This window comes from Rhipicephalus microplus, unplaced genomic scaffold (assembly GCF_043290135.1).
Source record: "Rhipicephalus microplus isolate Deutch F79 unplaced genomic scaffold, USDA_Rmic scaffold_42, whole genome shotgun sequence".
Taxonomy (NCBI): domain Eukaryota; kingdom Metazoa; phylum Arthropoda; class Arachnida; order Ixodida; family Ixodidae; genus Rhipicephalus; species Rhipicephalus microplus.
In genome coordinates, this window is record NW_027464615.1 from 2,840,767 (window position 1) to 2,984,945 (window position 144,179).

General features: G+C 45.4%; 1 long non-coding RNA gene across 1 annotated transcript; it reads right to left on the bottom strand.

The window, feature by feature from the left end:
- Positions 1–22,339: 22,339 nt before the first annotated feature.
- LOC142787043 (uncharacterized) lies at positions 22,340–86,791 on the bottom strand. Its single transcript, XR_012889228.1, has 5 exons — positions 86,630–86,791; positions 46,360–46,493; positions 46,205–46,293; positions 24,233–24,337; positions 22,340–22,555 (listed from the first exon to the last, which is right to left on the bottom strand). It is a non-coding gene; the product is annotated as an uncharacterized LOC142787043 (long non-coding RNA).
- Positions 86,792–144,179: the final 57,388 nt, after the last annotated feature.

Genomic DNA, 144,179 nt, shown 5'->3' on the forward strand with positions numbered 1-144,179 from the left:
TCGGCGGCCGAGCAAGCACTCGAAATTTGTAGAAGGAAAGGGGTGTGTTATGCCGGGTTGAGTCATCTCTCGGGGACGGCCCTCGTACAGTCTCGCGCTTTTCCCCAGCCTTCGCTGCGCACCGCGCCAACGAAATGATGAGAACTTTCTGGAATCTCGCGCGGAGGGTATTTATACGAGCAGCCGAGACGAAAGATCAGGAGAAGGCGGAAGTTAGCGCCAGAGCGGGTAGGGATTCCGCCGTGTAGTTGGCGAAGGTTTTGTCCGTAGAGACAAAGCGGGAGAAGAAGATGATTTCCACCTGAGGGGTGACGACTCGAGCTACAGGCAAGAGTGTGTGTTTACCGCTATCGAGCGAAGACGCGTGGCAACAGCTGCGTGTGTGAAGCCGACGTGTTTCCGGCGAAGAAGTTTGAAGCTTGGAGAGTGGCCAATTGAAGACGCGAGGTTTCCTGGAAGAGAAACTTCGGCGAGGTTTCATGGAAGAGAAACTTCGAGGGCAGCGGAACGACAACAACACTGGACTTTGAGTGAGTGATTCTCGGAAGAGTATCATCCAGACTTTTGTTCCAAGAACTTTGGACTAAATAGGTTTCCTATCTCTTTAGTCTTTAAGTGTCTTGGTTGTTCAATGCATGCGACTGCATTGTAGTGTGTATTGTTGTCTGTGTCCGTTGTTTCGAGTGTGGCTGATTGTACTGTGTAGTACGTTGTTTGTTTGGTGACATATTGTACTCAACTATTGTGGAGTGTGCATTCTTCTGTATTGTTTTCGATCTGCCATTTTTGAGAATATAATTTTGTTTTGGTTATGAACTCTCGGCTCTGACTTGTTCTTTGGGCCACAGCCAGCGTCCGCTGGCGCGCCAAAAAGGACCACTTCTAAATTGTCCACGCTTTCGTGGTGCGGTTCGGGGGGCCGATACTTCGGCCCTCGGAATTAGCCCGGCGATCGCCTCCCTAATTAACGGGACCTGTGTGACATCGGCTAATGTCACTTATGCAAAAATTAAGGGAACAACGGCCTATATAAGGCTACCCTTTCAAACATTTTCGTAGCCACTAAAAATATAGAACCAAATTCATTTGAGGAAGGGGGTGACGAGCGTGATCGACTGGAATAAAAATCTTTTGGTGCTGTCTGCGGGTTCCGCATTGTGACGTCGCTGCAAACACGGACCGAACCCGGGTCCTTTCAAGATGTTAACGCTCGTTTCTTAAACCCACGCATTAGGAAAAGGAAAAGAAAACCTTCGGTGTAACGAATGGGCATTCTGGAGTGGAGTACCTGGAAGGATTATTTCTACTGTTCTCACCCCCCCCCCCCGCACAAACACGAGAACCGGGCAGCGCCTTCTTGTCTACAGACAGTGTGACAGTGTACGGTGGCAATAATCCGCGCGAACCATTCAGATTTCTGGCATGGGGGAGCAGCAGAGCACGTTTTGTTGGTTCAGGGAATGCCACGCTGCTGCAGCGCCTGTGCCGGGTCCGGGCTGAGTTTCCGTCAGCCTCCGTGGCTCCACGGCTCATTACTGCGTTCTGCGCAGATGTCCACCCACAGCGTTGAATGAAGAAGAAGCGGCGGCTGCGGAGAATTTCGCGAGAGACACCAAGCTGCATGGAAACGTTGAGAGTCGGTCTGAACATCGGCTCATCAAGTACCAGAAACCGGGGCAATGGGTTCAGGCGAAAACATTTCGGCACAACACTGCAAACTCCGGACGTTGGCCATCACAGACTACGCACTTTTTCGAAATCATCGGGACCATTGTTCGCCCGTAATTAAAGTGTCTTGGGACAGCTCGCCCATTTCTCTCTCTGAGGCATGAGTTTGTACATTGTTACTTGTTCGGCTTTGTTTGGGAGCGGGTTTTCTACTGGTGTGGGCCGCGGGGCCACCGTCGAAGATATACACACACCCACTGACAGAGAAATGTGTCGTGTCAACAGTGACAATTGGTTAGGTGCCACGGAGGGGCGGAGTCGGGTCCTACAAAAAGGGACTATGAGACAATACGAGGAGGGCCAGAGATACGATGCGATGAGCTCGAGATGGTAGAGAGACTGAATGAAAAAGGAAGGTAACGGTGTGAAGAGATAGCAATGAAAGTGGATGAGGACTGAGGCAGAGATGGTATGACGAGGAATGAAAGTTAGAGATGGGAAACGAAGAAGCGAGTGGTTTCGGGACGTTATGAAAGAAGATTAAGATGGAAATTGCCGAGAGAGTTGACGAATACGACGAAGACGATGAAGACTGACAACACGGACCATTCGTGAGACGAACTTTATGCACCCTATTTAGACGAGCTTTGCAGGAAGGGAAGCGGCGCATTGAGACATTGCGTGGTTACCTTCATTGATAACTTCATCATTTGTGTGGTCGTGTGTTTTTATATACATAACCTTGTGTGAGGATTCGAGAAAAACGACGACGACGAAGGTGTGGGACAAGGCACGTGCAATTACGAGGCAACAGTTGCGCCAATCAGCTGATGATTAGCGGCGGCCCTTAGAAGTGGCCTGCCACGATTGGGCCACGTGTGATCATTACGTGGCAGCAGGCTTTGTGGCTGGGGACGAGCCGAAGCAGCGGCAGACGGAAGACAGCAGGCCGAAGCGTCGGATGCAGGCGATCCAGGTTCCGGCCAGGGAACGCGGCCGTCCACGCTGCTGCCGTCCAACCACCAGCAGGGGTGGCACTGCCGGCACGAGTACTGCACCTCGGGGCGCGGCCTGGTCAGCTGTTTTCTTCCTTGTTGAGGGCATCGCGGATCTCGGCGAGGCGTCTCCACGGTCAGCCGTTCGGCACAGCGACGTAGGTGGCCTGGCTAATGGTCACGGTTGCGCCAGGCATCGCGTCTCAACGCAAGCTGTTCGCTGGACGGGCTGGCTATTTACACGCATGGAGCATCGCGTCTCTGATGCGGGTTGACTGCTCCGTAGTCGCACCCATGCCATCAAGCGCCGGTGTCACCAGAGCGTCGCACATCGGCAAGAGACGAGCGAGATGTTCTACCGGGCGAGACGCGGGCGTGTGTACGGAGGACCACGGAGCCGGGCGAGGTTCAGGGTGGCTGAGGATCCAGGTGCCAGGGGAGTTGCTGGCTGAATCGAGGATCGCCGAGCGGTGCCGAGCCGTACCGAGCGACGCGCTAGACTCGGACGTGGGCCACGAGCCAAGGCTGGCTAACCGACAAGTGGGACCCGTGCGTGTCGGCCAGGTCGAGCTCCGGTGTGTCTGTTCGAGGTCAAGTCCGTCGGCCTGTACAAGGTCCAAGGACGGGGCCTGCGGAACGGCTCCTGCCTGGGTGCAGTGGCCAGGAGCAGGTTCGTGGGCGAGGCCTACCGGGTGTGGTCCTCGTGAGCCGTGGCCTGATCCTGGACCTCCGGAGTTGCGACCCTAACTGCTGGGTTGGCCGCGACGTCCGACTCAACGGCGCTGCACACGGTAGCGTATCCGTGCGCCGTCAACCGTTCCACCCATGCCATCAAATAAATTGTTCCTGTTAATCCTTTCTCGTTCACTATAGGCAAGCATAGTGACGAACATCCGTAACCATCACACCTTGTATTGTTGCAGTTACTTTCTTCATGTATCTGCCCTGTGTTGAACGTCGCGAGTGTCTAAATCATTTGTTATAATTTTGTGTAGTGGTTCATGTACGCGGGTATACGATGTCTGCAAATAGTAATAAATAAATGAATCAGTAAACAGATTGATTGATTGATATGTAGGGTTTAACGTCCCAAAACCACTATATGATTATGAGAGATGCCGTAGTGGAGGGCTCCGGAAATTTAGACCACCTGGGGTTCTTTACCGTGCACCCAAATCTGAGTACACGGGCCTACAACATTTCCGCCTCCATCGTAAATGCAGCCGCCGCAGCCGGGATTCGAACCCGCGCCCTGCGAGTCAGCAGCCGAGTACCTTAGCCACTAGACCACCGCGGCGGGGCAAAAGACAGGAATCAGTAAACAGGAACAGGTCGTAGCGTCTCTTACTTCCCGGCCCCAGCACGAATTCCTGTATGTGGGAAGTGATTGAGACACATAGCCAAGAGGGAACCGGATAGACAACGAAAGGGTTGAGTGGTCTTCCTTCTATTTTGGTAATCGGTGGCGTAGCGGGGGACGTCTCCGCATTTTAGTATCGCAATGCAAACTTGAGCCTAAGATGTAAACGTTTTGGGAAGAATAGACATCAAATCATTAAGAACGGGACATTAAAAGCGGGAAAATAAAGGCATATCAAGAGAACGCTTGTTTCATATGAAATTTTTGGGAAGCCAGAGTTTTTCTGATAGGTGCAACACCTTCGCAAATTAACTGGCATGCACCACTGAACGCATCCGTAATTGCGACCATCATAATTGCAGTGGTTGTTGTGCAGATGTTTTTTTTATTCTACCACTAGTACACACCGATATAAAGGGGAAAGCAGTCGCATGAACAATAAAGTCTTGTTGGCTGCTCATTATTGACTTTTTTTAACATCCACATACGATGGTCTAACCAAAAGTAACCAGACTGGCATGGCGTTGGGCGGAGCTACTTTCGCACACGATTCTCCCGCTAGGTTGGCATGGCGCCTCACATCTCTTGTTCATTGCACTGGGATAATTGCGATGGTTTTGTGGCTGCTTCTGGATGAAATAAAATAAGAAGTAACTTTAATGGCTCCTGCGGGTGTCAAATCTGGTTTCGTAAGCGTAGGAAGTGCACCCTGATGACTAGTCATGACAAAATGGATTGGAGTGAAAGCCTGTGCATAGCTTCGGAACTGTTCTTTCAAAGCTCGCTCTTTTTTTCCTTCGACCAGCTCTTTGCTTGTTTGTCCAAGTTTGTTACGGGAATTTCTAAACCACTCCTATATTCTCTAAATCACCCGTTAAAATTTATCATGAAGCTCCAAGCTATACCAGATAACCTAAAGAACCATTTAGTGGTCCGCTTTCAGTTTTAAAGAAAAAGGTCGACATTTTGTTTTATATTTGTGCTCACTCGACAAGATAACGAACGTCCATACCAAGGTTTTCCTGATAGCATTTTCCTTTGGTTAAACAGGGAAAATCACTCATGCCCTTATGTTTTTCCCATCGCATGTTCGTAGTGAGCACCACTCAATTTCGCAATAGCTAGCGTGGCACAAAATGTCACTGCCGCCCTTTGTTTATTTTAATAGACCATCACGAAAAAAAAAACGTGGCACAAATTTGTTCAACAAGAAAACAAAACGTGACATTACAGAGGTAGTTGAGCATTTATCGTGCTCTGTTACAGAAACAGCAACAAAGTGCAAAGTCAAGAACAGCAAACAGCTCAAAACGTGCAGCGCACACTTCAAGCAGAAATTACGAACGAAACTAGCCCACACAGGACAAGCGCGGACTACCAACTATCATAGCTCGAGACCTAAAGCGTGTCGTTTTAACGAAAAAAAAAAGACCCACAAAACCTGCGCAGTAGCACTCACGTGACAAGTGCAAACTGTCACGAACCTGACCACGGCAGCGTACGAAGTGATTCTGTGCCCTCCCGAAATACATACGAGTCTGATAAGCACAGGCACAGGAGAAATCATGTTTTGTGGAGGCATCGATGAAAAAAGTGACGTCCTTTAGAGCGCGCTCGACGTTAAACGCGAGCCCGTCCGCCGTCTCGCCACTGATAACGAAAATGCGCTATAGTTTCGAAGCTCTGAGGACTGCCAAGCGGTGTTGCTGTATAAATGGCTTGCCATTAGCATACCAGATAACACACGCTCCATTACGTAGTGGTTAGCACCACGCGCTGTGAATAGAGAAGTTGTTGCTTCGATTCCGCGCAACAAATGCTTGTCTTCTAGTTTTCTTCTATGCCATTTCTCAGTATACGTTTCTTCAACGTCACTTTCATGGCGGAAGTACGTCAGCAGAGCAGTGGTGGACCCGGCATAAAACACTTTCATGTCAAAAAAAAACGCCAGGGTAGAAACAACTTTCACGAAAAGAGATTGATTCCTATAGTCATCGAGAAGCCATAAAAATCCAACGGATGCAATGTACTCAAACGTGTACCACCAAGTTTGCCTGGTGGAATAACTGCGCCCTATGGTAGATGCGCCTGAGGCAGCACCTGTTTGGTTGCTGTTGTGTACCCCTCGTACGCTGGGCATTTTGTTTTCAGGTACTGAACAATTTTTTTAATGAGAGATCATTTAGCTTTATTTCAGTTTTACTCCAATAGGAGCATAATATGGACTGTAAATACGACTGTAACGACAAGAAAGACGTGTATTGTTGATCTAGTGAATCAAACAACCAATGAATATACCAACTTCACAAGACGTCACAAATGGGAAGAACAACAGTAAGTTTCCTTAGAGATATTTTAAATATTTCGCACATACTAATGAAGCTAATTCTCAAACGGGGTCAGCAACAGCATGGATGGAGAATTTTATGTACAGCTGCCCGTTCGTAATACTAGCTATCATAATTCCATGAGAGTCAGCGTACATGGTAACGTAGTGACGAAGATCCATTTAAACATTAGAAAAATTCATGTGTCACTCTAGAGCGGACGTCACTATTCTTATCATTTTGCAATATTGCAATCACTTGACGCAATACGCATGTGAAAATGTAAATTCCCTAGACACAAGACACGCACCAATGAAGCTCTGAGCTGAAGCCTACCACTTCTTCATAGTCGCGAGTTTGACAAAACGCCGTGTGGTCAGGTAAAGGCATTGTTGAAAAACAGGTTGCTGACCTGTTTCCCAACAAGCCACTTCTTCATTTGCTTGTTTCCGTGATTTCTTGTCGTTCTCTACCGCGTTAAGAAATTCTTATTTCGTGTTTTTTTCTCGAATGTTTCTAACATTACGAAAAATCCAGAAGGTACTTGCCCTTTTGGGAAACAAGGGGAAAGTAAAGTGAGTGGGCATGCCTGACATACCCTAATATATCTTTTTATTTACACATTCAGTTGTTTACTTAATTTTATCCTTGTTTTTTTTTTCATGCTTACTCGTCAGCTTTCACCTCCCCACTTGCCACCTCCGTGCAGCGCTGTTGAGGTGATCTCATTTTAGAGAGAATTACGGCACTGAATTACGGCACAGAACCCCGTACCTCGTGTGATTCTTTCTATAACATTGTGCAATGCTCCCTCTTTTGTCCATTGTCCAATGCTCCAAAAGACAGACAGACAGACAGACAGACAGACAGACAGACAGACAGACACACAGACAGACAGACAGACAGACAGACAGACAGACAGACACTTCACCCAAATCATCATCATTCACTCCGTGGATATGCTGTGATTTTCCTGCACACCAATTTTATTAGCAAATCAGGTGCTCATGCCGTGGTTACAATCGCGATATAAGAGCTTCCGGAGAAATGCTTTCGGCGTGCGAAATACAAAAGACGTGTGACCTCGAGTGAACGATGACTTCCATATCGGCATCCCGCGGCTGAGATGGCGGACAGCGCTGCGCGAACTTCGGGTTGAGGTTAACGAGTATGCACGTGGGCCGGCGAGCCGGCGTAGCACGGACCGTGGCCTATGGAATCGGCTCCATCAACGCACCATTGCAGAAAAGATCCTTGCTGAAGCTAATTTAGAAGGCAGTGGACAGGCTCAACAAAGCTGCAACGCAGAGCAACAGGTTTAGGCATTGATTAAAATTTATGAATGAAGGCTATAGCAGTAGAAGCACAAAATACGCACCACAATTCAGCATGTTTGGCGGGATCATTGCGCTTGCTCAAACTCTGATATAAAGTGGGCGCTGCGTTTGCTCAATAACACCGCGAAAAATAAGCGGCAAGGCTCAACTTATTGGGCTACTGCAACATGTTTTCGAATGTAAGCTTCGCAGATTTTGAGCTTTTTTTTCGATCAACGTGGGAGTATAATAGAACGTGTGATCAAAATATACATGTATAAAACTGCATGAACATCCCCTAATCAAAGATTGCACACTGAGTTCGTAAATATTTTTGGGGGGTAAATTGAGGTGGGTTTGAGCTGGCGTGTTGCACTATGAGAACGGATTTTTTTTTAGCGTGAGATGTAGTGCGAATAGGATGGCACGAGCACCAATCGGACATCTGAATCACGACGAGAAATTCGCTGAACCACCGTCCTCAGAGAGCCTGCTCCTGAGGCAGATTGAGCCCACTAATCAAAATAATGATTGAATATACGTAGCCTGCCCAACCCTTCCCACAGACACGAAAGAACTTGTTTACATGAACATGCGGACACCTTGTTCTTAAAACAATTTCGACGTTTCTGTGTCAAAATAATGAAAAACTTGAACATGCCAGCTCAACTTGCTTCAACGTTTCTAGGGGTGCGGCTACCCAGATGCACAAAAGGGCGCCCTATGCAAGGTATGTGCCCTATTTTTCATGAGCTCGGTAACAGGAAACGCGTCCCATGAAACTGAGCCGAGTCCTGTCACTTCAACCTTTATGAAGAGGGAACAATTCACTTGAAGTATTTGAAGCCTATCCAAGAACAAAGTACCACGAACAAGCAACGTGTTTGCGGTACTTTGGGATTTCTGAAAGCGATTTCTCAGTGATTTCCGGAAGCGAATTGCAGAAAACCCGACAACATTCCTCTCAAACTTAACCAGCAAGCAAAGGTAGGATTAAAAAAACCTCATGCTGCACACTGTCAACCAGATAGTACTGCCTCTTGTCCATCGAGAAATCACGCTATTGGTGGAAAGAGATTCGGGAAGTCTTATAGTGATATAGCGTAGAAAAATGACGGAAAGTTTAGAACCACTATGCTAAAGGGCCAAAGCGGGCAAGCAGACTCTTGCCATGCAGTGGGAACGTCTGGTGAAAATGCCATTTACCCAAAAATCGAAAATGAGTTTAGAGCGATATTCGTTAAACAGATAGGAGACGGAATAGTTAAATGTTCGCGCAAGTCTGGATTTTTCCGTGTTTTCAACGATGACACAACTGACGACACAGAAAATGAGGAGTTTTCCCTTGAAGTACGGTGTGGGGAGTATGAAACGAACATCAAAAAGTATTTTCACGCGTTTGTGCTGGTTTCAGATCTCAGTGGATCAGGTCACTCAAAAAGTTTCTAAACCCAACTGGTCTTACTCGGTTTAGACCTTAACTGTATAAGAGCTCAAGGTTACGGTGCTCCTATCAGAAGTGATTCAATTGTGCAGCAGAGGCTGTTATTGGTGAAGGGTATCTTTAAGTACTGTATACATTCTTCCCTTTAAGTACTGTATACATTCTTCATTGATGCATCTAAGTTAAGCGATATTCAAAATTTTTTCGCAAAAAAATTGCCAGTCTCCTAAAAAAAACTGGGAAGGGGTGCTTAATCTTCGGCTTCAAGAGTTCAAGCGATGACGATATTCTGTTTCTAGTGCGTATAGCAGACACTTTGTGTATAAAATGTTTTGAACTTGCTATGCCCACTCTATGTGCCCTTAGGGATGGAGTAGCGCGTGTGTTTCTTGTAGTGAGTGACTGGCTTTACACTATGAAGTCCTTATGGTAATCGTATGTTATGACACCCAATGACAATGTACGCTTGTACCATGCATTATTACGGCAATACTTCATGTTATTTGTGAAGCACGCAAACACGATGCGTGTGTTTGCAAAACATAGGAGTTACTTGCGCTGAATGCCCAAGCAGAGGAAGTTCTTTTCACTGTACTCTCAAGCAGAGGCAATGCTGTGTGGCAATGCACGTTTGCCACGCCCACGACCCATGATCAATCCCCGCTGACATCCCGAGTTTTTCATTATTCATTTTATTTCCAACTTCATCAGTTTTTTGGTCACGCAAAGATAACTTTTCGCTCACAAAAAGAAGCCGACGCCAACACCGATGTAGAAATTTTAGCAAAATGAGCTCTCTAACATTACCGTGTTAAAAGAACGCGTGTTCTCAAAAAGCACTTTGATATTGCGTCCCGCGTCTTTTCAAGACCTCCACAACTACTGAGAGACCAGATAGATTGAACAGCGCGAAGCCGTAATTCTCTCTACTGAAGTGGTGCCTCACATCATCGACCCGCTCGAACAACTCATGATAAGTGATACCGGGCGACATTAGACTGCTTCCGCACTTCGCCGATTTCTCTACAGGTTTAACTTTCTTGTCTCTTTCGCAGTGACTGCGAGATTTCACATTTTAACGCGTCATTAGTATCAGCGTCTGAAATCAATTTCACGGAAATCATCGTCGTCGCCAAGCATATCGACTTGGGGCTGAAACAGCTTAGACACATCAGAGACGACGCCCAAAACATTCGAAGGAGACCTTTCACTCATGCAAATAACCAGAAAAGAGACGCCTCGTTCAGCCAGACATTGCCAGGAAAGTCGGTTCTGTGAAGTTTAGAGAAACAGATGCTTTCCCTTTCCTAAATAATTTATATATGTGCATGCATCCTCCGGCATTCGGAGAATGTGCGGTGTGCAATCGAGCTGCCGAACTGCACTACTCATTGCAGCTTTGGGTTGCCACAACCAGCTGATGTATGCATTGCGTATATGGAACCACAATATATGAAAGTAGTCAAAGGAGAATGGAAGTCATGGAAGTAAAAATCGCCAGCAACACCTCCAAAAGAGATGTTGCTCAAGCCCTGAAGCAGCAAACTTCTACCCTGTTTCTTAACGTCAGCATTCTGCTCAAGATCGCTGCAAGGCTACCTGTTACCTCAGCGGCAGCTGAGTAAAGTGTTTTGACGCATACGGGCTTCGCAATCTACCCTTTGACAACTCTCTTGAGGAAGGATTAAATGGGTTGGCACTGATGTCACTCTTCGAAGAGCTTACTGCCATGACCAACGTTATTGCGACATTTGCGAAAAAGGCGTAGAGACATGCCTTTTAAGCTCCCGTATATAAAGTGCTATAGTTTAGAAAACATTGAACAAAATGAACTAATCACGGCGCTTACTTGTAGAATCTGTCGCGATCGCGCCGCGTGAATGTACTCGTCAGTGAGCTTCAATAATAAGCAGTGTAATTTCGGGATTTATGTCTAAATGGTGTAGTGTCTAAATAGTAGGCGGGTGCGAATTATGCCATACAAATCTTTCATGTCATAGTTTTAATGGATGTGCCTGAAATTTGTGTTCATCGTCTATACACGTCACGTCATATTGAATTTGGTATATGTAGAACTAGCTAAACGGGCGTGAGTGCATTATGAGCGTAGCAATTGGTCATGTTTTACATGATACGTATATCATGATTCTCATGGTTTGGACGTGTCATTTACCTTCAATAATATTGACGTCACGTGATGCCAAATTCGGTACATCTGAAGCCAGCGAAACGACCGCGAGCGCATCATCAGTATGGCATGAAATCACGTTGTTACAAGACACGCATGTCTTGATTATCATGTTTGAACGTGTCATTTGCCTTCGTCGTCTATTCGTGTCAGATGATACTAAATTTTGCTAATGTTGAGCTAGCGAAACAGCTGAGTGCGTGCTATGAGCGTAGCATGTAGTCATGTCTGACATGATGCATGTCATGCATGTTTGGGCGTGTAATTTACCTTCTTTATTCCCTTTTCGTTACTGTTCCGTCTCCCATTCCCCTTCCCAAGTGCAGGGTAGCAAACCAGTTACTTGCTTTTCGGTTAACCTCTCTGCATTTTTTCATACCATATATATATATATATATATATATATATATATATAGAAGGGTTTATAGGAAGTATCACGCAGGCTCTGATAGTATAGAAAAAGGAGTAATTCACACACAACGAACGTTTCAGCACAGTTTAGTCCGACGTTTCGACCGTGGGACCGGTCTTCGTCCAACGAAGATCGGTCCCACGGTCGAAACGTTTCGACCGTGGGACCGGTCTTCGTGACGAAGACCGGTCCCACGGTCGAAACGTCGGACTAAACTGTGCTGAAACGTTCGTTGTGTGTGAATTACTCCTTTTTCTATATATATATATATATATATATATATATATATATATATATATATATATATATATATATATATATATATATATACACGCTCTTCCCCGCCGCAGTTCAAAAGATGCGAAGTAGCTGAAGTCACAGCTGCACCTAGACGTCACTCTCTCCCTCACCCGCAGCAGCGGCCGGCTCCTCACAACACACCTAGGTGGTGTTGCTTCTCCGCCCGCTCGCAACACACTTCTCGCTCGCTTCACCTTCTCCACCACCCGAAACGGTCGAACGCACGTCAAATAGAAATACTTCTACGGCTAGTTTATCCATGCTGGAACTTACACGAAACCCAACCCGCCTCCCGTGTCCTTGCGTATCGAAGAAACGTTTACTCTAGCAAAGGCTACACCGAGTTCTGCGTCAGACTGTTCTTGCAGCACCCGCGTCGACACCCCAGCGATCAACGGCGTGCTCTCCGGGCGATCATGTCATGTCAGAGGTATTCGAACTGGAGCTAGAACGCCCCCTACAATGGTGATTACCGAGGTTTCTGTAGAGCTTTTAAAACGCATATTAACTCGGCGTTAGAAATACCCCATATTTTCTTTTAGTCGTGGCGGCGTTCTGTATTGGCCACAGGTGTGCAGCTCGAGCTTGGTGGATGAGGCAGCTCTGGACACAGCCTTAACATAAACATGCTTTCCTTGTGAAACAAACCGCCTTATCACCACACTGTGGCTTATTGCAATGAGATACTTCTTACTCGTTGCAAGCAAAATTCGCTTGTGGCAGCGCTGTAATCAGGTGCTGCTACACCACTTTCTTCAAAGCTATAGTTCTTTTTACCATTGTGCAATTCCTCCTGAAAAACAAGGCAAAAGATGCATAGAAGAAAGTTTTTCCCATGCACCTCACGACATTCGTGTCAACATGATAATCACGACATTCGTGTCATGTAACAACATCAGTGCACGCTACACCTATGATGCACTCGCGGCCATTTCGCTAGCTTCAAATATGCAAAATTTGGTATTATGTGACATCAATGGATGACGAAGGTATGCAAACGTGATAATCATGAGATGCATGTCATGTGAGAACATGATTACATGCCACAGTCAAGACGCTACTACATTTTGACATGATGCAGTTCGCGTGCTCCCCGGCGTTCATTTCGTCGCATCATGCCGGCGTTAACACGCCAGGTACCGGTCTTGCCATATGCTCGAAGGCGCGCGCCACACTGTGTTGCTTTGACGCATGCGCGTTTCAGCGTGTTCAGTGTCCCTCCGTCACGAAAAGGAGACGCTGTGTTGTCTGGGTAACGCATCAGCATAGAGTAATGTTACTCTATAGCATAGGCGTCAATTGCGGTATGTTTCATTTCGAGCCGATTGCCTTCGGGCCGCGCCGACGGACGCTGATCACGGCAGTCGCGCCTGGCGTCAGACTATAGGAGTGCTCGCGTTTTGCTAACGTATCGTCGCTGTGCCCAGCGTGCGTGCGCTTCAACGCTACATTAGAGTATATTGGGCCCTTCATGATGTGCTCACGGCCATTTCGCTAGCTCCACATATACCAAATTTGGTGTTACGTGACATCAATGGATGGCGAAGTATATGATTGGTGCAAACATGACAATCCTGACACGCATGTCGTGTAAGAACGTGACAACGTACTACGCTAATAGCGTGCTCGCGGCTCTTTCGCTAGCTCCACATATACTCATTTTGGTATCAGTGACGTGAACAGAATACGAGGGTAATTGACACATCTAAACATGATAATCAGGACACGAAAGTCATGTAGTCATGTATGGCATCATTTACCTCCGCCTCGTAACGTGGGCAGATTTAAAGTGACATTTCTCATTTGTGCTTTGCATATCGTCAATTCCAACTGTTCGCAGGATCTGCCATTTTTAATAGAAAAATCATGCATGAGTAATATTAAGGATCGTAGCCTTTATAACACGGCACTGGCCATGCTACGCTTGCAAGAAACGGCAAGTGTTTCCAAGGATTTGCTAAGGCGTTACGGTGGTGGCACCTACCGTCGACTTGCGTTCTGCACCTTACCACCTCAGAGACGGGCACGCACGGCGCGCGCCCTGTTTTCCAAGATAACTGCCAGATTGCGCTCATGTCTCACGTGTGACGTGACTTGATGCACTCGCTCACCTCCACTGCATGCTCGAGGCACTCTAATGCAGTGCCTCCAAAATACCATTCACCGATTTTCTTGCGCAGAATATTAAATAAACGTGTTCTTCAATCTCTCCAGACACAAAAGTCTTTCGACGACATTTGCGATGTAACATTCAGATACGGGTCATTTTTTTGTAAGAATAATCTGAAGAGAGCAAGGGATGTTATAACGAGGAAAAACAAGTTTGTTCGTGATCGTTTTCTACAAAGTATGTATACACTGTGAGAAGTCGTATGCCAATAGGCTTCTTGGGGTAAAAAAAACTGATAAGGGCACTTACGTAGACCGCATGATTGGAAAGCTATTTACCATCTAGTAAAGTATTAAAAAGTAGTAACAAAACACCACAAATAACCTAGAAAATATACCCGAAGGGCAGAACAATAAATACATAAATAAATAAATATTTATTCATTTATTTATCAATAAATAGATATTTATTTCCCAAGAGAGAAAAAGTGAGAGTGGCAACATGGACGCCGTGGACAACGCCGGATGCCTGACATAGCCTGACTAAGAATGAATTCGCATTTAAAACTCAGATGTTGCTTTGAACATGCACCACGAAGCAATCCCGAGTTGCTTGACTCCAACTGCAACCCTCTTGTTCGGCAAGTTTATGTCCTGGCTGCGATTTCGTCATCCGTTAAGGCGAGAATCCGGTTGGTGCCATACGCGCATGTGTACTTGTTTCTAACCTGTTGCATAATAATAAACACCACCAGCCATTTGCCAGACCATGTACAAGGAATGAACCAAATACAGACGCGGATGACGGAAAAAGGGACAGGTAGGGGAGAGAGTGAGGAGAATGGCGTCGTGAACAATGAGTGACGCTACATGGGAAACATGTTTTATCTAGGGACCTTAATTTAAGCATGTGAAAATGTTCTCCGTATGAATGGGAACTCTATCAGTTGAGCGGGCAATGTATTTTTCTTCCTCTCGCCTGCCAGCTTTATTGATTGATTTAGTATAAATCTAGTGGGTCTTAGAGAGAATCGTCTGGCACGTGCGGGAATCCCTGTGATGGCGCTTCTGCAGAGGGCGAGCCCGGAGCCCAGAGCCGAGTCCCAGACGAGAGAAGAATGGGAACCGACGCTATGCCCCAACAGCTATTCCGGGCGTCTCTGGGAACGATCACTCCTGATTCCTGCAGTGACTCTCTAGACTGGCTATGGACGTTTGTCCTTCACGTCAAAATTACCGCCGGTGGAGAAGATGTTAAGAGCGTGCTGCGACACATGACTCTAAGGGCTCCCATAGGCTCTGGACTACCTGAAAAGTGCCATACGACTTGCCTGCAGTAAAGTATGGAACGCAGTTTAGATTGTGCTATGCTTTTGCCCCTTGCAGGGCTTTTTTAAAGAGATGCTAGATGCGTCCACTAGATACACTGGGCGTGTACACCTAACGCCGGATGCACCTCAACCGTGGAGGTGCGCCCTCCATCTCCTGGGCTAATAGTAAGCTGGTGCAGCTAACGTCGGGCTGCTTTCTCGTCCACGTTTTGTACATGCGTTTCGCCTTTCCACTGCCTGTATGCTCTCTGCCCAGCGTTGGCCCTCACGAAAGACTACCCAAGAGATCGTGCGGAATCTCCGTAACAGAATATAACTACAGCATTCTGCGTGGCAACCAAGTATTCTAGCACAGAGCACTCCCGGGTACGCCTCTGTTTATCAAATAGACCGCAATTTTCGTGAAACATCAAGTTGGATGCAGTGATAGATATTCACTTTTAGACTTACTACATACGCGCAGGCTGTTTCATTTTTAGGGTAGCTCTCGGAGCACCTGGCACCGCAATGCCACTAGCGTTTCAATAGCGCACTGGCTGCAGCGCTCGCTAACGCAGACGCTTCAAGGATGTAGAGTTGGACCGCATCGTCGGCTGCGGCAGGGCACGCGCCACAATGTCGGCCAGTGTTTGTATATCAATTTCAATGCGGGAACTGGGCCGATACTCTGCACTAATCATTTTCAGAAAAACTTGCACAGCAATATGGCATGCGAAGAAACAAGAAACGAGCAACTCCCTCATGCTTTCTCTACTCATGGCCTGTCTTGCTGCGCAGTTTCTTCAGATGTTACCATAGAAACTTGCTCAACATTCAACGCTTGTCTGCACTAAACATTGTGCACTGCAAACCGCTGAGAATTTATTTGAGATAATGAGGAACTAGAAGTAGTATTTGACTGCTTGCCTTGTTCGCTTTATCGAAAACGCATGGCACTGTGCGCGTTCTCGAATGTTTCTTTAGTGTGTGCGTGCCGCATTAAGCTTGAATGAGGAAGACACGATAATGAGAAAGCATCATGCGTGCTCTCTATTTCATTTTAAATGAAACAAAGCACTCAGTGGTGACTGCTGAGTGGCTGAGTGGTTTAACACGTCAGAACAAATAGAACGAGTAAGAAATGATTTAGAGAGGAAGAACCACTTGAACGTGCTTATACTCGATGATATTTGATTTTAACAAAAAATACTCGCTCCCGGTGCTGAAATGCACTCGTGACACTTCCATGTTCCTGTCGTTAGCAGTAGTGATGATAGTGCTCATTCTATATATCAGCGAATGCATAACGTTAGCGATATGTTCAGCCGCAGCATGTCCCATTCGTAGACGATGGGGACTGGCATCACAAGATTCAGATTGCGCTTAACATAAAAGGGGTTCGTCTGTCGTACGTTTTCCTATTTTTTCTTGTCTGAATAAAGCAATACTGTTTTGTTTGCTTGGTTTATTATGTTCCACATACTAGAAAAAGAGTGACCTGTGATTGCTGAACCCTGTTCTAAGAACTTCAATATATTTCGGAGCCCGCTAGTGAGTCTTGTGGTAATGAAATTTCGACGTAAAGAGACACACTCAGTCTTTTTACTCACCTAAAAACCCTGAAGTTGTTCCCATTTGTTTTAGTTTGTTAACCCAGCACAGCAGTAAAACGTTTATTCTGTAGTGTTCTTTTCTTTAAAGTCAAATAAAAAAGCAATATTGGTAGTTAGTTTTGTCTTCCTCGTCCAAGTGTACTGTGGTGCACACACAGTGAAAAAAAGATCACTGCATTTCAAGCTGCTTGAAGATAATTATGGGGCGAAGCTTTCGGAGGTGATTATTGTGATTAAAGTTGAGATAGTACTGAGGCTTGTTGAGGTTGTGATAATTATATATTTTTTATTCCAAGAGATAGTGCTGAGACCGATTGTGATATAGCGGTGATTCTTCTTTATAGCTGATATGAGGTTCCGAGTTTCGGGTTACGTTTTGACTTCATAATCACAGCTTCATTAGCTACCGTCTCTGGTGTCAAATTTTCTTGTCGGTATTCCCGCCTTGCATCCGCTTCAAGTTGTCTCAACTGCGCGTCAGCTTGTCGTTTTTGCTGCTTAGCCTTTGCTTTCTTAGCCCTAGTCTGTGTGGTGTCGAACTTTGTTGCCGCCGTCACCGCTTTGCATCCGCTTCCCTCTCATTTGTCTCCGTGGTAGCTTCCCGTCGACGGCGACACTGATACTCAGCACGTCGCGCTTTCCTGCGTTCGTCTTCGTCCGTATGAGAGTAGAGAACGTGTGGTATAGAACGTGATTATATATATATAGCGTTGACTGCCGCGCGAGCACATCTACGATTAACCACAGCGCCCTCTGCTGCTTATAAGTTGAAGGTTACGTGCATAACTGTTACCACCAAAGCCCTCTGTTGCTTATAAGTTGAAGGTTACATGGTGTTATGAACAGACCGGAGACGGCGGACATCGTGAGGTCATAAGGAGCTTCGCCGCTAAAAAGTATTCGTCAACGCACACAAAACCACGGAGTTTCGAGAGAGCAAACAAGGTATGCTGTCAAATCCTGCTTACAGCACCCCATTCTCACAAAGAAAGGCTGAGATGTTGGCGTCGCGCAGTGCTTATGGCATATTATCGGCCCAGTTTCTGCACTAACAATAATATCCGCACGCTGGCCAGATATGCGATAAGCAAGAGCTGCCGTAGCAAACGATGTGGTTCTAAACAACACTCCTGAATCATCTGCACACGCGCGAGCTGCTGACGGTGCATGGTTGAGGCCCTGGCCGCATCACGATGCTACGCACTTTGAAATTTCTCTTAGTGGGTTCCTTAGGTGCGAGAAAGCCTGTACTTCTATATTACAGCTATCACGCAGGGCTAAGATCTAGTGCAGTGAAGCGCAACGCACCGAATGTGATAGCAGTTTATATCAAGCAAGCAACGGCGGAAACGGACATTAATACTTGAATTGGAGAGCATTAGGAAAAAGAAGTGCATCTGCAAAAAGTCAATGGTGACGAGTGGGCGAAGTTATAGGTCCTAAGCTCTATATAGTGTATGTTAAAGTCACCGACTAGCATACTGGACGCACAGATGGAAGGGCGGACGCCCGAACCGGTAGGGAAACGAGTGCAGGAACCCGTGTATGAACGAAAAGATGCATCAATGAACGCACAGGTGGACGGTGCGGGTGATGATGTGTTCTGTTGTGGTGTAGTTGATTACACATATAGTATGGTAATTAAAAGTTTTTTTCTCATTTAATGTGCACATGTTCGGTTTCGGTTTTTGTTTTGTTGAGCGTAATGAAGGCCAACTAGATCGGCCCGAAGGAGCTTCACCTTTAAAACTGGCATCGGTCGCGTCAACCCAATCAATGGATATAACCAATATCATAGTTCCAGAAGAAGTCGAACTCCAGCATTTTGCGTTGCTCTCAAGTATTCGACCATGTTGCCACATTAGGTTTCCAAACTGAATAATAAGTAGACCGTAATATTCGTGAAACGGGAATTGTGGTTGCAGTGCTGCCTATACAATATTTAGAGCAGTGCTTCATACAGTCGTCACATTAGGTTACCGACAATGGTGTTAAAGCACCTTCCAGTCGAGCTCAATTATTTACCAGTATCTAGGGCTGCGATCATCGCAGGCACCAACGCTTCATATAGACTTCATTAAAAATTCTGGTGCTGCTAATAGTCATGTTGCTGTTGGCATGGTTAAATAACAGTAAACATTCGATTGTTTACCTATGTCTGTGGGCACAACCTTTGTAAATAATGAGCGTCATTTCGTAACGGGTCATTTATAAAAAGTTACAACACAGTCATTTCCCCTGCTCATTTTTGGCATAAAATCTATTTCCTAGGCATGTCGAATATGCCGAATTTTTTTAACCCTCAATTTTTCACCAGCTTCCCCTTTTGATCTCTTTTTCGCTAATTTTTAGTAACTTCTTGCTCTTTCACTTTTTTGGAGCCTGTTTTTATTTTTTGTACACAGTGTACAAATTGCTTTCTCTTTATTGCCTGTTTTCTTTATTGTTCCTTATTGTTCTTTATTCTTAATAATGTTCACTTGTGTTTTTTCTCTTTTCTGGTCAATGTTCCAACTCCAAGCATCTCTCTTTACTTTTTACCCATTTAACGTAATCTACTTGGCCAAGTAGTTTTCGTTTCATGTTTGCTCCTGCGGCGCTCGAGTGTTGGACCTTGCCGAAATTCCTCGGGTGCCTACCCGTATCAGGGATTTGGTACCATGGAGCACACGTCACCAATACCTTAAGCGGTTTGGCTTGAGAAAAGGCTGTATAGTAACTGTTGTGTTGCTGGTTGCCTAACAATAGGTGCCAACGGGCCACATCATAATGCGCCAACGTGGTAACCTACTGCGAACGTGGTGCAACATAATATCTGCTTCTGCAACATAATGAATGTTGCTATATGTAAAAGTTTGACATAGGGCGTCCCAGTGCAGCTTCTGTCGACGCCTCAACAAAACAGCAGCAATTCACAGCTATCACATACAAACGATTGCACAACATATCGTGTCAATAAATATCCGAATTCTCCAACGCCAGTGTTGTCTTTGTGTCCGGGTATAGTTGAAGTCACCAGTAAAATTGCAAGCGATCCAGGCCAGGCTGGACAGGCGTCTACTAATGTTACGCTAACTCTCTATTTCCTGATGAACTTTTTCTCGAGGCTGTGCAATTAAGCAGGGGCACTCTTCACTGCTGATGTTTGCATGGCACAGAATGATAAAACACTTGATACTTCTCGGAAACATAACAAATGTAAAAAAAATGGCAGCCTACCCACAGAGTGAATGATGGAGAGTTGGGCGAAGCATTCGTCCGTCCATTCGTTCTTGCTTCTGTCCGTCCATGCGTCCGTCTGTGTGACCGTCCATGCGTCCATCCGCCCGTCCATGCGTGCGTCTGTTCGTGCGTCCTTCCCTGCGTTCGTCCATGCCTCCACCCCTGCGTCTGTTCATGCGTCCATCCAAGCCTCTCTCTGTGTGTCCATTCGTCCACCTATTCAACACTCCAAGTACCACCATCTCGCATTTTTTCATTATATATTCCCCATATAGAAGCACCGCCATCCAGCGGACATTCCAAGGACTAAACGAGAGGTGGCACACGCACACTTTCTTATGGCTTCCGCTTCGGGTCTACTTCCCACCTTTAACTACCTCGAGTTCATGGTATATACTAGTTCACTGTATTCATGGCACAGCAGCCCAACGCTCGCTAAACCTTTCTAAAACCAAGGAGGTTACGCCCAGCGAGTATAACGTAGTAACCTTTTCCTGTCAGATAGTGCTGACTGTACATGCCAAAGGCTGCTAATGGCAAATGAGAGACAGAAGAACTCGGCTTCTTCTTACGGCTTGTGCTTTGTATCTACTTCCCACTTTTAACCACCTCGAGTTCATGGTATATACTAGTTCATTGTATTCGTGGCGCTGCTGCTGAACGCTCGCTAAACCTTTCTAAAACTAAGGAAGTTACACCCAGCGAGTATAACGTAGCAACACTTTCTTGTCAGATAGTGCTCAATGTACATGCCAATGACTGCTAATGGGGATTGCAGCGTGCGTGTTAACTAAAAGCCGAATGCTGCTGTCTCTCATTTCCCCTTAGTAGCTATTGGTATGTACATTGAGCACTATTATTTATTGTTCAACAACGCGCAGAAGAAATCTCTCACCGGCACCAGGTTGTAGGTCAAAATGTTATACTTGTTACTTACTACAATGGATACGAGGGATGAACGGGTGCGGCTATAAGGAGCTTTGCCCCTAAACTTAGTATTACTGCCACCCTACCACCAAGCAAGTTTGCGTAGTGTAAGCCCACTCTTCCCGTACAACAACAATATGCACATCAAGTACGGAGTGGTTGGCGAACTACCAACCTAAGAAGAAACAGAAGCGCACAAGCATTCACTCGCAATGCCTTGATTTGTGTGGTGAATAAATACCTCCCTGCCAAAGGAAACTACATGAGAACACCGCATTCTGGAATGTCCTGCCATGATAGGTCAAAGGTGACACGGAAAAACTCATGGCATGAGCCGGACCGTAAACACAATACATATCTTGAAGGAATATAGGCTCTCTTATGGGTTTCATAATTTCTGATTTCGCGTCAAACGTCTGCATGCCGCAGGCAACAGCAAAACATTTGGTACGCCGTTCATTGCACGTCAGAGGGATTTAGCTCAAAGAAGCAGAAAAAAAATTTAAATATTTGTCACCAATACCAACGCAAAGACGTGTAAAGAAGAATTACAACGAAAGTCACCTCCCATGCAATATGCGCCATTAATTCTTAGCGAAGAGTGATTCATAACAAGACGTGTTCTTATAGGTGTGAAAACATCTAGGCCAATTCGATGTGAAACCAGTGTCCCCGATAGTCTTGATTTCACGTAATTGTACTCACTGTAAAAGAAAGAGCTGGTGAAATAAATTAGGTAGCAATTCTTCGAAGAAACTTCGAATCGTTGCCTTCACTTTGAAAACAATAGTACCCGCAGGAGTGCTCCTCAGTGGTTTTTTTTTGTGATATCATACAAAATGACATTAAAATGATAGGAATTATGGATATATAGTTTATTTTACAGCATACTCCGCAAAAACATCCTACACGTATAATTGGCCTCTAATGCGTAGATTTCTTGATGATGTTGTTGTTCTCTTTTCCTGCTTTCACTTCTAGCTTGCTTAATCGCACTCTATGCGTCCCTAATCCAGTGTTTATTGTTTCCGCGGAAGAATTTCTAGTTTTGCATAGATAGCAGGAAGCAAAGCTGTGGCTTCCGAATTCTGTCCTATTTACTTCACAAGCACTGTAGTGCACTGCAAAGGCATAAACAACAAGCTACCTTGACTGAGAAAACTAATTTATTCAAAACAACCATCACTTATCAATCACGAACACGGATCATTCAGGCAATATGCTGCAGTCGTAACTACTGGCGTTGCAATGAGAGAAGTATATTTTTCGGCCTTTGCCACTGCTGTACTTCGTGAATTCCTTCTTGCACTTCTTCGCAATATTATTGTTATTTTGATTTCGCGCTCGCAACTCATACACTGCGTCTAAAAGAGAAAGAAAGGTTATATGACATAGTTGTTTTTTCATTTACAAAGAACAAAAGTACCGCGATACCTGGAGCACTTTGAAACATGTGTTCGCCATTCAGAAGATGTTACCGTGCATTAACCTATAAACTCTGGGCTCTACAATTAGCTGCCTTAGAGCCGATGTAAGTTTTGTTTTAAGTATGCACAACTTATTACTGTCGTTTCCTCTTCTGCAAAACTCGCACATTTTTCCGATTCTCAGAAATCCTGCATACACTTTCTGACGGTAAACTGATCTGGGAAAGCTGAGCATGGATATATAAACTCAGGTTTTGCTCATTTCTAAGTTCAATAAAACATTTCATATTTATATATTGCTGCTTTGATAGCAAGTTACAACGCCTAATGATCAGTAGGCATAAAAGCCTGTTTAAGCATTTTTTATGGTTGATAATTCAATTATTTTTAAAACGTTGCTGATCTCCCTATATAGAAATCGGTATAACACAGAAGTGAAACGTGTCTTTACAGAGGTAGTTCAGTGTTTATTGCACATTCTTTAAGCGACCCCAACAAATTGCAAATCCACGTTAAGAAACGGAAGCGACTAAAAACTTACAGCGCAAACCTTAAAAATAAATCCCGCGCTAAATTATCATGCAGAGGACGTGCGCGGTCTAAATACTGTCACAGCTCGACACATAAAACGTGGTGTTCATATAAAAACACAAAACAAACAAGGCGAAAGCTCTTGTTGCCGTCAGAAGGTGGCGTAGGGCGAACCAATTGGCCAAAGCTGCGCTGTCGTTGGAGATTGCGGGAGCACAACCGGTTGGACTCGCTCACTGGATTTCATGCCAACCGGTTGGGCTCCCACGATCTCCGACGACAGCGCAGCTTTGGCCGATTGGTTCGCCCTACGCCATCTCCTGACGCCGACAAGAGCTTTCGCCGAGTGGTGCCCGAAAAACATTTTTTAGGGTAAGTCGTGCTTCGCATTGACGAGGGCTCGTCGCAGTTCTGTTTCGAAACATATTTCACTGGGCCATATGAACGCAGGACGTTGTAGGAACCGATAACTGAGACAGTCCTTCGTCAGTTCGAAGGACGAGTTTCCCAGAGATAATTAACCTAGTGTAGTGTACGTTGTTCTATTTGTGGATTGAGGCTACCTGTCTTAACTGAGGACGCTTAGCACTTCAAACAAACCAGTCATCACTTAAACAAGGGTGTGTTCTGGCTGAGCACGCCTCAGGTGAACACGAAATCGACTCAGTGAAGGCACCTGTTTTCGCCAGAACAAAATGACTACCAATGCGTCTTTACCTTGAGTCGCTCGTAATACAGGCCACTCCGCGCACTTGTAACGGATACTAGAGCATTATACCGTTATAGCATGTGCGATGCCTGCATTATATATTTAGGCATACTTAGGAAAAATACTCGGACACATTTTTTTTTCTTTTTCGGTAAAGAAGACTTCCGTACGGCACGCGAAAGCGTACTTAGGCTGCAATAGAACTAAGTAGTTACTGTTAAACCACAAGATGGTGTAATAAACAGGTGTGAAATTGTATCAGCTACGTTGTAAGGAACAGTTATTACTTATCAGCGGGTGTCTCTTTTATACTTTGTTGATGTATGAGCCTGCTACTTGTAGCTCCCGCTGTTTTAGGATTGATGTTTCCTTACCTTCGTCTCTACCAGCCCATAGTTGCTGAAGATATATTTTGAAGACACCGCAAGTACGATTCTTGTCAGTGATTAGTAGCTGTTCAACCTTGCGGCCGACAATTCCTACAAAAATGTGCTTTTATCATTACCACGTTCATCACGATCATTACCACGTTCATCACGATCAGCCGGACTAGGCTCACAGCAAAACAAAAGCAACACATAGATCTCTGTAGCAAGCATTGCGCTAACAAAGTTCAAAACTATGATTTAAAAATGACACATTTCATCAGCTATTTTTATCTCTTTCAATCATGGTATTTACAAATGTACATGCCAACTTTAATGACACGTCACGCCCCATGTGTTTCATCAAATGGTGAGAAAATTCGTGTGCACATTTTTGAAAGCATCTTGAACAGAAAAAATTGGCAGTCATTTATCTTCATTACGCTTGCTGCAGAGAATCACTTTGCAGGTTACACTACCATGTTCCATGACTGGTCGACGTGACGCGTTCGAGGATCGTTGTGAAAAATATTTCTTTTCGCTCGAAATAAACACAACACAAAACTGCATGCATTTCGGATTTAATAGTGGATACTTTCGTTGCGATAGTACCAATATCAGCACTTTCGGCAGGATTTTGCCGCCGGCGTCAGCGTGGGTATCACCATCACTCTTCGTATACGTATAATATGTATCTGTTTAAATGAAAATGCAAGTAACGAAAAATCCAGAAGAAAGATTTGGGTGCACGGAATCGAACTTATGTCTTCTGAATTGTGAGTTCGATGATTTCATTGATTGATATGTGGGGTTTAATGTCCCAAAACCACCATATGGTTATGAGAGACGCCGTAGACGAAGGCTCATGAAATTTCGACCACCTGGTGTTCTTAACGTGCACTCAAATTTAAGCACACGGGCCTAAAACATTTTCGCCTCCATCGGAAATGCAGCCGCCGCATCGGGGATTCGAACCTCTGACGTGACATTACATTCCAGCACCGTTGCAGAAAGTGACTGCAGCGCCACGGCGAGTCATAGCGATCGCACTCTGCCTAGGCACCCAAATCGCGCGAACATCCCTAGGCGCTTTAGTCCCTAGCGGTGCGTTGATGTCGACTGTCAGCGTTTCCACTAGTTGGGTTAACGTTGATTTTGGTGCTGTACTGCGGTGTGTGAGGATTGCGCTATTATTGCTTGCGAATCTAATGATGTGGCATTGATTCTCGGCCGACCGATCCTTCAAAGGGGGAGATCGAGCGCCTTGGGTGTTTCGAGCAAGCGGGAGCATTGAATGACCAACATACCGCGTCGATGTGATATGCTCAAGTGCTGGCTGTCTTGTGTGTGCTGTGTGGTGGTTTGTTTGACAAATTTAGTTTCCTGCTCATTTGATGATAAGTTAGTGTTGCTTGGTTCATGCGAGCGGTAGCATTGAATTACACCCGCGTAGGCATGATCATGTTTGTGCAGACATGTTTCCAAATGAGATTTAAGGTCTGACAAACTGTACTGACAACACCACTGTCACACGGGTTCTTGTTTGCTATGTCGTACCCTTTTATATCGTAGTTAGATGACGGCTGCACCGTATTTGATCCGATTACTTTGGGCAGTTAGCGGGGACTAATACTGGTGTCACTCGAATACTTCTAATCGAGATCGACAGGTCTGTCGCTGCTGCGCCGGATCGAGTTTGGCTCAGATGCCCTAGCTGATTGCAATCAAAAGTGCCCGCGTGACACCGGTATGATCACACGTGCGAGTGTTCAAACCCTTTCTGTGCGCTCTTGTGGTCTCTAGCTTCTGGGCTGCCTGTTGCGTCAGTAGACGAGGATGAAAGAAAAACAGTTAACTAGATATACAGAGGTATTCTATCAAAATTGTGCAGAAAAGGCGCATCATACCGGGTAGCTAGGTATGTAATAATGGGACGTCCGCAAATAAGCACATGTACACAGAAGGACTGAAAGATGGACCAGTTGGTGACAGTACTTTAACATATTTTAACACAACGCACGACTATACGGGCACAAGAGCGATTTGTCCCTTCACTAGCGTCCGTGTAGTCCTGCCCTTTATTACAATACGTTCCCGCACATATATGTGTTCACTCTTGCTAAACCAAGTATCACATGTAAAGTTTAAGGACATTTCATTCTTTGGGAAATACAATGCCATTTTGGGTCTTATTAGTAGTTTTCCTGCTTGTTATTTTTTAATCAACAGATGTGATGTTTACTTCACTATCAAATTAGCACATTTGTCCCCGCTTAGCAGTCAGTGCAATATTAAATAGCATCAAGTTACATTTCTCGGCTCCTGTATATTATAAATAACTTCATTTCTTGGGATAGGCACAATGATAAAGTAATACGGTTTTTATATTGCAAGAAATTTCTAAAATTTTTTTGACCCTTGTAAAAGACAAGTCCACTTGTCAAAACATCGTTTCCAGCACCCAACTCCCGTTTACAAAATTTTCATAGCTCCCCAATGTGTATTTTTCTAATAAATACTAATACAACTCTATCTAGCAGAATCATCTTACGAAGTTTCAAATTTAACGAAAAATTTCCATTCACCAGCAAAATTTTGTAGAATGTAATGTTGTCTTCAGACTGATTTAAAGATTTTTTAAAACGACTATGTAAAAAAGAAGTGACTTTTTTAATAATTTCGCTGCAACAGATTTCAGTATGCGCTCTGACACTACCACATTGAAGCATTTATGTGCCCTCGCTTTACTTTTATGGAGCTGCATGCCGTAAGCCTGTGCAGAAGGGCAATGAATGCTGCCTTTGGTAGTGGTTTTACGTTCCAGATGGTGGCAGAGGTGACGGTGGTTGCTTTTGTTATTTCATGGCTTATGCGACACAAGGCACTGGTCACTCTTAGCCTTTTCTAGCTTGGAATGCTCACACAATCACCGCATTTATTCTTCTTGTCATTGCATATCGGTAACTTGTCATAGCCTCATGTCTCCCTAGTCTGCATCACCCAGACACGGTGTCCCTCTATGTCAAATTTGCCCCTACGGGTTTTTAAGACACAAAGGTCCGCTAGAAGTATTCTTTGCTATTCTAATTGGTTCGTGTCCTTTTAGAAGCCACAAAGATATGGCTGTTTTTAATGACAAAGTAATGAGAGAAGCAGTCTAGGGGAGCTCAAAGTTTCTAGAGTGTATTCATCATATCCTGCATCATAAATTATAGGCACACATGCGTGGAGTAGGCTATGGTCACATTGAGAGCATACTAACTAATCACAATCTGTGAACTTGTTCTCTACCTAGCAGAAAGACAAAGTACAACTGATACCTAATGAACCTCATGATTTTATCCAAAACGCATCCATGCATTCTCGAGTAGTTGTGTCCCTGCTTCTGCCAATAATCCAAACCTTGTCCAGGTATGGCTCACACTTATGAGAATCACAATGTATCAGCAAATGGGCCCCATCTTTATCTTTTAACGAAAGCTCACGTTTCTGTGTATGCTCATTCACGCATATTCTTGCCCGGCCAACGTTTATCTTTTGCCGTAGTATAGTGCAAATTCATAAACGACCACGTCGACACATTTTGTGCATGATTGGCGTGCCTTTGTTGCTTCCATCATATAGTATACATGAGAAAGTAGAGATGATTTTTGTGGCGCAGGAAAAATAATCGGCATACGATCTCTGTTTGCAACAATTTTTAGGTCGTGTGCAGCTCGGTGCATACACAGTACAACCTCAGGTTTCGCTGTTTTGCGCTCTTGCTCTACCCCAGTACCGTGGTATTCTCTCTTGATAGTCTGGTGGAGCAACGCAGCTACAGCGTTAAGAAGCATGCGAAGGAAACCAACCACAGTCAGCCTGTCCAATCGGTTTTGAAAAGTCTTCTGCACAACTTGTGAGCACGAACCTGCACATGCATACTCTGGGCATTGTTCAGCTATGGCCCTTTTCACAGTTTTGGAATGCGTCAACTCGTACGAAAGCAATTTTTCAGCGCACCTTGACGAAAAACAAACAGCCGTGACGACTCTGCAAGGTAATGCGCTTAGCAAAAATTGCAAAAAAGACACAAGCCTTCAACTAATGTGTAAACACCAATCATTTTTCAGTCTGCGAAAGCCTGCTAGAACAATGTCAACAATGGGCTAATATGTGGTGGTGAATAGTTTCTTTAAAATAATGAAAAAAATTATCATCATACGTAAGAACTTTCAAGACCTCCCACAAATAAAATGTTGGTGGAACGTAATAAAAGCAGTTACGCTCAAACATAGAAAATTGCGCAACACAGGAGCAACCCACGAGCTACCTTTAACATAAAACTTTAGAATGGCCACAAAAGCTTATGCTGCCATACCCGCAGCATTTCTGAAGGTAACCACATCACTCTCGTCTGTGCAACTTCTTATGTAGAAAAACAATTCACCGTGCAGGACAGAATAAAATAGGTCCTCAACATCTGCCAAGAACAAGTACCCATCGAAAGATTCTTCGAAGAAAATGGAAGATGCGTGAAAAATTCTCAGTTTAAAACGGGTGTCTCGTAGCAACTGAGTCTAGCCGCTTCATTAAAAACTGGCTAATCATGTTCTGCCATTTACCTCAATCACTCACAATTGTCCTGAATGAAACACTCGGCTTATGCATCTTGGCCGTAGCAAACACAGAAAGGGTGTTCTTTTTGCTAGCTGCAGTATGTGATAGACTCTGCTAGTTCATGTTCCAAGTCTTTACTCAGAGCCACTGCCTTGCTTTTCAAAACTCTTGTTTTGATGACTTTTAACTTGACGAAGTTCATGTAGACTGCTTGTCTTGCCTTGAAGTTACACAAATCTACATTCATTACTACAGAGCCACTACTTTTATCCACTTGAAATGGGCAGAAATTGCTGCGCTTGGAGAATGACAACAGCTACCAACGTATCCTACTGACGAAGAGGGTTTTTTTTCTCTGTTCTCGCTAGAGCTTAGACAATGTCTTGTAAGCAATAGTCCCTAACTACGACACCTACTTTTGCCGCAACTCCTCGGTGCAATGCCAGTAATCAGTGAGCCAGCAAAAGAGGTTCAGGGCTAAAAATTTGGGCCTTTGCTGAGTACATAGCATACACTTTCTGCAATGTAAACGTTTGCCAGCCCAGTGAGGCCTTCCCGGGTCGTGCGAGCAGGTGTCTTCAGTATGAAACAGCGGGCATGCCTCATCTTCAGGTTCCAGTTTGCCTCAGTTATGTGGGCTGCTGAACACTTGGCATCACGAATTTTCTTCAGTGCCAGCCACTCCAGGTCCAAACTGAAGCAAATAGAATGAAGCAGGTAAAGAAAGCACACCTTCTGCCACAAATTATGATTTCACATACTTTCGTAACATCACCAAATGAAGGTGCAACTTCCCCAAAAAGAGCACTCACTTCTTGTAGAACATGGCGTTTCGGGGAAGTCATGCCTTCGTTTTGTTGTGTTAGCAAATTTGTAAAATGTTAAAATACGAAGTGTGGTAGCAGGCGCACTTATTTCTTCACCTCCTTCATGTAATGAGCTTCAGTTTAGAACTGGAGTGGTTGGTGCTAAAAAGTTTTGCAATGCCAACCATATCATACTTGACCAGGCACAATAACAAGTGTCTAGACAGGCATGTGTTATCAGTCGAAATGCGTCATCTCTCAGAATTCACATGCTGAAAGCACCCTGAGGAACCATGCGTCTACGGTTAAACAGGCACACCTTTCAACGTGGTCACTCTTGTTCAAAGCAGCCCAACATGTCTATTAGATCATGCGTGCTCCTGGGCACACCACGTCGAAGCCCACAACTTCTGCAAGGTATCACGGATTAAGCCTGGCTGCAGATGCACTATACAGAGTCGAGGACATGGCTGTACATGTTTCTGGTAAATCTTCCCGATATGTTTCAACGTTGCTAGAGACATGTCGAAAAGCATTTGGTAGTACAACTACAATACGTAAGCAGTAGCACTGCGATGCGAGTTGAATAACCTGTTGGTATGGAAACCAACATTCCATGTGCAACAGCTCGATAACGCATGCTCTTTTTGTATATCAGCCCTTTTTATGTCCAATGTTTTTTATGTACAATGCAAAGGCTTCTCCAACTTACCTACAATTTTCCCAACCCTGTGCAAGCTGATTCAATCTTATGCATGGAAATCCCATCTAGCCTTCTGCCTTTCTCAGCTATTTTTCCCATATTTTCTTAGCCAAACAATCTCCCTAACTGGTCACTTGCCTCTCCCTCACATTGCTTGACCTGCTCAGGTCCACCCTTTTTTTCTTAATGTCAGCTATACTGTCATCTAGACCTGTTTGTTCTCTATCGAGCTCGGCTTTTTTTATATCGTTATGTTATGCTAACCATTTTCTGTTTCTATTTTGCATAGTTCTAATTCTGTTCTGAACTTTTTTCTTTTCTTTTTCTTTTTTACTATCATTCTAGTTTCTGCAACATATGTTAGTACTCGCAGCATACAATAGTTGACCACTTTCTGCTTTAGGGACAGTTGTAAATTGCCTTTTATGATTTGAGAATGTCTGCCAATAAAGCTTTAGCCCATCCTTATCCTTTGGTGAACTTCCTTTTCATGAGTAGTGTGTCCTGTGAATATCTGACTTAAATACATATATATTGTAAGAGTTCTAGTATGCCGTTGTGAACTCTCGCTCTCTTGTCTGGCCTCCTAACATTAAAGCCTTGTCTTTTACTTATTTATCTGTAACCCTACTTGAACACTTTTTTGGTTTGGACTCTCAGTTCATTGTAGTTCAACGGCACCACTGCTGAAAAGCAAATTTTCATTTGCAAAGCGCAAGTACCGAGATATTCCTTTTAAATGTTAATTCGTGTTTCTTATAAACATGGTGGCTCATATACGTCTGCTAAGCACGCTGTAAATATTGCTCAGATTTCGTCTTCTTGCCAGATTCCCTTCACGAATAAAATTTTTCTGCTCTGCGACAGCTCCTCCCCCACAAAGAAACTTTTGTAGTCGCCCCTCAAGACCTAAATAATGTTCATTGTCTGTCTGTCTGCTGTGGACTCTCTGTAGATGTTGGCTAGGGTATTCATGCATGCATTATGCACTAGCTACTATAAGACTGCTGGTATCTCTACGGAGTCGAATGCCTTTTATTAGTCTCTCCAAGCTAAGTAAATTGATATATTCCGTTTCGCAGATTTTTTAGTTTGACAGCACATGACTATGATCCCTAGTGGGACATCTGTTGATCTGTGTATAATTCTTCAAATCTTTCATCTATTTTTTTCTGTATTTGTTTGGTATTGGACTTTTTACAGTTCGGTTGTACATTTTATTCGCCAGTACGTGAAGCATTGTGCAGAAAGTGTCAAAAGCTTGTTAAACACGAGATCTCTATCTTTGATCGGGTCAACGATTTCGCTGCATGATTTTTCGTTGGTCATGTTTTGTAGGGCTCTATTCCATTCTCTCAGGGTAGGGTATCTAAGGAGATTCGTACCTGGTTTGGCTTCTGATTTTATGTTTTTTTCTAACTTTGTTTATATTTACTCATGGAGTTTAAGTGTTTTGTTGAACTTTGGCTTCTTTCTCTGTTAGTCGGTTATTTGTGAGCTGTAGTAAACGCCTTCTGCCAACTTACTATAGATGTTGAGACTGCTGATTATGTTGCTCTCCCTGTTGGAGTGTGCATTCGTAATTAGTTTCCTGTTGTCAAGCTCTGGCCTTTCTTTGAAGTTTTCATCTAATTCTTTGGTGCTATAATTCCCCATGTCGGCAATTTTCTTTTTGTTAATCAGCTGCTTTAGCTCAGTTAATTCAGCTTTAGATCTTGAGTGGGTAGCTTTTGTAGGTTGTTGTATCTTTTTTCTCTTTTTTTTGTCATTTGGGAGAGTTTGCTTACTTCTTGCCCTAGTGCTTTAACCTAACTGCAGTTTCGTTTTAGGAATCAATGTGGTTCAGGTTTTCTTCATTTCCTCAATGTCATATTTTTTTTCTTTTTCTAATGCCTCGCATACGAGTGTTCGAGGGTAGTGCTGAGAATGCGTGTGACTGTGTCTCTGCTCCATTTTCAGAGGAGCCTTGCAATTTCTCCGCAAGTTAATAGTAGTAATAATAATAGTAACAAATAATAATAATATTAGTAATAATAATAATAATAATAATAATATTATTAGCATTTTTCGGTGCCTTAATGTTCTGCATTCAATTTTTGCGGGCTTACTAATGACGATGACTATGGTATTCAAGCATGTGAAGAGATCGTTTGCTTCAAACATTTAAAATGAAAGATTAAAAACAAAAACGTATTAAGCAGGAATCGCCGGTCATCGCTGCTGTATTTGAGGTGGTAGCTGCGTTGAACTTTGTTTGCAACAACTTAGCCTTACGTTGGCTCGTTGGCACTGCGTCTGTTTCCTGTGAGGAAAAGTTTCATGGCAGCAGCCGGTTTTGTCGTTGGACCAGCGCAAAGTTCAAGCTACGTGTTTATTTCCGGCAAGCACTCTTTCTCGCGATAAATATACTCTTGAGTGATGACACTGATGACCACAAATGTTCACAGCTTCATAGTGCACCTTGTGTCAAGGACGGGTGAGCTGTCAACCTCTAACTGATCTCCGGGTGAACGCGCTTCTGCACCATTATTTTTGTGGCAGTGATGGTAAGAACGCTCTGTGTTAATGTACCACCATTCGAAAACGTTGTCGCTGCGCAAGTTGCTCTGTTTGTACAGCACCCTGCTGAGATTATTGTAAAGGCTGGTATAGTTCTTGACAATAAAAGTAAGACTTTCATTGTTTACCGTACTTCCGCCATACGTGTTGCGTATTTCTCTTGATGCGATACGTGTACTCATGATGTACATTTATTGCGTGTGTGTTTTAAACACGTTGCTGGTTTCAGGATCACGTGTCGCTATTCTGCTGTGCCCGATCTACAGCGGGAGCGTTTCAACCAGGTAAAATCGGCTGCGCTGACACTGAGTGACGGACGAGTCAGCTGCTCAGTGCTGCATAACAAATTAGGGTGATAGGTCACATTTGGCCCACTTTTCAGATTGTTATGCTACTTGAATTAATGAACCACCAAAAATGCTGATGAGCGTCGGGGGCGGGGGCCAAAGGTTTCACTTTCACCCAGGAATGAACTCCAACGGTTAGCCAGCAGTCATGCCTCCGGCACTTGACATGCTGGTAATAAAATAAAAAAGACGCAATTACTAAATATCCTAATTTCGGTGCTATAGTGTAAAAACATAATTCTTTTTGTTTCTTTCAAAATTTCAGTCTTAATAGAGTACGGACTAGTCTGTAGACGCCAGATGGGAGGAAATAAATGAAGAGCAATCTTTAGTTCACTAAGTCAAATTATGACTAAGTCACACCTGTCACTTTGCTTGCGGGAGAATGTCTCGGCCACGTGCAAGATCTCGATCCTTCGTCTTTGGTTGATGTCCCTGATGACTACTGCGACCACCCAAAACCACTGTCGGCCCTCGAGGAGTCATCCAAGTATACGTTTTCCAGCGCCATTGCCGACACCCTCACTCCCACCGAACATGCCGACCTGCTTGATCTTCTGCATGAGTTCCGGAATTCTTTCGATGTGTCGCAACCTCAACTGGGCCGCACGCCGCAAGTCAAGCAGTATGTTGACACTGGCCTACACCAGCCACTGCGTCAAAGACCATATCGTGTCTCCACTGAAGAGCGCCGCGTCATCAATGATCAAGTCGAAGATATGCTTCGTAGAGACGTCATTCGGCCATCTCACAGTCCCCAGGCGGCTCCTCTCGTCCTGGTGCGTAAGAAAGACGGATATATCCGACTTTGAGTGGACTATTGTCATTTGAATAAGATAACCTTGAAGTACGTGTACCCTTTGCCGCGCATTGATGACGCCATTGACACTCTTCATGGAGCGGAATTATTCTCGTCACTAGATTTGCGGTCTGGCTACTGGCAAGTTCGAATGGCTGAAGTTGATCGCCAAAAACCCGCATTTATTACACCTGACGGACTATACGAGTTTAACGTCATGCCCTTTGGGCTTTGTAAAGCGCCTGCCACGTTTCAACGACTTATGGATATTACGCTTCGTGGCCTCAAGTAGAATATGTGCCTCTGCTACCTCGACGATGTCGTGGCTTTCTCGTACAACTTTCCTGCGCACCTTCTTCGCCTCAGGCACGTTTTGACTTGTCTGACCAACGCTGGCCTGACGCCTATCCTGAAAAAATGCCGCTTCGCTGCACGCGAGCTCGTCATCCTAGGCCACATCGTGTCGAAGCACGGCGTATTACCTGACCCAGCAAAACTTCGAGCAGTCGCAGAATTTCCCAAGCCAACAACCATGAAGGAACTCCGCAGTTTTGTTGGCCTATGCTCTTATTTCCGGCGCTTTGTTCAAAATTTTGCATTCATCATGTCCCTATTAACACAACTTCTTCGCGGTGAAGTGAACCTCTCCTCCTGGTCCCCTGCATGTGACGTTGCTTTCACTACTCTGCGCCTTCTGCGCACCTCCCCACCTAATCTTCGTCACTTCAACCCAACGGCTTCTACCAAAGTGCACACCAACGCCAGCGGCGTCGGGCTAGGCGCTGCTCACGCCCAACGAAAGCCCGACTTTTAAGAATACGTTGTAGCCTACGCTAGCCGCACTCTGACGAAAGCCGAAACTAATTACAGCGTGACAGAAAAAGAGTGTTTGGCTCTGGTGTGGGCGCTTAGAAAGTTTCGGCCGTACTTATACGGTCGACCTTTCGATCTAGTAACTGATCACCACGCGCTTTCCTGGCTCTCCACGTTGAAAGACCCTTCTGGCCACCTTGCGCGATGGGCCCCCACATCGAGGAGTACGATATTCGCGTCGTATACCGCTGTGGATGCAAACACTCTGACGCTGACGCCCTGTCCCGCTCACCTTTGCCACCAGATCCGACGTACGGAAACACTTGCCTCCAGACCTTGTCATCGTTATATCTTGACTCCATTGCCACCGAACAACGTCTTGACCCATGGATCGCATCTCTTCTCGAATATCTATCCGGCACGCCCAACTTTCCGGTATCTCGATTCCTGCGACGTCGAGCTTTCCATTTTGCCAGCCGCGATCAACTTCTTCATCAACGCAACAACGCTCCTGATGGCCGTCAGGGGCTACTGGTCATTCCACGCACTTTACGATCGCAAGTACGCGCCTCTCTTCACGACGATCCACAATGTGGCCACGCCGGGGTATTCAAAACATATGAACGCCTTCGCCATCGCTATTACTGGCGCGGCATATGTACAATTTTGTACGCGAATTTGTGCAGTGCTGTCCTGACTGCCAGCGACGCAAATCAACACCGCTACGTGCGACTGGCAAATTGCAGCCGCTTCCATGCCTTGCAAAGCCATTTGATCGCGTTGGCGTTGACCTCTACGGCCCCCTTCCATTGACACCAGATGGCAATCGGTGGATTATAGTGGCGGTCGACCATATAAAACACTACGCCAGAACAGCCGATTTGCCAAGCGCTACCGCTCAGGATGTCACCTCTTTCATTTTACGTCACTTTATCCTTCGACATGGCGCACCTCGAGAGCTCCTTAGTGACAGAGGCCGCGCTTTCCTCTCCGAGGTCGTCGAAGCTCTGCTTTCGGAATGCCACGTCATTCATCGGAAAATGGCAGCATACCACCCGCAGACTAACGGGCTAACGGAACGGCTTAACCGCACTCATGTACGTGGCATTTGCTCTGAATATACGTGGCATCTAATCATAGCAACTGGGACCGTGTTCTCCCATACGTCACATTCGCATATAATACGGTAATACAAACAACCACGGGATTTTCACCTTTCTTCTTTATGGACGCAACCCTTTCCATAGAATTGATACTCTACTTCCCTACCATCCTGATGCTTCCGAATGTCCACCTGTATCCGATGCTGCTCGACAAGCCGAAGAGTGCCGCCAGCTCGCCCGTGCGTTCACCTCGGAAGAGCAGCAACGCCAGAAAGAAAACCGGGGCACCTCTCTTCCGGATCCCAGCTATGCCCCAGGTTCTCTTGCGTGGCTTGCCATCCCATACCAAACTCTGGGACTCTCATCAAAACTTGACCCCCGGTACGAGGGGCCTCACACCATTTTAGAGAAAACCTCCCCGGTTCATTACCTAATTGAGCCAGTTTCCCGATCGGATGACATGCGCTGGCGTGCACGTGACATCATCCATGTTTCCTGCCTAGACCGTATCATGAGCCTACCCCTAAAGCTTCTTAGGTCGCCAGGATGACTCTTTTTTCAGCGGGGGCGATTGTGAAGAAAAATATGTGCCTGCAATAAGCAGCATCACCAACGCCCGGCTCTCTCGACTCGTTCTTCGGTTCGTTGCTGTGCCGATCGCTGGACGGTTCTTCAGGCTGTCTCATCGCTGTCCTTAACGGCTAATAAACCTCTTCACGAAATAAACACAGCCGCATTTACACTGATGATTTTTAAAGCTACATGTGTAGACCGAAAAAGCATGTATATGCGAACGATGGTCGCATATACATGTTTATGCTCATATACAGTATTGCTCATATACTCTACAGCAGAATGCTGAATAACGTCACTGCCTTGACCAATAGCTTAAAAAGAAACCTCTTCGTGGTGAATGAGAGACGTGACATAATAATCTCTTTTTTTTGCATCTAGCATCAAATACTATGGCAAGTCAGAGTGAAATATGACAATAACAGGCAATAATAAAACGACACTTCCGGTTTGTTCAAATGTCTATAATGAAATGAAGAGGCATAAAAAAGAGAATAAGCATGGTGGTGATACATGTACATGCAACAAAGTGGAACCTCAATACTAATCACTTAAATTCAATTAGTTCTATTACTATAGAGATCACCATCAATGCTTTAACTGAACGATGTTACCCTCTTCATGAGATGCAATAAAACTCCACATTTGAAATATAGAAGTTTTCTTTTTACTAAGTTGAGGCATGTGTTATTAGAATATTTGTGATCTGTTTGACAATCTATGCAAATGCATAGCAGTTGAAACAGCACCTGTTAAATCAGAGCGAAACACTCGATTCATCACAGTGACGTTCAATATGTTATGACACCACCCTGACACGCTAAAGAAAATCCTAATAATTTGAGACAATCTTGACTTCGAAAGCATTTGAATTTCTAGACATTTATTGTTGAGGTATTAGCAATTTGTTATAAAAGGTTAGGAAACAAGCTATATAAAGAGTAAGGATAGAGCTTAGTATAACATTGTTTGGAGGCCAGCAAAAGAGCTTATGACCCAGAAAAACAGTTGACTTTTCTTGGTTTTAGCGAAGGGCGTTAAAACTTCATTGCCAAAGACTAACAAAGGCTTTTTTACAAAAGATATATACATGGTGACAGACTCCCAATAGTGCTGTGATTAAGTGCTTCCAGCTTTTACTTAACTGCAAATACCTTGCTTAAAGTGCCACACTGTTGTTTCGTACCTCTTGGCCACATATTTTAGGCAAATACTATTACGCTGTGCTATAGTCAGTAGGCATGGAGTACCATTTGAGGGCTTTTTAAAAGCTAATGGACCAGCTGTTGTCGAGAGTCTGAGCATGTTTTCACAACCACAAGTTTACACAGACAAATGTTGCAACAATAGAGTTTATCATGCATTAAATATGCTAAGCAGTAGTTTTTGAGTTGCAGTTGAAAATTCCAATATGGTAGTGCATAATCAAAGTGTCAAGGGCCTCCACTGCCCTGGTACTTTTAATAATGCATGAGGAGGGATCTTTTATTAAATAATATGCAATATGAAGTGGGAAAAAGCAACAAGAACATAACTGGTATTTTTTGCCCAAAATAAATACCTGCGAGATTATGAAAAGAAGATGCACCGATTGAAATACGCCACACGTAACTGCACTGTGGAATGTACCATAACGTTAACGTTATCGTCTGCCATGAGCATATCAAACAACACCTTCATATACAATCAACACCTATACACAGCCTTCATAGAGTACGAGAAGGTGTTTGACTCAGTCAAGACATTAGCAGTAATGCAGGCACTACTGAATCAGGGCATCGAAGAACGCTACATAAACATACTGGAAGAAATCTACAGTGAATGTACAGCCACCATAAAGAAAGCGGCAGAATTCCAATAAAGAAGAGTGTAAGGCAGCTAGATACAATTTCTCCAGTGCTATTCATCTCGTGTTTACAGGAGGTTTTCAGGACCCTAGCCTGGGAAGAGTTCGGAATAAGAGTTCGTGGAAAGTATCTTCGTAACCTGCGATTCGCTGATGGCATTGCCTCGATGAGTAGCTTAGGAGATAAATTACAGCTTACGATTACAGAACTGAACTTGGAAAGCAGAAAAGTAGGTGTGAAAATGAATGTCCACAAAACTAAAGTAACTTGCTACAGTCTCAGCAGAAAACAGCACTTCGCGATAGGTGGAGAGACGCTGGAAGTTGTAAAGAAATATGTCTGCTTAGTACAGGTAGGAGCCGCGAAGCCGAACCATGAGAGTGAAGTAACTAGAAGAATAAAGGTAGGTCTGATCACACTCAGCAAGCATTCTCGAATCATGAATGGTAATCTGCCACTAATCCTCAAGAGGTATATAACAACTCATCTTGCCAGTATTTACCTACGGAGCAGAAACCTGGAGGCTTACAAAGAGAGTTGAGCTTAAATTGAGGATGACCCAGTAAGCGAAGGAAAGAAAAATGATAGGTGTAACTTTAAAAGACAAGAAGAGAGCAGAGTAGGTCAGCGAACAAACCAGGGCTTAGGATATCATAGTTGTAATCAAGAATAAGAAATGGACATGGGCCGGGCACATTGCACGTAGGCAGGATAACCACTGGTCATTAAGTGTAATTGACTGGATTCCCAGCGAAGGCAAACACACGAAGGGGAGACAGATAGTTAGGTGGGTCAATGAGATTAAAAAGTTTGCAGGCATAACATGGCAAAGAAAAGCACAGGACCGGGTGGATTGGTAGATCATGGCAGAAGCCTTTGTCCTGCAGCGGGTCTAGTCAGGCTGATGATGATGACACTTTCAATGTCGACGAGGTTTAGATTTAGATGCTAAGTAAAAAGTTAGCATGCGAAAGTTGCGCTGGAGGCAAAGCACTCGTTTTTTTTGCAGATCGCAATTTACAGGTGACCACTTGACACACCAATTATACAATATATGTATAATGCGGTGGCCAACCGTGGCTCGTGTCAGCAGAATCTTAACAACGAAATCTGCCAAAAGCGTGAGCAATAAGCTTGTTTGCAAGACCGAACATGTACATGGGCTTCTTTGCAGACGTTTTATATTTTCTAGAGACTTGCCTAAGTGTAATGCACCGTTTAGACGTAATTTCGATGTAATTAGTAGACTGCTTTTTTCTTGCGTTGTCATGTAAGCAACAGACAAAGAAGCAGAGGCCACAAAAGTGTACAGAACTGAACGGTTTAACTTGGTATAAGCATTAACGTGTGATCACCGACAGGGGATATCGCAGTCAAAGCTTTTTTTTCTCTCTATGCGCATTGGCCTACCTGTGCGTGTAGTGCAAATAATGCGATATTCATACCGCCAGTGTCCCACAGACACTTGTGATCGCGGTCAAGGCATCTGCACCAAACTCGATGCTGTACAGCGCAGCAGCGACAAAGTTGTAGTGCGCGATCAAAATTTCTCGAGGAAAACCGGTATTAGTCACCGCTACACGGTCCGGATGAAATCCAGTGCAGCGCGACCACATGCAGCAAGTACCTATGTGACAGCGTTCACTAAAGCGCGTCAGAGCGCACCGCGTATACAAAACTAACGTCCACACAGAACAGTCAGCACTCAAGCATCACCATATTCGCAAGAAATATTATCGCAATAATACAAACCGCCGCACAATACCGAAATTGAGGAAGCGCTGACACACACATAACACAGCAGGCGGTGCCTTTACATACCCGCACCGCTCCAGCCAGCGCGGGTGCACCGCTAGGGACTAAAGTGCCTAGGAATGTTCGCTCAATTTTTCACCTAGGCCGCGCGCGGTCGTGAGAAGAGCACCTAGCGGGAGGCTACTCTTATTAGTTCGCGCCATGGCTTGCCGTGGCGCGGCAGTCACCTGTCTGGAACGGTGCTGGAAAGTAATGCCGCACCCCCGACCTGCGGGTCAGCAGCCGAGTACCTTAGCCACTAGACCACCACGGCGGGGCGATCGTGAGTTCGAGGCGTTGACCACTGAGCCTCCGAGGAGCACGTTCATTAACTTTCAAATGACAAGCGATTTATACCTACCACTTAGCGCTGCTGACGGGTATCTCGAAGGCGCGGGGGAAAATCGTGTTCAGCATTACGACCAGCTGGCGCAATGATCGTGTGTAGCAACAGCGTCACGACACAGTGGCCCCACTCTCATCTCCCACATGCACTTTGCCTAGCAAAGAGCAGAGGGTGAACGCTCACACGCGCACCCCTATCTCGCGGCAGGGGGGATCGTACGTGTTGGATGGCGTTCTGCTTTTATCGGATTGATGCTGTTTTAGTTACCGGGCGCTCAAAGGTCACTGAAATTCTTGCACAGTCTGCGTTTGCGAAAGGAGTGCGCCTTCCAGGCACAGCGATGTAACAACTGAGACGCTTATTTGTGCTCATTTGTGCCGTGGAGGACGTTTCTTTCGTCATTTGTGCGCGAGAAACGCGAAGCACGCTTTGATCGACTGGCCAATCTGCATGTGACCTTCCAATTTGTTCTTATCGCGTTCGTTGCTTCCTCTTTGCGGCAAAGCTGGGACTTTTTTAGGCATCTGCTGAAGCTGGCTGGTGACAAAATAATTAGGTTTTTACATACTGATAACCTCAAATTGCTAAAACTTACAAAAAAACAACACCTTTCTTTTTTCGCTTACATCGAATATAATTCTCAGTGCCTTGAAATCATGCCAGCGAAGATTTTGCATTTGTGACACCGCATAATAGCTGGTGACTCGAGGGGCTACGAACGTAACCTGTTTACCTTCAATCGAACCTCTGTTCTATGAAAAACAAAAGATGCCGAGAGTTTCAACGATTGACGAACTCGATACACCAAATTCAGGAAATGTAGTTAACTAGATACGTAGGTAAATATGTGGGGTTTAACGTCCCAAAACTACCATATGATAATGAGGGACGCCATAGTTAGGGTTCCGGAAATTTCGACCACCTGGTGTTCTTTAACGTGCACCCAAACCTGAACACACGGGCCTAAGCATTTTCGTCTCCATCGCAAATGCAGCCGCCGCAGCCCGGATTCAATCCCGCGACCTGCGGGTGAGCAGCCGAGCACCTTAGCCACTAGACCACCACGGCGAGGCCCAATTCAAGAAGTGTAAACTACTCATTGGGAGCCAATAAATATCCACATATATTTTGTGTTTGCAGCACTAAAAAACAGGACAATCGCGCAATTGTGCAGCAAATACTGAGACAATGGTGAAGGCGGTGACGTATTTTTCCCACTTTCTCCTGTGCTCAACTACCCTTCTTTTATCATTCCACCTACGTTTCACCTTCTGCTACCTTTCTTTCCATCCAGCGTACCACGACTTTTTTTTTCGCATCAAGTTGCTGTACCATACTTCGTAAGTCAATACTATGCTTACCCTCTCTCTTCTCCTCACCATCGCCTCATTCGTCCTTACTTTCACGTCACTTTCCATACCTGATCAATATTGTGTTATTCATAGACAGGCTATGACTGAAGCTCTCGTCACTTTGCTTTTCCTCAGCCACACGTTCAGTTCACTTTGCCAACCGGTCAATCCTTATCGTGACCATTTATGTCTCTAATAGGTAATGGGATTCGTACAATTCCTGCTGTGCCTACCCGGCAGACTTCTCAGTATGTTCCTCGTGGATAAGCGAAACGTTATTGATCTTTCGTGTAATAAACGTGCAACGAAACTGGTTGAGCTGAAACTGTTCACTGGGTGAAAGTTTTCGCAGAAAAACACCACCTACCCACAAACAGCAAATGAGTATAACTTAGCAGAGCGTAAGGCGCGCAAGTTTTTCTCAGTGGTTAATCATGCATTTTAGTGCTTACCCTTTGCTTGGTTAGAATGAAAAATGACAGCATATCCACAGAGTGAATTATGATGAGTGGGGTGAATCATCCGTTATTCCGTCCGCGCTTCCGTTCATACATTGATTCTTACGCTCATTCGTCCGGGCGTCCATCTGTCTGTCCATGCATCCATCTCCCCATCCGTACGTCTGCCCGTTCGTCCGTTTGACCATGCATCCGTTCGTGCAGCCATCCGTCCGTGCGACCGTCTGTGCGCCTGTCCATCCATGTTTTTGTTCGCCATGCGTCCATCCGTTCAAGCATCAAACAGAAAGACGACAGACGAATATGAGATATGGATAATTTATGGTTTGCCGACAAAACCTTCCGAAGCCTCGCCTCACTCATCATCATTCACTTCGTGGATATGCTGTGAGGTGGTCACTACTTACATGCATACATACAGGTCGCGACTGACCAACGTCTTAAGGAGCTTCGCCTCTAAAGCAATCTCAACGGTGGGCGCCGTGCAGGCTGTTGTTTCATATTACTGTGAAACAATTGTTGGCGTTCATATATATGGCAGGGTCAAGAGATGACATTTGTAAATTCTCTAGCCAGTAACGTGCGATCACAATGAAAAAAAGCACCCACGCGCGGTAGTGCCACTTGGTGAAAGAAAACATAGCCATTGTTGCTAAAATATATGAAAGTAAAGCGTGCACGAAATGAAGAGACATAACAACGCAGTCAATAAAAACAATTCGAATGTTCGGTGTCACGCATAAAATGGTTGAAAAGAACATGACACCGAAATAGGACAGTAACTTGGCAGCAAAACTGGATGCAACATTGCTGTACGTGTTTTCAAAAGATTAAGCAAGATAGAAAACTGAGATAGTTGGTGAAAACTCATTGTGGCTTACAGGGCGATACACCCAGACATAGACTAGAAGAGGACAAGGTACAGTGGCGAGTTTCGGGAGAACAGAGTTTAAATGTTTTAACTTGTTGCAAAATCAGAAAACGCTGATGGGATGCGAAGCAACAACGATGCGCACGCCGTTGTCCCGGTTGAAACAGGCGTCAGAGCAGGTGCTGGAAAAACGGTTTGAAGCGAAACACGATGTATCGTTTAGTCGATTTGACGCTTGTATGAATTCTGAAGACATGGGAGGCCGCCCTCGTTTAAGACGCTTGCGCTCGGCTTCTTTGCCTCGCGTCTCGTTGGTGTTACCCGCGCGCCTTCTGTATTTTCGAAAGTGATCGGTGTTCCCGACTCGCACCTCGTCGGTGTTGCTGACCCTCCACTGCCGACGCTAGCGTTTGGCTTTCATGGCTCATGCCTTGTCGGTGTTGACCTTGCCATTCGCGAACGCGATCGGCTTCGTTAGCATTCGCTACACCAACGGCAGCCGGGAATGGTACGCGTACACTTACGGAAAGCATCGCGTGACGGCGTCATCCTCGTCGGCGCGATCGCGTGGCAAGCACGGGCGCACTGTCCACATTGTCGGGGCCGCAACATTCTAAAACTGCGCGCAGCCCGTGCACCCACCGGCTCACGGCTTATTCTCGCCAACAGAAGGGGAGAGTTGACACGCGTGAGATGGTACCCATGTGAGGAGCGGGCTTGACTGTAGCGAGCAGTGGAGAGGATGAAGCGAGAAAGAAGGAAGCAGAGAGGGTGAAGCGAGAGACAGAGGCCGCTCCAACACCTGCGGCAAGGGGAGTGGGGCGGACGGAAGGACAGCGTTAGACAGGCTTGCAACAATTGCTGCTAAGTGGCAAAGACAACAAGTATAAATACTATTTTATTACTCTTTGGGTATCTTGTGCCTGTATCGCGACACACCTAGGAAGAGAAACTCCATATGTGCAATTGTGTTACATTTATTTAAGTAAAACAAATGCACATACGAACAATGCACAATTGCTTCTTTCTTTTCTCTCTATTTACGTTATCTCTTCATCTTTTACTCACAAGTTGGCCTGACAACCTCCTTACCACACCACCCATCCCTCTACAGCTTCCCCATCCATCTCGTTTGTTCTGATTAGATGAGAACGAATTAAGCAGACCTGCATCAGGGCTGGAGAAGTCAATTCTAGCCTTGAAAAAGAGAACTTTACTTGTGAAAATGTCGCCTTCTGCATACAACTCCTGTTTACAATACGTCTCATAGGCTTCTGTACTGCACAATATTTTTCATAGAATACACATCAGTGAACACGTTGCTAACGAGTGATTTACGACACCATATCAGTAGACTATTACAAGTGAGTGCATCTGACGTCCTGGGTGGATGGATATTAGGATGCTTAGCGAAAAACATCCCAATCATCGTTGTTTCTGTTGTTCACCAGTCGGGTGTTCTGGTATTGACAAAACAGGTAATCATTTTGCAGACAAGCTAAAAATGTAAGTATCTCTAAGTTTCGCTTTGAAGAATTGAAAGCAATACGAATATTTTGTCCCTAGAGCGTGCTTCAATCATTTAGTGCATATTTTTTTTACAGTAAAGAGTGTTACTCTAGAGGTTTAAATTGTAGGTAACTACAATCTAATCAACACAGTGGAAAGTGGCTAGTGTCCGTGAAGCTTTAGCATACCAGTGAATTTTTTATCTAATGGGTAGCATGTTTAAACCACGTACAATAATGCACGTGGAATGTTTCACCTTGCGAATTTACTATGCACCCACTACGTGGTCTTAAGGAAATACACGCAGTAGCGTGTGTGCCTTTTGTAATGTGTGACCTATTTTAAACCACAAGCATATAAGAATTACATGTCCTGACACGTGATGCCAAAGCAAGCTTGTACCATGCAGCATTACTGTGATAATGCAAGTTTTATCGTGAAGCCTGTATGCAGGACGCATGTGTTTGTAAATCATTAAGGCTGTTTTCACTGCATTTTCAAGCAGAGGAACATATTTATATTTATTGCCACGCACACGCATGCCTTTGTGGTGAAAAAGTCCCTTCTAACGCAAACGGCCAGGATTCGGCCCTCGTTGAACGCGAAATCTTTTAATATAAATTTAATTTGCATGTTCTTCAATTTTTTGGTCACGTACAAGATGATTTATCACTTCCAATTAACCGCGCCTATACCAACGCCTACACAGACGCGAAAATTATTTGGAAACAAGCTATTTAACATTCTCACATCAAAATTTATCGGCAATATTAGTGCCATCGTACCAAGACTTGATAATCACACGGTGAAGCGAATTTGATGACAACTCGTTCGCTACTTGCTAAATTGAGCAGCATAATTTGTTAATTATAGAAATGTCAACAAAGACCCACTGACAGATATGTGATGCAAAGCAACCAAACCAATCCCAAAAGGTTGTTTTGAAATAGAACACGTACGCTTTGGAGAAGCAAGACAAGTTTCAGGATACTAAACTGCAGATAAAAAAAATACCGCAGTTTTTTTTTTTTTTGCAGTGAACAAATTGGTATTGAGAGACTTTTCTAACAAACGTGGACGTTCTAAGCTCTTTTATTTCATTTATTCATAGGATACTCTGTAGTGCTCAAAGGTCTTAGAGCAGGTTACATCAAAAAATAATACGAATTTGCTTGTACAGATTACAACTTCATGCACTCATGAATGCATCTTTGTTCGTGTTACAGCATGGGGCAACTTCTTCATATTTAACCCAAATAACGAATGTCGAAATGTTCGAAGTTGCTAATTTCAAAAAATATTTGAAAGAAGCTCATGTAGTGACTCTACGCCTTTTGTTCTTGTTGTAAATATTGGTGTGTACACGGTAACGATACCAAAACAATTGTTGTAATAGCTGCTGTTGCGCTGAATAATGAACATTAATAAGATTCGCTTTCTTTCAGGATATGTTAAAAATTAGCGAAAGTATGTTATATAATATATAAATACGTAGGGCTTACCTGGAGGATGCACTAACATCGCGTCAAGAGCACCTTGTCTAGCAAGAGGGCTGGCTTTTATGAATGTCCCCTCTAAAGTTTCATTGATCCTAAATGTGTTGGAATTGTGTCAGCACGCAAGTAGCAATTAATAATGAATGGTAATAATGTCTCACCATTGCTGCCCCATACAGTAATGTCTTTCAAAGAAAACGGAAGTCTTAGACCTATTAGCCACCAAATCGACTTTGCATGTAATGTTGCTTTGTGTAGTCAGAATAGTCCATATTGTCGTATTGTCCGTGTAAAACTGTTGAAAGAAAAATGTGATGTTTATGTGAGCACCACATATAATTATGCAAAATATAACTTCAGAAGATGGTACAGATTAGCTCACTAACATGAAATACACTATGTTTCATGCTTAACAGTGCAGTATTCACAGTTTGTAGACTTTAACAGCACGGTGTAATATTTCTTTCCTATTCACGTGTAAATAGAATTTCTTGCTCACTATTTCACTTTTTGCGTATATAGTGCTGTCTATTATTGCGATGGTAATTTAGGACCACCTGCAAAGGATGGGAATAAAAAAAATTGGAGATCATAGTAGCACAGAAACCCCTTTAAGAAACTCTAAAATGGACCTACAAAGAAGATATGTATGTAATATTATACAATATAGCGAATGAAACAAACGTCAACCTGACCTTGAGTCGATTCTAGACTTATTTAGGCCAGGTTTTAGGCACTAGCGCTTCACCAAGGCTACTGTATTCGTGCTCGATAAAGGAATGCCTTTGTTGTTTTTGATGCCAACTCAAAATAATGGCGAAGTGTCCCATCATTCGAGTCCTTGCAGTGCTTACACGGTTGCCGTTAGTCGTACTCTTTTGAGTATTACTCTTGTTCTTTCTCGTTGCCCGTTCACCACGGAACTTGAATGGTCATGCCTAACCTTTGATGCTGCACTCCGGAGACTTCCAAGTGAGTCGCCGCCGTTGCGTTAAAAAGTTCAAGAGCGGCAAGTGTCCAAGGAACTGTTGTTACGAGATACTGCCGCTATGGGGAGAATTCTTGATATACACCAAGATTGACGGCTACTTTCCGGCACCCTCTCTCCACTACCTCCAGATCCTCGTTATTGGCGCTTTTTCCGCGAGAATGACGCTGTCTCCTTCGAGCTTCTTCATCCGGTGCTCCACGAAGCAATCTCAGCTCATATTTTAAGGTTTTGCATCACAGGCGTGCGCAAGATTTCCCTTTAGGGGGGGGGGGGGGCAACGGTTTGTCGCAGTGCCCCTTATCTATCATGTCAATATATGGGACTGACTTAGCACCCACTCCCCCAAGCGGCAGCTTCTTCTTCCTAATGTGTTAATGTATAGGGCTTACTCTCGCGCCCTCTCTCTGAGGTGACCAACGGGGGCGGGGGGGCAGTCGTTCTATCTGCAAGCTCTCCTATTATGCACACGCCTATGCGTGAACAGGGCGCCTATGCCATTCCTCAACGGTGAGCATCCTTATAGTGTGCCTCGCACACCACCGCCGCACTCCGCCGTTTGGCACACGCCACGTGCCTTTTTACTCGTTACAGCTATATATCTATTATCAACGCAACTATGTTTCAATAATGGCAGACTGATACGATACAAGATAGCGCTTTGCAAACAAAAAACTTCGACTATGTAACTGAGGATTGAAATCTTGAAGCTTTTTGCCACGTTTGAACATGTGACCTCTATTACTGTCTTTGATTCAACCAATCCAACTTTTCACCAGTCCAGCATATCCCTAGCAGTACTCTTTCAGTCTGTTTGTGCATTTTGAGGAGTGAAACCCTCCTCACTGTATTTTATTAATTAAAAAGAGCAGAATAAAACATTGTGATAAAAAATTCGGCAGATCCCACGTACCTTGGAATCAACTTTATGCGAAGCACGCGGAGGGAAGGTGACAGTGTTGCATATCTTTATTGAGTGACACGTCACAAAATGACGCTAAAAATATGTACAAATGTTGCGCGCAGAGACATATGTTGAAGAGTTGCAGATGTTTATATAACAAGTTGTTTGCACTTGCGCAATAATGTCCACTGGAACATGCGTATTAGCAACACCAGAAGGTTGTATGAAGCGCTGGTGCTCGCGAAGATGCTGACCATTGAAACTGCTACTTAAATCCACTTCAGCGCATGGCACTTCACCACAATTGACGTTAACCTGACGTGACGGCTGTATGAAAGGAACACATATGTAATGTTTATGAAATTGGGTAGGGAGCACTGCAACCACTAGTGACGTTTCACGAAAATTATAACGTTGATTTGAAAAGTAGTTCCGAAACCTGGCGTAGCTCTTTTGTAGAATGCTTGACTGCCACGCAGAATGTTTGGGTTCGATTCCCGCAGGGACCCTGAAATTTATTATTTGCATTTGTCGGGTGGCCAATGCTGCCTATGTCAGGTTTTTCTTAACAGTGATATTTATTATATGCCTTCATTGCATCGACGCTACCGATGTCAGGTATTGCTTAACGCTCATGCGTTGAAAATTGCCCTTGTGTGGTCTCGTCATTTCTTGGTAGATACTAAGTGTCAATCACCTGTGGCACATACCCGCCCGTGAGTAGGTGCCACTGTCTAGCAGGAAGTGTTGGACGACGTATGTGACAGGATTGTGACATTATTTACGTCTTGACCAGTGCGTCGTATTCGTCAAACCATCGCATCCTTTCACGCTAATTTTGCTTCACACCAAGTTAAGGGCATGACCACGAGAGCACCCAAACGTAAGCGGATAGATAGATATGCTCAAAGTCGCTGAAGTTTGCTAAGAAGTGCTTCGCATTGAATATTCTCTAACAGAATAATTGTAAATGTACAAACATTGCAACAATTCAATACTCTTTGTTAAATAATATCTTTTTCGCGGGCGCAGTACTTATACTATTGCACAACCAGCCTGCACTGTTCGTTGATGTATCAGCGTAGCTTCTTCAGTCGTTTACGGCAACTCTGTATACAGAGCGATGCACTTTGTTGTGTAGGCGAAAAAAAAGAAAAAAAACACGCCGCTGTTGTTTTGCTAGATGACCAGGCTTGGAACTTTCCCGTTCTTGTTACTGATTTCGCTAACAGCACTGTAATGTTTACAGTGTTGAGATCACATTGAACTCTTCTGTCAAATAAAGTGCAATGCATTGAAAGAACGCGAATTTCTCTGCCGGTGACACAACAGGGGAAATTCAATGGTGCTAAAGCGCCTGCACTTTAATAACATTTACATACTTGTGACACTATCCAAAAGGCGAAGTGAGAACTTCGCCTTTTGTATAACTTCGCCAGTCTTCGTTTCTTGTTGTTCATCGCCTTGTCGTTGTCGCTTCTCCCATCACATTTTCTTCATAAGATACGGGGTGGTAAACCGTTCTTTGAATTCTTGTGTCTCCTGTACATATCGCCAGAAAAATGCGCGCTTGTAGCCTTCACTTCCAAACCTATGACCCCTTATGTTATCTCAATCATAGGGCGACCCATTTCTTACGCCAGAAACCACCGGTTTCTGGACATCTTTATTGATAGGGACCTCTGTTGGAGCCTGCATACGGACTATTTGAAGAAGAGCTTGACCGCTATTCTCCAATTGTTCAAGTTCCTGGCCGGAAAGGCATGGGGGATCTTAGTAGACACTATGATGGAACTCTACAGAGACCTGTTTCTCGGTTTCCTGAGATATAGCTTTTCCGTGCTGAGCAATACCTGCAAGACCAATGTTCGTGTTCTACAGGCAGTACAAGCCCAAGCACTGAGAGTGTGCCTTGGTTTGCCCAGATGTATGTCAACAGAGGCAACAATTGAAACTGCTGGTGACTATTCAATACAAAGTCACATTGCTGTAAAAGTCCTGAGAACACACATCAGACACTTTGCGCGTGCTCCCTGTCATCATCTTGTTCTGTTGCTTTCAAAGAGAAGGCAAGAATCGTCCGCTAAAATGATTGTGAAGTACAGCGACAAACTTCCCTCGGGCTTCACTCCTGCATTCAAACCATCGATACTTCCCTCGGTGTCTTATTTGACCCACAGTCCATCTTACTGTAACTGGGATCCGGAGGAAATCGAAGCTTTCGTCGCCCGTGCCGAAACAACTGTCTCTGCTTCTTTTGCACGAGAAATATTCAGTTTACATATTGTCGTGGGTTATAAAATACAGAGGGTTTATTTTAAAACACGGACAGTGCAACTTGTATAGACGCTCTGAAAAAAGACCGCTAAGACTGTCGTTTTCTTCACTCACCTGATGCTGATGCTGATGACCTCTGATGGATGGCGCGCACCCACAGATGGGATGGGCCAAGAACCAGGCGGCAGGATACTTAAATGAAGCTAAAATGAAAATGAAGCAAATCTGAAAAAGTAGTGTTAAAATAATACTACGAAAAAGCAAAAAATGTTTGCTGAGTTGCACTGCACCCCTCGAGCAAATCCGTGATCTTCGTCGTCGTCGCTATCTCGCAGCTAGACGCAGCTATGCACGTGGCATTACTCTCCCACCGGAGTGAGCGTCGTCCCGATGCTCACCAGGTAGAGATGCAGCCAGCGGGTGTTTACATCACTTAGAGTCGTTAAGTTTCATCCAGACCACGTGCACTGTCTCAGGCAGATGCTGGTGACGTTTTGAAAAGGAAGAGGCGTCGGGCACGACTTCGCACGTCACGTCGCTAAGACGACGCGAAACATTGTAGGGCCCAAAGTATCGGTGTAAAAGTTTCTCCGAGAGGCCTCGCCGTCGTACAGGAAACCAAATCCAGACTCTATCTCTTGGTTTATAAGTGACGAATCGATAACGAAGGTTGTACCATTGGGAATCAAGTTGATGCTGTTTGATTATTCTGACGCGGGCAAGCTGCCTTGCTTCCTGGGCGCGCTCAGGGAAGTCTGCGGCGTCTGTCTCTGAATCAATGCAAGCGTAAGGCAGCATGGCATCAAGCACTGTAGTTACGTCTCTGCCATGAATTAGTGCGAGCGGCGTAATTTTCGTTGTTTCCTGGTGCGCCGTATTATACGCGAATGTGATGCACGGCAACATTCGGTCACAATTCTTATGTTCCGTATCGACGTACATGCAAAGCATGTCAGCCATTGTCTTGTTAAGTTGTTCTGTAAGCCCATTCGTTTGTGGGTGGTAAGCTGTCGTCTTCCTATGCGCTGTGCCACTGAGCTTAAGCACAGTGCGCAAAAGCTCGGCTGTAAACGTGGTACCTTTTACTGTTATGACGACAGCTGGAGCACCATGTCACAGGATAATGTTCTCAAAGAAGAACTGGGCCGCTTCAGCTGCAGTGCCACTCGCGATTGCCTTGGTCTCCGCGTATCGGATGAGGTAGTCCGTCGCCACTATAACCCATTTGCTTCCGCTGTCTAATGTTGGGAATGGGCCCAGCAGATCCAGTCCGATTTGAGAAAACGGAGTTTCTGGCACAGGCACAAGATGTAATAGCCCAGCGGGTTTGACAGGTGGTACCTTGCGCCGCTGACAGTCAATGCATGTTCGGACGTAATGTTTCACCTCTGCTGCGATTGTTGGCCAGTAATATTTTTCTTTCATGCGTGTCAGTGTTCTTGTGAAACCGAGGTGGCCCGCAGTGGCTTCGTCATGGCAGGCTTGTAAAATTTCGCTGCGGAGAGCTTCAGAAACTAACCAGCAGATAGATTCTACCTGTTGATGAAAAATTGTTTTTGTACAGAATTCGATCCCGTCAACAGAATGACGATAAGTTCTTCGAAAACACTACTTTTGGTGCATTGGCGGCTCGTCCATTCAAGAATTATATAAGCAAGTTGAGCTGCCGATCATCTTGTTGTTGTCGAGAAACGATAGCTGCATCAACAACTCCTAAAAAACCTGTGAATTCAACATCCTCTGTAGCCGGTGATTCAATCGGTGACCTTGACAAACAGTCGGCGTCTAAGTGTTGCCTTCCGGACTTGTAAACTACGGCCATGTCGTAGTCTTGGTGCCGTAAGCTCCAATGTGCTAAACGTCCAGATGGGTCTTTCATGTTGGTCAACCAACAAAGAGAGGGATGGTCACTTACGACTTGGAAAGCGCGGCCATTTAAGTACGGGCGGAACTTCTCAACTTCCCAAACGACGGCCAGACACTCCTTCTCCATTGTTGATTAGATGGACTCACCGCGTGTCAACAATCTGCTGTCAACGTTCTACACAAGACATGTTTTGCATTTTAGGCAAGACAGACTGGTATCTATTAGTCTCTGAAACTTGGTTAGGGCTGAACATACACCGAAAGCGAAGACTATGAATTGATAAAGCCTGTCAGGCTTCACAAAGGCGGCCTTTTCTCGGTCGAGCTCATATACTTCTATTTGCCAGAATCCGCTTTTAAGGTCCATTGACGAGAAGTCGCGCGCATGCCATAGCCTGTCCAGAGTCATCGATCCGTCGTAATGGATAAAGGTCTTTTTTCGTAGCGTGATTCAGCTTACGGTAATCGATGCAGAAACAGACGTTGCCATCCTTCTTTTTCACGAGCACCTTTGGCGATGCCGAAGGACTCTTTGATGGTTGGATTACATCATCCTCTAGCATCTTCTTGACTTGCTGCTTGATGACCTCACGTTCTTCCTGAGCGACGCAATATGGGTTCTGTCGGGTTGGTCTTGCTGTGTCTTCCATAATCATGCGACGCTTAGCAAGAGGCGTTCGACTCACTCTTGATGTCGATGAGAAGCAGTCCTTGAATTGGTTGAGCAGCTACATAAGACGACATCTTTCAGTCAGTGTTAGACTCGAACCGATATCGACTGCTGGTGTATGTGGAAGTGATTGGGCTGTGACTTCCCCTTGCATAAGAAGACAGTCGTGAGAGTAGTCGAGCTCGTCGAGGTACGCCAAAGCCGTGCATTTACTGATGTGCCAGCGCTAATTCGTGAAGTCGGTCAGAAGCACCTATGTGCGCCCATCCACTTAACTGACGATGCCGCGAACGATGGCAATGCCTTGGCGAAAAACAAGAGCAGTGATGCGTTCGGCTATGGCGTCTTCAATACAGTGCATGTCGAAGCACACGGAAACAAGACTGCATGACAATGGTGGCATGCAGACGTCGTCGTCGACCACACGTAACACCCTGGGCTCTTGGTCTGGATCATGGGTCACAGGCTTGTCAGTGGTGAATGTAATCACACGATCACGTATGTTGACCACAGCACCATACTCTCTTAAGAAGTCTATTCCAAGTATTATAGGTTTGCAGCACTCGGGTAGGATCAGAAATGTGGCTGCAAAAGCCACATTGTCAATCTTGAGTCTTGTTGTACATTTTCCCGTGGGTGTCGTCATCTGGCCTGCAGCAATTCGGATATAAGAACCCGTGCATTCCGACCTGACTTTCTTGAGTTAGTCTGCCAATCGTTCACTTATTATGGAGAAGTCTGCACCTGTGTCGACTAAGGCCGTCACTTCAGCCATCAATCGTCACACCGAGGGGGGCAGTTACTGTTTTCTCTGCGGAGTCTTCATCGTCGCCTCTCACGTGTTTCGGCAGCAGTGGGGGATTTTCGGCAATTCGAAGGCTTGCAACCTTCCCCTCAGAGGTCGCTGCTTTCAGTATCGCTGCTATGGGCTGGGAGACCGATCTTTGACGGCGTCGGTAAAACTACAGCGGCTTGGTGAACCAAAACGAGCCGGGCATAGTGAGCGCATCCGGAAAGCAGCAGAGCCTTCACGCCAGCCAGCCTGGTCGTCGTAGATGGGGGCACGGCTTTCGTCGCACTGTCGGCCCATAGCGGTAGGCGCACTCCCGTGGTGTTCAGCTCGGGGATGTGGGCAAAAACGGTAAATGTGCCCTGGTTCTCCATAGTTGTAGCAGAGTGGTCGGCAATCCATGGTGCGGCCTATGTCGGTCTTCCGCATATAGAGTCGTGTGAGAGAATCCTGGTGAGCGCAGGCTACTACAAGATACTGTTCGAGGTACTGCGGTGCCGGCATGGTTTGGGTGGATGAACAGCGTCTGCATAGCTGTATCTGTTTGGTTGGTAGGATACTTCTGGAGCCAATGGACGACGCACAGCGTCTGCGTAGGCGTAGGACTTTAGGAGGGACGACGGAGCAGAATATTGCTGAGTAGAGGCAAACGCTTGTCGAAGTTCATGGCGAACGACTTCAGCGGCGAAGGCTACCGTGGACTCCTGCTGTGGGGGCGCCTGTGACTGCAATGTGTACTTTGCGTTCTCCTTCGCAATCTCCTCACGCACGATCTTTTGAACCAGCTGGCGTAGAGAAAACTTGTCGTTTACGGTAAGCGCAGCGGCGCCTGCAGCTGTGCCGGTGGCCGGGCGATCAGACTGTCAGTACCATTGCTGCAGCGCACGCTCTAATGCGGTGCCTTTCTTGCTGAACTCATTCACTGTTGTTGGTGGACTGCGCACAAGACCAACAAACAGCTGCTCTTTGACGCCCCTCATAAGATGGCTTCTCGTTTGAGCCTCGGGCATGTTGGGGTCGGCGTGTTGGCACAAACGCACCATATCCTCAGCAAACGTGGCAAAGCTTTCATGCAACTGTAGGGTACGTCCTTTAAGGAGGCGTTATGTTTTTTCACATCGGTCCGCGTTAAGAAAGGTGTCAAAAAACCGACGACAAAACTCCTCCCATGTCGTCAATGTTGCCTCGCGGTTTATAAACCACGCCTTCGCGCCGAATCAAGGGCGAAGTATACGTGGAAGAGCTTTTCACGAGACTCTAGTAGTTTGATATGGCTACCCGTTCAAACTGCTGAAGCGAGTCTTGCGCATCTTTGGTCGGCCGGCCATGAAATGGTTCAGGAATGCACATATTCTGGACGATCACCTGTGCAGGACTCCTTAAAAATGCTATTTCTTGAGCAGGGGTGGCTGTCAGAAGTGTTGCTTCTTCTAAAAGGTGAAATTCTGGCTCAAGACCTTAAAAGCAACGGCTTGAGCGGTGCACAGGTGCCTCCACGCGCGACTGTCTTGTAGGGCTGGACTCGGAGCTTCTCAAGGGGTGCCCATCATGAGGTGGAAGCACCCAGCACTTTCAACAGTGTCGCGGGTTATAAAATACACAGGGTTTATTTAAAAACACGAACAGTGGAACTTGTATAGACGCTATCAAACAAAGGCCGCTAAGATTGTGGTCTTCTTCACGCGCCTGCGCTGCGCCCTTCTAGCAAATTCGCGATTTTGATTGCCGTCGCTATTTCGCAGCTAGACGCATCGATGCATGCGGCAATATATATACCAATGGCTCTACGAACAGCCATTGTTCGTCCGGTACAGTAGTTGTCCCAGTTACACGTGTTACCATCAGCTTTAGGACTGTCAACTACACGAGGTCTACAGCAGTGGAACTAGCTGCTTTGCGCACCGCACTTACCCTCGTATTCAGAAAGGCTGCTTGACTTGAACTTTCCTTGCCACATACTTCAATACAGCAGAAATGCGTTTCGAACGCGCTGCCTTTAGGTAGTGCCAAGGCAGCACAAACGCACACACGCGTTTAAAACGCGCTGAATTGAAGGCGGTTTCAAGTCAAGCTCAAGTGAAGGAGCGTTTTTGAATACGGGGGTTAGGTCAATCGGAAACCACCGCAACAATGATCAATTTTCAGCAACTAAAAGGCTGCCCTACAATCTGTGCTCTCAGGACTGCGTCGCGGGCTGTACAAACAACTTGGTTTCGAAATTCAATGCCTTATTCACACTTCACAAGAGAAAGGGCACAGGAGAAAGGGGATGTTTCAGTGGCTGCCAAGTCACTGCCAAGTCACTGTGATAGAGAACGAACATGCCGACACTGCCACACAGGTGGCTTTTGAAGGTACACGAGAAGAAGACATACCACTTTCGCGTACTGATACTGCCAGTAATCTTTTACTGTTTGCGCGAAAAATTAAAAGCACCGTTCAGTGGAGTTTTTCAGTCTGACAGCAGCGCTAATGCATAGCCTAGCGGATAAAAAAAGAAACCTTTAAACGACATCGGTAAAATTAGAACGTGACACGCGCGTCTCGCGCCCTGCATCTGTCAGCGGATTGTGCCCGGGATACATTGGGGACGCGAACATGCGTCTCTTTTCTGCTTACCCTAACGGCGAATGTCAGAAACTTTGAGACGGGGCAGTATGAGCAACGCAGCTCCCTCTGCTCAGTGCGCACTGCCTATGGTGTCCACAAAGTAACCAGCGCACTCAGACGAATTGTCAACACCACCTGTCCTCTTTAATGGCTCTCCGCATGCCCAGAGGGCTCTACCGAAGAGAAGCCACCCTTCTTCATCGTTTATGTCTAGAAGTAGCATTTACAAAATCTTATTCATTTATCACGGTAATGGCCGACTAGGCTCTCTGCTATGCCTCTGATTGCGGAGACACTACGCCACATCTTGTGCGACTGTCCCTTGTATCACATCTTGAGACAGCCGCTGGCGTCCGTTCTTGCGCGCATCGACAGCAGCCAAATGTCTTCGGACACTATTGTTTCAAGTGCCCAAAAGAAGATATTCCAACAGATGGCGAGAAAAGCACTGATGAAACTCCTAAGCGACACAAACTTGAACAAGCGACTGTAACAGCAATGTCACACACCACGAAATACAAGACTGCACTATGACTTAGTGTGGGCGCGTGTGCTGCTGAATGTGCTGTGTTTATCTCTCTTCGCCCTTTCCTCTCTATCTTTCATCTCCCCGATCCTCCACCCCTGCCCAGGGTAGCAAACCGGCTGCCTATAGAGTGGTTAAGCTCCCTGTTGTGTTTTCCTCCTAATTTAATTGCTTTTGTCTCCTGAAAGAAAACCTTTCCCGCAAAGGCTACACCTTGGGTAGCACTGGTGATTTTCAGTTTGATAGAGCACCCCACAACCAGGACGTTACTTGCTGTCCGGCCGTTGGTGAACGTCCACCTGATGTCCCATTTGTCCACAAGTAGTGCGTGTTTCATATTGCTTCTTGTAGAGAAAGCACCCATATTCGGCACCAGTGTAGTGCATAGAGCTCGGCACAAGGGGCCTTTCGAAGACAATAACCACTTAGTCCGTAAGCCCCATACATCGTCCATGTAAAATCGTCGGTTTCCTCTGTTTGACCAAGCTCTTCTATATGTCTTCTTGATTATCATACATCTGTATTCCGTGGATAACCTCTTTGGATGTGTTTTTTTCTGCTGTTATATAGGCGCTTGTAGCGTAGCTTTCCATGTATCTTAGTTTTCTTCATGTTGCTGTTGTCCTTCGCATTTGCCAGACTAGGCATGCTCCCTATCATGATATTCTGCCGCATGTTGATTCTGAGAGTATTTTACCCAGCATTGTCAGGCTGTACTTTTGCCGCTCGTAGAACATCGTCGTTTATGAGCGCTAGACTCTGCCACGTCAAGTGCAGACTGCCTCCTGGGCGTAATACTACTTTGTAATCGTCTCCGGAGAGAAAGAGAAACGTCTTTATCTATTAAAGCATGGAGAAGGAGGTCATGGGAGGAACCCCTAGTCCGGGGTCCCTAGGACAACTCCAGTGACGAGCCGGGCCCGCGGTATGAGAGCTCGGAGTACCTCGGGAGGTTCATCGCGAAGAATATCATCCCACAGCTCCTCGTTACGTAAAGGGTGAAGGAAAGCCTGTAAGGGAGGAAAGATGTTCGCAGTGCACTCCATCGAGACATGGGAGGTCGTGGGTGAGTTTCCACAGCCGGGGCAACAGTGTGCATAGCACTGCGGGTATAATTCATGAAATGATACTAGATTGGGAAATGTTTTAGTCTGTAGCTGGTGTAACGCTGCTGCCTCCTCTCGCGAGAACGATGGCAATGGGGCGCTCTGAGTGTGACGGACGTTTCTGTAGTGACGAAGAATGTCTTTGTAAGTGAGAAGAGGATCCCCCCACTCCGAAATGGTCGACTCACCTTGCCGGGCCACCGGGAGAGAAAGTTTGGGGGCAACAGCGTGTGCGCGTTTATTGCCCAGTAGAGAGGCATGACCAGGAGTGCAGAGTAAGTGAATGCGAAAAGTACTGTATGACTCAGTTAGTGGAATTTGATTGAGAATACGGTGGGCCGCTCTTGGGATGCCGTGTCCTGATAGAAAGACCCGACATGCCTGTTGCGAGCCTGTCAATATGTAGACCTCACGATGAACACGGACAGCGTATCGTATTACTTGAGCGACTCCAAGAATTTCGCCGTGAGCGGCATGAGTCTCACGCATTGCAGCCGAGTACTGCAGGGAATCGGTGACATCAAACACTACCGAGATATAACCTTCGCGAGTTCTGGCTGTGTCTGTGCAAAGAGTATGCGATTCGGGGAAGTCTTCGAGCATACGGCTGAGGTACCGTACGCGGGATTTGTGCCGGCCCTTGTCATGCTGGGGGTGCATGTTACGTGGCAAGGGATGAACAGTTAGTATTTTACGCATTGCAGGCGATGAGAGCGTGGGGCAGACTTCACTCTCAAGTGGTGGGGCGGGATATTCAAGGCGTGAGAGGAGATATCGGCCAGTAGGGGTGAGTAAGAGGCGTTGGCGCTGACTGACCCAATCTACCTCGAGCAGCTCACTTAGTGTGTTGTGCGTCGCTAACTTAAGAAGAAGACGTGTGACAGTATAGATCAGAACGCCGTGGGACAGCTTTGTCACTTCGCGGATCATGGCGTCTAAGCGTAGTTGTTGCGAATGGGTCGATCTCTGGAAGGGCAAGTGATGTGTCAGGCGGCTGATCACGCAGGCCTCCACCAAGCGCAGCAGGTCGTCTTCTTCAAGCCCTGAGCACCAATTTGAAACCCACCGGATCATGGACAGTATTTGGTAAACTTGTCGAGATAAATAGCTGATGGTGTAGTTAGCTTTGCCATGCGCTTGAACATGTAGTACAAGGATGTGACCACGAGGGACATGTGGTATGGGTATGCCATTCACGTTCACAATAATTGGGGGAGGAGGGCTACTGCTTCAGAAGCAAATAATAATGAGCTCTGATTTTCGAGGAGCGCATTGCAAGCCTCCTCTTTAAGCGTACTCAGCGACAGTATCCCCTGCTTGTTGCAGTCGGTCCTGGAAGGCTCCCTCAGAGCCCCATGTCGACCACATCATGTTATCCACATAAATAGCGTGGGCGACATCTGGAATCTGGTCGAGCAAGTGGGGAAGCCCTGCGAGTGCGATATTAAATAATGTAGGGGAAAGAACAGAGTCCTGTGGTGTCCCACGTCTGGTAAGGTGGATCGTACCAGACCGATGTGGTCCCATTCCCACAGTGGCCGTACAATTCCGAAGAAATGAGCGGATGTACATTCGAGTGCACAATGCGACTCGGTTAAATTGCGAAGGATGAGGTTGTATTCAACACGATCGAAGGCCCCCTTCAAATCTAAAGCAACGAGTGCTCTCGTTTGGGCGCGAGATGGAGGCCCTAGGACTTGCTCCCGCAGCTGTAACAGTACATCTTTGGCCGATAGATGAGCTCGGTATCCGAAGCGAGAATGCGCGAAGAAGGATTGTTGTTCTCAGAAGGGCTGCCGACATCGCAAAAGTACATGCTCCATCAGCTTGCCAATGCAGGAGGTTACGAATATGGGACGTAGGTTTTGGACCTGCACTGATTTGCCCTGCTTGGCAATCAACAAAATATCGGCGTGTCGCCACGCTTGGGGAAACGTACCTTGGCACCAGTATTCATTGAATATAATGGTGAAGTGGGTCATATTCGCATCACTCAGGTTGCGGAGTGTAGGGAACCGAATGTGGTCTGCCCCGGTGCCGTGTTACGATGTAGATCTTGTAACACTACTCGTACTTCCTCAATGATGATATCTGCATCCAACAGTTGATTCGTCTTGCCTACATGTGGGTATTCAGGGTAATGTGGTGTTGGGTCTGTCGGAATGAAATGTTTTTCGAGCTCACTGAGAAGTCTTGAGTGGTCGTCCTGATACTGGTGTATTGGATGTGTAACTGTTGAAATGTTTTTGTTTTCGTAGTGGTGGGGTCTGTGAGGGATCGAATAATCGAATATGCTCTCGCACTGCCTAATATTCTTGAAAGCCGTTTGCAGAATCCTCGCCAGTTATTTCTGGTGAGGGTAGCTGTGTATTCTTGAAATACCCGCGTAATTTGATTTATTCTTTTTCTCAGTTTGCGATTCTGACGTTGGCGTTTTCATCGCTGTGTCAGTCCTCTCCGCGCGTCCCAAAGATGAAGCAAATGTAGGTCAATGTGTGGTGTTTTGGTGGTTGCACATATTGTGCGCGTGGTGGCCTCTATATCTTGAGTAAGAGAGTCAAGTCATCGCTCGTAACCTTGCCCCTCGGGCGAGTCCCGGCGACGTTCTCGTAATTTGACCCAGTTTGTAATGCGTAAAAGCCGCTCGGTCCTCCGGACACCATTAAGCGGTACAATAATCACCACAATATAGTGGTCGCTGCCAAGGTGCTCCTCTAGAGGACCATGCGCTACCACCAGGCCCATATTGCGTACAAAGGGGAGGTCAGGCCAGGCGTTACGGGATATACTGTTTCCAATACTTGTAGGGTTCTCTAGGTCAACTAGTAAAGTGTATTTAATGTGACAAATATCGTTTCACAAGCGAGTTCCTTTTCCTGCGATTTGATATAACCCCAAACTGTATGTGGAGCTTTAAAATCCCCGCACACAACACAAACCCGTCCAAAACTCCCAAGTTCCGTGAGAAAGTCATGAAAGCAGTGCATACGCGAATGGGAAAACTGTACACATTAGGGAAAAGAAGCTTTGACTGTTTCAGCTTTGCGTAATTATTTCAATTATTTGATGAGGAATGTCATACTAGTGGTATGCATGCGACATGTGACATGTTTCGAAACAAGGGCTCCCTAAAGAGGAGAGGCACCCAAGAGCATGTTGTAGCCTTATAAAGGCGGACACTTTGTCTCTTGTAAGAGGATAAGATCAGATGCGTCAGCGGATGCGGCTGCATACTGCTGCAGGGAACGCCGCTTTTGGCGGAATCCCCTGCAGTTCCATCGCCACACCACTAGTCGTGGCGCGTCACGCGACGCCATCTTCACCGCGGGAGGTAACGGAAGGACGTCTGTAAAAGTGTGAGCACCGTGCACTCGCATTGGATGTTGATGGCCGAGAGATTTGATCAAATTAAGTCTCGGTAGTTGGCACGGTGGTGTTACGTTCGAGCGTGCGTTTTATACATGACTGAACGCGCTCCACTATCTCAATTTGAAGGATTTCCATGCGGCGTTCTATCCTGTTAAGTGCAGCCTGCATACTGGTGCCCATTTCTGCTACCCGGGCGTCCATTTGCTTTTGCAGGTGTTCGCAACGTGCCTCCACGTCTCGACGTAGGCGTGGTATTTCCGCGAGAGGATCAGGGGTCGAAGATTTGTTGATCTGAGTGGACGTGGTGGGGAGACGTCTCCAGAAGTGGCGGTTCTTTCAGCACTGGCCGTTGATTCAGAAAATCTTCCAGTCTCCGAGACGCCTCCTTGGACGCACATCCCGCGTTCGTGGCTGGTACCGCGTTTGTCTTGTCTTTCACCTTTATGCGTCATTCATGGACCACAACCCATCCTCATCATCATTGAGTGTTGTTGTACTTTTCGGGTGACAGCGTCTCCCTCTCCATTTTCACAACACCCATTTCTTAGGCTTCGAACAAGCCGCCGGCCTGGCTTGTCGCCTAGTTGCCAGCACTCAATGGCCCTAGTATATCTTGGCGTCTGAGGAGTCGAATGGCCGTCTGGCGACAACTGTGATGCCCTTGAATCCCATGGTTGTCCTTATTCAGTCGCAAAAATGAAAAACTGTCAGAGCTCATCGCAGAAGCGTCCGATTGGCTAGGCCACCCAGCGGCTCTTTTCGACGAACAAGAATCAAGAACGAATGTGCAAGTGAAAGGGGAAGACCTCTCCACCAATGAAATCACTGAATGCCCTGGATGGAAGACTGCTGAAACGCAAAGTTTAAAGGCCCGGCAACGCGGGGTGAACTCGTCAAACGATATCGACGTAAACACCAATAAGCTCGGCATCGGCCAGCAAGGTACTAAGTCCAATAATGCTAAAGAAAAACTTATCAAGGCGGATGCATGCACAAACTACCGAAAGAATATATGAGGATTGTGGTGCGACCACACTGCGGCCTAGAAATCGTCAAAGTCAATGATGATGATGATGATGATGATGATAAAATGTGGGGTTTACGTCCCAAAACCACCATATGATAATGCCAGGCACCGTAGTGGAGGGCTCCGGAAATTTCAACCATCTAGGGTTCTTTAACATGCATCCAAATCTGAGCACACGGGCCTACAACAACATCGTCAAGGTCACCACCCCGATAGTCACCACGGCCATTTTCGCAGATGCCAGTATGAGCGCAAGAAAGTGCAGAGGACACAGTTTGTCCGAATTTGCACCAGAGCATCTGTCGTGGTCAGCCTTTTGAAACGAGTGAATGCCGACCGCTGCGCTGAAATGCGGCAGATATCCATCCAAGAAAAACTCCTTGAAGCCAGTGCGTATCAAACGGCACCCGATAATAAAATGAAGGAAGTGATGCGAGGCATCCGCCTTGAGGACAGACCCCGAGTGTTTGACGAGAGCATTGTAAATCCAAGAAACTCATTGGCATTATGGATGGTTGCGATCGCGTTCGACACACTCAGAATGCCAAAGTTCTTCAAATATGGCGCCACGCTAATTGCTTGCACTTTGTATTGCGAGAAAAACGACATCTTTTACCAATTCGCGTGACACGGCCACCATCTGGATTTTTACGCAAATCCCACCAACGACATCTGCAGCTTCTACAACTTTGACCAGTAACACCAGTGCTCGTGCAAGTGTAAACTGCCGACAAGGCCTGCAGAAGAATGTACAAGACTCCGTTCGTAATACCCAGACGCCGATAGGAGCACCGATCAGCAAATAACCAACGAACGCAGCATGACAACCTGCTTAGAGAGATGGCCACATCGAAATAGAATTGGTGATTGCGTAACCAGTCCCGATCTAGCAGCAAAACAAGGCTTAGCCCAGCTTTGACAAGTTGGAGGTCCATGACACCAGCTCCATTAGACAAGGTGAGCTGGACAGACAAAGTCCATGGCACCACGCTGGAGGGGTTCGGTAAAGTACCTACAGTTCCAGAGTAAATGAATTCGATCAATACTGCCATTCTAGGTTAAATAAGAAAAGAGAACGGAGTAATTCGCCAGCTAGCCCAATAGCTAATACAAGATGTGCAAGAACTCTGACGTGAGCGTGTCGTGTCATCAATAAACAAACATACTGAAAACCAGCCCTTGCCGGCGAGTGTTCCAGACGCGGGCAATTCAGACTTATATTTAGATGCAGGCGCTCCAGCCTAGAAAAAACGGGCGATCCAACCAGATTGATTTGATTGATTGATATGTGGGGTTTTACGTCCCAAAACCACTATATGATTATGAAAGACGCCGTAGTGGAGGGCTCCGGAAATTTAGACCACCTGGGGTTCTTTAACGTGCACCCAAATCTGAGCACACGGGCCTACAACATTTCCGCCTCCATCGGAAATGCAGCCGCCGCAGCCGGGATTCGAACCAGCGCCCTGCGGGTCAGCAGCCGAGTACCTTAGCCACTAGACCACCGCAGCGGGGCGGCGATCCAACCAGAGGCTTACGCAGGAGGTTCAGAGAGCCAGTTAAGAGCTAAAATGAAGGACATGAAGAAAGTGCTCTGCACCATGCAAAGCTCCTTTTAGATGCGATACGCAAGAATTGTCGGGCTCGCAAATAGGGCCACTGAACTCGGGGGAAGCGTGCTGATGATAATGAATCACTTCGTGTTCATTCAACACGGACATGTAACGGTGAGCAGTGACTCGGGACCAAGCAGCTGGGTAACTTAAACCCGCATCATGGTTGACGCTAATCGAAGAATTGGCAGTGAAATTGCCACGGCTTCCACGAGAAAAAAAGAGTTCCTCACCAAAACATCAGGCACTCAACACGAAAAGCAGAAAAGCAACACGAAAGCTTGACTTATGTCGAACCACGAACTTATATGTGTTTTCGTCTTTGCACACAACCACAGGATTAAACGCTTACTTCTGCACCTGTGTCACACCAGACACTTTTTATAGAGACCAGCAGCAATCGGCATCGCTCGCTATTTGTAATATTCGTGTGACTGAGAAATTTTAAATGTACTGATTATGTGATGACGTCAACTGCGGCTAGGTCGAGCGAACTATTATGGTTTCCTCACGAATAAACTATTATTAATCAAACTTTCAAGTTGAACCCCCCTAAACCTACAGTTCATGTTCACACCAAAAGATAAATTAGCTAGAATGTGGCGATGTTCACTAACGGCGGAAAGACAGGCGATAATTTGCTCAAACAGATGAGAGCCTACTCATCGGCGACGCTTTAAAAACTTGAAGTTATATTCAACGACAACGAAACGTCAACAACATGACGTACACTGTGCGGAGATCCATGTTGAACACGGCTACTTTATGTCCAGTGATTCTTCAGACAGCATATATTATTGATGTCGCTCAAACTTTAAAAAACACCTTTGCAAGGGATATTTAGAGTTAGCTTTCACGTTTTGCTACCCATGTCAGACATCAGTACTCTCATCTGCCACGGGTGGAACACGCAGCGACCGATATGTTCCCGGATATTGGGGGCCTTCGACTAGTCTAACGTCTAAGTATCGCCTGTGTGACATAAGTGTGAACCGAGCTTAATATTGCCTTCAATAAAGTGGGCTGCACAAACCTACGTGCTCTTGGTGGGAATCCAGTTTTCTCGCGTGATCGCTGCAATGCCTGATGGCGCTCGTTCTATCACCATCAGTCGAAAAACAGGACGTTTTGACTAGCATATAAAATTATTTCAGGTTTGCAGACTGCATACTGTCTTGACAAAGCTGTGCCTGAGTTGCGAACACTTTATTGAAACAATTTCATCCGCATAAAACATCAGAACACAAGAAGCTGCGGCAAGCAAAAAGGAATAAAACCATGCAGAAACAAGCTAAACCGGACGTTTCCAGGAATGGTTTTAGGGCGAACGCACAATGTTGCCAGAGACCAGCAGACTCGGGCGTAACCGTCTATACACCAGAACACAGCGAGCTCAGCGCTCACTGCCATATTTAAAAGCGCATGGCGCCGTCTGTTGCAAGCACGGCCAAGCAATACTCTCAACTGCCAGGCGAGAAGACACTCTGCAAATCAAACGCGAAACTTCATAACTCGAGTTTGGCTGTAAGCATGTATCGCGCTGTTTCTGTACTGGAATTTTATGCTGATTTTGTGTGAAACGTCGAGGAGACCTTCCTCGATAGTCCGGAATATCTTCAGCACGTGCATTGCAGACTACGGAAGCAACTTCATCAGGTACGTACTATTGCGATCGGAAGAAACGCGAACAGTGGAAAGCATTGCTTTCGAATCAGTCTAACTGCGGCGTCCCTTGGCTGTGACAAGGCAGAATTTTTGCTGCAAGCCGGTGTCAACGTAGCGCTAGAATCTGGTTACAACTTACGCTCATGCACCAAATGTGTATCAAACGCCAGTGCTGCCAGGCACTCGGAACACACACGCGCTGCAAGAGTACCAGCCAGGACAAGATATTAAAATGCTACAGTGCCGCCGGTCGAAAGCACGTGTCGATCAGCCTAATGACAGTCAAAGCATGTCGCAGTTCGACCGAGTCGAAAGTCATGCTTTCCACGCCGTTCACGCGTTGGGATAATAGGCCGTTGCTGGCCGATAATAGGCCGATAATAGGCCCGCATGACTCCCGCGATTTGCTGCGAACTTCACAAGCAGTGCTCAGCAATCTCTTCGTCTTGTGCTGGTTGTTGTCACAATAGATGACAGCGCATTGGTTCCCAGATGACATTTCATAAACGCGAGCAGCGTGAACAGGCGCTTTCTCGCATTTTAAACTCCCAGAGCTACTGCATTTTATGCTAGCGACGCGCGCCTTGGCAGTTGCAAACAAATAATGGTGTGTCTGGGAGTGAGCGTATACCGTCGAAGGCGCCTGGGTGTGAGATGAGCGTGCTTTCGTCTATACGCAGAGACGATTGGTCGCCTTGCATTGTCGCGAATACAAAGCCATAGAGGAAAGAAAAATATAGGAGAGGCCATGACGTCATAATCATGATGCCACCGCATCGCAAACACTCGCACTACCTTCTAGCGGAAACGCAGATAAACACTTCGTGATTTCTGGTGACCAGCCGCCGCAGCGGCCTTGCAAGCAGTGTTTTCTGCCAGCAGCGAGTCAATCCACTAGTGCTGCTTCTTTTGTGTGTGTTTTTTAGAAAAGTTGTTCGATGCTCAGCTGCGCGAAACTCGGTGCGAAACACGTTCACTGCCGGATGTACCTGGTGGCACTTTTCGCGTATGTTCGCTTCACTGTTGATGGCATTTGCATGCGGAGCTCTGAGCTTTACGCTCCGTCGGTTCTCATTCATTGTGTCAACTGAGAAAACCCGCGAACTTTCGTGTTTGATGCCGTAGACATCGTGTCGCGTTTTTAGAGGTTGTGTCATTCATATGGAAGGACAATAAACTTTTTTTTGTTACCGGACTAAGTGTGTATGCATTGTACGGTGTGCGTTCGCTGCGTGTTAGTTGTGCGCGCACTGGGGATACACACTATATGTGCACGATAACGTATATAATACATCTGTACCTTCTTACCAATGTGAAGTACTTTAAGTACTAAGTTGGCGTTGCACGGAATAGCTACGAAGAAAGCTCTCAAAGTCGTGCATTTGCACACTGACAATACATACGAGTAAATCATTGCTAATCTGCCCGTAGATCAGGAAATATGGCTAAGGGAGAAAGAGAAAAGGAAGGCCTGTGGCGAGCAGAACGCGTAAGTCACTCTCGTGTGAGTTCAAATACGATGATGCAAGGCTGAATGATTTTCATTCCGACACGCACCGGTGCTCTCTGCTGTTACACAAAAACACTCCAGGAAGTACTTCAGCACGCCGAGCTTGGCCCTGCCACGCATTAACAGTTTCGGAAAGGTGTGCTCGCAACATTTTATCGCATACAAACCATACAATGTGCGTTAAGTTAACGCCCGGACTATATAAGCGAAACAGTGCTGAGAACAAATACACCGCGGAGCGTCTGCTGTTTTGTTTGTGCCATACCAGTTTGTTTGTTCCATAAGTTTGACGTCACTTTCCCCAGACTTCTTGCAACGCATTGGGATAGGATAGGGCATCTCCTTAGTGTTTCATTCCTCCATGCGCACAGCGCATCGGCTCTGCCAATTATCGGCTGGAGCGTCGGAAATCTTCGCCTGCCCGTAGCAATCTTACCACCAACGTGTACCCGAAGGTGAAGGGAACATGTGGGCACCTGTTTGTGTATGGTGGCTGCGGTTAAACCCCTTTCTGGGCAACTGCTCGCCCGACTTCGCCGATGGTGCAGCTAGGCTTCATGGCAGACCCGACATCTGGTGCATCAGGGCCTCTGCCTCTGGCTACCGACGCCAGCATGGGTGCTACGCAAGTCTTCTACCGGAGCAACGACTCCGAATGCATGCAACGAGCAACAGTACCACAAGCGGCATCAGGAGACCCGGTTTCGGCACGTTTTCGCAGCGCGCATTGAACGATGAAGTGCTGCGCTGAGTGCAGGGCGGCGTGTCTCTCGACGCCGGTGATCACGCAGGCAGCAAGAAGGCACTCGCGTCTCAAGCAGCGAGACGCAAGGGACGACTACTGCCGAAGTGCAAGCCGCTTGTTATCCCCAAGCCTGCTCCAGATGACTATGTAGTCGTTACAAAGCCTCGCGCCTGCGTCTCGTTGTGCGAGGCATTTCAAAAGACCGGCTGGCTATAGCCGCGCTTTTATTGCTCTCCTGGGCCCACAATCCACATCAGAGCCGTTACCGGTGAGACAACAAAATCTGATTTTTGTTCATACCTCTGAGCCAGAGCTAGCTGACCGTATTCTCGGGAAATTTGAGCTCAATGACCCAAGAGGGCATGATCACCTTGTGGGGCACCAACGCCAAGGTGGAAATGATGTCTGTTATGGCGTCTTTACCGTCCGCAATACTGACACTTAGGACTCTTTTCGTACTAGCCTTCAATGACACCATGTTACCATAGTAGAAGTACGTAACTTTCAGAACTCTAACAAGGCAAGAGTCGCTTTCGCCGGAACAGACAAGCCGCGTTTCGTGCTTTAAGACTCGGAGCTTGTGCAGGGTAGGCCTCACCAGTGAACCATTCGGGTCTGCGGACATTGCGGTGTTGTCAGCCACCGCGCGGAAGCCTGTCCCAATGAAAGGCCGGACCTGTGTGGCCTGTGTGGACAGCAGGCTCCAATCATCGAGGGGTGCAGGCCCCTCACAAGTGCAACCCACTGTGCTCAGTGTGTGGTGGAGCCCACGCTACGGGGACACGTTAGAGTACGGCTAAATATCGTGATGTGCAGCCTGCTCATCCAAAACGCGAGCCTAAATCGAAGCGGAAGAAACGCGGGTGTAGCAAGCGTCATCTGAACAATCCCAAGGAGAAGGTCGGTGGCCCTACAACGACACAATTTGTGACTCCACCTACAGAGAATCAGAGCACAGCTATGCCCCTTCCACATCGTCATGGTGCAGCGAAGCAGCTTGGACCTCCTCAAATCGCCATTTCTTTTTATTTTTTTTCGTAATTCCTCAAAGAATGCGATCCTATTAAAATTTCTAAAATTTTATGTATGCAATATTTCTTATTGGTGCCACTTTAAACTATGTATTTGTGTTCGTTTAGTTGTTTCGAGGACTTTATGAATGCTGTCACTTTTTCTGCCTTGTATTTATGGGATGTGGGGCTAGTCAAGCTGCGTTCTTTATCGCAGCTTTTTTTCCCGCATTTTACACCACACACTGTGTGGTCTAACACTGTGGTGAAAGAAACTTCAAACTTCAAATATTTGCTGTACCAGCGAGATGAACAGAGTTTCCTCTGTATACATAAAGGTTAAACGGCCTCACAGTTTGACCTGGATCTAAGCGCTGATTTCTCCCATGTAATAATGACGATCTTTCCACTACGTAACGGGACTTCACATTACATATACTTAACATCTGCTGTCCTCCAAAGCTCCCGAATGTTACCTTTGCAGATATCTTCAGTCGTGCCTTGAAGATAGTGAAACAGGATCCCCCCAGTATAGCGGGAGACTTTAACACTCCCAGTACGTTATGGGGTTACACACGCGAGAGAAACGTGGACGCAATCGGGCGGAGCTTGTGTGAAACTTGGGCTTTACACTTCACAGAAATCCCACGCAACACACTTGTATAGGCAACTCCGTTACACGTGGCATGAATCGAGACGTAACCTTTACGAAAAACATTCGACATGCAGAGTGGAGTAACACCCAGAAATCTTTCAGTAGGGACGACTGCATTATTGTCATCGCAATTCGCACCAAGCCACTCACAAGACCATAGGACAATGCAAAACTACCCGATTGAACTGAGTTTGGAGCCAGCTACACCAAACCCTACTCCATAGTCGACCAGGGATATTCACTGTGGTTCTATCAATTATTATGACAGTCGAAATCAATTCAGCAAATCGTTAAACTCTCGAAGAGGATCCCGGCGGGGGATAACCATCTCTCCCCCTCTAGAAAGCATGACACAATCAATTCCGCCGCTGGCCTCATCAAAACACAATCGGCAACTCAAAATTCCTATCGCGGAGATCACCCGACAGGCGGTTGAGTATGCGGGGCAGCTTACAGACTCTATTTGGGTGGAGCGCTGCAACCAGGCAGCTCGGCAAATGTCGAGTGGCAGTACGTGGCGCCTCTTGCGTGCCCTTATTGATCTGACACAAACCCGTAGAGAAATAGAAAAGCAGGTTCAAATACCTCCCCATGCACCAAGATCCCCGTGGTCTGGCGTACTCGTATGCAGGTTCTGCAAACGCCGAGTTGTATCAACCATTCCAGCTGCGTTACCTGAAAGCGGCCCTGGTTAAAATGAAGCAAGGCACTGCACTGAACCGGGGCAAGGAGACGGTAAAGCTTTCAGCCAACCTCCTTTATCTGGCCTACGACATAATACTCAATTATTTCAACACTATCTGGCTCGAAGACACACAGCCTGCCTATCGACTGAAAAATGAAATTAGTAACTTTCATTCAAAAGCTGGGTAACGTCATCAGCACTGACAACCTCCGGCCCATCTCTTTCATTTTGTGTGTACAAAAGCTGATGGAAGCAATGGTCCGCAACAGATTGTCAGAGATTTTTGAGCAGCGAAACATTTCTGCAGACACCGTGTACGGCTTTTGCCCACACCATTCCGCACAAGATGTCTCGCTGCAAGTTCACAAGGAGATCCTAGACCCTATCAAGCGTCCCAGCAATGATAACGTGGTTCTCGCACTTGACTTGCGAGGTGTATTCGACAATGCAACCCGTGAGGTTATCCTATCCCACTTGTCGCAAACGGGCTGCGGGCGTAGTACTTTCTGTTATATCGAACAATTTCTCACAAATCACCATTCCGATATCCGGCTGCAAGACACAGAAGATGGGTCATGTCAATCATGCACAAGAGGAACCCCACAGAAAGCCGTCCTGCCCCCCCCCCCTATTATTTATTCTGATCATGATGAAGCTTCCCACCCATTTGGGTGACGTCGCCGGTGCGAAGCACGCTCTGTATGCAGACGACATCACCATATTCTAATTGGTAGAATATATTCTAATAATTCTAGCACAAATAGGTTCACATGAATACTCGTTTTTCCCCAGAACAATTGAGGAGTGAAACTCACTGCCACATGAACTACTGACAGTAGAAAATATAAGCAAATTTGAAACTGGGATAACTAAATTTTTCACTTCGACTGCAGACGCATAGCCTATACATTGCGGATTCAATTTACCCAAAGAAAACTGTCGTTTCTTGTTGTATAAGAGCTGAGTCCTTCAGAGACCGCGGAAAAATTGTTTGTACCTGTATTTACTATTGTGTACAGCTCTTCTTGCTTGCAATGTACCTTTTCTATCGTTGTATAACATGTACTACTGCATTGTGTCCTTTGCGTGTACTGTACCTTTAGTCTGACCTTAATTGCGACTGCATTTTTCCCCTTTTTATATCATATTTTGTAACGCAACCACCCTGTAACGGCCTTCGGCCAACAGTATTCTTAAATAAATAATGAATAAATAAATAAATAAATATAGGTAACAGATGATTCGGTTGGAGAGATTGAGGCCAATCTTGAACGAGCGGCAGGTATTGTGGACGATTATGCTCGTGGCTTTGGCCTCGATTGCTCCCCGAGCCAATCGGAATTTGTGCATGTCCTCCCCAACTCAAAGTGCACAACCAAAATACTCTTATCTCTACATAGTTGACCAATGCCCGAACGCGAGCAAATCCGTGTGCTGGTGCATTGTATTCATCGAGGGCGCAAGATTGACACTATCCTACGCAAGGTACGTAAGGTGGACTATCAGGTGGGCCAGGCGGTTCACGGCGTATCCAAATAAAGAGGGGGCTACAATGCAAACATGCCCTGTGCCTGGCAAATGAATTTGTCACCAGCCGACTTTTATACTTGGCTTCCTACCTGCACCTCCGAAAATGCGATCAGAATACATTCATTGCAGTTCTCCGCAAGGTCTACAAGACAGCACTCGTCCTCCCCATAGCGACGTCTAACCAGCGTCGGCTCCATTTGGGGGTGACCAACACGTTTGGACAGCTAGGAGAAGCTCGCCGTACTAATCAATACTTGCGCCGGAGCAAAACACCGGCAGGGTTCCACCTTCTGGCCCGTTTACGTATATCCATCGTTACACAGCCGGAAGAACGGGTTCGCGTCCCCAAAGCTTGGCGCTTTGCTCTTTAGGTGTGACACCTTCCGAACAACATTTCCAAGGACGCCCATGATGGTCGCCGCCTTGCGCGGGCAGAGCCTATCTCTCAACTATACGGTCATAAGCGAGGTGTCTTCTATGTGGATTCTGCCAGCATCGTGGGGGTTGGTACACGGCAGCTGTCATCCACCGAAACACTACAGTTCAAGGCCTTACTTTCCGTGCCCCAAACATTACGTTTGCGGAAGAGATCGCCATTGCATTGGCAGCCGCAGACCCACAGTTCTAGATCATTTTCATTGATTTCAGGGGTGCCTGAATATACCCTTGCTGAATATTCAGCAAGGGCATAATCCATACCACGCCTTCGAAATTCCCTATGGTTGCGGGTACACGGGATATCCAGGTCGTCGTACCATTGGGTGGGCTCAGGCTCATGTGGGTGTTAAGAGAAACGGGAAAGCCGATGCTGCCACCCATGCACTTGCTCACCCGGCATCGCCTCATACGCAGCCAGCTCCACAACCCTATTTGAATCCGGCAATCATCTTTAGAGAAATCACCTCTCATTATCAACGCTCTATTGGTCTCTATCCTCCCCTCCCTCTGTAAAGGCATCACAAGGGTGGAGGAGCACTGGCTTTTCTGCCACTTTACTAATGTTGTACTGTGCACGGCAGTAATGAAGCGTTTCAACTCAGATTTCTATGGCGCGTGCCAGCACTGCACGGAGGAGTTTTGTGACACCCATCACAGGTTGTGACCATGCCCTTCAAAGCACACCTACCCGCCGCACCCCCACCCCACGCGAGAGGACTGGGAAGCTTTCCGGCTCAGCTGCTCTGACCTCCAAGCCCACCAGGCATTAGTGGCTAGAGCCCAAGCCACCGAGGCAGCTGCACGGATACCAGACTAGATATTCCTCCTAATGTGTGTGAAAGGCGGGCCCTACAGACTCGCCTTATCCACACCTCTCACTGTAAATTTATTCATAAATGTTTTAACCACCACCACCATACTGAAATGCGATAGGCTTCGCTAAACCTCATAATGCCTGCGACAGCCGTGAAAGGTATGCGCACACAAGCAGAAAGCATGCCGCGACAGCGTCCCGCCCGTCGGTGCAATCGCGCTGCAAGCAGCGGCGTGCTGTCCACATGGTGCACGCCGAGAGATTCTCGAGGCGCGCGCACCCGCCGGCTCGTGGCTTTTTCTTGCCGACAGAAGGAGAGAGGTAGCACGGTTGAGATGATGCCCATGTGAGGAGTGGGCTCCAGCGTTGCGAGCTGTGGAGAAGGTGAAGCGAGAGACAGCTGACAAGCGGTAGGCGTGTGGCAGACGAGGAAGAGAGACGTCACCACGCACTGCTAGGAGGGCGTGAGCTACTTGGCACCGCTTCGACACCTGTGGCGAAGGGAGATGACCGGACGGAGGAACAGCATTATACAGGCCGGTGAAAGAGCTGCTTCGCATCTATAAAACGGCGTTGGTCCTGACAAGGCCTATTAGAGGCGACATTTGTCCATGAAGTTGATAACGAAAAGATGGAAAGAGTATCAGCAAAAGAACAGAAAACACTGAACGCAAAATTCAATAATCCAACTCTTGAACTTTCGAATGCGTTTACTGAGCTAAAATCATGATTCTTCTGGTTTGCAAAAAAAACAATGTACGCTAGTGAAATACATGTAGTTTATGAAAGAATGTTATCAGCTAGCATTTATCTATCAGGTTTCAAGAGAATACAAACGGGCTATGTGTTTGTATCTCTGGGAAGTCGTTATGTTGTGTAGAGAAGTAATAAAGAAACTCCAGGCCTGCGCGGAAAGCGCCGCATGGTCACAGTAAAGCTAAAACAGCGGCCTTTCAGAGCCTTTCAAAGCACTCATTAGGTAAGCACTGCAAACACACTGGCTTCATACTCACTGGAGCAATAATCATAAATTCTTTGTGTAGTAGGCCGGCATTCGCTATGCTATTTTTCATCATTCTTCTGAGAAGTGTTGTATCTGCTATAACTTGCAAGAAATTTTGCGCCAATTGTTCATGCAGTGGCTGACGATGATGAGGAATTATGGCTGAAGTGAGTATGCACCACAGTTAATAGAGGACCCAGAACAAAAATTTGTAATCAGTTGGAGCTTTTGACGACGTCATTCACGTTGTGCGACGACTGGCTGTTCTTTGGCTGTTTAAAAACTCTTCATAAGTCGTAATAATGCGATTGCTGTCCCAAGCCTGCCTAAGGCAAGTTTGCCAACAAGCCCAAAGCAGCTGTGTATCTAAGTGGTGGAATACTGGGCTGGTACCTAGCGTATCCGGGTTTGAGCCCCAATGTCTCAATGGTGCTAGGTTTTTTTTTCTAATTTCGCTCGATATGGTCAGTAAGGACACCAGCGGCGGCGGTGGTGGGCAACGGCATGTGACCCCAGTTGTGATCTCCTAACAGCTTTTGCAAAAATAATTGAAGTATAGCAGATATTCATGTGATGTAATCTACAACGGGTGCTACCACGCAGGTCACCATAGTCGTGGTCACGCGCTCAGGCGTCATCAGGGCACTACAGCCAAAGTTCGAATGGCGCTCCTTGTTTTTAAATGCGAAGCATTTCTTAGGGAACTTCGGCGACCTTGAGCGTATCTATCTATCTATCTATCTATCTATCTATCTATCTATCTATCTGTCTATCTATCTATCTATCTATCTATCTATCTATCTATCTATCTATCTATCTATTATCATATACCTAATTAGGTATCAGGTAGCGTGAATAGATGATAAAGATAAATGGTGCGTACAAACATAATAATTCTAATGGAAGTTATATACGGCATAATTTACCCCCGACTCGTAACATTGTTCTGATTTTAAACTGACATTCAAATCTTCCTCATTTGTGCTTCGCATATGATGGATTCCCACTGTACGTGGGATCTGCCAATTTTCTTTAATGCGAAGCATTTCTTAGGGAACTTCGGCGACCTTGAGCGTATCTATCTATCTATCTATCTATCTATCTATCTATCTATCTATCTATCTACCTATCTATCTGTCTATCTATTTATCTATCTATCTATCTATCTATCTATTTATCTATCTAATTATCTATCTATCTATCCGCTTACGTTCGGGTGCTCTCGTGGTCACCCCCATACCTTGGCACCTACCAATATTAGCCAACTAGGGTAAGAAGGTTTGACGAATATGACGTGCTGGTGAAGACATGAAAAATGTCACAATCACGGTATACGGATATGTGCCACAGGTGATTGAGACTTAGTATCTACCCAGGATTGACGAAAAGACACATGGGCAATTATAACGCACGAGCGTCAAAAAAATACGCGACATCGGTAGCGTCGACCTGACGAATGCAGAGAGTATATGTCAGGTTCTCCGCTGGAATTGAACCCAAGCATTCTGCGTGGCAATAAACATTTGACCACAGAGCTACGCAAGGTCTAGGAAGCACTTTTCAAATAGACGCTATTCTTCATGAAACGTCAATCGTTGTTGCAGTGCTGCCTACCTAATTTTATAATTATTACATATGTACTCCTTTTATACAGCCATCCCGTCGGGTTAGCGTCACTTTTGGTTACCTGCCATGTGCTGAAGTTCGTTTACGTAACAGTGTTCAGGACCAGCATCCTCGTGAGCATCAGCGCTTCATATCAGCTTCTGATGCTGCTACTACGCATGTTTCAGTTACTATCGTTGCACAAGTGCAAACAGCGTGTTATATAAACATCTGAAACTCTTCAACATATGTGTCTGCGTGCAAGTTTTGTAGATATTGTAAGACAGTAGCAGCGTTGTAGTCTCGACGGCGTTTATTAGGCCGAATCGCCTGATCAATCCTTCCAACGAAGACGACGTTTTTTGTGATGATGATTATATACAGATGAAGGAGATGAAGGTCAAACGTTGTCAATATTGTGCTTACGCTGATTTCCCCCTCACGCGGAAGCCGCCAATTAGGCCGCTGTTTATGACGGTGGTGTGCAGCGCACGAATGGTTTTAAGGGCGACACGTGAACAACCTCCGTACCACGAAAACGGCCGTCGGAAGGCATGACAACAGGGGTTACTCAATAGTTAACAGGAGACGTCTGCTCGACTATAGCGTAGGGGCTGATGAAACGTGAGTGAAACTTATCACACAGGCCGGGAACGCGCGTTGGGGTCCACAACAGTACTTCGTCTCCAGTATTGAAGTGAACTACGCGGTAGACGCCATCGTAGCGAGTCTTCCGCTCTTGTTGGCTTGCCTGTGTATTAAGGAGGGCACGTCGGCGACAATCGGCCAGGCGAGAGATTAAGTGCTCCCTCGATGACGATGACGAGTTCACAGGGATGTCAAAAAAGAAGATGTCGAGCGGAGATGTTGGTTGACGGCCATAGACGAGAAAGAATAGGGAATAGCTCGTGGTGCGCTGCGTAGCGGTATTGTACGCAAAAGTCACGAATGGCAGGATGGTATCCCAGTTAATGTGGTCGGCGTTGATATACATAGATATCATGTCGGTCAAAGTTCGATGGGAGCGCTCTGTGAGGCTGTTAGTCTGGGGATGGTAGCTGGATGTCATCTTATGAATCGTATCACATGCGTGGAGGACTTGTTCGAATAGTTTCAAGAGAAACGCCTTGCCGCGATCGCTCAATAAGATGCGTGGTGCACCATGTCTTAGATTGCCTCCAGAAAAAAATGTGGCAATGTCCTCTGCTGATCCTGAAGGAAGTGCAGCTGTTTCGGTGTATTTTGTTAAGTGGTCAACTGCTGTGACAATCGAGCGCTTTCCGCTAGCTGATATTGTTAGCGTTCCGTATATGTCAATGCCAATGACATCGAAGAGAGCGTCAGGACACGGAAGAGGTTGTAGAAGACCGGCCGGGGAGGAAGTGGGTCCCTTGCGGCGTTGGCATAGCGAGCATGACGCAACATATCGCGCTACGCAGTTGGAAAGGCCAGGCCAGGCAAACCGACTGCGGATGCGTTCATAGGTTTTTTTGAAAACCGAGATGGCCTTAGGGTCATCGTTAAACGCCTCCAAAATCACCGCCCTTAGGGAACGAGGAGCAACAGGAACCCAGCGCTGTCCTTCGGGGCGGAAGACAAAGCGGAAAAGGATTGAGTTTTCAGTTTTGAAGTTCCGCAGCTGTCGAGGGGCGCGGGCATTGGGAGGACGAGAGGAGCCTTGAAGGCGCTGCATTATAGAGCGACAGTAAGTGTCGCTGCGTTGGTGGGATGCAAACGTCTCATTGCCGAAGGTAGAAAGAAAATCGACAGCGGTGAGTGAATGAACTGACGGATACACTTTGATGGGTTCACTCACACTTGGCGACAGGCCAGGAGTGCCTGATGAGGATTGTAAAAGACAGCGGCTAAGGGCATCGGCATCGTTGTGTTTCTTGCCGGATTTGTAGATAACGTCAAACTCGTATTCTTGGAGAAGAAGTATCCAGCGAGCGAGACGTCCAGACAAATTCTTCAATGTCGACAGCCAGAACAAAGCGTGGTGGTCAGTGACGACGGTAAAGTGGCAGCCGTGAAGATATTGTCGATACTTCTGGATGGCCCAGACAACGGCGAGACACTCCTGCTCGGTGATGGTGTAGTTTTTTTCTGCTGCTGTGAGGGTGCGACTTGCTTATGCGATGACACGTTCGTCATAACGCTCGGTTCGTTGCAGAAGTACAGCGCCGAGTCCGTGTCCACTGGCATAAGTAAGGAGGAGAGTAGGTGCGGCGTTAAAGAAATGACAAATCACTGGCTCAGACGTGAGGGCACGTTTCAAGGTGTCAAAAGCCATTTCGCATTCGTCCGACCATACGTATGATGCTCCCGAAGAAAGGAGTTGGTGAAGTGGTGCAGCAATGGTGGCGAAGTCTCATATAAAGCGCCGGAAGAACGACGCAAGGCCAAGAAAGCTTCGTAGCTCTTTGACGCGTTGAGGCACTGGGAAGTGAAGAACGGCGGTAATCTTGTCGGGATCAGGCCGGATTCTATCTTTGCTGACGAGATGTCCGAGTACTTTAATACTTTTGCTAGCAAAGTGGCACTTCTTGGTGTTGAGCTGAAGGTCAGCTGCTGCGAGACACGTCAAAACTTTATCTAGGTGCTGCTGCAAGTGCTGTTCGAACGATGAAGAAAATATCACGGTGTCGTCAAGGTAACATAAGCATGTTTTCCTCTTAAGGCCCCACAATACATTGTCTATCAGTCGTTCAAATGTTGCTGGCGCATTGCAGAGCCCGAAAGGCATGACGTTAAAATCGTAAAGTCCGTCTGGTGTGGGAAAGGAAGTTTTTTCCTTGTCATCCTCGTGCATTGGAATTGGCCAATAACCGGAGCACAGGTCAAGGCTCGAAAAATATTTTGCTCCTTGTAAGGAATCTAAGGCATCATCAATGCGAGGCAAGGGATATACGTCTTTTCTGGTTACTTTGTTTAATGCGCGGTAGTCAACGCAGAATCACACCGAACCGTCTTTTTTTCTTATGAGAACGACAGGTGACGACCAAGGGCTTGAGGAGGGGCGGATGATGTTTTGCTTGAGCATATCAGCAATGTGCTTGTCGATGATCTTGCGTTCGCTGGAAGAAACAAGGTATAGTCGACGACGGACAACAGAAGTTCCGTCAGTGTGTATGCGATGAGCCACCACCGAAGTCTGACTTAGAGCAGTGGAATGTATGTCGAAAGAAAATTTATGCTTAGAGAACAACGCCAGTAGTTCGTCTGCTTGCGGGGTAGTGAGATCCGTGCTGATGGCATTGACGAGAGCCGTAGTAGGTGGAGCATCTGTTGGTATTGAACGTGATTCCACCAGACTAGTATCCGAAGACACTACAGAGATAGGTTGTGTGTCCACGCTGGAAACTACAACAGTGCCCTTGGTGAGCAGAATCGGCTCATTGGTGATATTCAGTACTGCGAGAAATGCGGTGCCGTTAGAGAAGCGGACAAGACTCGATGAAAGTGCAATCCCTCTGGATAGACAACGGGCTGATGGACTGACTAGAACGTCACCGTGGTCAATGGTGTCAGACATAACCGTGATAACGTGCTCGTGGTTAGGTAGCACAAGGAAGTCATTGGCTGTTCGTAGCCGGTCACGTGATAATTTCGGCGAAATATCATCCGTCTCTCGCATATGTATGATTCGTTGTCGACAATAGATGAAAGCAGCAGCATCAGAAAGAAAGTCCCATTCTAAAATAAACATAAAAGCACAAGAAGAAAGTATGGCAAACTGAATATGATGCCGGATCCCATCAATGAAAACTTTCACGGTGCACTGTGCTGATGGCCGTATCTGCGAGTCATTTGCGCTACGTAAGAGAGTGCCAGTATAAGGTGTGGTAACCTTAAGTGAACGAGTACACAAATCTGCATGAATAACACAAATAGCAGCCCCCGTGTCCACCAATGCCTGAACTGGTACCCCTTCCGCATACACTAATAAAAAGTTGGCTGGGCCCTCTGGAGGTCTTGTTGTTTGCTCGAGCAATGCAGCTTTCCCTCCAAAAACTGCACCCGCTAGTTTTCCGAGTAGTAGCCAGAAGTAGGTACAGCCGGTCTCAGAGAAGATGTTGAGTGTCGTAGAGGTGAAGGGGACCGGCGGCGTCCGGGATAGCAGGGGCGAGGTGCGGCGAGTGGAGAAGTCGGAGAGAAGGAACGTGTCGTAGGGCGTCGCTGGTACTGGTACTGGTTCCGAACGCCTTTCATAAACATCGTAGCCACGGCGTTCGTCCTGTTGGCACTTGCGGCAAAATCGTGAATTATGGACACGAATACCACAATCGTAACATAATAGTAACACATTAGGCGAGGCGAGCGCCAGGGGGCGTAGTGTGCTGGAGCTGTCACAGGCGCTGGTACTGGTGCTGGGACAGGCGAGTGTGGTGCAAATGCTGCTACGTTGGACTGCGCAGGAACAGGATGCGCGTGCTGAACCAAGGCAGGTGGCATAGCAGCGACTTGCGCATACGTCGTGGGTGGTGTTGGTGGCACCGTAGCGTTCGATGGTAGAGCGCAAGCCATGGATGGGAGCTCCTCTTTGATGATGTCACGCAGACCAGCAGATTGAGAGTGAGGCCGAGGGGCCGGTGCACATGACAACCCCTGCGCTCGAAGTTCCTCGCGAATCAGAGTGCGAATTTGCGCGCGCAAATCCGCATCCGAGAAAGGCCGGCTGTCACTGACGTCTGGGTAGTCTGGGTGCAATCGAATGGCTTGGAGTTCATCAAGATGCTGACATGTCGTGATGACATCCTCAACGGTGGTGGGGTTTTTAACAGCCAGAGCGTTAAACGCGACATGGCCTAACCCTTTGATCATGTGGTGAACACGATCAGCTTCTGTAATCGCCGAGTTCACGCGGTGGCAAAGGGCAAGGACGTCTTCGATGCTCGAAGTGTACGTCTCCCCGGGGTGTTGGGCACGCCCATTGAGCTTTCGTTTCTACACTTCGGAATGGATGTTCGGTTTTCCAAAAATCCTACGGACTTGTTGAGCAAAAGCCGGAAAGCTGCTCTCGCGGTTAAAACACCACGTTTTCGCGACATCGGAGAGATAAAAGGCGACGTGACGAAGTTTTTGAGGCTCATCACATTGGTTATAAACACTGCTCATGTCGTATTCTTTTGGCCATACCTCGACGTCGTCGCGTGGAAGACCACAGAAGATGGGTGGGGTCGCGCTTCCAGGCGTTGACGATCCACACAGGAATGGTTTGTTGAACAGGGACGCTGGATGTTTCGGGCAGCGGTTCTTGAGCCATGACAGTGGACGGGGAAAGCAAGCGGCAACCCGAACCAGGGAAACGTGACGTCGGAGAGGACTTGGGGATCTAAGCAGTCTCCACCACTCTGTAAGACAGTAGCAGCGTGGGAGTCTCGACAGCGTTTATTAGGCCGAATCGCCTGATCAACCCTTCGAACGAAGACAACGTTTTTTGTGATGATGATTATATGCAGATGAAGAAGATGAGGATCAAACGTTGTCAATATTGTGCTTACAATATATTTAGCATCATTTCATAACGTGTCGCTCAATAAAAAAATTGCAACATTGTCACATCCCTCCACATGCTTCGCGTAACGTCGATTCTCAGGTACGTGGGATCTGCAGATTTTTTTCTTTTTTAAGAAAACGTCGCAACGAGATGCAAAGACAGCAAAAAATCAGATGTCACATCTTGTGTTGGTGAAGCCTAAAGGCCGTGGTAGCCACCCGGTTACGTGGCGTCGCCTGGCAGGCCGAGATAAGTGAATACCCCCTGTAATGATCCAGCAGCCGGTGATGCAATGTATATTAAATGCGAAGAATTTCTTTGCACATTACAAGCACTTTAGACGTCTGTCTGTCTGTCTACCTATTTATCTATCTATCTATCTATCTATCTATCTATCACTCTATCTATCAATCAATCTATCTATCTATCTGTGTATCTATATATCTATCTATCTATCTATCTATCTATCTATCTATCTATCTATTGATCTACCTACCTACCTACCTACCTACCTACCTACCTACCTACCTACCTATCTATCTATCTATCTATCTATCTATCCATCTATCTATCTATCCATCTATCCATCTATCCATCTATCTATCTATCTATCTATCTATTTTTCTATTTATCTATCTTTCTATCTATCTAGATATCTATCTATCCATCTGTTAATCTATTTATCTATCTATCTATTCACCTCCGTCTGGTTGCCCTCGTGGTCACACTCCTAACTTGATGTAAACCAAAGTTAGTTGTGAAGGTAACGTGGTCTGACGAATATTACTAACCGGTCATGACATAAATGGTGCCACAATCCTGTCGCGTAGGTCGTCAGACTTGTCACACACTTGCCACAAGACTGGGGCACATACTCTATGGGCGAGTATGTGGCACAGGAGATTGATAGCTCATATTTACCTAAAAACGACGAGAACACGTATGAGTAATTTCAACGCGTGAGGATTGAGGAAAAGCTGACACCAGCTGCATTGACCCGCTGAATAAAAAGAACAAATGTCAGGGTTCCAAAAGTAATCTATCCCCAGCATTTGGCGTGGCAAGGAGGTATTCTGTAACTAAGCCATGCCAATTGTCGCAACTGCGTTTCAAATGCAGTCTGCGTGAAACGTCACTGGAGATGCACTGATGACTAATCGATTGTTTCAAAAACCTTCCATAATTTGTTTATGTTGAATTCGCCCACTAGTGCGAAGGACGGACAAATTGACGGCCTGATGGACGGACAGATGGACAAATGGATGCATGCACGGAAAGTAGCAGGGAAGAATGAACGGAGGAACAGAATGGTGGACGTAGAGTTGGTTTTGGACGGACACATGCATGAACATGCGGACAGGTAAACAGTGCGAGTGCTCATGTATTGTGCTGTCGCATAGTTGATTACACACAAGTGCGTTGTTTGCACTTGTATTTTAGTATTTTTTTGTGCAGGTGTTCAGCTTCTGCTTGTATTTTGTGGGGCGTGATGGGTGCTAACTAGGCCCATCCTAGGGAGCTTCGCCGCTAAATATTTACATTGGTAGAGTTGAACCTATCAACGCATAGAACAAATATGATCCCAGAAGGAATCCAACCCCATATTCTGGGCAGCAATCAAGTATTCCACAAACGAGCCGCACTAGGTATCACAACTGGTTTACAACTAAACAGTAATGTTTGTGAAACGTCGATTCTGTTTGAAGTGTTAGTTAATTAATCCAATAAACAGTACATTTGTACTTCTCTCATACAACTATTACACTCGAGGTAAAGGCAAATGTAGTGAGGCGCTATCCACTGAAACTCGTTTGTCTATAGCTGTGCCAAGGGCCGCCATCCTAGCTGGCACAAGTACTACATATAAGCTTATCACTTATCATCAATGCTGGTGTCTTTATTGTGAACGTTTTAAAAGACAACCAGACGTAGTTCATGCAGTGTGTGAAAGATGTAGACAATGCCACCTAAGATCTCATGTCTGTCTACAACGTGTAACGGAGATGTCAACGACCACATCTTCATAAGAGACATCAACAATTTTAAGCAACTAAACTATACCTCATAATTCAGTGTTCATAAGACCCTCACCACGGCATTAACCGAAAAGTATTGAATAAGCTAAAGTTAGGCTGATAGTGCTCGAATTTCGCAGTTATTTGGCCTAAGCTATAGCAATGTGAACTGCCCACTGCACGCTTGTTCATGACCTATCGACAAATGGATGTCACAGATACGTTACAGCTGTAAGTGTATTCGTAATGTGTGTGCTTGTAACCACCATCACGTGCTAATGGAGAATTTCAGTCTACCGCAGTTCGTGCTGGTAGTGCGTGTAGTGTCTGTAGCTAACGTCTTTCCATCCGCATGCTTCACATAACGTCGATCCTCAAGGTACCTGGGATCTGCTTCATTCCAAAAGCCAGGGCGTGGAGACGTGGACACACAAAAAAGTGAGTAACCACAAACGTTCACAAGTAACTGAGAAGGCGCCCAAGGTGAAGAGATATAAAGGTATCAAAACCTTCTGCAAATGCCCGTACAAGGCAAGCGATATATTTCACAGATAAATGCGGCGTTTCTAAAGTGGCTTCCGTTTCAAATTCTGTCCATGTATTGAGAGTCTACGCTCCAGAGCTCGATTGAAGGTGGTTATGTGCAAAATCGGAGATATACATTAATCTCATTGTTGCTACGATTAGTGATTGTTTACACCTTGGTGACATTTATAAGTCTATAGAAGACATTTTAGATAACTCTATTGTTAAGGCTTTTTGTTGCAAAGATGAATACCTAATTTTTATAGAAAAAAGAACTCTGAAACCGCAGCAGCCTTAATGAGTGAACATTTTTTTATAATGGAAGCATGGTTGAACACTGCTAAATAGTTTTTTTTAAACAAAGTAGCATAAAAGTTGAAAAATTTTGCTTGACACTTTGGAAGAACAATGCATGCTGCCAGCATTACCCTAGATCCTCAAAACTACTGTGAAACGTTCTGTCCAAGCATTTTAATATTGCATACTCTGATTCTTTGTATACGTAGTTATGTGGGCACAAAACGACGGCAAGTTTTCCCGCACAGGTTGCGGGGTTTTTTTTTAATATATGTTATCAGCCCATTGTGGTGGCCACTATTGCAGAGGATTAGAAAAAGTCGTTTTTATTAAATCAGACTTTCGTTGCAGAAAGCATTATGAACAAAACGCTGTAGGGATTCCTTACATTTATTGCTAATTTCACAGGCGAAAGCAAAATGAATGCGTAGATGTGACGTTAATGATGTTTTTATGGCTGACGAAAACCTGAGTAAGGTTTTCGTCGCTTTGCAGAAAAAAATGAGCGTGTAAAACACCAATTGAGGACCAAAACATGTGTGTTAAAACGCGTGAACAAAGTCACTTTTTGACTTATAGGTAGGGTGTAGGAGGTTTTTTGAGCTGCTTCTACTTCAACGCAAGGCAGATGGGGCCATCACATTAAGCAATGGTTGTTGGGGCATAGTATATTGATAACTTGGGGCTTATCATTTATTCTCTGCATTGTCAAGGGTGAAACTGCAAGCCAAACTTCAATTAATGTAAGGTTTTGTACTGGCATAGTAGTGAGAAAAGACGTCTGATGACTGAGGCATGACATATCGATAACAGTGGTAGTGCATGCGTGAACGAACCATCAATTGACGTGCATGAAGATGAAATCAAATACCTAAACACTCGTACTTCACGCAGACCCCAAAGCCGATCGGATTGAAAAGTTTCTCGCTTGCTTGGTTATGAGGAGGAAAGCTCTTTTTTCTTCTTTCATTTCAGCTTGTGCACGCATCTTCGGTTGTCAGTCGGCGTTTTTGGTTTCTTGACTTGTTTCACGTTCCATGTTTTGCCGTTCCCTCTTTTAAAACGAATACTTACCAACTAGGTAAACTATCTCTCTGTTATAGATAATTTTTTGTTGAATAAAATAACGAATTTCATGAAAATATTGCGTTTAATTAGCAATTATTAGAAGGTGTATGTTTGCAACGTAGTACTGATGCAACTATATTAGGAACTGTCTTTGATTGTTGAGGTGTCAACTACACCCAGATGTGCCACTGTCTTGAGCACTGCTGCCTTCAATCTAAACAGCGAAACTTGCCAGTCAGAGCAAGTGATTTTGAAGTCGTGAAACCCTGATAAACATTGCTCCAGAGCTCTAACAGCCGTGGGTAAATCACCAATGCCGCATACTTTTTAATATTGGTGTCATCAAGTTCCGCCCACAAAGACTGTTATTGCGACTTCGTGTAGGCCACAAAGGGGTGTTAAAATACCTCGAATATATCAGAGCTTCCTGGTTTAAATCATAGTAGGACAGGACTGGTGCAATGAGCGTCATTTCTCTAACTGCGCTGAGCTTCACCAATAAATTGTTCCAAAGGCACCAGCTGCATTTTTTCGGTACCATCACAAATACTTATTGTATATAAATTCAGAATTGGTGCAGACGACTTTTTCCTGCTTGAAGAACACTTAAGATCCGCACTATAAGTAGAACATAGAATAAATTCTACACTTGGAGGATTGTAAAAGAAAGAAAGGAAAACACCAAAACGCTGCTAAATATTGGCTGCGAATGTTTAGCGTTTAACGAAACGTTTCTTTTGTTTTTGATAAACATGAGCTGTACAAAAAAAATGAGCACCACCATGGTACTCTGCTTTTTTTCGCAATCTCGTAAGTGATTATGTATCATTTTAGCATATTTCTTCTCCTGGTTCATGGAAAAACATTGAGTTGCATTGCGAATCACAAAAGCGAATCGATTGCACAAATCGAATAGTGGTCTAAATGAAAATGAGGCAATTTTGAACAAATGATACACGAACACGGAACACCGCGGTGTGTGAAGTGTCAAGAGTGCAGGTGCAGTAATAATAATAATAATAATAATAATAATAATAATAATAATAATAATATTAATAATAATAATAATAATAATAATAATATAAAATAATAATAAAATCACTGTTGGCGCTTAATGTCGAAAAAGGACGATCTCATTATTGAATTAGTCGTTGTGAATTTTCAGATTTCAACCACCAGCGCTTTTTTAACGCGCACCTAAACCTAAGTATATGGACCTCAATCATACTGGCCTCCACTGAAAAAGCGGCTGCCGTGGCCGGGATTCCGTACCGCCACCTTAGTGCAAAAATATGGCCAATCAGCTGTACTCCAGGCACCCATCTTTCTCAGGAAAGTTAATGTACGGTCAACGGGAACGCTTCGGTTCAGTTTTCAAATGACTAAAGCTATCAAATGAGCCACGGTTTTCTAGTACGGTGTTACCACTTCACTAGAGCGCTAAGAAAGCAATTTTACTACCCTAAATGATCTCGGAAAACAGAGAAGCTACTAAATATATGAATAAATTTTCTATACATTGTCAAAAGAGTTGCATCATATACCCTACATGTTGAGCTAGCCCTCAACAGTGTGATGCATAGATAGGTTTATCGCAGGTATAAAGAAAACACAGCTTACCCTTCTGATATTCGGCACGCTAAAAAAATTTGCTGGAAAGATACGCTTTCCATTGCACTGTATAATAGTGGTTATAGCTGCAATAGCCAAGGCTGACAAAATATTCAGCTTTTTCATGTCTCCCGTTTGAAAATGAGTGTCCTACTCCTTCGCAGTTAGACCTGCACATACAGCACGCTTTTCCGGTTCTCCATGTATATATTTAGGTGCAGAACCTAAATTTATTTCACAAAAGGTTGTCTACAGAATGTACAACCTGTTCATTTTTATCAATTTTTGTTTGCAACATTTGCGAGCATTCGTTCGGAAACAATGTGCTATTTGAAACTGAAAAATGCGTGCGAATGTTGTATGTTGCACAGCTTCAAACAATGCTCCTGTGAGCGTGATAATTCGATAGTGAACTTTAGTTTGCTTTAGTTTAATCATTTTTATCTTGAAGAAAGGCTCCCGATGCGCGGTATGGAGGAATAGGTGAACCTCAAGACTTTCGACACTCAGGGCAGCCTTACCACACGGTGCCAGCACACTGCTCACTGCACTTTAGTACTTTAAATGTACCAAAAGGGGACTGCTCGGGCAGTATAGAACTTGTGTGTTCCGGTAGAAAAGCCAAGCAACATAACCAGAAAGCCAATGCGCAAAGTAAAAGTGGTATTTAACGAACATCGCTAAACACTTGGTCTTTCTTCTTTTACGAAAGAAGCTCTTCGTGGTTTGGGACAATCCCACATCCTTCCGGTGGCGTTGCCAGCCAAGCGTACCAGACCAAACTAGACCAGACCAGACCAGACCAGACCAGACCAGACCAGACCAGACCAGACCAGACCAGACCAGACAGACAGACAGACAGACAGACAGACAGACAGACAGACAGACAGGCAGGCAGGCAGGCAGGCAGGCAGGCAGGCAGGCAGGCAGGCAGGCAGGCAGGCAGGCAGGCAGACACAGATGCACGGACGGACGAACGGACAGGCGGGCGGGCGGGCGGGTGGGCGGGCGGACAGAAAGACAGACAGACAGACAGACAGACAGACAGACAGACAGACAGACAGACAGACAGACAGACAGACAGACGACTGCTTGGCCCACTCTTCATCATTCAGTCTGTGAATACGCTGGGATTTTCGCACATGTGTTTGAGGCTGGGCCTATGGAAAGAAGGAGTATTAAATAGGTTTACAACAGAAGTTGTCAAAACTTTCATGCGTATTAGAACGTGGCACCAACTAATGCTGACCTATTTCTTCAGATGGCGTAAATAATAAGTAAGCGATATATAAAGCGGACAATCTATCTTCTTTTGGTAATCTAGCGTAAATAAGACATGTCGATTTCATAGCTTCGTGCGTTACATTTACAGCAATGAAATTCACCATTATCACTTATCACTTTTGCAGTTCTACCTATTCTGGGATGTACTTTTTTACTTGGTATATAACGTTTCACTTATAGATATATTTCAGATCAATATCAAATACAGAGATTCATACATTTATATTGTAACACTTCACGAGCGAAAGCAGATCAATACCGACATGCATGACCACAGAATGCCAGTACTGAGAGCAGACCGAGGAATTACGAAAGAGATTATGTACCAAGCAATATTGGCATCGCATATCGAGGTGTCGTTCAGTAAACGAACCACAGTACTACGTCCTTTGGTTCAATATCAAAGGCATAACGAGGTGGGGCTAAACTTCAGAAGCAAAAGAGGAGCCATGACAGAGCACCACCGTGCTGTAAATTTTTATTTCGTATTTGCGTCCGGTAAGTTGCAGCTGACACGCTTGGTACGCCTCACGTGCTCTTACGCACCCGAAAAGGGCAGTATTACCTTCAAAATACCTTTTAGTACTTGTGTTACGCAATTGATATACGTTCTACTTCTGTACTTTCATCTTAGTGGTGAAATAATTTTGCGATGTATCAACTATACCACGATGTGACAAGAATGGGTATCATTTTCGTTTTTTGTCAGAAGTGATTTACCGTGATTTCGATAGGAATGGAAAAAGTTTGTCATTAGTGCAGCAAATGCGCGTAACCGGCTGGCCACTCATTGTTAAACGTCTTAAGACCTAAATTCTTGTGCCAACGAAAAACTGGCGTTGCCGGTGAAACGTTCATAGAGCTCAGTACATTGGACTCCTCTAGAAAGCAAAAAAATATTTTTTAAAAGCACTCTCGCACTAAATAAAGTTTCTTGCAGTTAAATTTCGCTATTAGTAGTTTTATCAAATTTTCTTAAGCATTCGTTCACTTATTCAAAATTGATATATTGTACTGGTACAATTCACACATTTTCTGACAGGGGGTTTCCCTTCAGCCGAGTGCTCTGGGACCTCCTATATACTTCTGTAAGATGGAATTCAATAAATGGAAACTGAAATTCAAACAACTTTTTGTACTTATAAACTAGTAGGGAACAAATTATACTGATTATTGAAGTATCGCTCATTTGATATGTCGGGCAACTACATTTTTGCCAAGAAGCATCGGTGAGACCGTTGCTGTTCACAGTCAATGGGGTAACGCTTATGGCAACATCACTTTTTGTTCCTGATTTGAAGTTTTTGGGAACGTTGTGTTAGTAACTACGTCACCACATGATGTTGGATGTAGTAACACCAATGAAACCTAATTCATAGTGACCAACAACTTCTATATTCGGGGACAACTTTCTGTGACAATAAAGGCAGAGCTATGGGGTGGAGCTACTGCACCTGTACGCCTTCTTGAAGAAGTCCGGTTCCCCTCACGTTTCGAATGACGGTCGTCTTCTGCCAATCCCACTGCACATAATTTGATACATCTGCTTACACAGCTAATTGTGACTGAACTTCGAAGCAAGCTTTTTCGACGAGTCATCGGAATAGCTGGAGGGCGATCGCGCTTGCCTGAAGACAAAGGCGCCATTTTGAGCGTGAGGTACACGTAAAATGTGTGACGTTTCTAGACGCGCAAATGCGCGAAGCGACTCTTGGAAAAACAACAACAGATATGAATATCTGTTCGGTGCATGCAGCATCTTCTTATAAACAGCATCGACTGGAAATTATAGTTGTCCTTTTTTATTATTTTCTTGCGAAAAACACGCGCGCATTTGTGTCACTATAATCCAAGGCAATGGCACATGTCCACTTTGGCTCCGTAGCCTTCCCTTCATTGCCACAGAAAGTTGTCGTCGAGTATAGACATTCTAACTGCCTTGTAACGCTGCCTAACGGTGTCATGAACAAAAGTGTGTGCAAAGAATATGAGTGACGGTGGGAGTTAGGATAACAACTAAACGCTATTAGTGTAGTTAAGTTTGCAAGAAGTTATTGATATTTTGGACGTTCATTTGCGCCCACTATGACGAAACTCTGCAAAGCTTATTAAGCTACAAGGCTCGAGTCATGAAGCATCGTCAAGGGAACGTTGAACAAGGCAAGATCCTCAAATTGTATTTTAAAGCATGTATACAGGACGCGTGTGTTTGTAAAGCATATGTGTCACTTTCACTTCAATGCCAAGCAGAGGAAGTCATTTGCAAAGTATTACTAAGTGGTGTTCTGCAGTGCTAAGAAAGCTCAACAGAGCCCCTATTATGCAGCAGTCTAGCATGTAATGACAAAATTCGGTTCGAATGCAGATGTCCGACCATTCCCAGTCGTACACTTAAATAATGCGTCGGATAAGGGAATTGTTTAAAGAAAAAAAAACAGGTCTGGGGTGTGGCCTCACTGGCGACCACCTGCCAGTAATGCACTCACTCACCAGAGCAGGATTGGCTACCCTGGTAATGACACCATTTGCTTGCAGAAAATCCATTCCGAGTATAACTTCTCTCGAACATACGGGCAGGACAACAATGTCACCAACGTAAGTAAAACCTCGTATCTCAACTCTTGCGGCGCATCTGCCGAGAGGCGTAATAAGGTGACTGCCTGCCGTACGTACTTGAGGTCCACTCCATTCGGTCAGAACTCTCCTGAGGCACTTTGCTAAATCGTAGCTTATCACAGAGTAATCCGCACCGGTATCGATTAAAGCCATGAGCTCTAGCCCGTCAATCACCAACGGCAAGTCTGAAGTTATCTTTTCATTACTGCACTTCTTTACCCGGAGACAGTCGTCGTCGTCGTCACGCTGGTGTCGCAGTGGAGGATCTTCGTATTTCGAATCACCAGCGGCCTCGCCTCCACAGGTCGCCTACTTCAGTTTCCCGGGTTTGGACTAGGCGAACGATGCCTAGGTGCGTTTGGAAAAGAATGTGGGCTTGGCGAGCGCTGACGTAGAGGGGATGGTGACCGCGGTTAGTGAGGACGATGCAGGTCGAAGCTCTGACGTGAGCACAGGTATTCCTCGATGTTGGACGGCCTTTCGCCGTTTCGCGGACACGGTGCGTTGACCGCAAATCCTCGAAGACCAGCTTGGCGATATCGGCAAAACCGGTAAAGATGGCCAGCCTCTCCACAGTGGAAGCATAGGGGCCTGGTGACAACCTCCCATAAATAGAGCAAATACCCCTTAGCCATCCGTCCCTAGCGGCTGCGAACCAACTGTTCAAGGCAGCGGTCAGACCTGCGACGCAGTGGAGGGTGCTGAGAATCTCTGGTTCCTTACAGGCCACCATTGTAATCTGAGCTTGGCTACCTTCAACACTAGAACGCCACCTAGTGAGGCTAGTCTAGCTGTCCTATTTGATGAATTAGAGCGTGTTCAGTAAAATATAATAGGACTCAGTGGCTTTAGGAGGACACGTGAGGCTTATACAGTGCAGAACAGATACGTCCTATGCTACCTGAGAATAATGGCAAGAAAAGAGCTAGGGATAGGGTTGCTTATACTCAAAAATATTGCTGGTAACATAGAGAAATACTTGACATCAGTGAGAGGGTGGTAAGTGTTATAATGAGGTTTAACAAAAGGTACGTGACGAAGGTGGCACAGGCCTACGCGCCTACATTGAGCCACGACGATCATTCGGTTGAACGCCTTTATGAAGGCGTAGAGTCTGCTATTAATAAAGTAAAGTCACAGTATACTGTTCCGAGGAGCGACTGTAATGCTAAAGCTGGCGCGCAACAGGCCGGAGACGATGCAGTGAGGGAATATGGCATCGGCTGTAGAAATGCCTGAGGAGAGCTGTTAGTAGAGTTCGCAGAACGTGATCACTTACGGATCTCGAACTGCTTCCCCAGAAAAGGAGCTAACTGTGATTGGAGTGGTCAAGGACCGGTAACTGTCCCATGTGGGCTGGAAACCAAGATACGTAGATTTGAGCTTTGCCTTTTTAACAAGGGTTTCTTTGCTCTCGTACTCTCTTATTGCGTTGACGGTGAGTTTTCCAGTGCTTCCAGCCGCGAACGTTCGTGCCGCCGTCTGAGAGTGTGTGTATATTGCGGAGTAGGCTAGGCAGCTCTGCAAGGCTAGCGTGATCGCCATTCCCTCTACTTCATGAACATGGCTTGTTTGAACGGTTACCGCATTTATGAGGTTTCCGTCTATACCAACGACCGCTACGGCAAACGCATCTCTGCCGTCGTAGCGGGCGGCATCTACGAAAAGCGCGGGCGTGTTGTGTTTTTTTGGCCTTATTTTTTAGCGCCCTTGCTCTGTCCTTTTTTCGCCCTTTGTGGAACGTTGAATGAACGTTGCGGGGGATGGGCTCAACCCTAATGTGGTTCCTCACGTCATTACCAAGTGGTTCTTTTCTCTGGTTGAGAAGTTGGGCAAATGCCTGCGTAAACAATAGGCATGTGATCTGTGCCACTCTCTGAGCCTCAAAAATTTCTTCGGCAGTGCTGTGCAGACCGAGTTGCTCGAGTTTCCCATTGCGCGTGCTATTGGGCAAGCCGAGTGCCATTTTCAGTCGCTTGCGGAGTATGGAGTCGACCTTTTCGATTTCAGCCTTCATACGTTTCAGAAACGGGAACACGTATGCTACGTGACTTGCGAGAAAGGCGTGATACGCCTTCATGATATTGTCTTCTAGGAGGCCTGCTCTCTTGTTGACGATTCTAGCACTGCTTCCAGCAAAATTGTTCGTGCTTTCTTCAAGGTGCTTTAGTGCTTCCTTGTTGTGGCCCTCCTTGGCGCCTAACGTTAGCCCTAGTACCTTGACTGTGGATACTTGCGGTATCGTTTGGTTGTACTCAGCTTTGAGCAATACTTTCTGCTCCTCTTCGTCCGAATTTCGTCGAGGGTGAAAGAGCGTTAGAGTAGATTCAGTGAGGGAGAGTGCGAGTTCAGCTGGCTTAAGAAAGTCTTCGGTTTCAATCAGTGCGGGTTGAAGGATTCGTTCCAAGGCACCATATGAGTAGCCACATGGGACACATATGGTAATATCATCCGCGTATATGGCATCGTGCACGGATGGGATTAGAGCGAGCTTCTCCGACAACTTTCTGCATCGCCACATGAAAGATCAATGGCGAGACCACTGACCCCTCTGGGGTTCCGATAATTCCGAGTCGTTGGGGTTCGCCGCATTGCTCTCCTATGCGTATGGTGGCTGTTCGGTTCACCAGGAAGGCTTTAATGTAGTTGTACAATTTCTCGCCGAGGTTTATGTGCGATATTTCACCCAGTATGTGTTCATGTTTTACGATGTCAAAGGCGTTGGCGAGGTTCAGGGCTAATATGGCTTTGGGCGAGTGGAGGAGCCCGTAACATATGTGTTCTCTTAACATCAACATGGCGTCCTGTGTGGACAGTGCCCTGCTGAAGCCAATAATGTCTTGTCGAAAGAGCCCATTGTTCTAATGTGGTCCATGATATGGTTGAGTATTGCATGCTGAGCTACTTTTACAACGCAAGATGTGAGTGATATGGGCCTTAAGTTATCGATGGTCAGCGCTTTTTTAGGTTTCGGGATGAGCGAAACCTTGGCACTACGCCATTCTTAAGGCACGGTACCAGTTTGCAATGCCTCATTTATATTTTTAGTATTGATTAAAATTGCTTTGCCGTCTGAATTCCGCAGCAGTTTTAAGGCTGCAATAAAGATGGCGAGCCGTACAAGGTTAAAAATAAGCATTATTTTCGTTTTATTCATTTAAATTTCACCCCGATATATAGTGAGCTAAATGGTCGCTTTCTTATTTAGTCTTCAAAACCCAAGTTGTGAATGACGGATTTTTGAACGCTTGGTAAAAAACTATGAGTGAAAGAATTGCCGTTTGCCTAACTATGTTTTGTGTCTCACAATCATGAACTGCTCGAGCGTGAACAGAAAGTAAGAGCCTGCGTGGTAGTGCACTATAGTAGTGCTTCTATAGCCGGCCGCAGACAGGCACGGGGCCACCCGAGTTTTCTTCCATCTTAGAACAAAGTGAGCGTGGGCTTTATTTGGTGCAAATGGTCACGCCAGAAATAAGGAAGTCGCCACCTCGGCCGTGGTTGCATGGAATTTGCTGCTTCGGTTGCTTTCTCCAACCAACTTTTCGATATTTTATTCTCTCTCTGTATGTACGTTTAGAGAGTGCGTACAAGTTATTGTGTACGACTGCGTGCTGTGCTAAGCTCCAGGTTTTCACCGACAGAGTTTCGAACAAAAGCACCCATGCGTATAGGCAGGGGAACAGTATTGCAAAAAAAGAGGGGGGATGGAGGGGGGCGGGAGTACGAAGGGTAAGGTCGCGCCGCCTCGTATACATAAGCTTTTAGTGAACAAAATCATCTTGCCAGTGGTAATGCGCATCACTGCTTAGAGAAGCGTCTTTTCAATCATGCGTCCTAGTCGCCGACGGTGACATAGCGCCGCGAAGAAGTGATGAAGAGGGAGACAGCAGGTGGCTGCTGGGGCGCCACCGAAAGAAAAAAAATGAGGCGTAAAGGGGGGGAGGGGGATGCTGTCTTCGTAACTCCACTGGACCATGGTCACACGAAGAATAGAGACAAACTCCGCAGGAACACACTCGATATAAAAGCAAAGTTGTAGTGGGCGCGTTGCTTATACACGTACCATGCTTGTAATCAGCCAAGCTATTTTAATGCTACCTTATTGTTACACTCGAGACTCTGATTTAATAATATTTTATGTTTGAAAACAGCGTGAAGAAGAAAACGTGCTCTACGTTCAGAAAAACCGGTAATTTCATTCCCTTTCCATTCCGGGTAAAATGGGCTTAGTTCTATTCCTATTTTTTTCCTTCGAGTATTGTCTATGTTCCATTCTTATTGAATTCCGGGGTCACGAAAATGTGGAATTATTTCAGCATCAGTTCAATTACGGAATGGTGACTCCGCAACACTTGTTCAAACAACTGTTTTTAGGGAGAATTCGTACCTGGCGCAGGCTGCTCTCACGTAGTTCTAGAAGATCATGGCCCTCCCACTGGCTGGCCCTCTGTACAGCCCGAAGTTTAACTCAGAAGTCACCGCTGTTTAGGGCTCCCTTCCAGTTCTGTTTCATGCGAAACTCTGCGTCACGTAACGCACGGCATCGCCAGAGCGAATGATTTTATGAGCAATACACCTCTTCGTGGTCTGGACAATGCGGTGGGATGTGTGGCAACAAATGACTAAACTACCCCGCGAAGGAAAGGACCCCATTTTGAGCATCCTGAAGGCCAATAAATGCGGTCAAGCATGTATAAGTTTAGGATGAGGAAGTGCAAACCCTCCAAGACAAATACCACTGGCACATGGCATCCTAGAAAGTAAATAGCGAGTCCCTGTCCCTTCTGGCAACCAGCCTCTGAATCCATCGGAACTGCTGCGGTGATCGATATAACGCGCACTGTCATGGGCAAAGTCACTGTCGTTGGAGACATGCGCATGTACGTGACCCCCTTGTGAGCTAGGAAACATGTTACGGTGTGAAACTCGGCAGCCCCGTCACTGCCGAGAATGGCCGTTGCTTCCCGCTTGATTGCGCCGGAGGGAAAAGTCCTATATGTGGAACGTGAATCTGAAAAGACACTTGGACGCGATGGGTTCTTAAATACTATAACGATGATGATTTACTCAGCCAGTGCTGTATAAACTTGTACAATTGAGGCACAGCATAGCAGTGTGCTACTATGATCAGGGTGCTACTGTGAACTCTGCAAAACGGCCAGAACGCCTGTATTGTGCTGCGTCGATAAAAGTCACAAGATGCAGTCTGTTTGTAACAGATATCAATATAGAACAACTTGTTGTGTTCTGGTGTGCATCAGCGCGCCAGTTTTCGGCTCTTCCCTTTAGAACCAGCGCGACACCGAGGCGGCCTAACTAATGTGGCTCATAAAACCCCGAGTATGAGTTAGAGCCTGTTCTGTGTTTTAGAGGTGATGCAGGCTATAGTGCGTGAGTTTCTACCCTTCACCTCCAAGCGTAGTTCAAGGAGAACCCTTCTTTCTCGCTTTCACACCAGCTGCTTCTGGCCTGCAGCCAGTGGCACGGGTTCGAAAGATACACGACCTTTCGTGCACCATGGGCGGCGTAGACAAAACTGTGAAGCACCTGTTTTGCACCCGTCCAATCATTAAGAAACCGGGAGTCAGGTTGCTCGCCGCACTCCCTATTTAGGGTCTACACACGGCTACCCAGAGGAACCTTCCTTTTCCTGCATGGCGCTACAACCAGGACTTTAGGGCTGTTTTTGACTTCTTAGGGGGCACTCGACTGGGCAAACGGCTGTAGAAGCTGCCCATCAGATCCTTGGTATTGAACGTGATCTCTCGTCTGAGAACGGGCTAACCTCCCCTTCCTTCTTTTCCTCGTCTCCTTCTCCTCCTTATATTAAGCTCTTAGGGAGGCGCTGTGATTGCCAAAGCTCACGAACACGTTTCGCATGAACTCTGTATTTTAACTTTCCTGCTTTACAAGTTCCCTTCTCTACGTCTGATATGTGACGCAATGCTCCAAAAAGGTGCCCGGCACCATTGAAAAGAACCGCAGCACGCCGGCAATTCGTTTTTTTTTTTTGCTGTTGTGAGCGCACCATGCCCGACTTCGCTAGGCTGCCATGCTCACCCTACCTCTGGCATAATTGCTACAACAATATGCCACTTTTCTCTAACAGCATTCGCTTCCAGAGGTCCTCGCAGGTAGGGAAACCTAAGTTATCATAAGAGGAACGCCATTATTAGGTGAAGAGGTTAGTGACAGATCATGGTCACATACTGTGGTGGCCTTGCTATTACAGTATTTCCCTCCTGATTCTGAGCATCGCTTAGAAGTGGCTGATAAATGTGACCCTCGACACCGAATGCAGCAAGCCCATTCCTCGCCATGCGCGACCATCACCCTTTCCAACACGACACCCACTACCACGGTGACCGCCGGAATACTCAAAATAGTCATGCGACCTCAGAGTTCGCTGAACCTGTCCGAACTCGAACCAGCCCGCCTCACTGAAGCCTTATGTGGCACTGCCACTTTTGTCTCACCCGCAGTATTGCGCATCAACAAGGGGCGCATTCACACAACCAACAACAGTGTTACAGACTGCACGCCTGATGTAAACCCTGCAGTGGCTTACGTGAAAATTATACAACTGCAAATTGCCGATGAATCTAGAGGCATGACTTTGTACGCCCCAGTACCCGACAACTCAGTTAGCGACATAATATCCAATGAGCACAGCTTCGAGAGTGACGACCAGATTTTCAAAGAGGTTCGCGCCCAAAATCCAAATATCGGCTTCGTAGTTGTGCGGTGACTTGTAAACGCCAGGCATTACGTGGTAACCATCACTCTTGGTATTTTCCATCAGGAAATGGGTGGAGACTTCAATTTCCGACACAGTGGTCATAGGACCAACAATTGTCTGAAGCCAAAACAAGATAGCTGTCGTCGTTGTGGCCACTCAAAACATGCCGCGAGCGAAGAACTAGCTTGTCCAGCGCAATGCGACATTTGTAAATAGGGCCACCATACTGGCAGTGGTAACTGTAAATATAGATCCCCGAAAAGGAAGTCTCTAGTCAACTACAAGTGCACCGACAAAGCAACTGAGTACCTTTCCGACTCCCAGATTGAGGGCGCTAACACCGATATTGACAACTATGAAGAATCTTTTCCACACCTTGGTGGAAGGAGAACCAGTGCTACCAGACCTGACCGTGACGCAAAGTGTGTTCCCTGGCAGGTGGACAAACAGCGACCGCTGGAGACACAACCACACGAAAACCAATTGACGAGGAAGTAGGAAAAAGAGGTTAAACTTTTACATGTATCATTGGCTACCGCTAACAACAAAAATAAATATTTGGAAAGCAAACAAGTGCCCGTTAGTGCCACTATCGCAAACAGTACCAAACAGATCATTGTCTGTCTCACCCAAAAGGAAAACACTGCCACAATAGAGGAGACGAAGTCAGGAGCAAAAAGCATGATGCTGCCAAACAAACCAACAGCCGTAACTACCTACGTGGAACCGAACGTCTCACAATTAAATAAACGAATTGAAAGGCTAGAATCGCTATTCGATAAATTGTCTAGGGACCGAACAGCTGAAACTTAACAGCTTCCTGAGAGTATCGCTGCCTATGGTATGGCTCCCGCTAACGTTATAGCTCGCTCAGTTTCGCTTCTCACTCTCACAGGTAGTGCAGATGCGACTGACGTATTCGCATCACAGACACCAGTTGTTCCGTCCTCAACTTCTATGCAGCCTTTTGCTAACAAAAGACCCAATATTTCCTCGGCCAAATCAGTCAGGGCAACGTTATATTCACGAAAAGAAGGTCAACTAAAGTACGACGCTCTTCTGTTCGTAGGATCGCAAGAGCTACCGCAACAAACGGGGGGCTTAACAATTTCACCTACAAAATGGCGACTCTTCCCCTGACATAACTGCGATACAGGAGACAGGCTGTGCTGCGAAACTGCGTGGATATGCCACATTCAATGAATTTACTACTTCCGATAAGAGAACCGCTGCTGCCATACTGGTACAACGGAATCTCACAACAGTCCAATATGCCTTGCATTATCCAGAGATATCTCACACTCTCATGGAAATTGTTTCTAACAAACGCTGAGATATAAGCGTGTGCGTTTTCAAATTGTACAGTCCACTTAAAGATACAAGCATTGAGATTGCCGCATTTTTAACGAATGCTATCACACTAGTGGGTTACTCACAGTTGATAGTGATGGGGGCTTTATTCCCAAACATATCGAATGAAGCCACCTCAAATAGGACCGCCAAGCCAGTAAACTACGTGAAACGAGTAGAGACTACGGGCTTACCCTAGTAACGCTCCCCGACTAACCAACCAAGTTTGGGAATAGCATCAGTCGCCACACGACCCACGATTTGACACTTTTTAAAAACGGTTACGCAGTTACGTAGCAAAACAATGAACGACATCTAGGAAGCGACTATTATCTGCTTTCCACCAACGTACCCACTAAAAGCTGCAAAAGATGAAAATTCACTACTACACATACGAAAAGCGCTTCACCGCCACTTTTGAGGATCTCTATGAGCGTAGTGTCGATCTCACTAGGGATGCTAAACGGGAAATGGTCATACTTGCAAAACGCTTGTGGAGGGGCACGGCCCCGTGCCGGACTCATAGCTTCTGCACCTGTGGGAAGCATCAGCCAGCCTAAATCACCAATGGCTCCACGAAAAGCACCATCGAAACTTTAAACGCCGAATAGCTCAAATTAACAGGGACATCAAGAAGTAGCCAAAGAAAATTAGCCAAACACAATGATATCAGCTATATGTGACAGGATCAACGGTCAGCTAGAAAATAAAAACACCTGGAAGCTATTGAGGCAGTTCTCTTATCTTCAGTAGAGTTAAAGCGCGTCAAGCAATAATGCATCAGATTATTTACAAATATACGAACACCAACCAGGAATTAGAAAAACAACTAACAAACAGGAATTGAAACTTACAAGTAGACACGTCACAATGCCCGAATACTATAGAAACACTAACCCTGAGCTAGATGGAGGCATCACCGAGGCAGAAATACGCGTTGTCTTGAATAGAATTCATACAACGGCTGCCGCAAAAGATGGTCAAATTTTCAATAAAATACTAGGTACCCTTGATGATCAGTCTATTACGATAATTACTGACACTATGAACTATCATTGGGCATCTGGGACGCTACCTTCACGTCGTAAACATGATCCAGTAGCCTTCATTCCTAAGTTGGGCAGCACACACAGTCTGGAAAACCTTTGGCCTATTTCCCTTAGTTTTTGCCTTAGGACGGTGAAAGACGCAATTCTACGATGACGATTTCTACACCCCCCCCCTCCCCGATGGTGCAATTTCCAGAGCAGTTGTCCAAACAGAATATAAGGTTTCATCTTCAACTATACTAAATTCAGGACAAACAGCGGCTACTAGGACCATCCTGGGCCTGGATATCAGTAAAGCAATAGATGATATGTCCCATGCTGTTGCACTTGATAACCTTGCCAAAATGAGCGTTCTAAGTCGCACGTAGAATTCTATTAGAACTCTTAGGAGCTCTGAGTAATTAGAAGAGAAACATGAAGATTGACCGCTACAGGGGAGCGCAATCCACGATATTAATCACAGTAAATAGAAACACTGTCCCTACTGTTTACAAAATGAGGGTTTTAGGAATGCGCATCTAGCATAACACTCATAACACAGAAGCTATAACAAAACACAGGCAACTGTACAACAAACGACTAAGGTTCTAAGGCGAGAGGCAACTAGAAATGAAAAAAATGAGGAAACTAGACCTAAAAAAGGTAATCCATGCTTTTGTAACCAGCTGCGCCACCTAATTCATCTACTAGGACATCAGAAAGGGGGATGCGGAAAACTGAACTACCATATTAAACAAATATATCAACATGCTTTAGGACTTTCCAGGTACGCAAGTACAGAGCAACGGTGGTGTCTTGGTACCCACAAACAACACAGTGGAGTAATCAATCGAAGGACACCTAACGGCCCTTGAAGAAAGGATTTCACAAACCAAAGCCGGCGAGCACATTTTAAACCGCCTTGGGCGACGCACTAGTTGTACAAGCAACAAGGCTTTCTTAGAAGCGAAATATCGTGCAGATATTACAAGAGATCCTCTGCCCAAAAGTATGTCGGCAGAAATACATCACAAAAGCCGGAAGGCAAGGGCAGAAAACCTCGCGAAAATTTCAGGATCACTCAAATATGTGGTACGTTGACGCTGCTCCATAGGCGAGAGGCCATTGCACCATTAAATCATTACACCGATTACCAAAAAAAAATACTGCCATCTTCTTCCCTCAAGACGTGGCAGTCACTCCTGTCCTCAACTGACTACTGTCTTCAGGCAGAACTGAACAACTTGGCCGAAACGGTCGTGCAAGCTTTTGGCCACAATCTTTTGAGCCACCGGCAAAATGAATTCAGTGACCTTGCTGTCTTTATTAAAGCAATTTCTATTCATTTACTACAAATCTTCATCACCCTCTTCTTCCCATACAGGTTCTGAGCCATGCCTCTACTTTTGAACCTCACCTATTCTTCTTTCTACGCACCTGCTGATATGGGACTCACTCACACCCTGAGGCCCACGCCCTTCCAAGTTTTCATTATGATAAAATGTACGAAAATATACTCGGGATTTCGCATAACCTAAATGGCGTCTGTACTATATATGTCTAACAATTGGAACTCAAGGAGTCTGGACGGTTTTTAGGTTTGTTGTGGAGGCGATGGGTCACGTAATGAAGTGCCATAACCATTTACCTTAGAGTCATTTTTTAAGCCAGGGTTTTCTTTAGTCACATTTCCAAGTTGTACTGCATTGTTGACGTAATTCTCTATTATTTGAAAAAAAGTCCTAATTTTTTGCATGCATTGCGCGGAAGCACAAACACTACTGCTGTTCTAATACACACAATAGACACATATGCAGGCCACCTTTTCGAACTCAATAGCTTACAAGAAGTAATACTGAATGAAGAAGTCGATTTAGACAAAGTGGCTGACTGGTGACTTAAGAAAATTTCTAGCACTTGTTTCGCAAATTCAGATGATACAAGTAGCGAATAATGGAAAGCCATTTTTTCCAATTATTGCCGGCAATGTAGAGGTCATGGTATCCAAGGGTTAGCATGAAAAGCAAATTGTGACGCACGCGAACCACTGTTGCGCGGACTACCTATTACTTCTATTCGCCGGACATATTCGGGAAAAACGCATCCGAACGTAAGTACTTAAATTGAAAAAAAAAACAAAATATCATGAAACGAATGCCTCAAATGCATATTGGGCTCTATTGTTGCTAACTTCCTATAAACTCGCCCATTTTTTAATCGGGGAGCCCACTATTGAGCTAACAAAGTGATAATGGTTCTTTTAAAAGAATTACTATGGCCTCCGAAAGCAGTAGATATTTTAGAGCGACAAATTTGGAAAGTGCGAGTACGTGCGTGTTACGAACGTCTTTGACTTTAGAGGGGAGGTGTGCCTGAATTCTTTTCCTATTGTTCAAATGAGAAGAAATATGCTGTTATTATAATAGGTGCAAAGGCTTACAATCGTGAAAAGCAGGATATAGGTTTGAAAATTACAAGGTAAAGAAAAAGAATTTGCTGGCCGCAATGTATTTACTACTGTGCGTGTATCGTTCCGAATTACCAAAGGTGCAATATAATATCGATTATAAATATTGTTTAGAGAATTCACGTTGTAGTTATATTGTAGTTAGAACGATGTGCAGGTTGTTTTTTCTCATTTTTCGGCAGAAGCTGTCACACCGCGTCTGTAGTAAGGTATCCTAGAATCCATGTGCAATATTTGTTTTCGTTACAACCGCAGTTACAACACTGCAGGTGCAATTTTGCTCTCGTAATCTATGTCACGTTCAATATAAAGTCGCCGGAACAGTGTTCAACTCACCACGGCACTCTAGTGGTTCGGGTGCTCGACTTCTGATACGAAGGTCACGGCATAAAATTCCGAGTTTGGCGGCCACATATCAATGGAGGTGAAATGTCAGAAGCCCATGCGCCTACATTTATGTGCATGCTAAAAAAGAACATGTGGAAATGATCGAAGCCCTCATCCAGGCCATTTGCCCCACTTTACTGTGGTTTTGGAACGAAAAACTAAAAAAGAAACTACAATTCAACTGTCTCGCGCGTCACGTATGCTACCACGTAAAGGTCGCTGAGGCGATGGAAGCCCCAAAGGCAGTGGAAGCCTTCGTGCTTCTGGTTGGAGCGGCATAACTTCAAGACAAGCAGGTACTATGCGCGATCTCTTTTAAAACGGATCGTAACATGGTCAAAATATTTGCAATCTTCATTGTTTCTCCGCTCAGTAACAATGATTGAAGCTTAACGTGTGAAAACCATGGTATGGTATTGAGGAATGCCGCACTGGAGAGCTTCAAACTTTTCGGCCATCAGAAGGAACGTCGTCAACGGGCATTCAGGCGGCAAAACTGAGGTCAAGTTCGAAGCTGTACGGTCGAGAAGTGTTAGCAGATGCGCAAGTGACATGCCGCGAGGAATAACGTGCGCCGAGCAGCCAGAATTCAGGACGGGAAACGAAGTTGGAGTGTCAGTAATTGCCACCCCCGTGTTTGGGAGCGTGACATTGCGCGTCATGGCGACTTCAAGAATTAAAGCATGTACATAATCACTATCGACTGCTACTGCGAACGGTGAGAGCTGCGCTGGGAATGCGGCTTGCAGCTGAACTTCAAGAAACTCGAGGGAGCGGTGACAGGGGAAGGCCCGTAGTAGCGGCATATGATAACAAAGTGTGCCTCATGCAAAGCAGTACTGCAGAAAAGCCTAAAAACGCAGCGTGTGTGTTGAGAGATTTGATTGCAAGGATGAGGCCATGAGAGAGATTTTACAGTACAGCGAACAGAACTGCGACGTTCAGACATAAATTCCCGTCAGGGTAGTGCACATGCAAAACATAGTAAGAGTACTCTCACGCCTAAGCGAATGGTAGGTGTACTGCCAGTTGTCAAAGCAACTCGAAGGTGATGACGAAAGTTTCAGCTCATTACAAATATTCGCGCACCGGTATCAATATGGACAGTCACAAGTAAATCCTAAACAAAACAAATCACAGCGTATTCACGGGGTGAATGATGACGAGTGGGCAAAGCTCTGGAGAGAATCATTGGTAAAACCATGAGTCTTCCGTGTGTAATTCACCCAGTCGATCATGATTTAAATACATAATGAGAAACACTATGTGTCTATATATAGAAATCAACTTTGATTTGTTCTTAGATACGGTGGATGGCTTGCGACGTTCCTTCAATATGACGGCTTTATAGTCTGTGAAATGAAGGTTGAGTGCTTCCTGTATAGGTTGCAGTGGAAAATTTACAAATACTAGGTTAATGCATGTTCCTCGGATCGTGGTTGGTTTCATATGGTCATATGATAAAAATCTGAGAGCACATATAGAAACCACATGTTGGATAAGCCACTTATTGGTCGCGTCTGCGATATCAACGTTAAAATAACCAACAAGTTTGAATGGTGCATTTTTATATAATGTTTAAATTTTATTACATAAAAGCATCATTACCTACAAGACTGAGCATTCAATAAAGAAGAAATTAGGAGATTCGTTTCGAATCGGAATGGCCAGCAACCCGACATGTGACAACTGTGGCTGCGCAAAGACTTTCTCCCAGTTTCTCTGCGAGTGTCCTCGCTTCAGCGTGCCAAGAAAAAAACTGTCGAAAGCTTTAGATAGACTACACAACCGCGTTTGTCGGAAGAAAGGGTATTAGGACACTGGCCGAGACCGGCTTCTGCACGCAAGGCATTGAGAGCGTTGTTGTGCTTTCTACGGGCAAGTGGTCTTAGAGACAGACTGTAAGCAGCGTCGTGGATCATCTGATGACCTTCTTTCTCCTTTTTTTTACAACGTCTCTTTTCTCTCAACTTTTATGCCCCTTACCCCCTTTCCAGTACAGGGTAGCCAGCCGGTCTGAGAACTGGCTAACCTCCCTGTCCTTCCTCTTTCATTCCTCCTCCTCCTTGGAGAGAGAAAAACACACGCTGTGTTTGGAAAAGAATTAATTGTAAAAAATGTAACAACCTCCCTACAAGGATGTTCTATACACAAGGTTTCTTACGGGCGAACTTGTGCGCACAGCCAAAGGAATTACACGACAGTTAGGAAAGGAACCTAACGTCCGTAATCCTCGTGAGCCTTTGCCTCTAACACCATCGTTTTCTTCGTCACACGTGTTGGCCGCTCGCTAGAAGCTCGTGCACATGCTGGGCCGGCTTGTGTGTTCCTGCTGGCTTCATCTGTCGTAGCGGTGCCATCAGCGTTCCTCTTCGTTAACAATGGCTGCGTTGTAGTGTGCGTTGACAATTGCTCGTGGCATTATGCTTTGGAAAGGCTCGTATTAATAGAGAAGCCCGAATATCAACACAAAAGAGTGCTGCTTTGGGCTATGGAGCTCCACTCTTTAATATCTTTCATGGCTTGTCCAAAGTGCATACGATGCAGCGGCAAGGCTTGGCCTCTCCATCCAAACGGGGAACCTGATCGCGGATTCTTGACATTTCTGAAGATATGTGAATCGCTGTCTCTCAGGACCATCAAATAGGTTCTTACTGTGTATAGATGTCTCCGTATTTCGGCAAGCCCCAAAAACTGCCTCTCCCAAGAGCCTCACTGGGCCAACAAACCTATCTTTGATTTCTGATGTTTGTTGATAATATATATATGAAACAATATTGAATATGAAGTATGGCCATGACACCCGAGGAGCTCTTAAGCGCGGCAGTTCAAGCTCTTAAGTGTGTCAACAAGCGGTGAGCTGCTGATAGTAATTGTGGAAGGGAAGAAACGCGAAGATAAAAAGGAAACGCGCGAAAAAACTCGTAAAAAACGTTTTTTTTTTTCGCGAGAAAAAAGACGAATAAGCGACCAGAACGGATGAGTGAGCATACATTTCCAAGTTAATTGTTGTCATTTAAGACTTATGCAGGGTGAGACAATCCGACTAGAGCATGGGCCACTGCTCTGCAGAAACGTATATACGAATAAAAACCAATCTATTTGACAGATGAGGCACTTATAACGTTGAAGGTACGTTATCCTGACATAAATTTTTGCCATTTGGAGGATCATGCCACATGGTCCTGACTAAATTTCGATCTCCGGAAAATAACTAATAATTATTATTAGCCCTACAACGTCTATTTTGACCGAAATACTCTCAAGGTCTCTCGTGGTTTCACCTAAAACGTCCCGAAGGCGGAATCAATCCTGTTACGGCACATTGGTTGTATAGGAGAGCAGAAGTCAAGCTTTCACGTGGATTTGGAACAGCCATCTTCATTTTAATGCCTTAAGCTCAAGCGCTCTTCAAATTTGCTCTCCGCCTAAACGAGAGCGCTATAGCAGCATAGACACTAAGGTCCCTCGATATTTTTTTTTTGGTGCAAAGTACACGGTTCTTGTTACGAACAAAGGAGCGGACTATTCAAAGCTTAGCTTTATGGAGCCAGCCAATTCAGTAAGCGTTTTTCTCACTTGCTGCCGGGGCTAAGTGGGATGAAAATTTATGCATTGCAGGAGAAGTATCAAGTGTCTTTGATGTTAGTTGTTTAGTTCACATAACACAAAGTTTGTTTTTCAGCTTGCCTGTGTTGGCCTACACTCTAAAAAAAGAGCAAGTAAAAGGTTGTCTATTTGTCCCACAACAATGGCCGTTATCTATATTGCGTTCCATCCTTGCGCTACTGCCCCGCGCCCGGTACATTCCGGTCAAGATCGACATGCCCATTATCAGGTTTACATTGAATTCTCGATAGGAAAGTGGCCAGCGCCAAGTTTTCAAGAAAGGAAGCGCACGCAAGCCTGATGACGATTATTGTTGGGGGAAAAAAAGACACCCTTTTTACTCGATATTTTTTTAGAGTGTAAAATGAACATGTCTCTTCAACATCGATAATTGCTAGGCTTTAACGTGCCAAGAAGATATCATTCTGAGGTACGCTGTAGGGTGCGTACCAAGATTGTGGCCCCTTGGGGTTCTCCAATGCGCGCATATCTTTTGGTTCGCGGGTGTTCTTTTTATATTTCGTCCCCATCTAAATGCAGCCATTGTGGTAGGAGATCCATCCCACGCTATCAACCATAAGACCGCGACATCACCCGTGCTATGCTGTCACAGTAGTTTGATTGATCAATGTCCACGTACATACATACCGCCGACAAAGTGTACATATGCCGCCAGAAACAAAAATAATGCCATAGCCACTAACCATTCGTTTTTTTTTACTACAGAAGTGTGCAGTGTAGTATCGTCACCGCACGGGCATATAAGCCGTTACTACCACAGCACAAAATCCCAACCAGAAAATGATCACGAGGGAGTCGCCATCACTGCACAACACTCTCTCTTCAATGCCACATTCATAAATGCAGTCCGCTTTGCAGAGCTTCTGTCCGTTTTCAAGTGCTATTAACTTGAGAGTAGCGTTCAGACAGTTTTTCGAAACCACATTGCAGTATTACTGGCGCAATGGCTTTTAGAGCTGTTTGTCACAAAATAAAGCACGGCAGCGCCACACGTGCGTGCTCTTCCTGCAATCGGTCATCTGGGTGCGAATGGCTGAGTTGTGTCGCGACTCTCTGCCAAGTGCTGTTTTTAGGTGAGCCACCTATCCTGTCTTGGCCTCCTATGAAAGCAAAACTTCGGATCAATGCTAGTCTCAAAAAGGACGTGAAATTTCGGAGGTTTCTTTATAGCGAAAATAACAACATAGGAAAGCACATCAGCACATCTTTCATAGCATTTGGAGATGCCACTTTAAAATTAATACAGGAGCCTTGCAATATTCCACAAGGGTCAGTGCTGAAATTGGGTTTGCATAGATTATTTCATGTTGTGTTGTCTATCTGGTATTAGCTTAAGTGTGCTCAAGAATAATCCAGAGTTGAATGTTCGTGTGGTCGTTTGTCTGGTTTTCCTGTTATAAATTTATACGGCCATGGGCTTATAGCTGCAGACTAGTTCACCTGACTTGCAACCCTGTAAGTCAAGCTTAGAAATCATGAAATACCTTGTGTTTATTCGTAAATGAGCCAAACAAGCTTGTTATACTCAACTTTTATTAAAACATATTCCTAAATATTTTGGTCTGTGGCAGAATTTTTTTTGCACAATGACTGTTGAAGTATATGTTCATTTCTTTTCATAATGGCCACATGGCATTTGATCTGGATAGTTCATTATAACGTCTGCTGTCATTGTTTTTATTGTTTTTCATTGTTTTAGCTTGCACATATGTTATAGTGCAGTGCATAGAACTTATTTCGAGGTGTTTATTTCTATTCACGTATGCAGGTGTTTGAAAAAGCTCAGCGTGTCTGAGACGTGGCTGTTGTTCATCAAGACGTGGCTGTTGAAGTTTGTTGGCCTATATGAAGGTTAGGAAAGACCCTTCAAACATGTGTTTATAGATTTGCAGCCCGATCGCTGCTGCCCCTCAGAGCAGGAATCTGCGACAGCTTGTGATGGTTGGTTTCCTGCCCAATCACTGCTTGCAGGACCCTGGGCAGCCCACCATCATTGCGTCATCTCCTGCTGCAGCCTCTAAATCATCTCCCCACCTCTGCGGCCCTGGCCAGCTCTGTGCCCATAGAGCCTTGCTAAACTCGCCTCCTAGTTTGGGATGCATTACTGAAAAGCAGTAACTTGAAGAGCTGAAGTGAAAAATGAATGGTTTGACTTGGTATTTTTAAAAATATAGTAACAAAAATTGTGTTCTGGTATTCTTATTATTAGATTGCTGGTGTGTTGAATATTTGCACCGAGCAGTTATTTTAGATAGTGTTTTTTGGCTAATACTCAACGGAACAGCCTATGTTACAATTTCTCGCAAAACTGAGGAGGAATGTGTGGAGAAAAATAGACAGTAACTAGACTTGTGAAGCCTTATGCTCTACCTGTGGGGAGGGTAATAGGCAATGCAAGAAAAAAGGCGAAAATGGACAATTTAGTGGAATCATGTAGTGTTTTTACACTAGTCATCGAGTGGTCAGTCGCCTTTAAGTATACTACACCGTGAAGCTCGTAAGGGGCTGCTATAAGCTGCTAGGGGAAGTTCTAGGGGCGTAATGTAAAGTTTATCTGCTAAGGAATGCCAGTAGGAAAAAGCCCATATTAATAACGGTGGAATATTGGCAAGCCAATGATAGCCGATATTCGTCGTAAAGTGAATGCTGGCGTAATAATTGCATTTCATTGGCAACAAAGTGGCCCGAGAATTGTTCTATGCTGGTTGTATGTAGGCAACTACGGCGGTGAAAGGACGGGCCTTCATTGGCATGTGTAGAGTGAGCCGGCGTCGGCTGGATATTGGCGAATGACACGGCACAACGTCGGCCCTAGATTGGCTTGAACATCGGACAACATCGGTCCTATATCGGAAGAAGTTGCACTTGGCCGAGTTGCCGATCTTGGGCCAATATTGAGGCCGACGTTAGCCGATATGGGTCCGAGATTGGTCCAACGCCGGTGTGCTGCCTGGGCGCTGACCTTGACTTGAGAACCACCTTACAAGAAAATGCAGCATGACTGGGAATGGTATGATGCCCAACGCATATTTTCATCTCCGTTGCAAGTATTGGGCTCAAAAACACGTGAAACCTAAATGTTGAACCTACCACCACAGCGAATAAAGAACAGATGTTGGCAGTTATCACGTTCGTTCAAATGGTCTCGCTTGGGCTGAAGCACAGTGCAAGTGGTGTTCGCGCAAACTTAGTTTTTTTAGGTTCTGATAACTCAAGCCATTGACGTAAGCTGACCTACCCTGCCAATGAAAAGCCAGAGGAGTGCCAAAAAGTCGCCAGAATGTTTTCGGTGATGAGCTAAAAGAGTTTACCACTGAAATGTGGCGGGAAACAGAAACTGCGCCGGGGCGAAGCATGTAGAAAAGTGTGGCTGATTCTCGTTTTTAAAATTTGTGTAACACGAAAGAAAAAGTGTCCTCGCAAAGGTAATCCAGCGTTCTTTATTTTTATTAATCTTTATTCAAAAAAACCTTACAGGCCCCAGAACAGGGCATTGGGTAAGGGGGGGAGGAATCGGAATGGTACAGACAGGTAACGAACAGTTTACAGGCAGGATCAGTGCAAGAACAACGAAAAACTATATATATAGATATATAAATGAAATCACATTTTAGGCTATACAGGGCGAGGTAAATTCGAGGGAATACAGCACTTGTTGATATGAACATGGCGACAGAGGGATACATTTTAAAAATAAAAGACAAGGGGAATATAAATCACTGTTACGCAATGCACTCAGAATACAGAAACAGGGTCACATGGTGAACAGAGTGAGTAGCTGACGGCGAAATGTATCGGGATTAGATATGGAGGCTATGCAATCAGGGAGGTCATTCCAAAGACGAACGGCCCGAGGCAGTGGTGATGAATTGAATGCATTAGTTGACCCGTATATGCGCATGAAGCTGAAATGATTATGCAATCTGCGTGAAAAAGAGTGAGGTGTTTGAAGCTGAAGCCGCGTTCGTTTATTAGAGGTAATATATTTCTGGAACAGACAGAGAAGAGCAATATTGCGACGGCTATCCAATGACGGCAGCTGAAGGTCTGATTTAATTTGCGCTATGTTTGACGTGATGTCGTAGTTTCGTGATATGAAGCGGGCACCTCTATTTCGAATCCTTTCTACCATAATAATCAAGTAGTTTTGATGAGGAGACCAAATTGCTGAGGCGAATTCTAATATTGGCAGAATAAAGGTAAGAAAGGCTAGTTTTCGAATATTAGTAGGGGAATTGCTCAAGTTTCGGCGTAGGTAGCCCAGTAAACGTGATGCTTTGGCACAGGTAGACTCGATATGTGAGGCCCATGAAAGATTCTCTGTGAGAAGAACACCTAGGTATTTGTAGGAAGAAGTGTGGGAAAGCATGGTATTGTTCAAGTAATAGGAGAATTCAGAGTTTACGTGTTTACGGGTGAAAGACATTACCTCGCATTTTGTTAAGTTCAGTTTCATAAGACACTTGTCGCACCAGTTACAAATATGGTTGAGATCTGCTTGAATGGTTAAGTGGTCATTACTGGAGTTTATAGAATGGTATATTATACAATCATCGGCAAATAGACGCATGCAAGAAGTAATCTCGGAGGGTCAGTCATTAATGTAGATTAAAAATAGTAAGGTCCCAAGGACGCTGGCTTGCGGTACGCCCGAGCTAACAGAAGAAAAAGGGGACGCAAGATTGTTAACAACAGTGAACTGCTGTCGAAAAGAAATGAAGTTTCGAATCCAGGTTAATGTTAAGGAATCAAGTCGTAGAGCAGATAGCTTAGAGATTAGTCGGCAATGGGGCACACGATGAAAGGCTTTAGAAAAGTCATGAAAGATACAGTCCGTTTGAAGGTTGCTGTTCATGTTTGAGTGTAAATCGGTGGTGAATTCAAACAGTTGTGTGTCACACGAAAATCCCTTTCTAAAACCATGCTGATTAGGAAAAAAAAATTGTTCGTCTCGAGGTGATTGTACACGTGTGAACTGATTATGTGCTCAAGCATTTTGCAGCATATGCAAGTTAAAGATATGGGTTGATAGTTATCAGGCGAGTTCATTGTGCATTGTTTCGCCACAAAGACGAAAGAATGCACAATCAGCTTGAAGGTATTCTTTATTCCTTGATTGAACTTCTCTGGTCATGCTCTAAGGTACTAATATGATTCGATGGCTTGGGTAGCCTGCAGCCACCAACCGTATCCCCTATTTTTCAAATGCTTCCTACAGTGTATGTCACCATGACCATTGACGCTTATTGGTCAGACTATGGTTAACAATACGTCGTTTTACCACGTTGTTGTGTGCCGAGTTGAATGGCAGAAGGAGTTTGTTAACTTGAGGTTGATACATCCAAAGGACCTCATCACTTGCTGGGAAAACACAGGACATCAAGGAAACGATGTCTTCCCACATCACCAAATTCGCCAGTGAGCTCCTCCGGTTCAAAGACAGCTCTTGAAGTAGCAATAGCATGGCTATCGTAAGTCTGAAATTCGTGCGATTCACTGTCAATAAAATGAAAATATCGTGAATAAACATCAGTAACAGGGCAACCTACGCTTGCGCTCATACACAAATGCGTCCCGCTCGTCTTTGTGTCGCTGCTCGAAGGGACAGCATGTGCCCTCCGACATAACTGTCTTTCTCCAGTGGTTATGGTAACAGCTTTATTATCGGCAGCTGCATGCCGTACAGGACACGTGGAAACTGCACTCTTCCGGCAACGAGCTGTCACCTAATTGCTTACGCGAAAAAAAAAAGTCAAAGAACAAAACTGCGTTTAGAGTGACTCTTCGAAGCTACCGCTACATCTTTTAAGGATTAGAATATTTCAACGACGAATTATCGGTTAGTGTCCAACAATTCAGCCTTCCGGCGAAAGATTAAAGCTGTGCTTTACACCCACCCAAATGATTTGGTAACTGTGTTCATACTTGTGAATATTGATAATAAAGGAGCAAATACTACACATATTTGAGACACCACATAAGTACGTAAATATTAGATAGTTCATTTCTTTATTAATAAAATGCTTAGGCATGTAATCCAAGAGAGCGCATTGTTACGCTACGCTTACACTATGGCGCTACGAACCAAAAAGCGGGTGTTTCCTACGTATCGCTAAAACGAAGAGGTGCTTCCACCTCCCAATAGTTCTCCATTCCGAAAAAAGTAATTTTTGTTTCTTCTCTTTACTGTCAGATGACGCCATATCTGAAGTACCACTAGCCAATCTGGCACTGAACGTCAAATAAAGAAATTTCTTTTTCTTTCTAGAGAGAACACTGGTCTTTTGACGCGCTTTGGAGGTAAGCATGCAGGTACGTGGCCGATGTTTCGTGGCTGCAATCCAGACGTTTCAAACAAGAGGTATAAAATTACGAGTCAGCGCGCTATATCGGACGTCATACTTCAAATCCGTCGTTGACGAATTGTTCTCTATCGGTGGTAGTAAGTGTCGTGCCACATTTCGTCTCCTTATCGCCCACAAACGGCGGTAACACCACGATCGCCAACAGAGAGCAGCGTGCAACAAAAAATATGCGAGAAATATGTGGTGCCTTTGTTTGAGGTCTCGCATCTGCTCCGATAGCTCACTCGTAAAGCATCGACGCTTGTAGTTGCGGCTCATAGTCTGCAAGGCTTGATTGTCCGCGGGGGAAGTTCTTTTAGCAGGCTTTTTTTCCTTCTCATTTGGTGGTGGCCATTTTCTCAAGGTCAATTGTGTGACGGTAATACTTCACTAAATTTTTGGTGCACCACAATATAAAACATCTTCGTGTTGAAAACAACAAAGTGCATAATTTGAAATCATATAATAGTCAGAAACCATCGAATACTAATCCACCTTTCTAGGGGCCCTCTGGCACCTTTCTTTAATAGGAATCCTGGACAGGGTAGCAAACCGGATGTGCATCTGGTTAACCCCCCTGCCTTTCTTTGCATCTTTTTCTCTCTCTCTCTCTGGGCAAGATAAAGCTCCTTTGACTACGACAGAGGTCAGCAGTTTTGATAAAGACGCCGGTTAGCCACGAAAATGAAAACTAAGATCAGGTTTGGGCAGCTGTGATCCTATATAACACTACGTCGCTGCTAAAATGGCTGAGCATGAGAGAACTTGCTCACCTAGGTGAGGTGTCTCTTTGCGGGACTGATGAGGAACCTGTGCTATATCTCATCAATATTTGCCTTGAAGAAAACACCCATTTACGATTATCTAATTATGTCTACTACACAATTTACTCGTTGTTCAATGATAGGCTACTCTGGAATTGAAAAACCAGCCCCAATCACTTTGTGTCACACTATGAGGATTGTTATCGCCAGAGAAATGGGTAACAATTTTTCCATCAATGCAGCCTCACATGGCGTCAATCGCAAGATCAAGCCGTTGTTCAGAATAGTAAACGGTAGTCCCTGGAAATCCCTGATACGTTGCAGGCTTAGCTATAATCTAGTCGGCCTTAACAAGCAGCGCTGTTCGCACGCTGCGGCCGCGTCAGTACCCTACAGAGCTGCTGTTTTGTCAACGGCCAACGTAGTTTCTAGTGACACACACTGCTCCACCTGCCAGTAGGACTACGCCATGAAGCGAGACGGGCTCATGGTGCGCTCGCAGCACCTGCTTGGCTACCATGGCGAGAAAGCGAGCTGGAGCTACCTTCGTTGCAAGCGCCACGAGAAAAAACTACGCGATTTTGCCGACGTGTCGACCACAATATTAAGGAGTGATCACCAGACTGCCTTACTTCACTGTTCATCGTTGTGTTTCTTTGTCTTCTGCTCTCATGTACATGTATTGTTTTTGTTGTTGCGCAGTACTACTGGATTAATATGTAACCCGCTTTGAATGTAACACCTTTCTTTGCTCGTACTAATACCTTTAAATACAGTTTTTTTCCGCGTGCAATAGAACTGTAGAATTCCCTGCCTGGTAGCATTCGCTCCTTACCACTAACCGACTTCATAGTTGCTGTCGATGAATATCTTACTGACGCGTAATTAACTTGATTTTTACTTTTGCTTTGTTACGAGTTTACTTGCTTCAGAATTTGTATTATTTGTTTGTATTTTTTCTCGGTTGCCTAGTATTATATAACGTTCCATTCCTGCGATATCCCTGAATAGGGCTGCAGTATGTGTAAATAAATAAAATAAATAAATAAATATGCAAGGTCTTCCCAGAATGCATTTATTATAAACGTCCGTCGCCTTCAAAAACCTGAGGATGCTGTCACATAGACGTAAACCGTTCAACGGCCAAGCGTGGGGACAATCTGTATGGCGACATCCGGAACATCAAGGCAGAAACGAAAGGTGCACTTGCGGTTTGTTGCATCGTAGAGGTTTTTTCCCCAAAGGCGAAGGTGCAACGAAATCATAAAAACACATCACCAGCCAAAAAACTTTTTTTTTCTGTTTTGTGCGATAGCAGTGACGAACACCGGCGGCAGTGGAAAACTACGGCGTCCTTATTGTGATCTCAAAACATCTTGGGAATGAACTCTTTCGGCCCTGGTTTCTAGTAAAAGAACATAAAGAAACTTTTTAGAAATAATGTCAAAATTAAATCAGAAACTAGCAATATATTATATCTTCGAAAACATGAGCAGTCGTTCTCTTGTCAGCGAGTTCTTTGAAACTCGGAGAAGCCGAAAGCCGAAAGGAAGATGGCGTAAGGAGAGAAATGTGACAATCGCTGCCACCGAGTATTTCATGAAGAGTTAACAATAACTTTCATATCAGTTGCTGTCATATTTTAGCCTTCTATCTGAGATTTCCAACTCTCTACTTGCAAAGTGAATATTCCATAACAGTAACACGTCACTCGCATGAATGCACGATCTTCGGGTCCTAAATATAGGACACCAGACTTCAGTCGTTGTCATAGCTCTCAATGCAATCATGCAAATCTGGCGCTGCAGCTCTGGGACAGCTCCCGATTTCTGATTATTCGATTCGGGAAACCTGCTCACATCTCTTTGTTAATATGTATGATGTCTCCTATAAAGAGATAGTAGGTAATGAATTTGAATTTGTTTTTTGCGCTACATGAATAGTGCTCGAGGAAGATAGAAAATGACGGCTATTCAGTGCAGATCAAACAGCTTGCCGTTTCATGGCTGACCCGCGGGGTGGGTTGTGGCAGTACTGTGAGGAACCACCTACAACCATCCTTGCAGACATGGGCCCAAGTAAATTCGGCACACTGAAGCGAACTTCGGCACTAATTTATGATGCTGGATCTTAAAAGTGACCAATAATTAGACGATGGCCATGTATGTTCAATGAGAAGTTGTGTATCACGAGCGCAAAAACCTGCGTTTGGCCCTTTTAGGCACTGTAACTATATTCGGCGTTAACTTTTTGTGGCAGCACAGCCAAGGCTACGAAGTCCAAGCACGCCCTTTTTTTACAACGCTTCCGCATGAAGTCCACGAACGATAACATTTCCTTACTGCGTACTAATATAGAAGATATAAAAAGAAAGGATATAAATGCTATGCTAAAAAATTTCGCATTGATATTAGGAAGCATCCCATGTGCATGTTTCCCGTTCTTTGCTATTTACAGTTTTCTGGTTTCATAGTGCCATTTCTAGTTCTCCCTACCCCCCAGCCCTGCCGCGGTGGTCTAGTGGCTAAGGTACTCGGCTGCTGACCCGCAGGTCGCGGGTTCGAATCCCGGCTGCGGCGGCTGCATTTCCGGTGGAGGCGGAAATGGTGTAGGCCCGTGTGCTCAGATTTGGGTGCACGTTAAAGAACCCCAGGTGGTCGAAATTTCCGGAGCCCTCCACTACGGCGTCTCTCATAATCATATGGTGGTTTTGGGACGTTAAACCCCACATGTGAACCAAATCAGTTCTCCCTGCCCGGTAAATATTGATGGTGTCACTCGGTTGCTGCAAGTTCACATCGAAGCTTGTAAGCGAGCATAAGTGCATGTTCGTTAGTTGATCTGCATTCATCAAACAGGGCCAAACGAACACAGTGGTGCGTCGGGCGATATTTTGTTTTCCGCACAGGCAATCGCCGAGAAGTTGTGTGCGAGTGGTATCATCAGTGAAAGTGGGACTTTAATCGCAATAGTCGCCTTGCAAGTGACACCAATAACCTGCCAGTATTCAGTAACACTAGCTGCTTGGAAGAAAAACTGTGATTGGAAACTGTACGTAAAACCGATGACCCTTTTGCTAAATGTCGCTGCATACGTGATCGGTGTTTGGGCTGGCAGATATTGTTGGTGCGATAACGCTGAAGATCGCTTACCGTAACACCGCTCCCGTCAGTGTTTACGGAGGGAGTCGTTCCTTGTGCTTTGCCTGGGTAACAGACACGTCCATGTGTATTACTCTATTGACTGTACGAAAACAGCGTTCTTGGCCGAGTAAACATTGCGTTTCACTCACTTGGGTTTACGAACGTTACACATCCGATCATGACCTATCGGTGCCAAGATTTCTTCATGCCATCGTTGCATTCCCATTCCCTAAAAAATAACACGAGCTTCTCTAGAAAATTCTTTTTCGAGACACAAGGTCTTGATAAGAAGGAAAGCAACGATGGCGACAAAGTATGCACTGAAGCTTAGGAAATGATTTGTTGGCTTTGCGTTGTTCCAGTCACCCAGTACCTGCTCGGCCGTATTATTTTTTTCTGAAATAAACCTCAACGCTCCAAAAAAGCTTCGTGTTCTTTTTCTTTATTAATGAACATTTTATTTATTGCCTCCCAAATAAATGTATTATTGATTGCATGGTAGTCGTGCGAAAAAGTACATTTTGGATGCGCTTGCGAAACCGATACCGAAATCGCATGAAAACAGACTACTTGGTGTAGCAACACATGTGCAGAAGCTTCACCCACGTAGCTTTGGCTGTGCTGCCACAGAAAGTTGTCGCCGAGTATAATGAAAAGCCGCTACGTGCTAGATTCACAAGAATCACACAGGCTAACAGGGTAAAAACAAATAGAAGTACTTTAACTAACCATATTTTCCTTTATAACCACTTATACCTGGTGTTGTATTTATCATTTATTTGTTAAACGCTTTGTGTACATTTGTACATTGTAGAAGGGAGGGGCGTAAATATAGTTGAACAGCGAAATACAGGATTATTTATTCATACTACCAAAATGATAAATTTGATAGTAAATATTACAGCGAAAGATGTTATGAGATCACAACTGGGGTGTAGCGCAGCGTTGTAGTTGTCCGCCACCGCCTCCTGTGTACAAAAACTTATTACCGAGGACACAGCGGAGCTCGAACCTGGGTACCAGCCCATTATTTTACCACTGAGCTATGCTAGTGCTTAGGACTTGTTGGTAAACTTGCCTTAGCAGACTTGATGTTGGGGAAGCAATCGCGTTATTACGACCTATGAAAGGCTTTAAAAGAGCAAAAAAAAAAGCAAATCAATGCACAATGTGAATAACGTAACGAGTCGGTCGCCCTATGCGCCAACCTGTTACGAAACTTGTTCTTGTTCTACTAGTAACTGTGGCGGAAACCCACTTCAGGCATCATTTTTCATCGTCGTCAGCCCCTGCGTGAATAATTGGCACAAAATTCCTTGCAAGCGTTAAGCGAATACCACGCTTCTAAGAAGAATGACAATAAATAGCATAAAGAATGCCGGCCTACTACCAAAAAAATATTATTAATACCGTAGTGGGTATCAAGCAAGTGTATTTGCAGCAGTTACCCAATCAGTGTTTAGAAGAGGCTCTGAAAGCCCGTTTTTCTAGCTTTCGCTGTGACTGTGCAGCCCCTTCAGCGCAGGTTTGTCGTTTTTATTTAAGGAGGGGCTCAAGGAGTATACTTTATGAAAAGGCAACTGAACTCAAAACGCATACAATACAATTAACAGCCAATAAAACTTGCACTCGTTAGGACAATTCAAAATTGCAAGTTTATTAGTGCATTCTTGAAACGAGTGGAGTCGGTTACTTATGATGCAGGTAGACTATTCCAATCTAATGAGGTCTTAGAAAGTGCCATTTCCTAGATATAATACATGGCACTCTTTTTCTTCCATACTGATGGGGTTTTTAGAATACATTATTTTCTCGCTGTTGGCGTTCTAGTAAAACTAAATCAATAAGAAACAAAATTAGTACTCAATGCGAAAATTCAGCACGGGAAGGGTTAACACTGAGGAGAGAACTTCATTCGAAGCCAGTCCCTATCTGTAGCAGCCCAGTACTGTACCATTGAGCTTGAAAATTCTTTGTAAACAGACCCTATGCAGGCTTCTTGTCGGGCTCTGAGTCTTGTTAGCATGTCTAATAAAGGTTTTTAAAACAGTAAAGTAACAGTCTCGCGCCACACAATGCAAAATGCTTATCGAGTGGGTCGTAGAATGCTCTAGCTCATTACAGGAGCTTCATCTCTAGCTTTTAATTGTCGTCAGCCACAGTATGAACAAAGCGCACAAGGTCTTTCAAAAGTGGCACAGGTAGCACGCTTTTCGAAAGAATAGAGAATAACGTCATAGTGGACGCTGGAACCAATCACCGAACCAACCCAGACCACGAAAATTGTGATTTGTGACGTAGTGAGTTTCATGCAACTGTGATCAAAGTAGTTGACCCAAGAGTGTTAAAAAAGGATCGATAGAGGTCAAACTAGCTGCTTTTTCTGTGATTGTGTTGCACATCGCGCGCAGGCCTTGCGCTGCTTTTTGGCATGGTCCAAATATGGCGCCCGTTTTTTGGCACCATAGGTGTCAAAGTAGAGTCTCTCACTTCCTCGGAAGCACTAGCTGTCCGCACGTCGGGACTGGCGGTTCGAGTTTCGAACCTTCCCTGGTGAGACCAGGCAATTGGGCGTGGTGGCCTTGGGGTCGCCGGTGTATTTTTTCGAAGCACACTTCTCACATGCGCATGGCTCTTTGGAGACTATGGAGCGGTGACCGTATCTTTCACATTTTACATCTTTTATCGTAACAATATTTTAGTTTAGTGTAGCCTGTCTTATGTAGTAAGGCAGTTCACTGGATGGAAATGTGATTAGAACGTGATCTCTGGGGTGTTTTTTGCATTGTTCATTTTTGTATATACTCTAAGCTCTTTGCATCCGTCGAAAGGGCAGGATAAAACGTCACGACGTCATCATAAGTAACGCTTCCACAAATTGTGTTCAAGATCTCTGTTGTGTTCTGCGAAAAGAATGCTACAAATAACATCAGATGCGGGACGCTTTTTTACTGCTTCTTGTCTCGCAGCTCAAGCTATAAAAGGTTGCCTCGTTAAAATGAACACGAAGATTAGGTAATAAAAAAATGTCGCCGTTTCACCAAAAGGACGAAGCAGGGGTTGCGTTAGCAATATATTCGAATTTATTACGAAGCAAAAATTAAGGCTAGAAACTTTCGGAGCAGTATTTTTTTTTTTCATCAAACATGCGCTTGCGAAGTAACCAAATTCTGCGCGGCACAGTCATAGGAGATAAGGCTCGTGCGTAGGAACGACATTAAAGAGAAGCGCCTCCCGTCGGCAGCACATGCTGGTGCTAAGGATTATAGGTCGTGTGTGGCCGCTTGTGGCAGTTTTTTATGTGTATAGCGCATCTGTAAGTGGGCGGGTGCTCCAAGGTAAACTTTTGGCCCAGTTTTTTTTGTGTGTTGAGAGCACAGCCCGTAGAAGCTGCCGCTTTGTCTGGGGGCAAGAGCGAAGCGCTGATTGTTGGCGCGATAACACTGAGACCATAACCGGTTCCTCCCCCCCCCCCCCCTTGTTCACTCACGAGATACGCGCCCACAGATGACTCCGGCCCGATAAGTGGTGTTCGCTGCGCAGAAAGAGGAGTTTAGTACATCTTTACCCGTAAGTATATACGTGAATAACGGCGACGTGAATAACCATATATTTGTTATTCCCATATTATACTATGCTCCTCTTTTTATTTAGTCGAGCCCGTATCCTATAGAACACGCATTGATTTGATTGATATGTTGGGTTTAGCGTCCCAAAACCACCATATAATTATGAAAGACGCCGTATTGGAGAGCTCCGGAAATTTCGACCACCTGGGGTTCTTTCTGAGCACACGGGCCTACAACATTTCCGCCTCCATCGGAAATGCAGCCGCCGCCGCCGGGATTTGAACCAGCGACCTGCGGGTCAGCAGCCGAGTACTTTAGCCAATAGACCACCGCGGCGGGGCTATAGAACATGCGCGTTTTACGCTATAGTTGCCCATGACAAAAATTGTTATTTGTAGCTTGAATACACTGTATTGCATACATTAGGTGCAATATGACACCGCGAAATGTTAAATAAAAAAGCATTGTTTGTCTGCACAAGCGTATGACATCAAAGAAAGCTCTTGGCATTGTAACGTCCTCCTGCTTTATAAGCTCACAGCTGTGGAACACTGCACGACCAAGGTTCAATGTATAGTTTGAAGGCGCTGAATGCATAGCAACATGATGATCAAGTGTAAACACATTTTCAGAACTGTTACGTTTATGACTTTTTTGGCGTTTATACACTGTGGCTACCGTCGCATCGTGCCACCTGAGATCAAGATGGCAAGTTTTTATATTTATGTTGCTTTATAGTCTTCATCTTTTAGATAGTTTTTGATAAACAATGAAAAGGTAGATATACCTCCTACACGGTCACTTAGTTATATAAAAGTAATAATTTGTACAGGACCACTGTTATATTAAGCGGTTGACTTAGCGCCACAGTCTTTTCGAACGAGGCCCAATGACAGAGCACATCTGAGAAGTGAAGCTGGTTCGACAGTGGGTTTAGCGAAGGAACGTACTAATAAGAGGATGCATGTTTTTATGCAATTTAAGAGGCAAATACAGGGGACGAAAACTCCCTTTACATCCGATGTATGCACTTTCAAGCAGCATCACTGCCACTTTACCGACTGGTGTCCGGGCATCCTACTCTAAAGAAATCACAAACAGAAAATTTTTTCCATGCCGTCCATGACAAAGACCCCAAATAGAGGGAAAGAATGAAAAATAAAGAGGCGCAGGGCTTAGACAAAAGCCTTCCTTTCTTACTTCGCATGCAAGCGGAATGCACTCGTGTCTTCTTTTAGGTTCGCTGGCCGATCGGGCAATAGGGCCATAAAATATTGTAAATCTTTTTTTTACATTTTTGTTCATGTTTTCTAAAGAAGCGAAACTTAAGCTGACTGATTTCTCAGTAAGCCTAAAGTCGATCGACACAAATGAGATGCACATTGTCTTGAATGTTTTGCATAAAAAAAACAGGTGCCTACACGTAGTGTGAAAGTGTCAAATCATAAATGCAGCTTTAATCTACAACTGAAATATAGAAGTGATGAGCAAACGTTAACCCAGAATATCCGAATCGATGCGAAAATTACCATCAATCGTGAGTGGGACACATCGCAATTTACTAAATCGCGCTTGTTATGACGGCGCGCATAGTTTTCTTACAGAGCTTGACTAACAAACGACACTAAAGTTCAGAGGCACGAAGAGGCGTTAAGTGATCAGACGTTTTTCGAGAATCAACATGGCTGAAAAGAGTGCTTCGGCAAGTTGACTTGTCTTCCTGAGGGCAACAACAATGGTTCGACGAAGAAAGTCTCACTTTGAGTAAGAATTGGCAGAACCGACATACATTTAGATTTTATTATATGTGAAGCATGAATGAGGAAGGTTGATAGGTCACTTTAAAGCGAGCACAATGTTACGAGGTGGACGTCAATTGGGCCGCACATTACTTCCATGTCATGGATATCATGTTTGGACGTGCAATTTACTTCTATTCACGTCACGTGATACCTGGTTTTGTATATCTGGAGCTAGCGAAACGGCCACGAGCCAACTATGTGTGTAGCATGTAGCCTTGTTTTATGATACGCATATCATGATTATCACGTTCGGACGTGACATGTGTTTCTCCAACAATTTATAGTGGAGCTAGTGAAACCGCCTCGAGCACGCTGTGAGCGTTTTATATTGTAATGCTCTTATATAACACGTATCTTATATATATGATGTTTGGATCTGTCACCTTTGCGGCGTTTTCAAAGCACCCGTGACGTTGTAGAAAAGGAAGCACTTACGGAACTATCAAGAAAACACAAGCCACATAGGCTACAAATGCCACACAGGTAAAAACGGCACGAGAGTCTCTCTGTACGTCATCGTTCTCACGCACACGGTTTACGAAAATTCAATTTCGGATTACAATTTGTGTCTTTGCACAAAATTTATTACAATATTATAATCATTGGAGGAGCAAGAACTTTGATTTTCAAGTGATATTCTTCATAGGCACATGCCCACTTTGTTACTGTTTGATAAACCCAGGCACAAAGAGAGGTTCAATGCACTTCGAGACGTGAAAACGCAGCTGCTATATCATGAATATAAAATCACACATTAATTAGGCATATAGGCGACAATATAAACTGAACCGATGCGGAATAAAACCTAAATAAACGGACACAACTATACAGTGCACAACGCGACGCGGCAGTATACTTGCCTTCGCACTTGACTCCGGAATGAGCCGAAAATAAGAACAGAAAAATGTTAGCTACGTTTTCTTCCTACCTTCGCACTAATTTTCTCCTGGACACTTCACATCGCTCTTTCGTGAAAAACAGTGACAAACTGTTCCCGCAGCAAGAACAAACAATTTTAATTGTCATGCAAGCCGTTAACGAGGCAGGAGTGTTTACTGAAAGATTACGTCCTAGTTTTAGCTGGCAAACATTTTTCTAGATACAGTACTTGTATAACTGCACTCGTTGGAGCTTCAAAAAATTTGGGAATGGCACAGATAACGATACTGAGCATCGCTGCACTTTTTACGAAATGTCACTTATGCAGTGAATTCGAATACATGTAGTGGCACAAAGAAAACCTAAAAACGTGAGCGGCGACTAAGTTTCTTGAGCCAAATAAGAATTTTCTCTCAAACGTGCTGCGAAGCATTTCAGACAGTTTTCTTTCGTGTGAAGCAATCCACGAAAACAGTATGCGAAGCGAAGAGCACAAAAAATATCTCTGAACCGAACAGCACAATGCCAGAAACGTTATGTTAAGGCTTCAGTGACTATGCAATACACGCTCAACAAAGTATTGATGGCGTTCGTACCCAGCAACAGCCAAGTTGAGAGGCAGCGGAAACAAGCGAATATCACGACACATGCCAGGCACGTTATCGCACATCATACATGGCATATTCCTGCTGCTGCCTGTACTTCTTCATTGGCACAAATGCTCATGAACACGGAGCGTGACAACGTTGCCGTCACGTCGACACCATGTGCACTTCTTCCGCATCCAATTCATGCCTTATCCCAGCCCGACGATATCGTACTGTAGAATCGCACACAATAAAGACAAAGACTCAAATCACTATCACGTACGATAAAACACGTAGACGTATATAAGCTAGAAGAGGTACTGTATTAAATAACTAGTACGCGTGTTTCTTTGAAGCAGTGAGTGATGTGTTAACATTTATGACTGGGGTGAAATGCGTAGATCAGCCGCTTTTTGGCCCGAGTGACCAATCTTGTGATTTTATGTTATTCTATGTGGCTGCTACAAGATGGGCGACGTTCCTCAGAACGTAGCAACTAGCACGTGGGCTTGGGTACGACGCTAAGACCGGGGTAAGTGATAAGACAGCCAATGGAGACTACCCGTGTCACCGGCGCTGAATGAATTTTCGTTTCTCGTGGCCATACACAGCTTTCGCTGTATTTAAAGGCCTGACCACGCTTACAAACGTGTTGCAGTGTGAAACGTAGACTCGGTGCCACCCTTTTTTTTTATATGGGAAAAGACGAGTGGCCAAACGAAGAAGCGAGTCCTTTCTCTTGCTCTCCATGAGTAGAAGGCGCGGCAACTGCAACGTGAAGGCGCGGTAAGGCCTTATGAGCGTTGCGCTCACAGCCGACACCTGCAGCGCGCGCCCTAAACAAAAAGGCCTAACGAAGGTGATAGAGCTAGCACGTTTTTTTTTTGTACTCTGTGCACTTATCAGTAATTTTTTAGCGTCATCTGTGCTTCAGCGAAGTGCTGCAAGTGTCAAGTTCCTTGTCGTTCTTCGTTTAACATCCCATATCTTGCAATCAAGTTTATTGCTTCACCCTTGCGGCAAAACTATAACGTTCTTCTAGGTTTGACATCTCTGCTTGTTTTATTACAAATTTATATTGAAATACAAATTCCAAGAGAAAAAAATCAAAAGTAGTACGAAGCAGTCAAGTGAAGACGACATTTACACAATACGATCACAATGCAATGTCTTCTGCTTTTGTTCCTCGTCTCCTCCCGTGAAAACTTTATATGCTCTAGCTGCACCATTTGTTGATTCACAATGCATTACCACGAATAGTATTTGCATGAGCTACAGTAATTTGGTGCCCATAGTGATAATAGATTGCTCGGTCACGTTATTCATTAAAAAGTTGAGGGAACGACAGCCAAGATAGGGCTACTATTTTATACTCTCGCATAGCCTTTAAAAATATAGAGCCAACGCCATTCGATGATGATGGTTGACGAGCACAATTGATTCGCAGAAAATCTTCCTTTTTGTTGCTATCTACGGGTTCTGCATAGAGTATTGTAATTCAAATTGTAGCCTCAAATTCAACGCTTTTCGTGGCAGATAGCTGTGAAATTATTCCAGCGATCACCTTCACATTGAGCTGGATATTACAAGGCACATAAAAAATCCTCATTTCAAATGCAGTGTTCAGAAAGCCACTTTTTTTTATTCTATATGTGCAATTTCTTACTTCGAAAATCCCACGGCATACACCATTGAACAATATCAGCAATTTTGAGCATCGCAATTGTAGCTGTTGTCTAGCATATGTATTTTATTCCACCGCTAGTACACCCAAATATAAAATTGGTCAGCAGTGGCAAAAGGCTCGCTGCTGTAACGGTCAGTTGTTACACGGTAACTGATGATCACTTTGTTGCACGTGCTCAGTCTGCGCACACAGTGATCTTCTGTAGCATAGCGTGTGCCACGTCACTAAGAAAAGCTCCGCCGACATAAGACTGCTTAAAACATGAAGCCTATAATTTTTATGTTGTTGGCAGACCATTATTGGCTTTTTTTTCAACATCCACGTTCGAGAGGGTAACCGAAAGTAACTAGACTGGCGCTGCGTTGGACGGAGCAACTGTAGTGCACGATTCTCCCAATAGGGTCACATAGTGCCTTACCTCTCGAGTTCACTGCTCTACGTGAATTCCGGCGGTTTATTATTGGCTCCTTTATGCGAACTGCCTATTGATGGAATGAAATTAAAAGCAACCTAAATGGCTTCTGCCGGTGTCAAATGTGGTTTCTTGGTGGTAGGAAGAGCGCTATGATGACTAGTCGTGGCAAAAATGTTTGAAGCGAAAGCCTGGGTAGCTTCGAAACTGTTCATCCAAGACGCCTCATTAGTTCGTTCGACCAGCTGTTAGATTATTTGTCTGAAATTCAGCCGCAAATTTGTCAACGACTTCTCTAATCACAAAAGCACCAGTGAAAATTTTCTGATATACCCCCAAGCTATACGTAATAACTTAAACAACTCTTTAGTTGTCCGTAGTTGGTTCTCAAGAATTCGGGTGACTTTTTTTCTATATTTGCGCTCACTCGGGAAGTTAACGAATGTTCAGAACAAGGTTTCCGAGACAACATTTGGTTTTTTAGGATATAAAATCACTCATAGTTTTGATTTTTGCATCGCATCTTTCTAGTGAGCACCGTTCAATTTCGCAATAGCTAGCATGGTACGAAATATCACTGCGAACCTTTGTTTACAAGAATCGGCCACCACGAAAAAAATGTGGCAAAAGTTTGTATAACACTAAAATGGTCTTGGTGTCATCAAAGCAATCGCGTTGACACGACTTATAAAGAGCTTTATAACAGTCGTCACACAATGCGACTAGCGTAAAAAGTACGTCGTCAATTCTCCGACCAATTACAAAAGCTTCTTGTTCGGCTATTACCTGTGGTGCATACTCACTTGAGGCATAATTGCTGATCATCATCAGCCGCTACATAACAACTGGCACAAAATCCTTGAAAGTTTTTTATTGGATACCATACAAAATGAGAAAAATAGCATAGCGAATGTAGCCTACTACCCTAAAAGTTTTATTATCAATGCCGTAGTGGGTATCAAGCAAGTGTGCTTGCAACAGTTACCCAATGAGCGTTTGGAAAGGGTCAGAAAGGCCGCTCTTCTAGCTTTCACTGTGACTACGCTGCGCTTTCTCTGCAGGCCTGGCGTTTTTTTTTCTTTCAGGTGCTGAACAATTTTTGTTAGTTATGAAAAATCACTTACCTTTATTCCAGTTTTACTCCAATAATAGCATAATATGGACTGTGAATACAACTGTAACGACAAAGAAGAAATGTATAGTTGATCTAGTGAATCAAACAACCAATGACTATACAAACTTCACGAGACGTTACAGATGGGGAGAACAACAGTAAGTTTCTTTAGTTATATTATAAATATTTCTCACATACTAATCAAGTTAACCCTCAAACAGGGTCAGCAACGAAATGGACGGAGATTTTTATGTGCAGCTGCCTGCTCGTAATACTAGCTATTATAATGCCATGAGAGTCAGCGTACACGGTAACGTATTGACGAAGATTTATTGAAATATTTTATAATTGACATGACACTCTGGAGTGGATGTTATTACTCTGATGATTTTCCAGTATTCTAATCGTTTGACGCAATGAGCATGTGAAAATCTAAATAGCATAAATACAGAAACCGCATCGGAAAAATCGTCTGTGGAAGTGCTTTCCGTGGAGAAGTTCGTCGTGTGGATACACGCCTATAGGAGTGCTAGGAACTCTCACATCCTCGCAGTAGGCACTTTCTCTCGACAGTGTTCTGAACCTTGAGCTGAACGAGATTGAACATATTCCTTCGACAGAGTGAAGTCACGATTCTGAAATTCAGTACATACATTGAGTGCAGTAGTTAGGCTACTCGCTCGAAGAGTTTTACAATTCTAATGTAACTAGAGTGCGTTGACTCCGTTGAACCACTTTTACTGCTTGTAGAAACATTCATTAAATGTTATCATATTCCCAAAGGGAACCCTCAATGAATGCTAAGCAGCAGCGTTGCGCATGGTGGCACGGGTGGCGTCACGGGTTGAGTGAGTGAAGAAACTTTTATTGGGTCCACCAAAATACGATAAAACACGCACCTGGCTAATCCCACGATAAGACTAGCACATCAAGCCTGGAGGCGTGCTCACGTGACAGGTTGAACAGCGCGAACGTGGGTGCTGCAGTGAGCGATGGAAGATTAGTTTTATGTGATGGCTGGCGTAGCAGATCTTTTCTTTTCATAAGGGAGGACACAGGCGCTGGACCGGAACTGGTGAGCGTTTTGCCGTGACCTCCACGGCAGTGTGATCGGTGGAGTACACACTCAGGGGTTCCTACAGACGTTCGGCGTTGAAGTTGGCTAGCACCAGATTAATGCTGGTTCCACTTATCGCGGTGGGTAGTTTCCTTCCCGCCGACACGCACTGCAGCGAGCGCCCGTTACGCATGTAATCAACGAGCTATTCTTCTCCTGCTCGACTGACGACAACGTTGAATGCTACTGCGGCTATATATAAGAGGTGCGCGTCGACAAGCCTCGCCGCAATCAGTGAGCGTCTCCTCTAGATAGCACTGAACCTGTTCCTTCGGCAGTTTGTAAGCGAGCTATAGCAGGAGGGCCGAGAAGGCGCCCACATGCACGGCAACGTATTCGAAGCAGGAGCGCCTTCGAGAGAGTCCGGATCGTTCGTCTAGGTCACCTACAGATCAGCCGGCGTAGCCCGGGGCCGGCGGGTGGGTGCATCGACGGGAAGTGCGTGGCAGTGATTTCAAGACGTTGCCGATGACAGCGATGTCAAAGGAGTCGCCGGCATTAGCCTTCCGCTGTCAGCGCTTTCAATGGGCTTCCTTGGCTCACGTCTCGTCGGTGTTACCCGCGCACCTTCTCCATTTTCGAATGCGATTTGCTGGCTTGAAAAAGATAGCATGACCTTAATTTTAGGTGTGGTGGTTCCATGCCGCCAATTTCCCATGGAGTGAGTAACGTGCCAAACGACTATGACTTCGTTCCACCGAGCACCAGGCCGAAATTGCGCTTGTACCTATTTAACCAGTAGGTACCTGGCAGCAGCAATTATCTGGCTCCCACAACTTTGGCGAATGCTCAAATATTTCACCAAGGCTCTGGTGGGTAATGGTACACCCAGGGTTAATCGCATAACCCTATAAAAGTGCCTTTCGAGAAGAGTACCGAGAAATAACCGAGTCGCAGGTCGGTGTATTCATCGACTCATTGGGAAAAACCGATGGGTTCTCAGAAGCATACATTGTGGCTATGCATGTGAAGCCACCGGTGAGGTAGACCACAGACGCCAAAGCGGAAGGCCACCGACACCGTGGTTTTCCACTGCCGAAGCTTGCGTTCGGCTTTCCCGGATTGCGCCTCGTCGGCGTTGCCGGCACGACGTCACCATTCCAGAACGCAATCAGTTCTGCTAACCCTCGCAATGCCGGCGACGGCCGTGTCAGGCCCAATTGCGTCGGCGCATGATTTGGATGATTTGGCGGGAGAAGGACCTTCGCTTTCTGGCGTCCTCTCCATCGCACAAAACGAGCTGAAGGAGTGTGGAGTGTTCAATCGATGTGCGCTCGAACGTTGCGAGTGGTGGAGAGGGTGGAGCGAGAGAGAGGTGACCCACGGTGAGCCAATGCAACCTAGAAGGATATTTTCAGACCTGCTCAATGCCACCATGAAGTCACTCGTTTTGCCCGAGGGAGCGCGCGTACGGGAGGCTCCGAATCTCTCGCCACCATCGTCTCCCGTTAAAACACATAGCATTAGTGGCCAGTTTTACATGCTGAGCAGCTTTAGTCTGTCTCTCGTGACAAAAAGGCACTGATTTAAGTACGGTATCACGCCTGAAAGCGTATCGAGATTTATCTGTGAGTCATATCTTCCACGAAAAAGTAAGAAAGATTGTGCGCTATCGAACGTGTGATCGATCTATCAGAGCAAAATGTCATGGCCTAACAAAGTGACGAAATAAGATAACCTTTATTCATGCGTTTTCTTATTTAAACACACACACACACACACACACAATCTAGAACTTCCAGAAGAACTGTTGCTACTCATTGGCAAAGTTTCTGCAGAAGCTTCTTTTGTACCTTTCCGAACATGTGTCATCACAGGCACGTAGTTATTGAGGAGAGTGCATGCTGCCACAATTCTGTTCTTTAGCACAATATCAGAATGATGACAATTGCAAGAGAGGACAAAGTCTTTCACTTCACAAAAAATTATTGTGCCCGACAAGAAATTGTAGTTTGGCCTCTCTAGCACGAGTGCGTAGCTGCTCATATAACTGAGGGCCTGGTAAAATTTTTGGTATTCCATGGGTCTAGAATAAACCGGGCAGCCCCATGTGTACTTCTTCACTGCCGGTACTTTGATCGGTATAGTTGGTAGTGGTTTTTAAACATTATAGCTTGAAGTAGAGCTCACACACATGAAAACTATTTAGAAAAGTGCTTTATCGTAAGTGTCTACACGCAGCTGAACTTCAAAGAAACATATTAGGCGAAGGTGCTGGCGAGACTGGCGGAAAATTATAATACCGGAATAAAGCGGCAAAAACACCGGCAAGGAAGTAATATGTACAACACAGATTCACTAAGTAATGCAACAGCATTCGTTCCATTTTTATCAACCAAGAAAATTGAGGTAACACAAGAAGTCTGCAGCGCTAATCGTCATTACCGAATGGTTTACTGACCCTGAAAAAAAAACGCTTGTTCTGAAGTTTTACTGCCACACGTGTTTATTAATTTAATGTAAGGCCTTACGCTAGCAAGTCAGAAGCACACACGACACTTCCATGTTTGAGTAAGAATGGAACATGATGAAAATGGTCCAATTGGAACTGCTTCGAAATATGCAGTATGGGCACACGTACCTTCGGGTTACGAAGAAAACGAATGGTGACGTCAGATCGACGAACGATGCACTCCCATTTCGTTCTCCTGTTGTCCTTAGGAAACGAGAACACTCGCGACTTCGGTCCATATCCCGCGACAATTCACCACGCGCCTTTGCTTGACCGTTCGGATTTACGGCCGTACACAATGCGAATATCGAAAGCACAAGGCGCATCACCTATCCACGCTGAAGTTCAAGGACACAAGAAAACACTGTTTCATCGAGACAGGACGTGCAAGCGACGACCGCATTCCAATAAAAATCCATCACCGTGTCATCTGTCGTAGCGAGTGCGCATTTGTGTTTTTTTTTCGATTTCGCAGCCATATTATTTTACTCTCTTGAAGCGTACAAGTGATTACAAGTAGCGTTTTGTACTAGGTGTCGCTTTTTTCATTCCGTGATGCGCTCAGTTGAACGGAGGCACGGTGGCGGGGAAGTGTCTTCGGCTCACTTCACAGACAACGCAGAGCAGCCGAACTTTACGTTAAAAGCTCCTTTCGCAGAAATTCCGGTGTAGTTGTCTACGTAAGTGGCGTTATTAGTTGGCGAAAATCAGCGCGTTCCGCGTGGCAAAAATGTGTTCGATGTTACGCGCACAATGTTTCTTTTCCTTACGGCACGTTGCCTGTATCTTGTTATATTATGTTAATAAACTGAAGCATTCTTTCGGCACAACGCTTTTTGATTTCGATGCCCGCGTTCGTGTTTCACTATCACATGGTACGCTTCAACTAAAACGTACGTGCAGAGAAGAGAATTAATGACGGGTAAAACACCGGTTTGCTCTGAGACAAGATATGCAATAGCTTTAATCAGGACGCAGCGGGTCGCATACACTTCACTACCACCATGCTCCTGCTGAACTGAGTGCATCACGGAATGGGGAAAGTGACGCCTAGCACAAAACGCTACATGTAATCACTGGTACGCTGCAATAAAGTAAAAATTTATGGCTGCGAAATTGAAAAGACGCGCATGCGCACTCTCCACGTCAGAAGGCGCGGCGATGCAGTTTTATCAGATTGCGGTAGTGGCTCGCATGTGCCGACTTATTTTGTCATTAGGTGTACCCCAGCCTGCCACTAAAATCTTCGTCAGGCTTGACAAACCTGGCCTGTTGAGCGACGCGAGCAAGCGTAGACACGTCTGTGCAGCGAAACACGGCAGTCTAAGCGGATCGACTTTAGAGCCCACCGCAGATATTGTGAGCGGGCCTGAAATTATCTAGGTGGCATTGGGCGAGCGCTCGGCAGGCGAACGAGATAGGGACGTCGCCGTGTACTGTGAGGTGACATCACTTTCGTCACACCGGTGGGCAGCGTTACACAGGCTAGTCAATGAGCTGCATGGCATCTGAAAGAGAATAAAATCGCCATTCATTTTCTACACTCTAGCAGTAAACACAGTTACAATGTCTAAAAATGGGGCCGCACATAAAAAGACAGATAACCACGTGAACATTGCTATCGTACATAACCCAGACGTAACGAACATATACGGCTTGCGTAACCGAATACTACGCACTGTAACTGTTGGATATGTATACCCATGATATCTAGCGCCCATTTGAGTCTCAATGGGACATCATATCAGTTACGTGTAGACAGGAAAACAAGTTGACACTGGCGACGCACTGAATTGCACATGAAAAGAAAGACAGACAAATGTGCAGCAAAACACTCGCGAGGCGCCAAATTGCACACGAAAAAAAAAAGATACACGAACGCACAGGCAAATTACACACGGGTGTCATACCTGTGCCTGCATGCGTCTTTTTTTGTGCGTGCGCAAATTAGCGCGTCGCGAGTGTCAACCATGTATGTACAATAAACTAGCTCCTACCTACGCTATAGCTCTTCTAACTGATTTGATTTGTGGGGTTTAACGTCCCAAAATCACCGTATGATTATTAGAGACGCCGTAGTGGAGGGCTCCGGAAATTTCGACCACCTGGGGTTCTTTATCTTGCAACCAAATCCGAGTACACGGGCCTTTGCCTCCATCGCAAAGTTCTTCTAACCGAATACAGACTAAACAGTTGAGGTATTCTAGTATCATTAGCAAGATTACATTATAGACGCATCAATTCTTAATCTCAAACTACATAATATATAACACCGCCGTCGTCTGTAAATTACAATTATCAGCCGGCACAATGTGATATCGGCTCAGTGCAGCACAGCCACTTGTGCGCAGGCACGAAAGGCGTGGCTACTTGCTGACACACAAATTTACTTCTAGCAGGGCTGACTGACCGATAATACACAGTGTTACGACCCCACGTTCGAGCCGACATGCAGTGTCATGAATGTACGCCACAAAAGCAAAGCTGCTCGACTGAGAGACACCCAGACCCATCCCTGGCTACCACTTTGCCTGGCTATTCTTGGTTTGGCTTACATCGGTTGTGTTAATATAAACATATAGAAGCTTTCAACCCCAAAAATGAGCAAACTTCTACCTTCGCTAGCCACCTGCGCCGAGATCGGTCCACATAAAAAATCACAGCATATCCTCGAAGTAAATGATGATGAGATGGGCGAAGAGCTATCGTCCGTATGTTCATCTATACGTGCGTCCGGACCAACGCGCGGATGGACAGACAAATGGACGCACAGACAAACGAATGAACGCATGGACGGATGAATGGAAGCACGGATGGACGGACACAAGGATAGTCTGACAGAAGCACGGCGGATAGAAGGATGGGCAGAAACACGGCGGCGGACGTAAGCATGAACGGAAGGACACAAGCATGGGCGGACAGACAGACGAATGGACGCCCACACGGACAGATAGACAGACGGACGAACGGAAGAATGCATTGACAGACAGGTAGCATGCATGGCCGGACAGACGGACAGAAGCACGGTTGGATGTAAGGACGCACGGATGGTTGCACACATGGACGGACGGATGAATGCTTCGCTCCACTAGTCATCATTCGCACCATGGACATGCTGTGAAAACCACTAACGTCATCTAGTTTTATCATCCCTAAGGACATATACACACAATGTCATTTAATGAGCAAGTCATAAATTAGAGGTGGCTACATACTTTATAAACGGCTTTCCGCAGCGGCGAACGGGGGCTGCCACGTATGAACACGTGATCTAATGGACTTCTCCTTTCGTCTTTTTCACTGTCGCCGATAGCCAGCTGATTCGCCGCCGCCGCTACCGGATCAAAGGCCAGCTTTTTGCCTTATGGCTAAAAGAAATTAGGTGCATTTTGTTTTCTTTTTCAAGAATCATTACAAACACTGTTTCTCGCCGTGGGCTGCAAGGCTACGTCTGCTACACGCCACATTGCGGCCGCACCGCCAAGGAAAAGGCCATGGTGCTTGGGTATTATGGCACCATCTAATTTTACATAGACAAACTACCATAAGCAGCTTCGCCACTAATATAACCCGCTCGGCTGCCAGTGAAAGTAGGCCTAGCGTACTAGCAGGGTCTGTCGACACAAAATCGGTTTTTCTAGTTTTAAATGTACTTGATTCCGAGAAGGCTCCGCCATGGTGGTCTAGTGGCTGAGGCACTCCCCTGCTGACCTGCAGATCGCGGGATCGAATCCCAGCTGTGGCGGCTGCATTTTCAGTTGAGGCAAAAATGCTGTAGGCCCGTGTGCTCAGATTTGGGGGCTCGTTAAAGAACCACAGGAGGTCAAAATTTCTGAAGCCCTCCACTATGGCGTCTTTCACAATCTTATGGTGGTTTTGGGACGGTAAATCCAACATATCAATCAATCAATTGATTTCAAGAAGTAAATATGACTTCACTGCATAGTTTCGGAACCGGTCCATCATTGTTTTTGTTTGCTTATGGTGTCCACATAAGGAGCAATGAATATCAATGCAACGCACTTTCAGCCACTGCACCAAGTTGCCGTCGAATCCTATACCGGGCGTATACCCTCCCCACTTGACCGATTCAAGTGAAAACAGAGAGTTGTTTAGTTCGCATTATTGAAGTAACATGATGATTGATATGTGGGCTATAACGGTCCAAAACCCCCCCTTTGTTTATGAGGGACGCCGTAGTGGAGTGCTCCTGATATTTCGACCCTGGAGTTCTTTAACGTTCCCCCAAATGTGTGCACTCGGGCCTACAGCATTTTCTCCTCTATTAAAAATACAGCCGCCGCAGCCGCGATTCGATCCCACGACCTTCGGGTCAGCAGCCGAGTTTTAGCCCCTAGACCACCGCGGCAGGGCTTATTGAAGTAACATGATAACAAACTTTGACAAGAAATACGGGAGAGAGAGAGAGAGTGAAAGGAAGGCGAAGAGGTCAACTAGATATTGGCACCCAGTTTGCTAGCTGCAGCGCTGAGGGTAGGCAAACAGGAGGAAGAAAGACGCGGTAGATAGAGAGGAGAAAAAAAGTTTGTGAACTCATGAGAAAACGAAAACGCACGCAAAAAGGACGTCCTGGCTACGATCGTTCAGAAAGGCCGGTCGAACGCAAAAAGTGCGGTAGCGCTTTTAGGGCTTCTTCTGGGAAGTTGCATTTTGTCATTATTGTAAAATTCTTTCCTCCTACAGAGGTTGACTATCTGATTTGCTGAGTTCCTACTGTACTCTAGGCAGTCACAAAGGCTATGTTGGATGGTTTCTTCTTTGCCACAGTGGTCACAGGCTGCGGTGTTGGCCATCCCAATGCGGCAAGCATAGACGTTGATTAACGCAACGCTCGTCCACAGCATACATAAAAGGGTCTGGTCTGCTCGGCAAGGCCTCGACGGGACTTGCAGAATTGACGCAATGTTAAGCGAGTACAGTCGGGCATGCTTGAAGTGCGGCTGATTCCATTCTGACGTGGTTTGCTGGCGAGCGATCCGGCGGAGATTTTGTGAAGCATCTGTCCTAGAAAGTGGTAATAGCAATTCATGGTTTTCTGCGTTCGCTCAGTGGGCAGCTTGATAGGCCCGTTCAATGCCGATGATTCCGCAGTCACTGGGTAACCCCTGTAATGTAATTTCGGGCCCTTTTTCAGTCAGAATAACCTCAGCTATTCTAGTACCAGCTGATCATGCAATCTAGAGCGTAAGGCTGATAGTAGAGGCTCCAGTGCCGCCTTCGAGTCGCATAAAATAGCCAACTTGCGTGTAGGTCGATAACTGACAAATTGTAACGCGGTACGAAGGGCTGCCAATTCTGCTGCCGTTGATGTTGTGTGGGATGTTTTGAGTTTAATCGTCGTGACCAACCTTCGTATCACGACTGCTTCGGTTGAGGTGCCCGGCCGAACCCATCCGTCAGTGTGCATATGTATTGAGTCTCGGTATTTTTCATACAGGAGAAGTAGAGTGAAGTTCTCAAGAGCCGCTGACGACAAATCGTCTTTTCTTTCTGGACGCCAGGTATTGTAATATTAACAAATGGTTGTGCGAGGCACAACGAATTCTTGGCATGACAAAGTCAAAGGTCTAGCGACAGCAGGGAACGAAGTTGGGATCGACTCACCATGTGCGGTCACTGTTTTGCAGTAAGATGTGTGCTGTCGGTCCACTGGTACAGAGGCTAGGTGATGGCGAGGAGCTTGAGCAAGGAATCGTATATGTGTCCTCAGCACTTCAACAAAAACGTGGGTCTTGATGAGGTGTTTCCTTGCGATAGCGATAGTTGCCACTGTTGATGCGCTTTGGGGCAAGCTTAGACAAATCCGGAGTGCTTGAGCTTGGACACTTTGAATCATTTGTATACTTGCTTGACAGGCTTTGGATAACTCAGGCAAGCTGCACCAAATGAACCCAAGGAAAAGAACTATATATAGTCGCAACATAGCAGCTGTGGATATTCCCCAGTTCTTTTCAGCTAAGAACGTGAACAAATGGCAGATGCCTGTCAATCGCCTTCTCATGAATGATACATGTGGGCTCGATGAGAGGTCTCTTTCAATTAAAACACCCAGGAACTTGTATGATTGGAGGTAAAATATCCTTTCACCGTTTATCATAACGCTATACTTGTGAATTGGTTTGAGCGTAAATGCCACCAGCGTACATTTCTAAAAGGAAATGAGAGGGTTGGCCGCTTTCGTCACCAAGTCCGGCCATTTATTCCATGACCTATGCATTGATATAACTGACAGAAGATTGGCCATGTGCAGGTTATGTGCAAGAACCTCGCAGTGTTCCCCCGATGCCCAGAACCACACTCCAAGAACAAAGGCAGCGCAACCATACTGAAGTGCCCTAATTGCCAAGGTGCTCACAGTGCGTCTTTCAAAGACTGCCCACGCATAAAGAATGAGTTTTCTATTCTTAGGCGAATGGTACGAGACAGCTCTACCCACAAATAGGCCGCTTAAAAAGTCCGGTGAAGATGACAACGTCACCATCGAGGATCGTCACGAATAACACAGTCAACTACAAGAAGTAAGTCAACGCCTCTGCGAACGGCGCCCGCTGCAGTGTGCACCGCGGCGAACGCAGATGATGGAAGAGAGAAAACGAGCAGATGTTCTTCTCGTAAAGAGTGGCCATCACCTACGCGCATGCGCCTTGAGGAAGAACCACAGCAAAAGCCGCCTCTATGGGAGCAAACTGCGACAACAGAGGAGCAGTAGAACTTCGATATGCAAGTGATTGCTCTTCTACCACACTTAATTAATGCCATTGACATGGTGTTACACAACATGCACATAACGTCAGTCAGTAGTGCACTTCAAGTACTGGACGCTCTGGGTTCAGTACTGGCAGCTGTTGAGTAGATAATGGCTCACCAGCCACTGTTTCTCAGAAAATACGTCAGAAAAGCAACAATGCTTCAGTGGAATGCACGGGGACTGACGTCAAGCATTGCAGATTTCCGTCGGTTTGTTTTCACCAAGATGTTTCTCATCATAGTCATCTGAGAGCCAAATTTCTCGAGCGTAATCGGACTCTGCGGATACGAATAATTTATCTCGGCTTCTTTTTGTGAAAACAGTTAGGTCCTGCTGTCCATTCGCGTGGCCTAACTTAAGTTCTTCAGTCTGTATCACCTGACAATTCTAACTAATATATATGCTTAACAGCGAAAAACAAAGGTCTTACTGTCACTGTTGTCGGTGCCTACCTGTCGCCATCAAGTAGATTTCAACCCAGAAAACAAGGATCTATTCTATCATTCACCGCTGGCCCATGGTTCATCATTACAGACTTTACCGCCCACCGCACGCTATAGAGGAGCCCGAAGATCAGCGCAAATGGCAGAAGTCTGATCACGTTCGTTTCAGACAACAAGCTGTGCTTGTTAAATGGTGGCATTCCCACATTTTGACATGGCCCCATATGCAGCAGCTGCCTTGACTTGGCTTTTGTTTCTGGAAGTCTCGTTGGATGTGCTGAATAGTTTGCGGACATAGAAACACATGGAGTGATCACATTCTCACATATTTCAAGATCAGAGAATTATCACCTTGCAAGGTACGCACACTATTCAAAGAGTGGACTGGACCAAGTTGGGATCTCTCATAGAAGAACACTGTCAAGAGAACACCTCACGTGACTTGAAACAGTTGATAAAGTCAACAGTGCAAGATACGGTGTGCACCCTTACATGCTATTGGATAGTAACGTAAGTTGATGTAGAATTAGAACGACTTCGGGCTCTCTGATGAAATGCGGAACGAAGGTGCCGACGCACGAATGCAACCGACGATTTACGAACCCCTAGACGTCTTCAGAATAAGATACAACGCCGCATAGTCAAGCTAGAGTCGCAACGCTGGGCTGCCGTTCGCGCGTCGTTATATCCCCGCAAGCCTTTATCACACTTGTGGAGGACAGTAAGAGGGCTCCAGACGGTTTCCGTTCAGCAGTCTCCATTCAAGGCTCTAGCCCTCTCTCAACAGAGATGAGAGGTCTACGTGGCAGAAGAGTTCTGTGCCAAATAACCAGGTCAGCTCGCAGATCCCGACATCATGCACTCACGTGGTGGCACGACATCACGCGATCACCGCATGGACCAACGTTTTTGAATTCATGAGCTGAAAAAGCACCGGCTTTGTGTAGACGAATATCAGCGCCCGGGCCTGATAGAATATCCGATATAGAGCACTGTGCCACCTTGGTGGGTGTACAAGAAGCGCCCTCCTCTAGATATACAATGATTCGTGGCGAGAGGGCACCCTCCAGTTCTGTAGAAGACCAGCAATTTGGTTCCATCTGAAGCCTGGCAAGTGACCATTGATGCCATCATACCGCTAGATTCCACTGGCTAGTTGCTTTGGCAAAGTGATAGAGAAGTGTGTACTACGACGGCTGGAATGGTACCTGGAGCATCACAACATCCACCCAAATGCTATGACGGGTTTTCAGTGTAGCCGATCATCACTTGGTAGCGTCATAGACCTGGTCAGCTACGTGCAACACGAAAAAGGCCGTGTCTCTGCGCTTCTTTATTTCTTGATGTTAAAGGGGCGTATGATAACGTCACTCGTGAAGCTATTCTCACCGCTTTCAAGAAGGTAGGACTGGGTGGTCGGATGTTTCAGTGGCTACGCAGCTATCTCTCCGAGCGATATTTTTTCGTGAAAACCAAGGATGGGGACACTCCGCTACATTACCGCCACCATGGTGTTCCGCGGGAGGGGGGGGGGGCGTACTTAGCCCTGTACTATTTAACCTGACGCTAATCACTCTCCATGAGAATCTGCCAAGAGCTGTAAGATTCTCAATGTACGCGGAAATCTGCGTTCGGACGCCTGCAGTAACGTGTCTATAGCTGCGAGCGCGAATTCAGAAAGCTTGAAATACAATATTTACGAATTGGCTATGTATCAGAAGCCATCGATAGGGAGGTAGATCTCGATCGACATGGCCGCTTTAGTGACATATCTTCGTTTGCGCAAGGAAATAAACTATGATTGTTCAAAGACACGCACATACTTATTGAATGAGATCACTGTCAACGTAAAACTGTGCTTGAAAACTTGCGTAAATAGCGAGAAACTGTTTGTAGACTCATCAGTAGCAGCTGATAAATTGTTCCTACTCCTCGATTATTATTTTTTTTGATATTGTAGATTCTGAAGGAGAGTTGGTGTTGTTGGCTTCAGGGGCGCCACATGCGTGCTACGGCAGCTGCCGGTATTTGATGAAGACGTAAAGTTTAGTTAGAAAATAGGATTCCGTCTACTTTCAATGCGTCGCACGTTAGGTAAAGGGGTCTTTTTTCTTACTGAACTGTTTACGACAGATGTAGGGTGTGGTGAGATGTACAGTTAGTCAAGAAAGCCAAATGGTGCAGTTTCAAAGAACTCAACAGGCGATAAAAAGGTGCCGATTTCAAATCTTGCTGGCGGATGCTTTCCTTTTTCTCTTGAAGAAGGATTCCTTTCTTTTTACCTAACTAACCAGTTTAGTGTCTGTCTCACCATATTGGCAATTAGTTTGCGCCATAAACTAGTTTGTTCGGCGGGTTAGAAGTTGCTACAGTTCCGTGCTTCAGATTGCTGAATGCTGCTTTCGTTTCAGACACCAAGCCTTCAAGATCACAAAAGCTTGATTTTTACCACTAAAACTTCTATTAAGCTGACACAATAAATTATAGCCGTGTCGTCTACGCTTTAAGATTTATAATTACGAGAGAGTTATTTTACTTGGCGAAATCGTGGAGACACTTGCTCTAGATTATTTTTTATTCGTATAGACAGAAGTCGAAGACCCAGTTCACCTCATTTCGGCGTAAAAAGAGCGCGTAATGGGTACTCTCCCTTTGAAGCAGAAAGTTAGCCGTTTACACGGCATTCAATGAAGAGGAAGTTCAGCGGCTAACTCTCCAGTGCTCCTTGACGTACTATATTTAACGGCGGCGATAGTGATAAATTTGCTCTGCTAATAGTCCCTATATATCTGAGGGTATGTCATTTATGTTTAGTCGGATATTTCAAAATTTTATAATTATACATCTCTAAGTTTTCGTTAGTTTTTTTTTTACTTTTCTCTCGTGTTTCCTCTTTCTCCGCTCCTACCTTCCTTCTGTGTTTTTTTCCTCGTACTGAAAAAGTAAGCAGGCATTGTGCCCCTCCAGGTGGAAGTTGCCAGCTTGCTCTCTCCTTCTTTTCTTTGTGTCATTGTGTATGCGTGTATGCAAATAAAAAAACAAAAATGGTGTTATAGACCTCTTGTAAAAATGACGGCAACACTGGGTGGCGGTATCTATCGTAAAAGAAGAAACTACCACAAAATTGTGCGTCCGCCAGGCTCCGTTATTTTACATTCCGCCTTCGTTATGGCAGCGGCGTCCCACGCAATTCTACGCTGACGTTGCAGCTGCGGTTGCAGGAGCGCTCTGTGGTCGACGTTATTCGGTAAAACTCAACTAGCCTGTCTTCATTTGGAGGCAGAACGCAAACAATATCACTTTCTCACCCGGTCCTGGGGAAAACAGTCACGTGGAATGCCGCTTGCATAAAGAAGGTGGAATAGGAAAGAACGTAGCCCAGGGGACGCACGCTTTTTGTGGTCGTTTCTTCCTTATGGACGCCACCGCCCAGTGTTACTGTCGTTTTTGAAAAGGGTCCATAGTCATTTGGGAAGAGTATCAGCGTGGCAGAGGTTTCAACGTGACTAGCGAAATGCCGCAAAGTGTCAGCACGCTCCCATTAAACGGCATATAGCGTCTGTGTTTCGTCAGACGAATGTCTCACGTTGCGTTATGTCCGCATTCGTGCTTCCCTTCTGGTATCGTTTAAATCTCAACAATGATGCGAAGCTATGTGAGCGATTAGGACTGAAAGACGAACGTGGGCCAATTACAATATCGCGTCCTACTTTTATAAGCGAAGCTCAAGCGTCCACGAAGTTTTTAGCGCATGTGGACGAAATCACTGATAAACGAGAGGCTCGCCTAAATGCTCCATCAGCGTTCAGAATGATACAGAGTTTGCTTATTACGTTGAAACAAAGAAAGCTTGCGCAAACGTTTGGCTTGTAGAGTGTGTGTGCTGATATAATTGGATTCAACAAAAAACAATGGTGAACACCAGAGCAATATGAAAAGTGCTATAATCTCTAGTTTCAACTTCATCTTGTTTTCAGGTTCAAGAACAATGGTCGTATTATCACTCCACAAAGCCGCAGGGCGAATTTAGAGGTTTTCAAATATACTGTGGCCATGTTCACGTAAAATAAAGTTCGACGGAAAGAAACCAGCCAAAATAGTGAAGCAGCTCTTTGCTCTCAGAAGAAAATGCTTTAACATCGTATCCCTTCCGTGCTTCCGTCACTATTGCTCTGGTCATATGTCGAGTTGTCTGATGTCTCGGGAGAACGTAGTACGCCTTCGTGAAAACCACTCCTACGAACAGGTGCTGTGGGACTGAGGACATAGTTCTATACAACGAGCTTTATAATGTAGACGGCAGGCCGTTTTCAGATGAGAGTATAGTATTATCGTGGCCCCACGTGTCTCTGGCTAGCACAGCAACTAAATAATTGATACTGCTTTTTATAGCTTCTCCGGTTAAACTATCGCTAGTAAAAGTGCGCGGAGGTTCACTGACAGTGCTTCATTCTCCATTCTTTTTTTTTGTCTCTTCATCAGGTCTTCTTGTTGCACGGTATTAAAACAGGCACCTATCTCGTGGGCCTCCCTGTCCTGCTTCTCATTTCTTTATTGGCACTTGTCCTCCACAAATAGGTTTTTGTTGTGCGCTGAAGTACTTCTTTGTGCTTTATTGTTCTCCTAATTTTTACATCAGCTGAAGATTGCTCATTTTCTAATAGAGCTATTACAAATACAACATCCTATATTTTTACAAATCTGTTGGCGTTCTTTCCGGATGGCCATACCCTTTCTATCATCTCGGCGCGAATAAAAAGTTGTGTAATATACGCTGGCAGGTCCCACTGGCTCTTATACGACCTTACTTTTTCATCTTCTTTGATATGTGAAAGCGTTGTGGTTGCATCACGGCTTACTTAATTGAGCGAGAACTTTCACGAATACTTATTGCTACGACCGAGTAACTGTGCCAAATGCTGCTAACAAAAGACCACGTGCGGCAAACATGACGTTTACGCGCAACTAGTGCACTCGTGTGATAACTCTTGTACCTCACAAAGTGACCTTCAAACACAAGTCTTAGATTTCAGCTGTAAAATGTATTGTATTCAAGAAATTTTGTGCCCTCGTAGTCAACAATATTTTTTTAAATTGATTTGACAAAAATATAACGAGATCACATAGACATTTTGCCATGTAACCTGGTGGAATCAGTATATACTGATGCCAAATGAGCGAGAGCCACCCAGTCACCTTCTGTTCACATATGTCGTTGTAAAATCGGTCTATAGGGGTGTACAGTTGTTTAAAGCCGAGTTGTCGTGGCGAAACAACCCTGATTTCGGAATATTTTCTCTCCCCTCCCCCTTTTGTTTCCGTGAGGATGTCACCGCATTGCAGCTTGGTACTCAGCCGCATTAACTGTAAGCTCTGTCTTGAAACACGTGGCGTGGTCGGCATTATAGAGACGTCTCCTTTGTGTTTTTTAACCTCGTTGTTCTTTTCCTGCCGGCATCACGTATGTAAATAGCGCCGCAATCCTCGCACTGTACTTTGTTTACGACACTGCTTTGTTCGTTCGCAGGTTTGCAGTTTTACCTACCACCACACTCCTGGTAGCTAAGCAACACCTTTCGTCTTTCGAACGATTGCTGACCATGGCAGTATGGCGAAAGGCAACTGGTCGAGCAATCATGCTTTGACTTATGCAGCCGCTGAACGAGACGAGTGGCTGTCAATTTCGATATGCCAAAACAAGACACTACTGAATCAAGGGCGCGGCTGAGCCAAAGGAGCGCTTGTTTATTTCATGAGAAGCAGCAGCAATCTTCGCACGATGAAGGACATCATTACCTGCATTGTGAACAGGAGTGAATTATTTACCGAAACCATGGCATTGCCCCCAAAACCACCTAAGTTATCGTGTCATAGGTACCCAGATTGGAACTAGAACGCCCCCTACTTCGTTAATATCCGCATTTTTTCTAGAGCTTTTATTATTGTCTATTAATCTTGTTGAGGAGATACACCAGATTTTTTTTTATAAATACTGCTCTGCGTTGGCCGCAGGTGCGCCGCTCGAGATAGGTCGTGGTTGCTGCTCTGGGTACAGCCACTACCTAAACATGACTTTCTTGTGGAATATTATGCTCCTTCACCACACTGTGGCTTAATGCAATAATTTACTTCTTACGCTTGTCCGCAAAAAATTACGCGTGGCAGCACTGTTATTGTGTACTGCTACACCGCTTTGTTCAAACCTGGAATTCGTTTTGACAGCGTGCCATTTCTCCTGAACGGCAGGACAAAACATGCATAAAAGAAAGTACCTCCTATGGACGTTTGGTTTCAAGAGACACTGGCGACTATGTCCACCGTACTCCTTCTCAAGTTTAGTGTAACTTATTGCTTCTTTTTGGAATACTTGCCCAAGCGACAAAAAACGCCTTTCTGACGCAGTTTTATGACGTTTTATTACGTTGAGGCACACAGTAGGTGCGACAATTTTAGTTTGTTTGGATAAAGTATGCATCAAACAGAAACAAAATTGCAGTGCTTCAATGATGCGACGAAGCTGCAAAATGTCACCTGTGGTACTTCATCTCTTTGAAAAATCCGCAAGTGGCTGCAGCGTGGCGCCCCAGTCCGCCTACTTGCGAACACCGAGAGTTTTGTGCGCGCTACCTCCAGGTATGCATGTACTCCCAGTGGGTTCAAACATTCACCGCTACCAAAGAGCCAGATAACAGGCGTCCTAAGACGCAGTTAGCTTCGAGGCACGCATTCCGACGTTTCATGAGGGAGCCCAAACAATGACGGTCCGCACTCTTTGTTAATATTTTTACTTGCCCAAACGTGTTCTGTGCATTCACTATATTTTCTTGAGAATTCAGGAATTCTTCAAAAAACCGAAAACTCAACGAGAAGGCTTCAGTGTTAAGTTGAGCGAGTCACAATGAACTTCCTATAGTTCTTAAAATTTTAGAATATGTTTCATAAGGTATTTTGCTTATATTTAGTCGCTGTGGAA